This window comes from Rhinolophus ferrumequinum, chromosome 18 (genome assembly GCF_004115265.2).
Source record: "Rhinolophus ferrumequinum isolate MPI-CBG mRhiFer1 chromosome 18, mRhiFer1_v1.p, whole genome shotgun sequence".
Classification (NCBI taxonomy): Eukaryota; Metazoa; Chordata; class Mammalia; order Chiroptera; family Rhinolophidae; genus Rhinolophus; species Rhinolophus ferrumequinum.
The window spans coordinates 43,494,309-43,598,074 of record NC_046301.1 but is presented as its reverse complement, the minus strand read 5'-3'; the positions used below and the strand labels follow the sequence as shown (position 1 = coordinate 43,598,074).

Here is a 103,766-nt window from a genome sequence, read left to right as displayed (position 1 = left end):
TGGTGCTTCCTCTTTGTGTAATCACAGTGTGCGCATTCCTCCTCCCACTATCTTCCCCTGCCTTGCCCCATTTTCTTTAGTCCAGCCCAACCAGGAGATTAGAGGGAGCCGGGAGCAATGGCAACCAGAAGAAAAGGCCGGTACAGCTTATGCAAGATGTCTCTGGACAACATGTGAGTAGCCAGTGAGTGTTGTCTTCTCTTTCCCATCAAGTTCCCCACCCCAAACATGCATTCATCCATCAAGCATTTATTGAGTGCTTGTTGCCAGACCAGCACAAAGGATACTCTTTTGAATAAGCATAGTCCCTTCTCTAAAGAGTTCTCAGTACTGTGAGGGAGAGAGAGAGACCCAGTGTAGAGCAGTGTGACTGGTATTATTAGGGGAGCTCAGAGGAAGGGCAAGAAATCCAGACCTTGTGGGGAGTATTCATGGAAGGCTTCCTGGAGGAAGTGACATCTAGGCTAAGACTTGAAAGATGAGTAAGCATTACCCAGGTGCAGGGCATGGGAAGAAGAAGAGTGTTCAGGCTGAGGGCAACTGCTTGCTCTCAGCTGGTTGGTTCTGAACTTTGTTCCAAGCACAGGGTGGCAGTGCCACGTGCTCCCGCACACTCGGGGCTGGGGAGCAGAGCTCACATCACAAGGTTGGTGGGGTGGGCTTCACAGAGGCTCAGTCTTCCAGGAAAGGGGTGGAGAGAAAAGAGGTAAGGAGCCCGTGAATAGCTGACGGGCTGGAGTTGCCTGTGAAGCAAATGTGACCGGCAGATTGGAGGAGGGCACCACAAGCTTGGCTGGCACTGGGAAAGGACCTGCAGAGCCACGGGGAGAGGAGGGCTTGCTGGCACTGGCTGAGAGCCTGCTGCGTGGGTGCCTTCCTGAAAACCAGGATGGAGAGTTCTTTCCCCAGACTAGGCCTCCTGGCCACAGGCTTTGGGAAAACAGCAAACATGTATCAAACATCCTCAAGGAGGGTGGTTATGGAGAGGGGTTGCCTTTTGGGGTCCGGTTCAAGGGGTTTCTGTGACTGGGAAGTGGAAGTCACAAGAGGGCTTTGGTGAAGGAAGAGATATTAGGGGAAGTTGGACACTGGATGCCAGTTCAAGATGCCAAGTGCCCCTCAGGCTATAGGCAGGCATTGCCTCCCTCACCCTCCACCCTCTCCTGGGGTGAGGAAGCCAGGCTGTGGCAGGGCATTTCCCAGGCCAACCAGTGGAAGGACCGTGTGGAAGCCCAACTAACCAGTGGGAGAATAAACAGCTGATTCTGAAATGCTACAAAGAAATGGGTAAAAGGGAGTGTGTGTGTGTGTGTGTGTGTGTGTGTGTGTGTGTGTGTGTGTGACAGAAGAAAGGAGGAGGCAGAAAGAGAAAGAGGCCAGAAGACTTTCTGGAAAAATATCCCACCAGGCCTGATTTGAGAAGTAATCTGGAGCAAGGAAAATGAACTCCCTAGGGCTGGTGTGGGAGGGGGGCAAGGGCAGGGAGAGTGAGGGAGCTGCTTGTGCTATGAGACATTGCTGAAGGCTGAGACCTGGGGACAGGGACAAAGCTCAGAGTGGGTGCTGACAACTCTTTGGTTACTGGCAAGGGACCCAGCCTACGGGAATGACCCTGTTTTCCAGGATTCTGGCATTGGAAGGCTGGGCAAAGATGAAGCAAATGTGGTAGCCAGATCTTTGGCCCAGGAGTCAAGATTCTGTGGCTGTCCTGAGTAACTGGGAGAGGTGATTTGGAGGCCAGGACTGGGTGAAGAGAAGGCCTGGCCTCAGCCACAACTGAGGCAGAGGCTGAGAGCTGAAGCTTAGGGGTGATCTGCCTCTCACATCAAGAGTCTTTGACTGCCCTGGTGTGGGGGAAAAGCTGGGAGCTGGTGCCTGGAGGTCCTGGTCATTGAGCCGGGAGAAGAAACCACGGGAGGTCCTGGTAGGCTGGCCTGAGGGACAGATCTGTGGAGGCCCCCAGACCAAGGTGGGTGGGATTGTTCAACAGTGATAATGGACCAAGTAACGTGGGGGGTAGAAATTTGGTTTTAGAGGAGGAGGGGACTTTGAGGAACTCTGACAACAGGAGAGGCTGAGTGGGCCTGTAACTGGGAACGCCTGAGAGGTGAGATAGTCGGGAAGGACTTTGGTTTGAAGAAAAGCTGAAAGGGGATTGTGGGCAGAAAGCAGGGCTGCCCATAAGGTGATTCCCCTTCCCCCATCCCTCCCACCCCCAGCAGAACATCTAGCTCTGCCTGAGACAGTTTCCAGAACGTGAGCAGGAGGTACAACTTTATTTGGCCAACCTTACACCGTTGATGACCCACAGTCCAGCCTGGTTGAGCAGTGAGGTTCCCAGGCGGAGCTGTCTCTTTTCTAAAAGACAGAAAGGGCCTTGGCTCCATAGCTGCAGGCCCAGTAGCCCCATGGCTTTGTTTGGGTAGAGGGCCTTCTGTTTTCCTGCTCTCTGCTGTACTGGGGCTGTGCCTGCTGCCTGGATGTGTGAAAAGGGAAGCCAATAAGCTGGCACTCTGGAGCTGGGTGGGAGGAACAGGTGTACGTGGAAGAGGCTCTGGACCCCTGCCCCGGTGGCACCTGCAGTGATTTCTGGCACACAGAGGATGTAGCGAGACTCTTCAATGCCAAACATGTGGGGAGAACCCATCTGCACGTGGTTTAACTTATTTCCTAAGTATGTATTCAAACCAGTATTTTCTGTTTTATAGAGAGGGAGTCCTAGCTAGAAGGGGAAGCAGCACCCTTATTCATCCCCAACCTCTTCTCCAGCTCTTCTCTAGATTGAGAAGGAGGTGGGGGAAGCATCCTCCACCATTCAGACACTTACAGAATGTGAACCAGGCCTGAAAGTATGTTTACCATGAACACCCTGATGGGCAACTTCCAATCATATGCCCTCATAGGTGGGGCGCATGCTTCAGACTATGTAAAGTTCATTTTTTTATTTGGCTTTTTTGGCAAAAGATTTCTCTTCCTAATCATATTTTGCATAAACCGGTATTAGAGTGGATTTGCATTCTTAGAGCACGAGCTGGAGGTGTGACCAAGGGGTTTAAGTGAAAGGCATTTCAGTCTGGGCTTTAAAAATTGTCCAGAAGTAATCGGCAAGACGGATGAAACCAGACTGACTACGGTAGTTACTAGCAGTCAACATCATCATAACCAAACTAGCCACTCATATTACAGATGTCATTTCGTACGACTTCTCTATTTTACAGAGGAGTAAATTGAGACAGAGACCCAGAGGTATCTCCAGGGCTAGAGTCTTCATGGTATTTCTTTCAGAGGCCAAACGATACTGGTGAACTCCATCCAGGTGGCAATAGGATGGGGTGGGATGGAGGTGGAGACTGCTGGAGAAGAGGGAGGGAGAGAAGGTTTAGATGGGAACCAGATGCAGGTGGTACAGGTTCCCACCCTAAAATTCACGAAGGGCCATGGCAGTGGGAAGCATAGACTGCCGCTGCAGGGGTGCTGATGGAGAGAGGAAGGCCCTCGCGTCAGGAAACCTCCCACGCCGGCAGAGGGCGTGTATAGAAACGCTGCCTCCCTCTCCCCGTGGGCAACAGTGGAGGCTCGGGTTTAAGGGACAAGGAAAAAACGTCCAGTTCCCGTCCCCTAACTCGCATCCCTTCTAGGGCTGACTAGAGTGCCTCTCGGAATTCTTTCTCTGCTTCTCGGAGGGAAGGGGCAAACCCCGTGGGAGTCCAGCGAGGTTTTGCCCTTCACCAGGTAGAGGGACGCGACCCCGCACAGGTGGGGAGCCGAGACCCCACGTACCCGCCGCGCCTCTCCGGGAGGGGGAGGAAGGGAGGGAAGGAAGGGAGGGGGCGAGCGCCCCACGGGGCGGGGCAGGGAGCGGGACCGCAGGGGCGCCCAATCCCCTTCTTTCCCCGCCCCTTCCCCGCCCCCCCGGCCCCTTTCCACCAACGGAGCGCCGCGGTGGGCGGTGCCTGCCACGGCAGCCGTCAGGGTGCGATTCCCCCTCTTCTTTTTTTCTCCCTTTTCTTTTTTTTTTTTTCCTCCTTTCATTTTTTTTGTGAATGAAAGAAAGAGGTCGTGAGCGGTCCCGGGGACTGCTGCACTAGGCGTCTTGGCGGCCGCGTCCTCGGAGCGGGCCGGGCGTAGCAGCCGCGGCCTCGCCCCCGTCTCCGCTCCTGCGCGCCGCCTCCAGCCTGCGCAGGCAGAGGACCCCCGGCGGCGGCGCGGCCCAGCCGCCTGAGGTCGGAGCGGCCGCGCGCAGCCCGGCTCCGGCGCGCCTCCATGACATTGGGCGCCCGGGGCACGGGGAGATGCTGATCCGGAAGAGGCGATGGCTGCAGTGGCGCGCGCGCGGCCGCTCCCGGCCCGCCGTACGGCCTGGGCTGCTCTGTCGGAGTTTCTGATCTAACGCACCCGGCCCGGGAGCCTATAGCGGCGGCTACAGCGGCGGCAACAGCAGCGGCAGCGGCAGCGGCGGCAGCGGCACGGCGGCGCCGGCATTGTCCTAACTTGCACGCGCGGAGTGACCCCAGACATTTCACTAAAATGAGCGTGCTTAGCAGGAAGAGATGTGTTCCTTACACTATTCACCCCGTCACATGTAGTGGTGTAAGTAAATGATTAATTTCTATTATGGCTGGGTTGCAAGCAGCTCTCCTGGCTCTGTCTGCGCCCCTCCTAACTGCCCCTCCCGACGTCCCCTCGCTCCTGCTCTTCCCTGGGCTATAGCTTCGGCTGCTGGGGTCTCAGGGGGCGGGGTACTAACCTTTTCCGGGTTTTTCTAGGGAAAGGAAGATGACTTTATTACCTTGGCTTGTCGAGGCCTTCCCCTTTTAAATTTAAAAAAATTGTGTGTGTGTAGAGCAGCGTGTCAGGAAAAAGGTCCAGAGTGGTGGAAATGTTTCCGTTAAACATGGAATTTGGGTGCTTTGCTCTTCGTTCCAGAGATGTTTCTTTCAACCCAACTCCACTGCAGTCTGTGTATCTGAGTTCTGGCAAACTACTGGGAGAAATCCTTAGCATCGTTTGTTGGTGTTTGAGAAGGCTTATTCTTGTTAGGCTTGCATTTTTGTTAATATGACCATTCAAGATCCCTTTGGGCCTTGCTATCCATTGGATCTGTGGGGGAAGGATTCATCACTCCATTTTCCATATTACAATGTCAGCGACTCTGGTGGGAGCCTCCTTTAATTCGAAGGCCACCTTCTCTGTTTATCTCTTTCAGATTCTCCCTTCCTATCCATCCTCCTTGATTTTTACCTTCATTTTCAGGATATTCCTCCCTTTCGCATTTTGTAAGATGCGGGATGTGGGATATTGGTTGCTAGGAAACAAGCCAGGCTACGAGGGAGATTCTGTCGTTTCCTTGACAACCAGACTAGGGCAGCCACAGATGAAGAAGCTTGTATCAGCTGTGGGAGGGAAAGGGGCTTTTTCTGGGCTCTGCAAAGAGTGTGTGTAGGGGTGTGGGGGTGGGACTGGGAGCCGGGTGAGGGTTGTAGCTAATCTGAGCACACCTTGCCTTTTGGTCTGGCCTGAGTACAAAGAACTGGGAGAGCAGTGGGCAAGAGGTTGTTTTTGGAGAGGGAACAGGGATCATGGGACAGTGGGGAGGGAGCATCTAGGTGACTCTGGGATCACTGAGGGAGCAGAATGAATTGGGGGTTGTGATGCCCAGCGCAGGGTGGCAAGGAAGCAATAGTTTATGGAGAGTCCTCAGGAGTCACAGAAGCATGGGGATGAGGCACTTGTGCAGAAACATCTAGAGTCATTGAAGGAGAGAGTTCCAGAAGGGGAAGTTGAGAAGCTCAGTGAGTGGGATGTATCGTTATACATCAGCAATGATACAGTAAAGTAGCAATATTTTAGAGCAAACATTCCATTACTGTTGGGTTGCCACACTCTCTCCAGTGTAGGATCCTTGTTTAAGACAGCCTGATTAGACTAAGAGTTCTGTTGGCTTAATTGGGCCAGTCTGTGTCTTAAAGAGTGATATAATTACACATATAGATATGTAATCTAGCGTTATATAATTCCACATTACATAAGAAAGCAAGGACCTCCTTTCAGCCCAGCCTCTCTTGGCACGAATTCATCAAGAGTCAGGAGACTTTCTTCCAAAGCCCTCACACCCATTTTCCAGAAGGGCAGACTGACACCAAGAGAAGTGAAGTGATTTGCCCTTTCCTAGATATGACAACAGAGTTTACCAGTCAAGCATTTGGGACAGGGGTGGCGGGGTGAAAATAGGGAGGAAGTGGAAGGATGAGCGGGGGAAGGATGGGGAGGGGCGGTCCAGCCTGAGCAGCACCCAGCAGTTCCGGTGTCTAAACTCACAGCACAGTGTGTGTTGCTCTTCTAACTTGGGTGGCTGTCCCCTCCTTAACCCTAGAGGTGCACAAGGCAATTTGAATTCAAGTGTTTCTGACTCTCAGTTCCGTAATCTGTAAAGAGTATACTGTCTTTCCCTCACAAGTGGTGAGGCTTTTTATGGTCATGGTGGTCTGAAAAGGGAAACCATGGCTCTAGGGGATTGACAGAAAGTTTGGACAGAAAGTCGGTAGAGGACCTGCTGGGAGGCGTGCTGGTAACCACGGCGTCCGCACCGCCTCCTTACAGAACCACATCCCCTTGCTCACGCCCTTGTGCACGAGCGTTTTAATCATAAACTCACTGATCTCGGAGCAGCACTGCTGCTCTTGTGGCATGCTCCCCGCCATCAAGACGTTCCTTCTCTGTGCTCCTCATCCCCCTTCTTCCTGCACACCTACATGCAATCTACATTTGAGAAAGGAGTTCTATGAGCTAGTGGGCTTTTCCTTTTCTCTTATAACTGTACATGTTTGTATTCTGGGTTCTATCTGTTTTGTTCTTCGGTCAATAAAACAGAAACCACAACCCAGGTGATTCCTCCCAGTGCCAATGCATCCTCCCAGCTGCCTGACTTGAGACCAGGAACTGTCAAAATGGGGTTCCCAGTCCTCAGCTCAGGAGAGAGAGTGAGGAGGAGGCGGCAGCATGGTGGTTAGAATAAAGGTTGTCTGCTGGGGAGGGTGAGGAGGGCTAGAAGAGGGAGAGGAATGATGATGTAGCCCGTTACCCTGGAAACTGGGGAGGGGCCTGCTGTGGAGACCCTTGTTGAGGTCCCACTCCTGTAAAATTCCAAGAAGTAGGAGGTGCTTGTCTCATTGAGAAGTCCTTGCTGCACTTTTTGCTTAGGTTGCTAAGATGCATCCACTTGCGCAAATCTCAGTTGCCATCGTTACTTGGACATTTCAGCTCCGCATTCCTGCATGCTGGCATCCAGTTACAGCCTGGCAGGAATGGAGCTGCTCTGTTGCTGCTGGTGGCCTGGCTCTCAGGCTGGATGGCTCAGCAGTGAGGGCACCTGGGCAGCCTCCAGGACTCCTCTGAGCTCAGCCTTCCTTAGTCTAGGAAGGATTCCTCCAGGTTGCTCCAGCCCCCAGCACACTTCATGCACACAGGACATGTGAGCAGGGGCAGGCCAATGACCCCAGCCAAACCAAGGCCTAATGATAATGCTTCCTAATAATGCCTACCTTGCCCTACCTTCCGAGAGGATGGATGCCAGCAGGGAGGCCACCAGTGAAAGCCTTCTCAAGGCAAGGGCCCTCCCCTGGTGATAGCTTTTTAAACACTGACATGACATTTTGGCTACAGAAGGTCCTGTTTGTTAATTTGAGCCATCCCTCTCTGAGAGTGAACAAACCACTTCCTCTCTGCCCAACACAGAAGGAAACTGAGGCAAGCATTTGTCCAGAATTTCAGGCTTGTTCCTGACTCTGTCCTCCCCGCAGCAACCCCGTCACCTGTGCAACCAATTTATAAGCGTCCTTCTAAGAAAGTCAGATGTCTGGGGGCTTCCAGCCCGAGCGTCCCCCTCCCTAGGTGCAGAAGGGGCGTAGCTCACTCACCCTGAGGCTGGATGCAGGATGCTTGGAGGGCATGCCTGGGTAGTGGATGGCAAGGCCCACTGGCCATGGAGCATATGGTTACAGGCCTGTGGTTACCCCTACCTCCATCTCAAAACTGGGCCTGCCACTGAGTGAGCCACACAGGCCGTGTGACAGACCCAGAGGAGGGAGGAGAGGCCCAGGGGCTGCTCAGGTGCATCCAGAAGCCTCTCTGCCCAGAAAAGCTGGGAGGAAAAACTCGGGCGTCTCCATAAAGGAGGCTGGGGGCTTGGAAATCCACTATGGGAGGAGAGAGGTGGAAGGTAGAGGCCAGGAGAGCCGCACCCAGCTCTGACAAGTCCATTAAGTTTTAAAGTGGTCCTGCCCTCAGGCATGCTGGGAAAGGGTGGGGACCTGGCCCCGACTCTGCTTCTCTCAGCTGTTTGTTGTTCTGCTGCCACAGCCCTGCTGGCCAGACGAGAGTAGATGATGAGTGAGCTTCTCGGGCAGACTCTCCTTTGGAGAGAGAGGGGACAGGCCCTGGACAGGCTCCGCCTGGGGTTCTCTCACAGGCATCCCTCATCCAGAAGCCCAGTTGGAGGATGGTGGCAAGAAGAGGGACACAAGTGGTCCCTCCAGTGGAAAGGCTCCGCACGGCCTGAATGGGCTCCCGGCTCTCGGGCCCCTGTGGAGCGACTGCTCAGAAAGCTGCCCGCTCCTTTCTCCTCTCCGCTCAAATGCTGGAAGAGGGGGCGGCTCTGGCCAAGGAGAGCTGCTGGCCCTGGCCCTCCAGGAGCTGGTATGCGAAGCCATCCTGACCGCGTCTCTCCTCTCCCTCAGGTCCCAATTAATGGATTCTGACATGGATTATGAAAGGCCAAACGTAGAGACCATCAAGTGCGTTGTGGTGGGGGACAACGCTGTGGGCAAGACCAGGCTCATCTGTGCCCGGGCCTGCAATGCCACCCTCACTCAATACCAGCTGCTCGCCACTCACGTGCCCACAGTTTGGGCCATCGACCAGTATCGGGTGTGCCAGGAGGTAAGGCTGCAAGGCCACTCAGCAGGGGGCCTACACCTTGTATCTGGGCTTCTTCCCAAGCCACAGGTTGGGGTCTCCAACCCTGGCCTGTGCTGAGCTCGTGGAAGTCCCCTGGGGATGGGTGGGGCAGCTGAAGAGGAAGGCGTCCCTGGAGAGAGGGCTGAGGGGAACCCACCCCGGCAGGAGGTGGGGAGGTTCCTCCTACATTTGTATTTTGCGTGGCTGAGCTGGTGCCTGGGGCACAGCATCTTCTACCATCACAGCCTAGTAATGGGGAGCACTAGGGAGTGGGGGGGAGGCCTTTGGAGAGATGAGAACTGAGAGAAGGAAAGAAGCTGCTGGCTGATAGCAAAAGGTCAGAGACGCCAGACAATTTGCAGGTAAAGCTGGGAATAGAGTCTCTTCCCTCCTGGCCACCTTGGAGACTGCCCTTGTTATTGAGCGTACAGAGAAAGCACCTGGATAGAAGTGCTGTGCAGGGCACACAGCGGGAGGTGCTGTCTCTGTCACTGCACCTCCTATGCTGTCTGGGGTCGTCAGGGGTGAGCTGGCACCATCCGGAGCTGACACTCAGGGACCCCAAGAACTGCTGCCCCGGGACGCCACCCTGCTCTGTCCACCCCTACAGGTGTTGGAACGCTCGAGGGATGTGGTAGATGATGTCAGCGTCTCCCTCCGCCTCTGGGACACTTTTGGAGACCACCACAAGGACCGTCGCTTTGCTTATGGGAGGTAGGGAAGCCTCTGCTGCCTGCGGGAGCCAAGGAGTGGGCTTTCCTTACTTCCCCAAGGAATGGAGACATTGAAACTGAGAGGAGGGAGTGGGGCCGACAGCACTGGCAGATCCTCGCAGGAGAGGCAGCCGGGCAGTGAGAGCAGTGGGTTTGGAGTCAGGAGGCTTGCTTTGAGTCCTCGCCCAGCTGATGACTAGCTCTGGGCTTTGGGGTAATTAGGGAAACCATTCTGAGACGATTTTTCTTAGCCTCAAGGTGGTAAAAATGGTAATTTCTAACAACATAGCCAGGAGGTCAAAATCAGGGTCTTTGAAAGCTCTAAAATGCTAAATTAGAGGTACATAAATTAGAGGAACTATTATTCTATGTTTTGTGTGAGATCATGTGAACAGATATGACAGCTGTGGGACCACTGTGTAGAAGCGGGGTGGGTAAGCATGTTCTCCCTTGTTCCAGGGTCAGATAACCTACCGCTAGCTTTCCCTGCCCCTAACCTCACTCTCCAACGCCAGGTCCGATGTGGTGGTTCTGTGCTTCTCCATTGCCAACCCCAATTCCCTCCACCATGTCAAGACCATGTGGTACCCAGAGATCAAGCACTTCTGCCCCCGAGCACCTGTCATCTTGGTGGGCTGCCAGCTGGACCTGCGCTATGCTGACCTGGAGGCTGTCAATAGGGCCAGGCGGCCCTTGGCGAGGTAGGGGTGCTGGTGCCTAGGGAAGGGCAAAGAGGGGGACAGAGTGAGGGGCATGTCTCCATGACTCCCTGCTTAGCCCTGAGGGAATCCACTGAGCCTTATGTCTCTCCCTCCATTTCAAACAAGCTCACACAGGGAGCCAACAAGAGTGCTCATTCCGTCATTCCATCCATCCATCCATCCATCCATCCGTTCATCTGTTACCCACAGTCTGGGCAATACTCAGCTAAGCGCCGTAAGGAGAGGAGGAGACAGGCAGTCTTTGTGTGAAAGGGGCTTATCATTTTGCTGGGGGGTGAAGTGAATATGTGAACAGGCTAAAAAACAAATTGCATGCTAATTGCCAGAGAGGTAAGTTAGTGTTACCACGACTCTGAGCTGGGGAGCTCACCGGGGCCTGACAGACATGGCGAGTTCCCTGGCAGAAGAGGGGATCGGAGGTAGGCTTTGAAGGGCTGGTAGGATTTGGTCAGACGAAGGAGAAAGGGCAGAGATCAGTGGAAGTGAGCAAGGCAGGAGTGGGGCCAGGGATACAGAGCCTGAGCAGAGAGCCCCCCAGCCTGGTGAAGAACAGGCAGGCTCTGGAGAGCTACCTCTCCCACCCCATCCTCCCCCACCATGACTTTGCTTTCCCTTCTCGAACCTACCAGGCCCATTAAACCCAATGAGATCCTTCCCCCGGAGAAGGGTCGGGAGGTGGCCAAGGAGCTGGGCATCCCCTACTATGAGACCAGTGTGGTGGCCCAGTTCGGCATCAAGGACGTCTTTGACAACGCCATCCGCGCGGCACTCATCTCCCGCCGCCACCTGCAGTTCTGGAAGTCCCACCTCCGCAACGTGCAGCGGCCTCTGCTGCAGGCGCCCTTCCTGCCCCCCAAGCCCCCACCGCCCATCATCGTGGTGCCCGACCCCCCCTCTAGCAGTGAGGAGTGCCCCGCCCACCTCCTGGAGGACCCGCTGTGCGCGGATGTCATCCTGGTGCTGCAGGAGCGGGTGCGCATCTTTGCCCACAAAATCTACCTCTCCACCTCCTCCTCCAAGTTCTACGACCTGTTCCTCATGGACCTGAGTGAGGGGGAGCTGGGGGGCCCCTCGGGGACAGGGGTCCCCCGCCCGGAGGACCACCGGGCTCACCCTGATCACCATCACCATCACCACCATCACCACCACGGCCGGGACTTCCTGCTTCGGGCCGCCAGCTTTGACGTGTGTGAGAGCGTGGAGGAGGGCGGGGGCTCCGGTCCCGCTGGGCTCCGGGCCTCAACCAGCGACGGGATCTTGCGGGGCAATGGAACAGGGTACCTGCCCGGGCGGGGTCGCGTGCTGTCTTCCTGGAGCCGAGCTTTTGTGAGCATCCAGGAGGAGATGGCAGAAGATCCACTGACCTACAAATCCAGACTGATGGTGGTGGTCAAAATGGACAACTCCATCCAGCCGGGGCCCTTCCGGGCTGTTCTCAAGTACCTGTACACAGGGGAGCTGGACGAGAATGAGCGGGACCTCATGCATATTGCCCACATTGCTGAGCTGCTCGAGGTCTTTGATCTGCGCATGATGGTAGCCAATATTCTCAACAACGAGGCCTTCATGAACCAGGAGATCACCAAGGCCTTCCACGTCCGCCGGACCAACCGGGTTAAGGAGTGCTTGGCAAAGGGCACCTTCTCAGGTAGGGAACATGCTTAGGAACTGACAGCCAGAAGGTAGGGGACTGCTCTCTCAGCAGCCTTCTGAGGAGTCCGGGTTGGTCCGATTAGCATTTTGGTCATCTCAGCTGCTAAGGTCCTGGAGATACGGTGGCTCTGCTCCTGCAGCCTGGTTCCCCGAGCCTTAGAGCATGGTCTTACAGCTCTCTCCAGCTTGCAGCTTCAGAAGGAAGTGGGTTGTCTGGGTACAGTGTCAACTCTTGGGGTTGGTTGTCCCGCATTCTTTCACCACATCGTCATGTGATGCCTCTTCTCCTGGACAGATGTGACCTTCATCCTGGATGATGGCACCATCAGTGCCCACAAGCCCCTATTGATTTCCAGCTGTGACTGGATGGCTGCCATGTTTGGGGGGCCGTTTGTGGAGAGTTCCACCAGGGAGGTAAGGCTGGGATGGTGGGGAAGAGGGGAGACCTATACCCTTTACCTCTGAGGTATCTGTCATTTAATGGTGCTTTCTTTGGCGTTGACTATGTGCTAACCAGTGAGTAAAGTTTGTGAGATGGGTCCCATAGCCAAGATTTTACAGTATACCAGGACAGGGAGTTCTAGTAACATCTTAATGCTGTAATTTAGAAAGCACTTTCAATACCTTATCGCAGATTGTCTCTCACATGCTCCCACTTTATACAGAAGGAAAGTGAGGCCTCGAGAAGTTAATGCCTTGTGCAAAGTTGTGTAAGTAGAAAGGAGAGGCTAGGACTTGAACTCAAGACCTCTGATTCCTTGGCTCTATATATTGTACCGAGGCTTCTTCCTGACACATGTGAAACAGCTAGAAAAAAATCCAGCGTGTCCCAGACTAAATCTATCATTGTTTTAAAATGTAGGTTTTATTACTGAGGCATCACAAAGCTATAAGATCAGGAGAAAACTGCCATTGAAAAGATAGATTGTTATACTCCGATCTAATAAGAGAGGGCATGCACAGTGGTGGGGGGGTATAAGGGGAGGCACCAGGTTGGTCAGGAGACAGAGGGAGCATGGAGAACTGTGGGCAACAGCCTCTATCGTGGTTTCCACGGGAAGGAACAGGAGGGCGAGGCAGGGTAAGCTTTAGGATTGGCTGGTTTGAATAATTTCATGGGCTGTGTGGCACAGGAGCTGTCTAGTAATCCGGTACCTGGCCCTGAGATGACGGGGGCAGGTGGACAGTGGCCAGGAGTGTGACAGCTGATAAAGAAGGTGGTGGGGGTGTGGGTTCTGGATTGCTTGGTTTGCACAGCTTGTAAAAAGGGGACTCAGTTACTATTTCTAGGAGTCGGCTTGCCCTGGGAGGGCCAGTCCTTCCACGGTCTGCAAGGCCCCAGATGTCAAAGCATCAAAATACAGAAACTAAAAAGAAACACTTGAGAGAATCCCCTTTCCCTTTAATCAGGGCCATTCTCACTTACCTGCTCTCTCACTGATAACTGCCACTTTCTTAGGCACAGAGAGTAGGAGCAGAATTAGAAGGGGCCTATCAGTGTGTCCTTAGCAATATTTCTTAAATCTCTTCTCCCCTTTGCATTCTCCCAGCACGCAGGGTAACCCAGGCCATGGCCCTTGGTGTTCTTCATCTGCTCTGAACTCCTGTAGCATTAACTGTCCAGCACTCAGCTTTGCACTTAACAAGGTACTACTTTGTGCAGCTGCTTCAAGCGCTGAGTGTCCACCCGCAGTTTGGTCAATGAGGTCTTTTGAGTGCAGTGACTAGGTCTTCACTGGTGCAAATACTCCCTCTGCCAGCGCTGGCCCCTTAGTAAGTGCTCACCAAGTACCTGAATGCAAAACTGAACTAAGACAATGCAGGACTATGTCCAGTGACACAGGATAGGAATTTCCTAGGATATCTGGGAAGTAAGTCCAATGGAAGGAAGGCTGAGGGGAGGCTTGAGATTTGAGTCAGTCTCTGCTCCTTGAAGCGGAACGGGATTGGGATATGTGAAGTGAGAGATGAGGAACTCTCTGAAGCCCTAGGGGCCAGCAGCCCTGGGCACTTCTCAGTACCATAGAAACAGCTTCAAAGCTCTAGCCAGTTCCCAACGCAGCCTGAGAGACTTGCCTCTGATGAGAAAGCAGTTTTTGCAGCAGCTCTGCTCCGAGGAGATCCCGGAGGCCCAAAGCAACCACTTAGAGCGGCCAGAGAGAAGCCAATCGGTGTTTGCTTGCTGATGCTGTGTCCCACTTGCACTGTAGGGCCAGGAGGGGCTGGGTATAAGTTTAGGTGATGGGAAAGACTCTTTCCAGCGTCCTCCAGGCCAAAACGGCTTTGGAAGGACGCCAGTGAGAATCCGGGTCCTTTTAAAAGCTGTTAGAGCTGTGCTTACTGGTGCTGCCAGCAAATGGGCTCAGCAAAGTTGTAGCTCTGGGAGACAGGCCTTTGGGGGCCTTCTGAGCAGGTACAAGGGCAGCACAGGGATGGCTGCCTGTCTGGGGAAGACTGGCTGTGAGGCCAGGGCCTTCTGAGTCGCTCAGAACTGAGTGACTCCCTACCCTACCGCCAGACCTCACCGCGGGCTGCTCTTTTCCTCCCCTTGCAGGTGGTGTTTCCTTACACTAGTAAGAGCTGCATGCGGGCAGTGCTGGAGTACCTGTACACAGGCATGTTCACCTCCAGCCCTGACCTGGATGACATGAAGCTCATCATCCTGGCCAACCGCCTCTGCCTGCCGCACCTGGTTGCCCTCACAGGTAACACACCCGCGCACTCAGACCTTCCAGGGGGAGAGGTCAGGGAACCCCTCAGGAGTGGTTACTTCTTCTCTCACCTGTGTCCTCCTCGTGGGACAGCACCAAGGGACCCACTGACATAAAGTGAAGCCTGTTGATGTGTGCTGGGGGTTGGGTGAAGACACAGATGTGAAGAAGTATGTGTGAGAAAGATGCTCCAATGGGGTCACCTGTAGGCTGTTTCCAAAGGTGGTTTTGTCCCAACAAAGTGGTCTCCAGTGGATGACAGCGCCTGATGTTCCTATCAGCTCGGCTTCCCTCAGGCAAGCCTAACAAGTCAAAAGAACAGAACGCAATTCCACATTTCAATCCTTTGGCCCTTCTCCTTCTCCTCATCCTTCCTCCTTTCCTTTTTCTTTCTCCTTTTCCTCCTTTTTCTCTTCCTTCTCCTTATCATCCACCTTCACTTTCTCTTTCTTCTCCCAGAAACAGACAACAAATATTGACCTGCCACTCCTAATTCCTTGAAACTATTGTGAGAGCTCCATGGAGCTCAGCTTTTAGAAGGAACCAAACCCAGAAGCCCTTGGGGTAGAGCAGGGGCTGAGGCAGGGGGGAGGCCAAGCGGCAGGCAGTGGGGTTCAAGGGGCTGGAGAGAGAAACGGTGCCGCCCAGATGAAGGGCGTCTGGGGCCCGTGACGCAGGCAGACAGCTCCTGTTGATGTGAGAATTGCCATTTGCCTGGTGTTGGTTGCTGGGGTTGGGACCTGTCCTGGTGTTGATATCAGGGTTATATTCTCGGGCGGGTTGTGGGGCAGAGAACAGGGCCTCTGATATTCAGGTCAGGAAAGGACCCAGTGTCAGAGCTGCTGGGGCCCTGGGCAGATAGTATACAACTTTGGGACTCAGATATGAGGGCAACATCAACCTTATGATGAGACATGGTTATAAAATGGGGCTCGGTCATAGGAAGAGGGCAGAAATCATTGAACAGAACCGAATGTTAAGAGCTGAGCCTGCAGAGGGAGTCCAAGGGCCACAATTGGGGACACAGAGGGTGTTAGGGCAGGGAGCAAGAGAGAGGCTTCTGAAGATCACAGCTGTAATAGTATGTCATCCACGCTGTCCGTAAGTGGCGTGGTCTTTCCAAAGCGCATGAAACTGTCCAAACTCTTAGACCAAGTAATTCTTTAGAAAGACTATTGCCAAAGAAATGACCAAAAGGGAAGGAAAAAACGTATATAGATGCTTCTATAATTTTGTTTCATCATGGCAGGCAATCAGAGACAAATCAAATAGGCACCACTGATTAAGCACACATGGGTAATTTTCACAAGGTGGCCATTAAACATGTGAAGTAGCACCGCTGCACGGAGAGGCTCATACAAAGTAACATTGAATGACTTTTCCCATGAAATAGTCCAGCCTAGAAAACATGAACAAAAACGTGTTGTACATGTACCTTGTCAAGGATCAGTGGAAAATACCGTGTATGATATAATAGGTGATGCCTTATGTTTTGTGAGACATGCTTTCTCTGAAGTTATTAATTCAGTCTTAAAACTTTTTTGTTAAAATACAACACAAATCCATGAAAGATATTTTAGCTTAAGGAATTACTGTAAAGCAAAATGACCCATATTAGGAGCTAGAACCTTCGGCCACACCAGGAGCCCTCTGCCTATTGCCTATCCGTCCCAATCACAAACCTTCCCTCCTTCCCAGGAGTCACCACTCTGCCTATTCCTCTTTAGAGGGGTATTTTTTTATGGCCTCACTTCCTTACTCTTCTTCCTAGTTTTATCATCCAAGTGTGCACCCTTAAACACTGTAGCGTGGCTTTATTTTTTTTTATGTACCTATGACATTTCTTTTAATCTATAGGTATTTTGTTCATTACATTTTTTTCCCCTTGCAATTTTCCTATTGGAAAAAACCCACTGTGCTTCTAGAAAATCTAGAGTTTTTTACTGACTGTATTTCTACAGTGTACCAAACTTCCTGTAAACTGGTCATTGAATCTAGAGGCTACATCAGATTCACATTCAATTTTCTTTTGGTAGGACTACTTCAAGGGTTGTTTCTGTTATTCTTCAAGAAGCATAGATTGTCTATTTTTCTCTCTTGTGATGTTATCAGCCGTTGAGTATCGTTGCCTGGGTCCACTAATTTATTAGGTGTTGTGAAATGGTAATATTCCAATTCAATCATTCCTTCTTTCTTTATCTGTTGGAATGCTTCTAAAAAGAGAGAAACTTCCCACACCTACTATTTGGTTACCCAGAGGTACAGTTCATTTAGAAAAGGCAGGTGAATGCTTGATTCTTTCATTTACCAGTTTTCAAGATACATTTGTTTCGTATCATCCTTCGAGGTGACCAATTCGTTTTTTAAATTTTTAAATATTATTATGAACTCTTAGATTTGAACATACTCAAATGTTTTCAAATAACTGCAAGGATCCTTATTGAAGCTCAAATACTGTACTGAACCTTTAGCCAGTAGAAATCTCTTCACCTCAGCTCCAGAGTCTCTGAGCCGCTGGTTATGTGGAATGACAGGATATGCCAGGTTTATCTCATTCGCTTCCTGTCCCAGACCTGGAAACAGCCATTTCCCTGTGAAGTCCTGGTTTCTGACAGTTGGACACAGTATTTCAAGTCTGTCCGCTAGGGATGCTTGTTGCTACTGTGATGGCTGTTGTTGCTAGGTCTTTCCTGTGGACTGAGCTGGGAAATATAGTTACATTTTTAAAGATTAAATACCAGGACTTTATACTGCTACAGTTAAAATTCAGGATGGAGAGCATGCATTTACTTCTTTAAATGTTTTCACTTAAAATGCAAGTTTGGTACACAATTTATTATAAAATCGAAACTAATACAAACAATGAGGTTTATCTGTAGTTCTAACTTGTAGTTCTCGACAGCGTCAATGGCTGAGGCCACGGGTGGCTTTCCCCTGACGTAGGTCAGACTGTTTGGTGCAACATAGGGAGCTTGACCAGTCCTCTTAGCTGATTCTAATATCCCCCTTCACTTGCCACACCGCTCCACCGGGAAGGTCTTGCCCTAATCCCTGTTTCTTCACTGGTGGGAATGGACTTAAACCGCCTGTGGCCTTTCCTGGCCTGTTGAGACTTGGCCTTGATCTCGCTTTGCCCTGCAGTGGGCCCGTTTGGGGGTGTGCGTGAGTGCACATTCCCTCACGTGGTTCTTTAGCTGATTTCCGGCTGTGTGTGTCACAGAGCAGTACACCGTGACCGGGCTGATGGAAGCAACTCAGATGATGGTGGACATCGATGGGGACGTCCTTGTGTTCCTGGAACTGGCTCAGGTACGATGGCAGCGACGGGATCGCTCCAACAGCCTCAGTTCTGGGCTCTGTCTGCCCACTGACAGCGAATGGGGCGAGGCTGCGAGGTGGAGCTGGTGGAGAGGACGGACACCCACTGTCAGAGTCAGTTCCCTGACTGGGCAGAGCCTAGCTCGTCCTCCAAGCCGGAGGATACTTCGTGGCACACCAAGAAGAGAGGCTGGCTGTGGGGGGGAAGGGACTGAGACTTTCGGCAACCATAGGGCAGGGGAGGGAACCCCCGTCTCATGTGTAGAATCGTGGTTGCTACCGGCCTTAGGACATTTAAGGGACCTTGAGCACTTTCCCTCGAAAATTCACTGCCCACCTCCTTATTCCCATACAAACTATAATAGCAACATCTCCCACACGGGCCCTGAGCTTGTCAGAAAGTCTGCTGCTAAAGATGAGTTTATGAAGTTAAAGCATGGCGGATTCGAGGCTTGCAGACACACCTGGGAAAGTCAGCTCTAAGCCACGTTTGAGCACCTTAGTGCAGACAGCGTTGGCCCCTGAGGAGGACATCCTCTGGGGTGAGATCCGAGGAGGGTGGACACAGTAGGAAGCTACCATATAGGACTAGAGATTTCCATGGATGCTGTGACAGGACAGGGGCGAGGTGACGGTGCCACCAAGAGCCAGTCAAACGTGATGGCAGAGCCTTTTGCAGAGCCTTTGCCCACCTGCGCTGATGCTTCAGCTCTGTCAGCAACGGTAGCTCCCTGTGCTGACCTCACCCTGGGGTCTTCTGTGTTTTCCCAGTTCCACTGCGCGTACCAGTTGGCGGACTGGTGTCTCCACCACATCTGCACCAACTACAACAACGTGTGCCGCAAGTTCCCCCGAGACATGAAAGCCATGTCCCCAGGTGAGCATCCCCAGCAGGACCTGCTGCTCCCCCCTTCATGCTGGAGGGGCCTCAACATGGGTCCAAATCTCTGACCTGACCCCAGGGTACCCGGAAGCTGCCTAACTTGACCTTGCAGGTGGGAAGTAGCCTACAAAGGTGTGTCCAGCCAAGCAGAGGAGGCCCAGGAAAAGCACTGGCCTGGAGGGCAGGGCAGCTAGGACCTCTGCCAACTCCCTCCACCTCTCTGGCCTTCTGTCTCTCACAGGTACAAAGAAGGTGTTGGACTAGAGTTTAGTATGTTTCAGACTTTTTGGGCAGGACTCCACAATAAGAATGACATTTTATATTGTGACCCAGTACACATATAGAAAAATACATCAATTGTTTTTAATGCTGCTCATGACCTGCCACACAGGTTTCACAACCTAGGAATGGGCACAAGTCACAGCTTGGACTACACAAGTCCAGATAGTCGCGGAGTCCCTGTGGCTCTGCTGAATGAATGTGTCAGATCGGGGCACCAGGGAGAGGGGTGCTGACCTCCCTGAGTTCCTGCCACTCAGGATCCTTGAAGTCACCCTCCTCTCTGCAGAGACCTTCCTGCTACCAGGTTGTCGCTCTGTCCTACCAGTCCTCCCACCCCATTCTCTCCTTTTCACTCTTCTAGTGCTTTCTTTCTAAAGCACACCTCCAATGGCATCACTCACCTGGTTCCAAACCTTCCTCGGCTCCCCATGCCTTCCAAACTCAGTCCAAACCTTCCGCCCAGCCTGCTCTTGTCTGACCCTCTTGTTCTGCAGCCCTCCTCACCCCTTCCCCTCAGGACCTCGGTTCTGCCGGACACCTCTCATCTCAGCCATGCCGCACCTTCTGCTCCATCATTCTTTACCTCCGCCTATTTTATGCCCAATACAGAGTCAGCCCCCATTGAGGCCTTCCCATTTAACTTTGCTTAGGGAGCTCCGTAGCTAGACTGTGGTCTCTGTGGTCCCTGGGGCTTGCACTTCTGGCCCCAGGGACTGGAGGCCCGCTCCAGGTCCCTGTGGTGTGTGTAGGGGGGTGTCCCTGGACACCCTCCAGGTCCCTGCGCTCCTCTCGCCCCTGCTGCCTGCCTTCTAATCCAGCCCTACTGGGTTCTGCTCCAGAAAACCAGGACTATTTTGAGAAGCACCGGTGGCCACCTGTGTGGTACCTGAAGGAGGAAGATCACTACCAGCGGGCACGGAAGGAGCGTGAGAAGGAGGACTACCTGCACCTGAAGCGGCAGCCCAAGCGGCGCTGGCTGTTCTGGAACAGCCCCTCCTCGCCGGCCTCTTCCGCCGCCTCCTCGTCTTCCCCCTCTTCCTCCTCGGCTGTGGTCTGAGATGCTGCCACCCTCGTCTGACCCTGCTGCTATTGTGCCCACCTGTCCTTGCCCCTCTGCTCTCTGCATCGCCCTCTCCACCTTCCAGGGACAAGGGGACCCACGTAACCAGGACCATAAGGGTGGAGCTGTTCTCACCAGCCAACATAGCTCTCAGCGAGAGAGACGCTGGGCCTTGTGGATCAGAACCGGGATCCCTTGAGAGGTCTCCCCTTCTGAAGCAGGGCAGGGGACAGCTGCTGGGAGGTGGGGAAAAGGAAGGAGCTGAGAGTGCTGGCATCTTGTCTCTGGGTTGGAGAACCGTAGAATCAAAGGGAAAACTCTTCCAGCGATGAGAGAGTTGTGGTCTGTGGAGGCAGCCCCCTCCCAGCGAGTGGCAGTGCGTAGGGAGGTTCCTGCCTCTACTGGCTGTGTTTTTCCACCAGTGGACTTGAGGGTTGCAAATGTGTTGTGGGCATTTCCATATGGAGCCCACTCAAATCCTCACTGGAGAAGTCAGGGTAGACATTAAGCCTTCCGCGCCCAGCTCAAGGCTTCCACATCCTGGGTGCAGCTGCCAGAGGCCACAGATGCGGAGGCTTGCACTCCGCTGGCATGCCTCCCAGGGCATGGTAAAGGGTGGTGGAGTTTGTGCAGAGCTCCAAGCCTAGAAGCAGTGCCTCTTGGTGCAGTGAGAAACTCCTCCCTCCGCCCTCCTTCACCACTCTGAGATGGAGACCAGAGAAAACAGCTGAAAGGGGGGAGGGAGAGAAGGAAGCGGGTGATGGGGATCTGGGCGCAGCAATCCCGTGCTCCTCTGGGCTCCCCCCAGCGTCTAGTTAGCACAGCTTCTTATGGGGTGGGACAAAATTAGCAAAAAAACAAACACACAAACAAGAGCAACAAAATCACCACCAACAAAAACACCCTAGCCTCTATCCCCTCAAAGGATGGAAAAAGACCGTGTATGGCTTACATTTCTATAAAACAAAACAGGGGCCCCCACGTTGAAAGCCCCCAAAGTTTAGGTTGTAACATGGATTCCAGTGCCTGTCAGGAAAGGACACTGTCCCCTGCTGTGACTGAGGATGCCTTGGCTTGCTGGCTGCCCCTGAGGGGCACCGTAAGTCCCATGCCTTCAGCATGCTGGGATTGAGGTTTGGGGTTGGTGCATGGGGAGGAGGGGGTGGCTTCAAGGTTCACACATGACATTAGACGCTTTCGCCCATAAAGAGAATCAGGTTATCCTTATCTTTAGAGGTGACCCCCCAGGATGCGAATGTTTTCGAGGGAGGATTGGGGCAGGGGTCAAGAGTCAGGAAAAAGGGTGCTTGCTGACTTGGGAATAGGAATCTCAGTAATGAGGGATCACAGGACAGGACCTTACTTAGTGCTGGTTTGGGAGAAAAGAGAATTGAGCGGGAGCAGCACTAAGCTCAGTCCAGAGAAGAGGCGGGATGAGACAGGGAGGAGGACAGCAGCTTGCAGCCCCGTGGGGAAAAGCTGGGCCACACTGGACCCTCTCCCCGTTTTCTAATCTGGATCATATTTTACCCCGGTACCCTTTTTAGACTTAAAAGACAGAGTCCCTCTGATGAGGGTGGAGATCCTGAGCACCTGGGCTGAGAGCTGGGGAGTCACCTGGCTGAGAAAGATGCTTTAGGTTCCAGGGCCCTGGGGTGGGTTTCACCACCGAGTCAGGTTTTGGGTCTGGGAGAGCACAAACCCAGAAACAAAGGAAACCTCTGTAACAACTTAGTGGTGCCAAGACCTAGAGAGTTGAGGTTAAGTCCTCATCAAGAGAAGGAGCAGGAGGTGGAAGGTCGAATGGCTGTGACCTTCGTTGTCTGAGCCCCAGACTTCTCCAAGGCTGTGGCTGCCTCCCAAGTCCTATGCGTGGCTACTCAGGAGCCAGATGTGTGCTGCCCTCTACTGGCTGGTCGGCCTCCCTGTACTGAGCTCAGTCTCTGGCTTCAGGGGAGGCTAGGGAGCAATGGGCTGGGCAAAAGGGGAGCCCCAAAGGGGGGAGCAGCTCTGTCCCAGCACCTTTGCTCTGGGGAAGGAGGCAGGGGGAGCCATGGGGCCTCTCAGGAACTCTATGTGAGGGAGAGCAGGGGCCCAACGTCCAAAGCGAGGAGAAATATGTGTCCATGAGCTTGCAGGGCTGAGCCATCTGCCCACAGATGAGGATGCAGAAAATGCCATTGGGGAGAGAGAATGAAGGTGACCCAGGAGGTGCGGGAAGCCCACAGGAGAGGGGCCACAGATCGATCCCAGTTACCAGGGCCAGCTCACCCCTCAGGAACCCAAAGCCCCTTCCCAACTGCTCTGTCAGAGCTGGTCTGCACCATGCAGGAGCCCCGCAGGCCCAGGTGCAACCCAGACACCAGCTAGGGAGGCCGTGGGGGAGCCAGCCAGGGCTGGGTCCCTCTCCTTGGGGGAAGGAAAGGGAGGGCGGAGGGGCTGAAATTCCAGTTCCCCCTGAACCTGCACCTGGAAATCCAGAGTCAGGGTGGGAGACCCACAATGTGTGGCAAGCCTGAAGGCATCAAGGGGGAACGGAAGGAGGGAGTCCCACATACCTGTACTCCTCATGTCACTCAGAGCTGCTCCAGAGAAGGGGAAGATAGGGAGGGGATTAAAAAAACCACCTCTTTTTATATAAGGTTTCATATTTAATTTGGTCATGAATTCATAAATACATGAGTATTTTGTACCTAATGGCCTTCCTTGTAGTGTTTGAAATTTCCAACAAGCTCTTCAAAAGTGGGACCTTCCACTGGAGAGAAGCATGAAAAGATACTCAATCACTAATGAAACATTAAGGGCCTATCGTGTGCCAGGTGCTATTTGGACTGGATATAAAACAAACCAAAAAGACAACTTTATGCTCTCATGAAGCTTACCTGTTAAATTAATAAATATGATAAATACTGATAAGGCTAATACTTTAGATGGACACTGACGTGCTCTGAGAAAGAGACCACTGAGCTGAAACCTGATTGAGAAAAATTTATTCACATCTCTATCTGAAGATACGAGGAAAGAATCCTGCTCATAGGGCACAACAAAGGCAGGAAAAACCTGTGTCAGGAAAGAGGGGGGCCAGGGTGGGACCTCAAAAGGAAGTAGGAGAGGGGTGTAACCAAGGCCATGGAGGTCGTGACCCCTCCATCAAACTCTACCAGAAGATCAATACCCGGAACATGCCTAAATGTTCAGGCAATTCTAGTTTGGTCCCAGCTACACCAGTCTTGGAACAAGACAACACATAAAGCTTTGAGATAGAAAAGACCAAAACCCCTGAGAATTACTACCTCCATGATATTATCCTGACATGACTGGAATACTAAGATAGGTATGGTGGAAGGAGGACTAACGTGGTTACAAAGTATTTAAAAAACAAAGTGATACAAGAGCAAGCTAAAGTTATCAGCCCTTCAATTGTCACAGCATTTAAGAATTGGCATCTGTATTTCATGCAGAAATCAGACGCTTACAGACACTGAGCTCCTCATCTAGGTAATATATGTTCCAAAAGGCAAGTTCAGTGGCTCAGATCCACAGACCACCAGAAGTGAGAGGACCAAAAATTACAGACCAATATCTCTGATGAACATAAATTCAAAAATCCCCCCAAAATATTAGTAAACAGAAAACAATAATACATTTAAAGGAGCATACACCATGATCACATGGGATTTATTCCAGGGTTTCAAAGATGGCTCAACGCATGCAAGGCAGTGGATGTGATATACCACATTAACAGAATGGAGGACAATAATCTGTGTCATCTCAATAGATACAGAAAACAACTTGGCAAACTTTAATATCCATTTATGATAAAAACTCTCAACCAAGCGGATATAGGGGAACACACCTCAACACAAAAAAGGCCACATATGACAAGCCCACAGCTAACATCATACCCAATATGAAAAGGTGAGAGCTTTTCCTTTAAGATCAAGAACAAGACAAGGATACCAACTCTCATCATTTTTATTCAATATAATATTGGAAATCCTACCCAGAGTAATTAGGGGGGTGAAAAAGAAATAAAAGACATCCAAATTGGAAAGGAAGAAGTAAAACAATCACAATTTGCAGGAGACATATTATATACAGAAAACACTAAAGACTCCATCAAAAAACTAATAGAACTAATAAATGAATTCAGTAAAGCTGCAGGATACAAAATTAGTATACAAAAATACATTAATAATGAATTATCATAAAGACAACAAGAAAATATCCCACTTTCAATGCCATCAGAAAGAATAAAATAGCTAGGCACAAATTAACCAAGCAGGTGAAAGACCTGTATATTGAAAACGACAAGATATTAATGGAAGAAATTGAAGAAGACACATATAAATGAAAAGATACTCATGTCCATGGGTTGGAAGAATATTGTTAAAATGCCCATACTACACCAAACAATATATCGACTCAATGCAATCACTATTGAAATTCCAATGGTATTTTCCACAGAAATAGAACAAATAATCCTAAAATCTATATGAAACAATAAAAGACCCTATCATGCAGGATGTCATACGGGGTGTCTGGTCCCGCTCCCCGCACAAGAATGCAGGACATGGTGAGGCCAAAAAGGAACACCCACGGAGCCATAGATAGGGGAGTCTTACCTCTATATTCTCGTCTGGCGGCTGGGTTGGAGACACAGAAGCAGGAGCCAAACGATCCGAAACCTGCCGTCCACTTCTCTCTGCCAACCAACTTCACTTGCTAGCTGCAATCCACCGTGCTAACTGCAATCCGTGCTTGCCAGCACCATCTTCTTGCTAGCCCCCATTTGCTTCTAGCGTAGCCACGGCAGTTATGTTAGTGGCCAATGGCTCACTGGTTACAGCTGACGGCCAACTAGCCACAGCTGATGGCCATCCAATCACAGTTGATGGCCCTTTACTACCTGAGTGAGCACCTTTCCACGTGAGGGCGAGAGCCTGGAAACTGCACTCTTGGCTCTGTCCCCATAGACCCCAAATAGCGAAAGCATTCTTAAGAAAGAACAAAGCTGGAGGCAGCATGCTCCCTGATTTATAAATATATTACAAAGCTATAGTAATTCAAACAGCAATGTATTGGCATAAAGCAGATACATAGATCAATGGAGCAGAGTAGAAAGCCCAGAAATAACCCACACATATATGGTCAATTAATTTATGACAAAGGAGCCAAGAATATACAACGGAGAAAAGGCAGTCTCTTCAATAAATGGAAAACTGGACAACCACATGCAAAAAAATGAAATTGTACCACCATCTTACACCATACACAAACATGAACTCAAAATGGATTAAAAACTTGAATGTAAGAACCTAAAATCATGAAACTCCTAGAAGAAAACACAAAAAGTAAGCTCCTTGCATAGGTCTTGGGAGAAAAAAAAAAAAGCCATCAACAAAATGTAAAGGAAACTTACTAAATGGAAGAAAATAATTGCAAATTATATATCTGAAAGGCGCTAATATCCAAAATAAACAAGAACTCATACAACTCAATAGCAAAAACAAAAACAAAAATGTTCTAATTAAGAAATGGGCAGAAATATGTCTTTTTCCAAAAAAAGACATACAGATGGCCAACAGGTACATGCTCAAAATTACTAATCAGGTAAATACACATCAAAACCACAATGAGATATCACTTCACATCTGTGAGAATGGCTATTATTAAAAAAACAAACAAACCTTACACCTGAGTTCCAAGATGGCGGAGTAGACAAATTGCTTGCCTCATCCGGTGGAGACGTCAAAATTTCAACTAAATTATAGAAAAATTAATCTGGAGAACCATCTAAAGTCTCGCTGAACAGAAGTTTTATAATTAAGTTTTATAATTAAGATATAAAGAAGTCTTGAAACCTTATCAAGACTGGTAGGAGAGGCAGACACATGAAATGAGCTGTTCCCATACTCACATCTTGGCCACAAGTTCCCACGAAGTAACGAGGGACCCCAGCCCCCACACCAGGCTCCCCAGCCCCGAGCACCAATGCTGAGAAGAGGAACCCCCACAACTTCTGGCTATGAAAAGCAGTGGGGATTTTGACTGCCTGGGTGGGACAGAGGGCTGCCGGAAACCCAGGTGTCCTTTTAAATGGCCCGCGCAAGTACTCACCCTGGGCTCCAGTGGAGGGACGGTCACTCTGGAGGCATCAGAGACATATGGGGAGAGACTGAGTTGTGTAAATTTGAGGCAAGGACTAGAGGTACAGTCCCCATCTTCCCTGTGTGGGGCCCTTGTCCCACGCAGCCGGCAGGCAGGCGCCATCTTTCCTGTGTTGAGCCCGCCCTCAGAGGCCAAATCTGAATCTGATTGGCCTATTCCTCCCTGCTGATTCATTGAGACCCTGCCTCACCCAACTTGCGTACCACAAAAGGCTTTATAAGCAACTGAATCTTACAGGAGCTGGCAGGTGGCAGCAGGCCTCAGAGTGTCCTGGCTTTTTGTAGAGCTACCCTAGACCAGGTACTGGTGGCAGTCATCCTTGGTTTGCAGTGTGGCCTCTCCCATGCACCTCCAGGTACAGCACAGGCAGTGAACAACCATGGATCACTGTAGCTCTTACCAGGTACTCCCCGGCCGGTCACAGGCAGTGGCTGACCTGGACCAGCAACAGAGTCCCTCCCAGGAGGCCCCAGGACCAACATACTTAGAAGTTAGCTTCAGACCACAGCAGAGCACCACCCAATTAGCTCTACGAGAGGCACACACAAAGCGCGGTCTCAACAGGCACCAGAGCCCACTGGGGCAAATCCTGCTCCATGTGGTATGCTCCCCACACAGCAGCACCTAAGCTGTGGACATGGTCAAACCCCACAGTCATGGGGATGTAGGGTATAGCATAAGGATTATAGTCAACAATGTTGTAATAACCACTATGGTGTCAGTTGGGTACTAGATTTACTGGGGTGATAGATGGGAAGGGGTTTGGGGGCAGGGTTAAAAAGGTGAAGGGATTAAGAAGTACAAATTGGTAGTTACAAAATAGTCATGGGGATATTAAGTAAAGCACAGGGAACGTAGTCAATAATATGGTAATAACTATGTATAGTGACAGGTGGGTACAAGACTAAAGAGGGAGATCACTTCTTAAATTATCCAAATGTCCAACCACTATGCTGTACACCTAAAATTAATATAAAATAATATTGAATGTGAACTGTAATTTAAAATTTAAAAAAGGTGGGGCAGAAGGTGAAGGGCAATAAGAGGTCCAAATTTCCAGGTATAAAACAAGTCATGGGGATGTAACATACAGCATGGGGAATATAGTCAATAATATTGTGACAGCGTGGGACGGTGTCAGACGGTTGCTGGACTTATCATGGTGATCACTTCTTTAGGTATATAAATGTTGAACACCTATGGTGTATTCCTAAAACTGATATAATTGTTGTTATGTTAGCTATATTTTTTAAATAAAAATCTCTGAAAAATAAAAACATGCACAAAAATTAAAACAGAAATAAAAGAGAATGATATTTTAAAATAAATAGACACATAGACAAATGGAGCAGAATAAAGATCCCATGAATAGACCTGTGCAAATAGAGACAACTTGACCATGGTCAAAGGAATAAAGGCACTTCCACACAAAAAAGATAGTCTTTTAGTCTTTAATCATCATCAACAAATGATGAAGGAACAAATGGATGACCATAAGGAAATAAATTAACACAGATACAAACTTTGTACTTTACACATACATTTACTCAAAATCACTCGTTGCCTTCAATATAAAATCAAAACTATAAAAGTTATACTGGGAAACTTAGGAGAAAATCTACACGAGTTAGAATTTGATGATCAGTTTTCCTATACAACAGAAAAAGCACGATCCATGAAAAGAAAAAATTGATAATGTGGACCTACCACACTTAAAATGTCCATTCTGTGAAAGACAATGTTCAAATAATGGAAAAGCATTTCCAGTCTATTTCCATCTCCTAGACTCCTGACTAGGGGAATATATTTTCAAAACACATATCCAAAGGAAGATTTGCATGCAAAATATTCAAAGAACTAGTAAAACTCTACAATAAGAAAACACACTCACCAAATGAACATAAATAAGGCAATATGAGTAGATATCTTACCGAATAATACATATAAGCAGGAAATAAGCACCAAACTCCTCAAATTTAAATAAATAGGGCAATATGAGTAGGTACCTCACTAAATAATATATACAAATGGGAAACACACATTTATAAATTGCTCAACATTGAGAAATTCTTGGAAAACAATACACATTGTGCATTAGGGAAATGCAAATTGAAACAATAATGAGTTACCCTACCCGTCTATTAAAATGGCTAAATACCATAAACTGAGAATACCAATTACTAGACAGGATGTGAAACAATAAAAAATCCCATTCATTGCTGATGGGAATAGAAATGGTAGAACCTCTCGTGAAGCTAAGCAGTGATACTATATGGTGCAACAATTATGCCCCTATGTATTTACTCAACGGATGTGAGAACATATATCCACATAAAAACCACGAAGAATATAAATATACATACATATAAAGCAGCTTTGGTAACAATTGTCAAAATCTGGAAGGAACCAAATGTCCTTTAATAGGTGAGTAACAACGAAGTGAGGCGCAGTAGGTGGAGACACTTGAGATCCACACGGGCTGCAGGCAACACACGAGTTCAGACAAGGGCTAGAGAACAGTAAATGAAAATACTGGTCGTCTAGGTGGACTGGAGGCAGAGAGAATGCAGACACACATGAGCTGGTATGGGCTGAAGCATAGCAGATAGACACGTTCAAGGGATGGAATGGGACACAGACACAGAGTGAGACATCTGAGGTCTAGTATCAGAAGCAGCTGCAAGAGATAGAAACACTCACGGAAAGAGATGTGTTGCAGGCACAGGGGAGAGTGACACTAGGTGTCTGGCATGGGTTTTAGGAACAGGAGATGGAGACCCATGTGTGTTGGCATGGGCTGCAGGGACAAAGAAAAACAAAACAAAACATCGTACTGCTGCATCCTAGGAAGATAGAGCTGCTTTGTGAACTCACTCCCCATCTTCCTCTCTGGGCTAGGTTGACAAATTGGAACTTGCTGCGTCTATGTGACAGCAGTTCTCATAAATTCTCCCTTCCTCTCTCCTTCTTGGCTGTAGCACCAAGGACTAAATTACTGGCATCATGTATTGTGCAATACATGTTATATAATCTAATAAAGTCTTGAAATAAATAAGCAAATGGAAGGAAAAAAAAGAAGTGAGAGGGCCTATTCAGTGCTAAGTTCGCAAACATTTGACATCATCCATGAGCACTCTTCCTCCCTGAGACCAGGGCAGACAGTGGGAGCACATCCCCATTCTGTCTCCCCTGAGCCCAGATGAGGCTGAAGGTTCATTAACATGTCCCGAATGGCACAGGACATAGAATGTACTTGGCACCTTAGATCTAACGCATCCCCCACCCTCCCCGCCCACGTCCGTGGCCCACCCGCAACTTCCCAGGTCAGGGACACGCAGCCACGGGGCTGCACGTGGATACTACGTCTCTGGTCACTTGTAAATGTTTATCTATAAATATTATAAATACTCATGCATGTATAAAATTACCAAGTGGGAAAGAGTGGTCCCTGTGGAATTTGCCAGTCATCCTGGACAAGTCATCCTGGACAAGCTCAAACTACGTATGAGGGAGAACTGGGGATCACCAGTGCCTACCCAGAGGTGGAGCTTTTCCCTCCTTTCCTATACTTTTTTTTTGGCATATTCTCACCTTGATAATCCATCTAAAAATCTAACAAGTACATTTCCACAAGATTTCCATGGCTTATATAAACACAAAAATTGAAAAATGTATATCACATAGTTAGACAAAAGTAAATGGATACCTGCCAACATGGTGTATAACATGTAATATATTACAATATAAAAAATACAAGTAAAAAAAAGTCCACGTCTATTAGGTGAAAAAACGCCATGAATTGAAAAGAATGACATTCTAAAACAATTCTCAGTACACATATGAACATATAAAACGACAATCCTCATAGAATCTTATTATACACACTTCCAGAGTTTGGTTTTCTTGTTTTTCCCCTTCTTCCGCCTCCCCCTCCCCCGACAACTCCAGTTCAAGTTGTTTCTCAGTCTAGTTGTGTAGGACACAGCTCCCTGGCCCATGCAGGTGTTATGAGGCTTGCGCTCCCCTGGCTGAGGCAGTCGCTGGTGGTAGGTCGGCCGCTCACAGCAGCTCACACCAGCCTGAACAATTTTAGCCGTGGAGGGCGCAGCTTACTGGTCCATGTGGGAATCGAACAGGCGCCCTCAGCGTTAAAAGGACGGACCTCCAACCAACTGAGCCACCATGCTGGCCCCAGAGTTTGTTTAATTTTTATAAAATATTTGTTGTTATACTTTCAGTGCATTGAAAAAAATTTAGAACATTCCAAAAGCTATGTAGGCTTTTGGATGGTAGAGTTTCTTCAAGTATTGCTCAAGTATCAGCTGCGTCTTCCAGCCTGGTGTCCAATCATGCTGCTTCTTCCAGAAGAAAAGATAAGTACGAAAGCTCTGGTTTCCTAAAAAGATTCTTTTCACTCAGGACGGAGCAGAGCCTGCCCCCCCTTCTTCATAGACATACTTCCCAGAGCCCACCAGGTGGTCCTGAATCAACTCCTTTGCATGTCTTTCCCCAAGTGTTTCCAAGGCATCCAGCAGGGTGTTGACTGAGGCAGCCCGCCCCTTGTGGCTGAGCCAGGTCACTAGCATTTCATACAAGGCTTCCCTGGGGTTCCAGACCTGAGCTCTGGCGACGTAGATATCATTGTCGTTGAGGCCCAACAGCCTCATGAGCGGGTTCCAGGACGTGAAGGGCACGATGTTTGTGAAGTAATCAAAGAACAGCCTCAGGCCTAGGTGGGGGGAAACCACAGAGACAGACGAGGTTGGATACCCTTTGGAAAGGGCACAGGATCCTCAATCAGGCCTAGACCCGAGCGCCCCCTGTTGGTAACCTGTGTCTCTGCGCCCCTTACCTGCTTCCAGTCAACAGCACCAGGTTTCACCTGTCCCTGTGGCACTACAGAGAGTCAAGGTTAACAGAGAATCCTGCCCTAATGGATAGCCCACCTGGGAGGGGAGACAGACGCCATGGCGAGAGTGAGCAGTGTGAGGTAGGAGACAGAGGCTGGGACAGACTGTGGTACAACGGGCCCTCAGAGGAGGGAAACTGAGCTTGTCCTGAGAGTAAGGTCCCAGGGCTGCCATACCTGTACCTGTGCACAGAGCAAGGGCCTGGACTTGGCAAGATCTCTAGCTTCACACCCAGTACAGCCTCACCCACAAACTGTGGCAGGGCTGGATGGGGACACACGCTGAGCAAGAATGTAAGCAAAAATGGGGCAAACGCCACTCACCTTACTGTTGATTACACAAGATGAGTGGAGTTTGCCCCATTTTATCTCACTGGGGATTACATGAGATGTGTGTGGAATGCACTGCACACCAGAGAAATATAAGGCGAGTCAGGAATACTTACTTGTATTTTTCTAATAGCTGCATTGAAGAAAATGAAAAAAAATAGTTGATACTAATGTTAACAATAAATACCAGGGGTGCCAAAAACATGTCTACAAGTGGAGATTTTGGTCAGCGTTGCTCAAGCAGTATTTCGCTGTAATCAGAAGTATCTGGACACTGATGGTAACCACTTTGAGCACCTCTTGTAATTGCAGAAGTCAAACGTGACTCGTATTCATCTTTTGTTATTGAGTATTACATATGAGTATTACAATTTTAATAGTTTTCCTTTCTTAAAATGTGTATACAGTTTTTTGGCACCCTCTGTATATGGTACTAACTCAATACATACAAATTATTATCATTTTTACATGCAATCAATAAATAAAAAATTATGAATGGGATTTTTTATATTTCTCTTTTGTATTAAAATTTGAAATCTGGTTTGTAGTTTAAAATAACAGCTCTTCAAATTTGAAGAGGTCATGTGCTCGGCAGCCTCCTGGGGCCAGTGAGTGCCCTGCTGGCCAGCACAGCCCCTCAGATGCCCTCATTGTTGGTGAACCTGGCTTTGAACAAAGGAGGAGGGAAATTCGTGGAGGAAAGGCAGGTGTGAGGAGACGTTGGTGGGGGAAAAGGAGTGCAGTGGGGAGAAGAAGAGGTGGGAGAAAAGATTTAGGTCCTAATTTTCCCAGTGAAAATTAGCATAGGCCCCCCTCTTTCCAGCATCCCCAGCTCTGTACTGCTCTAACAGCTTACGGGGACGGCGGTTAGGATATAGCCCTCTTCCCTCCACTCCTGCTCCATTAACCCCCAAGAAAACACTCACTTTCAATGGGGTCTGTGCCATTTGCTGGAATCAGCAGCCTCCTTCTCACCTGAGACCCTTCAGCTCCTCCTAGTCCCTGTAAAAAACAGCGGAGAGTTCCGTTGGTCCCAGTCAGGAGTCCTGGTTTCCAGAAGTGAGCCTGACAACCAGCCAGCTGTGTGATCTGGGGCACCCACCTCCCTTCCCAGGTCTCTATAGAGATAGAGAGGAACCTCCTACCCTGCCCCCCTCACTGGCTGTGTGCTTGTGTGCCCATGGAGGCCCACGTTCTTTGTGGTAATGCTCACTCCTTAAGTGTCTGTTCCAGCTCTGACAACTGTATACACCTGAGTAACCATCACCCAGTTGAGACATGAAACATCCCCACCACCCCACACAGTTCCCTTCTGCCCCTTCTGGTCCACTCCCATCACCCCATCAGGAGACAGTCACTCCCGCACAGGAATTTATGTGATTTAAATGAAGAAAAAAAAAATTATATATATATATGGGGAACTTCAGAAAATCTAAGGAAGAGTTTTCTCCATGAATGTGAAGGTGCTTTGATCAGTAAGAATGTACAATATCAATAATCAAAATAAGGGAATGAAAGCATCAGATCATCTCTGTAGAGACTTGAAAAGGCATTTGGAACTTAAACATGAATTCTGACTTTTAAAAAACACAACAAAAACTAGGGGCTGCATCCATAATGAAAACAAGAATCAACATCATTCAATTTTGAAATATTGAAGGCCTCCCCAAGGAAATCAAATCAAGACCAAAACATGTGCCTTCTCTAAGCACCTTTGAACAATGCTCTATAAGGTTTGCACTACACAGCAAGACGTGAAACAAAAAGCAGGCAGGACTAGTGGAACGGGGCAGAAACGATAATCATTATTTTAGATATGATTGTATATTTTTAAAACCCTAAGGTATAAGCTACAGTACTTAAAAATGAATGCATGTCTTGATGAATGTTAATAAACATAGCAGAAATAATAAATTAGAAAATAGATTTGCAAAAGGATCCAACCAGTAAGGGTAATAAAACACACCAAATACAAAGAAACAGCTTTGACAAGAAATAGGAATCATTTATCTGAAGAAAAACACAAATCTTAATTGAGTCATAATAAAACCTCTCACCTGAAATGCTGTCTTCGTTGATAAGAAAAATATTGAATACTGAAAGATCTCAATTCTTCCTGGATTTTAATTTAAGGTAATATAAAAAACAAAATTCCGATGATTTTGGGGGGTGGAGGAAATTATAAACTAATTCTAAATTTTGTCTGGGTAAAAATAACAAATTTTTAAAAAGTAAAAAAGAGGTCCTTTCTCAAATATTAAAACATATTAGAAAGTTTCACTTGGTAGAGTACTGCATATAGATGGCATATGCATAAAGATTTCAGAAGAATCATGAAAAAATTATTTCTCGTAAATAATTTTTCTCTGAAATTCAAAGAGTGAGAGTGCTGCAGAAATAATGCAGAAAGCTTTCGCCACTCACAGAGAACTTTTCTGTAATATTTACTTTTTCTCACTCTGGATAGGTACTAACTGCTCTTAAAAAAATATGAAAAGTGATTAATCAGGAGAGAAGGATTATTGGACTTTTTGGTTTGTTTCCTTTTACATTTTCTCTTTATTTAAAAAGAATGTACTATAGATGCAGGGAGAAAACAGAAAAGGTCACGCGGGGTGGAAAGAGATCAATGTCTATGTAAATATTTCACATGTGATAAAGGAGGGGCTAAAACAGAAGGAGATGGGAGAGTCAGTTGCTAAATGGGATTGGAGGAATGAGACAGTGACTCAGAACAATTCAGAGATCCCTTATGTCATATCATGTCATAAAATCAATTCTGTTTAGATAATATTGCTATATGCTAAAACTCATCATTAAATTAAAAGAACTCTTAAGACATTAGAGAATTTCACCTTATGTTAAAGGGACTGACTTTCTAAGCTTATGAGGAACAAAAAATTAAATATTTCTACAGATTTACCACTCAATGTCACATTAAAACTGATGTATTAATATGAACCAAAACTGTGTGTGTATGTGCATGCAATACAGTTCAAAAGCACGTCTACTACGCATTTACTTAGAAGTTCTACTTCTAAAAGCCACCATATAAATATGATCAGATATCTAGACTAAGATTTATTTTCATATAGGTTCAATGTAATAATAATTTTGTAATAAATTTGATATACCTATTGTTATGAGGCATGAGTTACTACTTTATTTTACTACCACACAATGAACTATTATGCAGCCCTCATTCAATCCTACAACAAAGATGGGAGCACCCATTCTGTGCCTGCCTGTTCCAGGCTCTGGGGATACAGTGAGAACAGGGCAGACAGGAAGACCCACACATTCCGTCGAGCTGACAGTCCACATATCGGGTGGCGGGCTCCCTCTGCATGCAGCCCCTTTCCCTGCAGTTCCTCGTCTCCCTCCATCACCACGTCCCCAGGGGACAGGGGACCAGACCAGCATCGGCCTTCCCCTGTTTCTACCACAGTCCTGGACAAGCAGAAGGCCAGGGCCCCTCATGGCTGTCACCCACTCACCAGCAGACGCTCGGCTTCCACCGGGGACTGTATGAGGACACGTTCCAGCTCTGCAGGCTCCTGGTGTCCCAGTTCCTGCTCACAGGCCTGCGTGGACAGTGAGCTTCTGTTGCTGATGATCTCGTTGCGGGAATTGTCCAGAACCCCAGGCCCCTTTGGGGGACACCAGAGCCGGAAAATGACCTTGGAAAGGCAAAGAGCTGACTCAGGAATCTACACCCAGGCTCCATGCAGGGTCTCAGGGGACACCGTGGGTTCTGCTGCCCCACGCCCTCCCAAAGCTGTCCCCTCAGGCTGGCACGGGCTCAGCACATCCAGAACTCTGCTGCTGGCACCAGAACCCTGGTGCTGTGCTAAGGGAGTTCAGCACCCCTGTGTGACACCCTCACACCCCTGGGTGCAGGGCTATGGGTGAGGGTGTCACAAGCAGCAGGAAGGACAGGGCTTGGCTTGCCCCCAGACGCGTGGGCTGCTCCCAAAGGACCAGTTGCCCTCTTACAGTCAGCCCAGGCCCCCCAGGACCCGTGAGACAGCCAGGGGCAGCAGTACAGGACTAACTGGGACCATGCCCACCCAGGGCCTTGCTGTGGGTAGGAAGCAGTCCCTGAGGGCTGATGCCACCAGGTCCTGGAGAAAGCAACTCACTGTGTTCATGCACTCGGGGTCCACTCCACAAGCTGGAAGAGAAGGGGTGTCTGTCTTAGCTGTCTTAGCAGGGAGGGCCCTCTCAGGAGCACCTCCCTCCATAAGGACAGTGCTGGGGACAGGGCGTGGGCTGGGGGCTCAGACACTGAACAAACAGTCCCTGGAGCCTGGTGACAGGGAAGGGACAGTTCAAATCTGGAACACTCTCAGGAGGGGGAGAGAAGGGGAAAGAAGTAAAATTAACATGTATTAAATCTCTGCTGGGTTCTGCTCTGACCAAAGCTGTATAAACGCACCTGACCCTCGTCTCCTGACTCTTGTCACCCAGTTGAAGCATTGACCACCTTTCTGCCCTGGCTGGGGGCCCTGAAGAACTGGCCTGCCCTCCTGGACTTGGCCAGAGAAATGAGGTGACGGTCAGCCCCAAGATGGAGGGAATGATACGATCCTGACCCTTGGGAGGTGAGGTGGGAGCTGGAGGGGTGATCATAGGCAAGGAGATCAGAGTCAGGTAGAAAGACCAAGACAATTTGGGAGACGGAGGGGAAAGTGTTTCTGTTTGAGAAACAGCAGGAAGCGAGGGAGGCAGCCAACCTCACCTTGACGGATGCATCTCCAGTGACAACATGCATATACACTCAGCAGTAGCACCACCAGGACACACATAGTCCCCAGTACAATTCCAAGCACCAGCTGTGAACTGCCTGAGGAGGCAGAGGGAGTGGTGCGCGGCCCCAGGCTGGTGGTCACTGGCTCTCCAGGAACCGGTGCCTCCCCAATGGCCTGGGTACCTGATCCTTGTTTGACACACTTGAGGTTGCTCCAGGGCGTACAGGGCTCAGCTTCAACCATGCCATCAGGGCACCTAGGTACAGACATAGGGAGGTTGTGAAGGGGTTCTGTGAGGTAAGAGAAAAAGAAAGAGAGAGCAACCTCCCACCTGGTATCCCCTGACCAGAGAGTGGAGGAAGAACAGTCTTCTGTCTGGACTATAAGTCCCCTCACCCCCTTGCTGGGTTGAAGAAGGAGCTGAGCATGGCACTTTAGTCCGTAGGGCTCCTGCTAAGTGTTCAGAGCTGCACCTTCTACAGGAGCTGGGCCTTCTCTGTGAGGCCTGCACTGAGCTGCCTGGGCTGCAGGGGGAGCCCCCAGGAGGACGTACCTCACTCTAGGCCAACAGTCAGAAGCCCTGTGGGCACAAGCTGAGCCTCACCCTCCAGTCCACCTTTAATACAAGGAATCTCTCGTCCTCCACCTGTTGACTGTCCCTACCAATCACAGCCAAGCTGGAGGTCCGGGGAGAGTGAATCACTACTGGCCCCTAAATCCCAATAACAGGGCAAACACAATCCTATGGAGGGAACAAGGGCCTGGGGGAAGGCAGGCTGAGTTGTACCAGCGTTTTTATGGGAACCTTGAAGGAGCTACAGGATCGGCCTCGTTATGAATTGGCTATGGGCACTTTTGGGTTCATGGCCCATGCCTGCACACAAAAAATATTAAAAAGTACATTTTATGATTGAATTGTTATAAAGATGAATATAAATATGGCTGCATTTTACTTGATTCGTTCCTTATTATGTCAAAAGAAATCAAACCTTTTCTTGGGCCACTGACAGGCTTCTGGGCCCTAATGAGTGGTCTACTGTGCCCAAGGGAAAGGTCAGCCTGGCCATAGGAAAAGTGTGCTGAGGAGGTGTGGGAAGGGGACCCTGCAGGGGACAGTGTGAGGACGTGGACAAAGATGGGCCACTGAAGGCTCAGAAGCTCCCACAGGCACAGGGAAGCCCTGATGGGGTGGCCGGGCTGCATGGAAGCAGGAGAGAGAAAGGGGTTCAGGAAACTCGGGTCTTCTGTGTTTGGGAGCCCCCTTGGCTCTAATGTCTTACCCAGTGCTGCACTTCTGGCAGAACTCAGGAGAATCTTCTCCGAGGAAAGTGCCAGGTTTGCACTGACACTGTGTATTTTTAATCCTGGTGCATGGAACTGTTTCTTCCTGACCTGAACACAAAGGATAAGGTTTTGGGGATATGTTTCCCTCATGTGTCCCTCAACCCTTTTTTACCACCCAAACCCCTGTCCCACTCAGCTTCATTCAGTTCACCGTAGACTTGAGGGTCAGTTTCTGCAGTAACATGGGGGAGGCATATAACGGACAATCACTGTTCACCTGTACCCCCTACTCAGGGGTGCATAAAAAAGACCACGATTCATTATTTACTACATCAGGATTGGGAGGAAATACCTATTAGCTCACAAGGTCATTAAGAAGGGTAGGGTATCATCGGAGAGACCCTGGGTGGACAGGAACCCGTGGCGACTTCCCAAAACCTAGCTCTGCTGGAGAGGCGGAGGGGCCTTGGGCCCGGAAGGCTGAGGGAGGTGGAGCACCGGCCAGGAATACGGAGCACTGGGCTAAGTTGCACCTGGCCCAGAAGCAGACCCATGTCCCAGCTCGAACCAGCACTGAATTTGCACTCGGCCACACCTTCTATGCTGCAACTAGAGTCCACCCATCAAGGGACAGACTATCACCCTCCTTCCAACTGATGGTCTAACAGATTTCCCTACTGTTAGGCAGGCATTATAAAAATAATTTGTTTTCATTTTACTAACCTAAGACATAATCATGAAACAGGGAATGACAGAGACCAAGAACTAGGATCTAGGTGTCCTGATTCCATGCTGGATACAATTTCCACCTCATCACTCCTACACGTGGCATGGGGTCCCCATTTTAGTACCTGATTTACAGATTGTACACGGTAAGCAGGACAAGAGCTTATTCCAGGCAATGGTGTAATCCACTCCATTTGTACAATTTATACATTTTTCACCATCTTCACTGACATGGGATCCTGGGAAGGGAGAGAAAATCTGGTGAGTGAATCCACACAGGATTACTAGAAGCTGGCATTGGTGGCCGGGGGACTTTCAGTCATCAGTGGACTCCACTCTACCTGGTGTTAGCCAGTACATTAATTCTGCACCAACTATACAACTATACACCCTTGACCAGCACTGCAAAAGAAATACATTAGAAGCCAACATAAAATTCAAATATTATAGGAGCCACATTGATAGAAGGAAATGGGTCAAATTAATTTTAATCAATATATTCAAAATAATAAACCACTTAAAGATGTCATAAATATAAAACATTCAGATATTTTACCTTATTTTTTTCAAAGTATGAGTTAGAGTCCAGGGAATATTTTTCCCTTACATCAGCCATATTTCAAGTGCTCAAAAGTCACCAGGGCCTATTGACTGCCATACTGTACAGCACCACCCCGCTTCCTGGAAAGTCACAGAAGAAAATCCTAATCTCTGTCCTCAGTGAGCTCCAGGTCAGTGGAAGACATAAACAGGATGAGAAGTAATAAGACAATCAGGGAGAAGCCTTCAGCTGAAGTTCATGTCATCTGCCATGGCAGGAAAATGATAGGAAAAATGAATCCTGTATATAGAGTCAAAAATTAACGCAAAGAAAGGGGCTTTGTGCCCTGGAATGGAGGCATTCTCCAGGCACTGAGCTGAGACTGTGCAGGAGCTCTCACTAGCCAGGAGCCCGTGTCTGAGGCTAGACAGTCACCTCTAGGACTATTCCGTCAGGTGACCTTACTCTCCCCTGCAAGATCAACCTCTCCCACTCTCTTTATTCATTTTTATTGTAGTAAAACATATATAACATAAAATTTTCCATTTTACCACGTTTAAATGTATAATTCAGTGGCATTAATTACATTCACACTGTTGTGCGACCATCACCACCATCTATTTGCAAAAATACTTTTCACCCCAAGCAGAAACTCTGTGTTCATTAAGCAGTAACTCCTCATTTCCTCTTCCTCCTCAGCCCCTGGTAACCACTCACCTATTTTCTGTATTTATGGATTAGCGTATTCTAGATACAACCCTTTTTATTTCTGTATAGTCAGTAATAATGTCCCCTTTCCTTTCTAATTTGAATATTCTCAGTCAATATAGTTAAAGTTTGTCAATTTTATTGGTCTTTTGAAAGAATCAGCTTTTAGTTTTGCTGATTTTCTCTATTGTCTTTCTATTTGCTATTATCATTTGTCTCTATCCTAATTTTTATTATTTTCATGCTTCTGCTAGCTTTGTTCTTAGTTTGCTCTTCTTTTTCTATTTCCTTCAAGTGTACTCTTAGGTTATTTATTTGAGACTTTTTCTCTTTTTAAAATTTAGGCCTTTACAATTATAAATTTCCCTGAGTACTGCTTTCACTGTTTCCCTTATCTATGTTATATTCTTGTTTTCTTTTTTCTAATTTCCCTTGTGATTTTTTTTTTTTGGCCTATTGTTTGCTTAAGAGTATTGTTTCATTTCCACACACTGTGAGTTTTCCAGTTCTTTCTGTTACTGATTTCAAACCTCATTCCATTTTTATCAATGAAGAAACTTTGTATGATTTTAATTTTAAAAAATTAAATTAGGTTGTTTTGTGGCCTAACATATGGTCTATCTTGGAGAATGTTCCATGTTCACCTAAGAAGAATGTGTATTGTGATGTTGTTAGTGAGAATGTCCTGTAGTTATCTTTTTTTTTTTTTTAAGATTTTATTGGGGAAGGGGAACAGGGCTTTATTGGGGGAACAGTGTGAACCTCCAGGACTTTTTTTCCAAGTCAAGTTGTTGTCCTTACTATCTTAGTTGTGGAGGGTGCCATTCAGCTCCAGGTCCAGTTGCTTTTGCTAGTTGCAGGGGGCACAGCCCACGATCCCTTGCGGGAGTCGAACCAGCAACCTTGTGGTTGAGAGGACGCGCTCCAACCAACTGAGCCATCTGGGAGCTCATCAGCAGTTCAGCTCAAAGTGCCATGTTCAATCTTAGTTGCAGGGGGCGCTGCCCACCATCCCTTGCAGGACTCGAGGAATCCAACTGGCAACCTTGTGGTTGAGAGCCCGCACTCCAACCAACTGAGCCATCCAGGAGACAGCTCAGCTCAAGGTGCCGTGTTCAATCTTAGTTGCAGGGGGCGGGGCCCACCATCCCTTGCTGGGATTCGAGGAATGAATTGGCAACCTTGTGGTTGAGAGCCCACTGGCCCATGTGGGAATCGAACCAGCAGCCTTCGAAGTTAGGAGCATGGAGCTCTAACTGCCTGAGCCACCGGGCCGGCCCCTGTATCTTTTAAGTCTAATGGATTTATAGTGTTGTTCAAGTCTTCTACTTCCTTTTGATCTTTCTGTCTGAATATTCTAGGCATTTCTGAAAAGGGCTTTTATAGTTTCCCACTACTATTATTGTTCAGTCCATTTTGCTTCATATTTTGGGGGCTTTCTTGTTAGGAACATGTATGTTTATAATTATTATATTATCTTGATGGTTCAAAGCTTTTATCAAAGCATGTTCTTACGTCCCTTTTAAAACTATTGTGACTTCAAATCTATTTGTTAATAATATAACCATTCGAGCTCTCTCTTAGTTACTACTTGCAAACAATATCTTTCTCCATCCTTTTACTTTCAATCTCTTTGTGTTTTTATATCACTGGACAGGATAAGTGGCAAATTTGAACCAGCAGAATTTTTTAAAAAATCAGTGAACATGAAGATAAGCTATTGAAATTATTCATACTGGGGAAGAGAAACAAAAAAAAAAAATTTATTTTTTATTTTTTATTTTTTTTTGCCCCCCCCCCCCTCCCGGGAGCTGAATAAAGATTGCTGAGCAGAGGAAGTCTTTAGTCTGGAACCTAGGGCCTTTGGGAAGAGGGGGCAGAGCTGGGGCACTGTATAGTGGGGTTTCTCCTCAAGATCTTCCCTGGAAAACGGTCAGGGCCTAGCCAGGTCCTGGAAGCCCAGACATTGAGAATGTGTGAGTCAGAGACTCGCCCCCGCCCCCCGCGGCTGTCTCACTCCTCCCTCCAGTTCTGGGAAGTCAGGCTGGGGATCATGCCACTCTTCGAACCATTTAAAGTTAAAGATTCTTTTATTAATAAATTCTCCCCCCTCCAACCTTTCTCCCCAAAATAAATATCTCCCCCCCTTTGAGGGTTGGGGGGGCAGTGTCTTAGGGCCAGCCCCCCTAGAGGGCCAGCCCCCTAGTGTTAGGAACAGGTCCCTAACCCCCCAGGCTGAGACCCCAGTGCTGGAATTTCAGCTCATCTGAGTGGGTAGGGCCTGGTGTTGTGTCTGTCTGTCAGGTCAGACTGGCTGCCAGGCCATGGGAGGGGGGACCCTTGTGCAAATGTAGCAGTTCCTTAGTGTCAGCTGTCTGGTGTGAGCCAGCCTAGGTCTCATTTTCTGTCCTGGAGCCAGAGGCAGGGCAGTCAGACACCTTGAATGAAGGCTCCTCTGAAGCCTGGGTCCAGGCCTCAGAAGTGATTCACCCGTCCCTCATCCCTGCCCACCCCTGTGGTTGGAGCAGCCTGGCTCAGGGCTGTGTCTGGGAGGCAGGGTCTGGCTCCAGAATGAATGAATGAATGATGAGTGGGCGCGGCCTCCTGCTGGCAGGGGATGCTCATTGTTGCTGGATCAGAGCCACACCGGGAAGCCCTCCCCGCCAGTCTCCTCTATGGGGGTGGTAAACTTCTCTCTCCTGCGGTACCGTCTCCAGACCAGGAAGCCGGAAAGGAGCCCCAGCACAAGGGCCAGGCTCAGGGCTCCCCCCAAGATGGGCCACAACAGCTGGAAGGTGGCTGGAGGGGCCGCAGCACTTGGCACCCACTCCCCCGCCACAGCGCACAGCAGCACCAGCCCGAGCCACAGCACCAGGAGCCGCAGCAACGGGCACTGGAGGCCAGGAGCCATCGTTAGCGTCCCGCGGGCGCTGCCTTCTGCTCCAAAAAAAAAATTTTAAAAATGAGCAGAACCTGAGGGACCTATGGGATACTATCAAATGCACCAACATCATGAGAGTCCCAGAGAAAAAAAAAGAGAGAAAGGGGGGAAAAATATTTGAAAAAATAATGAACAAAAGTTACCCAAATTTGATAAAACACTTGTCTATATTTTCAAGAAGCTCATTATGAACTCCAAGCAGGATAAATTTAAAGAGATCGACCCAGAGATACATAGTCAAATGGACAAAAGCCATATACAAACAGAGAATCTTAAAAGCAGCAAGTGAGACACAACTCATCACATACATGGCATCCTTAATAAAGTTATTAGCTAATTTCTCTTTAGAAACCATGGAGGCCAGAAGGCAGTGGATTATATATTTAAAGTGCTGAGAGAGACAAACCTGTCAATCAAGAAGTTCTATATCCAGCAAAACTATCTTCAAGAATGAAGAAGAACTTAAGACATTCCCAGATAAACAAAAGCTAATGGAGTACATTACTAGTAGAAATTCCCTATAAAAAATAGTAAAAGGAGTCCTTCAGGTTGAAATAAGATGACATTATACCATAGTTCATAAGCCATATGAAGAAACAAATATACTGGAAAGTAGAAATAAAATACTGAAAGAGGTAACTACATAGATAAATAAAAATGCCAGTATGTCTTAGTCTATTTGGGCTGCTATAACAAAATACCATAGACTGTGTGGTGTAAACAACAAACATTTATTTTTCACAGTTTCACAGTTCTGGAGGCTGGGAAGTCCAAGATCAAGGTGTCAGCAAGGCAGGTTATATTCTGAGAGCTCTTCTCTTAGCTTGTAGGCGGCCACTATCTTACTGTGCGTTCACACAACCTCTTCTTTGTGTGCGTGGAGGGAGGGAGGGATAAAGGGAGGGAGAGAGAGAGAGATAACAAGCAAGTTCTCTGGCCTCTTCTTATAAGGGCACTAATCCCATCACAAGTACTCTACCTTCATACCTCATCTAAATCTAATTATTTCCTAAATACTTCATTTCCAAATACCATCACACTGGGGGTTAGGGCTTCAATATATGCATTTAAGGGAAACATAATTCAGTCCATATCATAATTTTATAGTACTTTTGCTTTGTCACATCTTTTTTCATATATTATTTAGTGGAAAAAGGCATAAAACAATAATAACAGATTTATTTCAACGGGCACACAATGTACAAAGACGTGATCAATGACAACAATATAAAGGAAGAGAGATGGAAATATGTATGAGCGTAGTGGTTGGATACCATTAAAATTATGTTAGCATTATTTAAACTAGGCTATTTAAGTTTAAGATGGTAATTGTAATCTCCAAGGTAATTATAATGTTTCATTTTATGTGTCAATTCAGCTAGGCCATGGTACCCAGGTATTTGTCCAAACATATTTGGAGGTTGCTGTGAAGATGTTTTTTAGATAAGATTAATATTTAAATCAGTAGACTTTGAGTAAATCAGTTTATACCAAATAATGTGAGTGGGCCTTATCCAATCAGTTGAGGGTCTTAACAAAAAAGACTGACCTTCCTGGAACAGGGAATTCTACTAGCAAACTGCCTGTGGACTCAAACTGTACACACACAAAGAAAAGGTCATGTGAGCACACAACAAGATGGTGGCCGCCTACAAGCTAAAAGAAGAGGTCTCAGAATAAAACTTATCTTGCTAACACCTCGATGTTGGACTTCCCAGCCTCCAGGACTGTAAAAAATAAGTGTCTGTTGTTTAAGCCACCCAATTGTGGTATTTTGTTATATTAGCCCAAATAGATTACAACATCAATTTTTCTCTGAGTCTCCAGCCTGCAGGCCTCCTTCTGGATTTTGGACTTGCCAGCTTCCACAATTGCATGAGTAATTCTTGAAAATAAATCTCTGCCTCCCTATAGATACAATTTCTATTTCTCTGGAGAATGTTTACTAACAAAGGTTTTGGTACTGAGAGTGATTTTGGAGGAAAAGAATCTGAAGGATGCCTTTTCTGGGGTTTCTGGAATTGGTTCTTTCGTTTGGTTAGGCTTAAAGGCACCAATGACTCTATGTACTATACACAGATAGTCCCTGGATTGATGTGGCAATAGAGATGTGCAAATAATCACCACTGGAAACACCTTATCAGATACTTATAAGAAGCACGGTTTGAGTATACTATTTATATGATACCTTTGAACTTTTAAAAAAATGTGGTAAAAAATATATAACTTTCAATTTGCCATCTTCACCATTTTAAAGTGTACATTTCAGCAGTGCTAAGTATATTCACATATTGTACAAACAATCTGTAGAACTTTTCATCTTACAAAACTAAAACTCATTATCCATTAGGACTAATCTCCTTCCCTATTACCCCCAGCCCTTGGCAATCATCTTTCTACTTTTCTGTTTCTATGATTTTGAGTGCTTTAAATACTTTATATGAGTAGAATCATATAGTATTTGTCCTTTTGTGACTGGCCTATTTCACTTAGCATAATGTCTTTGAGATTCAGCTATATGTTGTAGATGTGACAGGATTTCCTTCTTTTTTAAAGCTGCATAATATTCATTGTGTGTATATAACACATTTTCTTTACCCATTCATATGTCAATGAGCATTTGAGTTGTTCCCACCTCTTGGCTACTGTGAATAATGCTGCTATGAACATGAGTGTGCAACTATCTCTTTGAGATCCTGCATTCAATTCTTTTGCATATATACCAGAAGTAAGAATTGTTGGATCATATGGAAATTCTATTTTAATTTTTTTGAAGAGCCTCCATACTGTTTTCCATAATGGCTGCATCATTGTACATCCTCACCAACAGTACACAAGGATTCCAATCTTTCCACATACGTGCTAACATTTTTGGTAGTAGCCATCTTAATCAGTGTGAGTTTGTATCTCTACTTTGGTAGCCCCTATAGGTGAATTTCAGTGCAGGTTCTTAGGATTTTGCAACAAAACCTTGCCATGCTCTGTGGATAACTACTCTCCTTTTCATAAACAGATTTTGGCCTGCTACTGTGCCTGAGCAGATACTGAATGGCTAATCATAGGCCACCAAATTACCCTGTGACCTGAGCTTCCCATCATGTACTGTTATCTGACCCACCAAACCATAAAGTCGGGCATGCAAAGCAGCACTCTACTGTTAACTGTGGGGGGTACGAGGTCAGACAATTAAGTTTGCGAACGCATCCTAGAAAAAGTGCTACCTTTGATGAGAATGAGAATTCAGCTCATTGCTGAATATCACCTCGGTCACCTTCGAAGTATTTCCCTTGGGAAGCTGTGCACCGACGCCACTGCCTAGCCCACCCTTCAAAGCAGTTTTGGAACTCTTTTTCTAGAATGGCCATCAGAGCTGTTGTCATAATACCCTTGATGTCCTGAATGTCATCAAAATGTCTTCCTTTTAATATTTCCTTTATCTTCGGGTAAAGAAAGAAGTCATTGAAGGCAGATCAGGTGAGTAGGGAGGGTGTTCCAATACAGTTATTTGTTTACTGGCTAAAAACTCCCTCACAGACGGTGCCCTGTGAGCTGGTGCATTGTCGTGATGTAAGAGCCATGAATTGTTGGTGAAAAGTTCAGGTCGTTTTCGTCTTTTTCACGCAGCCTTTTCAGCACTTCTAAATAGTAAACTTGGTTAACTGTTTGTCCAGTTGGTACAAGTTCATAATTAATAATCCCTCTGATATCAGAAAAGGTTACCACCATCATTGCAACAAGTTCACGGACTTAATTGTATACCTATTCATGGGCTGTGACCAACGGTTTGGCTGGATGGTCGGAGACGGGGAAGGAAAATGATTGGAAAACTGGTGGTGACAAGGAAGTCTGGGGAAGATATATTTGGATGGACCTCTCTGAACTGGTGAAAAATGGGAAGATATTTGTGTCCCACGTAAATGTTTGCCAAAGGGTGACCTCAGCAGAAAAGGATTTTGATAAACAGGAGGATAGGATGCCTTGTTCTGCTGCTACCACTCAACCCCTTTCTCAAGTCACTCCCTCATCACCCAATGTGCTCATGAACAAAGTGGCCATGGTGGCTGGGATGGAGATTATTCATGGGCCAACAACACAGACTTCCACACAACAAGGTCCGTCTGTCTATGACCACTGCTAAGTGCCCAGTCAGCCAGCAGCAGAGACAAACACAGCCTGTGAAATGGCATCATTCCCCATGGTGATCAGCCAGCTACTTGGTGGCAGGTTGATTACACTGATCCACGTCTATCACGGAAAAGAGCAATACTTTTGTTCCTACTGGAATAGACACTCTGGATATGGATTTACCTGCCTTATATGCAATGCTTCTATCAAAACTACCATCCAAAATTAACATCCATCTCATCTTCGGACCACAGCAATAAGTGGCAGGAGCTCTCCTGTGTTTACAGTTGCATTTGTGTATTTGTTGGGGCTAGATTCTTCCCTCTCCATGTCCTGACACCTTGATAAGCCCGTGTGTGCAATGTGGGCTCGCCCTAATGGAAGATGCACAGAGTAAAGAGGAAATGCAAATTCTTAAAGGGATTTTAAACACCCCCAGGTGCTAGCTACTCTTGCCAGTTCTCAATGCCCTTGTGCAGGAGAAGATAGATTCCTAACACACACAAGTGGGGAGAAAAGGAAACATGTGCGAGGCAAAACCCCCAGTCAGCTACCAGCCAGGCGTAGTTCCTGCTGCCTTTCCCATAGAACCATATGGAACACAGACACCTCATTAGGCAGAAGACCAAGGACTACGCTTCACAGATATGCCCTGGATGGCCCTCCACCTGCTCCAGTCTTGTCCCATTTCAATCCAAGTGTGTGAAATAAAAATACAAATATGATCCTATCAGTCTTCTGCCTAAAACTTTTCAGAGATGCTCTTCAGTCACAAAATAAAACCCATGCTCCCTCCATGGTGTTCAAGGTCCTGTGTGATCTGCTCCCACCTGTCTTTGTGACTCTTCAGCCCCCACTCACCCCAGGGGCCCCCTACCTTTGCTTAAACAAGCCTAGTCCATGCCCCCTGGGGCCATGGTTCCCAGGGGGTTCTCTCAGGACCACTCTACCTGGCTCTCAGCACCAAAGACAGTGGCTGTCTGCATCAAAGTCACCATCCCTGGGAGGCCTCACCAACACCATTTCTGTCCCACCCATCACTCAGGTATCTTCACAGTTCCTATCTCATCTCTCCCACTGTCTTGTTCATCTGCCTGACTAGATACCATCCCAGAAGGAGAGTTCCAGGAGGGCAGGGGCTTCACGCCCTCCACTAGCACAGTGCCTGGTACACAGAAGGCATCTAATACCTGTGAATAAAGAACCAGGAACTGTGGGAACCAGAGAGCTGGAGGAGCCGGAGACAAGGGTGGGGTAAGGGTTGGAAACCAGTCTTAGAATGTACCTGGCGGACACCACCTGTCCGAGAGGCTATGCTTCCATTTCTGTAGGCCAGCTAATTGCCTGTGATCTCTCTCCTGCCCTGTGGTCACGGCTGAGGCATTGAAGACCTGTGGAGACAAAGCAGAGATGGGCTTAAGTGGCGTCCAGATTCTCCTCCCTCCCAGGATCCCTCTCCCATTCCCTGCACCTCAGCTACCAAAAGCAAACAGAACTGGGATCTTTCCTCTAGCTCTCAACTCTCATTCTTTTTATTCATGTTTGCCCCTTGGCCTTTGGTGCTACTGTGTTTCCCCGAAAATAAGACCTAGCCGGACAATCAGCTCCAATGCGTCTTTTGGAGCAAAAATTAATATAAGACCCTGTCTTACATTATACTATATTTTATTAGACCCGGTATTATATTATATTATATTATATTATATTATATTACATTATATTATTTAAGATTTGGTCTTATATTATATTAAAATAAGACCGGGTCTTATGTTAATTTTTACTCCAAAAGATGCATTAGAGCTGATGGTCCAGCTAGGTCTTATTTTCATGGAAACACGGTAGCAAGTAACTTACACTTCAAAAAGTTTCCAGCATTCTTTTCTCTTATACTAAAACAAAATATGTCTATTCCACATGGGCAAGGAAAGTTTTTATAAAAATGCAAAAACCACATGTGACCCTCCCTCAATTAGTAATAGCATCCATTAAAACTGTTTCATTTAGTTTTTCTATTTCACCCTATGTGTGAATTCTCTCTCTCTCTCTCTCTCTCTCTCTCTCTCTCTCTCTCTCTCTGTTTCCCCACCCTCCACATTTTTACAAATAAGTGTTATATACAATACGCAACCTTTGAGAAGATCAGGATACAAGATCAAACATTAAATAATGAATTTTTGATTTAAAAAGGTGCCTCAGACACCTAGACAAATGGAATAGAACAGACAGCCCCAAAATAAACTGATACATATATGGTCAAATGATTTTTGAAAAGAGTCCCAAAACCATTTAATGGGGAAAGGAAAAATTTTTCAACAAATAATCTTGGGAAAACTGGATTTCCATATGCAAAAAAAAAGAAGAAGAACTTGGACCCTTTCTTTACACCATACACAAAAATTAACTCAAAATGGATCAAGGATCTAAACATAAGAGTGAAAACTAAAAAACTCTTAGAAGAAAACATAGGGGCAATTCTTCACAATCTTGTATTCGGTGATGATTTCTTGGATATGACACCAAAAGCACAGGCAACATAAAAAGAAAATAGGTAAATTGGGCTACATCAAATTTTAACACTTCCCTGCATCAAAGAACACAATCAACAGAGTGAAAGGGCAACCCACAGAATGGGAGAAATATTTGCAGATCATATATCCAATAAGGGGTTAATATCCAGAATACATAAAGAACTCCTACAAAACAGTGACAACAACAATAAATTATCTGATTTTTAAATGGGCAAAAGATTTGAAGAGAGTTTTTCCAAAAAAGATATTCAAATGGCAAACAAGCACATGAAAAGATGCTCAACTTCACTAATCATTAGGGAAATAAAAATCAAAATCACAATGAGATAACACCACATACCCATTAGGATGGCCACGATCAGAAAAAACAGAAAATACAAGTGTTGGTGATGATGTGGAGAAATCGGAAGGCTGTGCACTGTTGGTGATAATGTTAAATGATGCAGCCCCTATGGAAGAACAGTTTCCATAAAATTTGGGGGTTTCTCCAAAAATTAAACATAGAATTACCATGTGATTTAGGGATTCCATATCTGAGTACATATCCAAAAGCATTGAAAGCAGGGTCTCAAAGACGTATTTGTACAGCCACAGCCACATTCCTTGCAGCATTATTCACAATAGCCAAAAGTTGGAAGTGACCCAAATGTCCATCAGTAGATACGTGGATAAACAAAATGTAAATACAGACAATGGAATATTCAACCTTAAAAAAGGAAAAAAATTCCAACCCATAGATGAACTTTAAAGACAATTAACAGTGAAATAAGTCAGTCATAAAAAGACAAATATGTAGGATTCCACTTATATGAAATACATAGAGTAGTCAAATTCATAAAAATAAAAAGTAGAATGCTGGTTGCCAGGGGCAGAGGTGGGGTTGGGGGAAGAGAAATGGAGAGCTATTGTTTAATGGGTACAGAACTTTAGTTTAAGAAGAAGAAATAATTTCTGATGGCAGGCAGTAGTTATGATTGCACAGCAATGAGAATGTACTGAATGCCAATGAACTCCACACTTAAAGACTTAAATTTCACGAAATTAAAAACAAATTTAAGTGTTTATTGTAATCCCTATAGCAACTGCATATAAATAATATAAGTATTACAAATAAAAAGCCAATACACAATTAAATGAAATTCAGACAAGTACTCAATTAACATTAAAGTATGTAGGGAAGGAGGATCAGGAAAAATAGACTGGACAAACAAAATAAATCATAAAATTGTATGAACCACTGCAACCATGCCAGTAATTACATTAAATGTAAATCCACTAAACACTTCAATTCAATGGTAGAAATGCTTATAATGGATGGAGAACGAGACCCAACTGCATACTGTCGATTAGAGATGCAATTTAAAAGCAAAACACAGATATACTGAATGCAAAGGGATGGAAAAAGATATACCATGCAAACAGTAAGCCTAAGAAAACTGCTGTGACTATCTTAATATTAGATGAAGTTGGTTTAAGATAAATAGTATTAACACAGATAAAAAGGGACCTTTTGTTGTGTTAAAAGGGTTAATTCATCAGAGTTATAATAATTATAGGTGTATATGTGCCAAACAATAAAGCTTCAAAACACATGAAACAAAAATTAAAAGAATTAAAATGAAATTATAACACCCTTTTCTCCGTAATTAATAGAAAGATTAGATGAAAACATCAGTAAAGTCACAAGCGATTTGAATACTATCAACCACCTTAACTTAATTGACATTCATAGAACAGATGTGCAACATTTACTGAAGACTCATCCTCTTCTGACCAACAACTATGGTCTGGGTTATGAAACGTGCCCAAATATACTTAAAAGGAGTGAAATTACATCAAGTGTATTCTCTGATCTCAATGATATTAAATTGGAAATTAATAACAGGATCTAGAAAGACCTCCAATGAAATTAAAGAAATACCATCTCACACTCATTAGGATGGCTACTATCAAAAAAGAAAAAAGTAAAGAAAGAAAACAAGTGTTGCCAAGAATGTGGAGAAATTAGAAGCTTTGTGCACTGTTGACGGAAATATAAAATGATGCAGCTGCTACGGAAAACAGTATGGTTTTCTCAAAAAATTAAAAATAGGATTACCATGTGATTCAGCAATTCCACGTCTGGGTATATAAACAAAATAATTGAAAGCATGGACTGAAAGAGATATCTGCACACCCCTGTTCACAGCAGGATTATTCACAACAGTGAATTTGTTTGTATTCACAAGAAAAGGTGGAAGCGACTGAAGTATCCATGAATAGATGAATAAATAAACAAAATATGGTATACACATACAGTGGAATATTAGCCAACCTTAGAAAGGAAGGAAATTCTGATACATGCTACAACATGGATGAACCTCAAGGACATTATGCTAAATAAAATAAGCCAATCACTAAAAAGACAAATACTGTATGATTCTACTCATGAGAGGTTCATGGAGTAGTCAAATGCATACAGACAGAAAGTAGAATGTGGTTGCCAGGGGTTGGGTTGAGAGGAGGCACTTAGAAGTTGTTGTTTAATGGATATAGAGTTTCAATTCAGCAAAATGAAAATAATTCTAGAGGTTGGTTGTACAACAATGTGAATATAAATACTACTTAATAGTACTATAAAAATGGTTAAGATGGTAAACTTTATGTGCTGTGTATTTTACCACAATTGAAAAAAAAATTTTAGGGGGTTTCCAGTCAAGATGGCCACGTAGGTAAATGCTGTGCTTACCTTCTCTCACGACCACATCAAAATTACAACTGAACTACAAAACAACCATCATGGAAGATCACCTGAAATCTTGCTGAACTGAAGCCCTACAATAAAGGATATACAAAAGAAACCACCTCGAGAATGGTAGGAGGGGCAGAGACATGGAACTGGCTGGTCCAACCCCTGTGTGTGACCATTAAAAGTCAGGAAGGATATCTTGGCTGCAGAGATTCCTCCAAAGGAGGATGGGGTCCCAGAGACACAGCAGGCTTCCCAGCCCAGGGTTCCAGTGACAGGGAGGGAAGCCCCCATAATTTCTCCGTATGAAAACCAGTGGAGATTGTGGCTGAGTGAGACGGAGGATGGCTGAAGTCCCAGGTGTTCCTTATATAGGGCCCATGCACAGACTTACTCACTGATGGAATTACTGGCTCTGAGCTCCAGCACTGAGGCAGCAGCTGGAGAAATGACAGGAATATACAAAGGTGAACGGAGTTGTCTGACTTCGGGACGGGGGCTGGAAGGGCAGCTTTCTCCTGGACAGAGGAGCTGGTGTAAGTCATTGCTTCTTTGTTGAGTGACCCCCTTCCCAGCGTGCAGACGCAGGTGGGAGCCATATCTGAGTCTCCATCAAGTGGGCTGACACCACTCATTCGCAACGCCCTGCTGATTCTGAGACCCCACCACGCCCAACTTTCAGGCACACCAAAGACTCTTCCAGTGGCTTTTTTGCATAAACCTCCTGCCTTGGTTCATGCTACAGACTTTCCTAGGGTCTCTCAAAGGTTTGTGGAACCCAGACATGCAGCATCTAGCTTGAACATGTCCCATACCTCTGGCTGAGCAGCCCTAAGCCTGGCACTAGTGGCAGCCAGCCTTGGTTCGCAGCTTGGTCTCTCAAGACACTTCCAAGCACAGTGCAGGTGGCAGCCATCTGTGGATTGCTTTGTGGCTCCTGCCAGGTGGCCCCAAGTAGGGCACAGCCTGAGGCTGAACTCAGTGGGGCCCTTCTCAGGTGGTCCTGTGGCTGGCGTACCCAGTGGTCAGCTTCAAAATGAGCTGGAGCATCACCCAGATGCCTCCAAGGACTACACAGTCATCGGGTGGATTGGGTAGGCACCAGAGCCCTGCTGAGGCAATCCTGCTCTGAAGGGTCAGCCCCTGCACAACTGCTCCACTGTAGTCATGGCCAGTACTCACAACTAATCAGCCCTATGGTCAATCCCTCTCACTGACATGCAAACAGCAACCAAGGCTCAAATACAAGAGGAGGACACAACCCACACAAAAGACACACCTGGAGTGCACAGCTCAGGTGACCAGGAAGATTGTGCCACTGAGTCCCACAGCACACCTACCACATTTGGCCACTCTATTAAGATTGGAGACATAGCAGCCCTCTATAATACATAGAAAAAAGTACAGGGAAGCAGTCAAAATGAGGAGACAAAGAAATATGTCCCAAATAAAAGAACAGAACAAAGCTCCAGCAAAAGAACTGAACAAAATGGAGACCAGCAAACTACCAGATGCAGAGTTCCAAACACTTGTTATAAGGATGCTCAATGATCTCAGGGAACATCAACAAAGAGACAAGAAACATAAAAATGGAGATAGAAAACATAAAAAAGAACCAGTCAGAAATAAAGACTACAGTAATGGAAATGAAGAATACATTACAGGGAATCAACAATAGATTAGATGAAGCAGAGGATCAAATCAGTGATTTAAAAGATAAGGTAGCAGACAATACCCAACCAGAACAGCAAAAAGAAAATAGAATCCAAAAAAATAAGTAGACTTTAAGGGGACTCTGGGACAACATCAAGCATACCAAGATTCACTTTATAGGAGAAGAGAGAGAACAAGAAGTTGAAAATCCATTTGAAGAAATAATGACTGAAAACTTCCATAACCTGGAGAAGGAAATAGATATAGAAGCCCAGGAAGAGCAGAGTCCCAAACAAGATGAACCAAAAGAAGCCAACACCAAGACACATCATAATTAAAATGGCAAAGGTTAAAGAAAAAGAGAAAATCTTAAAAGCAGCAAGAGAAAAGTAGTTAGTTATCTACAAGGGAGCTCCCATAATGGAGTGGCAGGAAATATTCAAAGTGATGAAAAACAATGATCGACAGCCAAGATTACTCTACTCAGCAAAGCTATCATTTAGAATCGAAGGACAGATAAAGAGCTTCCCAGACAAGAAAAAGCTAAAGGAGTTCATCACCGCCAAACCAGTATTACAAGGAATCTTAGAGGGACTTCTTTAAGATGGAAAAAAAAAAAATTAAAAATATGAATAATAAAATGCAATAACTACATACCTAGAAACAGTTACTTTCAATGTAAATGGATTAAATGTTTCAATAAAAAGATGGCGGGGGAGGAATGGTAAGAAATTAAGACCCTACATATGCTGCCTACAAGAAAATCACTTCAGATCAAAAGACACACACAGACTGAAAGTAAAGGAATGGAAAAAGATATTTCATGAAAATTGAAACAAGCAAACAAACAAAAAAGTTGGGATAGCAATATTATACCAGACAAAATAGACTTTAAAACAGAGACTACAACAAGAGACAAAGAAGGACCTAGTAATCCCACTTCTGGATATGTATGTCTGAAATGCGACTTCAAGGGGACATGCTCATCCATATGCGCATTGCAGCATTATTTACAACAGCCAAGATATGAAGGCAACCTGTGTGTCCCTGAATGGATGAATGGATGAAGAAAAGGTGGTACATATATACAATGGAATATTACTCAGCCACAAAAAAGAATGAGATCTTTCCATCTGCGACAACATGGATGGAGCTATAGAGTATCACGCTGAGTGTAGTTAAATCAGATAACGAAAGACAAATGTCATAAGATTTCACATATAAGTGGAATCTAAAGAACAAAATAAACAAATGAAACAGAAACGAACTCATAGATAGAGAACATTTTGATGGTTGCCAGATAGGATGGGGGTTGAGGATGGGTGAAAAGGGGGAAGGGATTAAGAAGTACAAATTGGTTGTTATACAGTAATCATGGGGATATACGGTACAGCATAAGGAATATAGTCAATAATATTGTAATAACTATGTATGGTGTCAGATGGGTACTAAATGTACCATGGTGATAGATGGGAGGGAGGTTGGGGCACAGGGTGAAAAGGTGAAGGCATTAAGAAATACAAATTGGTAGTCACAAAACAGTCATGAGGATGTAAAGTATAAAGAATATAATCAATAATATGGTAAAAACTATGTATAGTGCCAGGTGGGTCCTAGTCAGGAAGATCACTTTGTCAATTATATAAATTTCTAACCACTATGCTGTACACCTGAAATTAGTATAAAATAATATTGAACGTCAAAATAAAATAAAATAAATTGCAAAAAATAAATTTAAAAAGATCTAAAAAACCCCCAATTTTTTAAGGTGCCTGCCAAGCTGTAACTAATGGAACCTGTCAATGTCTCACTAAATACCAAAGTCATAGAAAAGTGACACTATGGGGATTTGCATGACGACTTCTGAGCTATAAATGACATAAGAACAATTGGAGAAATTTGAATGAGGTTTGAGAATTAGTAGTAATGTATTGATGTTAATGTTCTGATATGAAGGCTCTATTGTGTTATGGGGGAGAAAGTTCTCCTTTGCAGGGAGAATACACTAAAGTGTTTAGGAATGCTGTTCATCGTGTTAGAAGCTGGTTTTCAGATGGCTCAGGAAAAGCTTTTGTATAGTTTTCGCAGCTTTTCTGTAATTTTCAGAGTGTTTTAAAATAACAAGATAAATTAAGAAAAAAAGTCAGAAGAAAAACATTTTGTTGAGCTCAGTTCAACCGACCGGTACCTAAATAAGATAAAATGCAGCCACCTTCCACATAAAAGCCTAGTAAGTATTTGGTGACAGCTAAGCTCACGTGTATCCCTCCATCCTCCCTTTTCCAGGCTGCGCCTCCTCTGAGTCCCTTCAAGGTACATTCTCCTTTCTTTGCTCTTACACTGCTCTTCCCTCCTTTATTTACTGACTCTCTGTCTCATTGATTCTTTCCCTCAACATTTTATTATGAAACTTTTTACGGACTCAATAAAATCTACAGATTTGTACAATGAACACTCAGAAACAATGAAATGTATATTTCTTAAGTGTAGCACTGAATGAGCTTATCAATTCATACACCTGTGTAGTCCAAATCCTCTATCTAGACCATGGAACATAGCACCACCACAGAACATTATGCCCTGTGCCTCTTCTTTGGTAATCCTGATTTGCAACACCATCCAAAGAGGCAATTATTTTTTCCAATATGGAACGAGTCTTCAGTAGATGTTGTGTCTGCTCTATGAATATCAGTTAAGTCAAGGTGGTTGATAGTGTTCAGATCTCTTATGACTTCACTCAGCTGTATTCATCTAATCATTTCTATCAATTCCTGAGAAAGGTGTGCTGTAATCTCCACTTAATCCTGTAAATTGTTGCTTCATGTATTTGGAAGTTCTATTATTGGGCATGTACATATTGATGATTGTTTTGACTTCCTGATGAATTTATCCTTTAACACTACAAAAGATCTCTGTTTATCTCTGGCAATATCCTTTGCCCTAAATCAATTTCATCTGATACCTATGGACCTGGGCAATTCCTCAGGACTATAAGATAGCCGCAGAAGTTTTCTTAGGTGTTATATAGATGTTATACCTCTTTCCATCCATTTACTTTCGGTATGTCTGTCTGGCTTTTAAATTGCATCTCCAACAGACAGTATATAGTTGGCTCTTGCTTTTTCATTAATTCTAACTCTTTATACTTTTGAATTATACTAATTTGGAGTTAATGAGATTACCAACCAGGCTGAATCTCACCATTTATTTCCTGTTTGTCCAATCTGTTTTTTTTCTTGTTGCTCCTTCCCTAATATTAACCAAATATTTTTTACAATTCCATTTAATTGTGTGTTGGCTTTTTGTCTATATATGTTTGCGTTATTTTTTAGCAGTTCCTATATGAATTACACTACATCCTTTTAATTATTTACAGTCTATTTAAAGTTTTAAAAAACAGATTTATTGAGGTACAATTGACACACAATAAACATCATATAATTAAGGAATAAAATTGATAAAATTTGACATATGTATCCACCACTGAAAATTTCACCACCATCAAGATACTTAAAACCCATGTCATCACCGCAATCACTTTCTTTTGTCCCTCCTGCTCTGACCCTTCTGGCCCCAGGCAACTACTGATCTGCTTTCTGACACTAGAGATTAGTTTGCGCTTTATAGAATTTCACAAAATGAAATCAGATCGTATGTACTCTTTTCTGTCTGGCTTTTTTTACTCAAGATAATTATTTGGAAATTCATCCACTTCATGTGCATCTATACTTCATTCTTTTTTGTTACTGAGTTGTATTACTGAATTAATAGTGTAATATTAATATAAAATATTGGAGACTTGCAACAATATAAATCCATTAAACACTGCCTCCATTCTTTTTGCTACATACTTTATAAACCTCATAAACAATGTATAATTTTTGATGGTATACAATTTCACGAAATTAAGGGGAAATAATCCTTTACATTTGGCCATGGTTTTTTTGTTTGTTTGTTTCCGATGATTTTTTTCTTCCTTAAGATTCATGTTTCCATTTGATTTCATCTGTCTTCATCCTGAAATCTTCACTTAGCATTTTGAGTAGTTCAGGTCTACTGGCAATACAGTATCAACACTGTTTCCAAAATCACAGTCATATTCCTAAATCTTAAGCCCTTTTCTCCCGATTTACCTTTTGATTTTGTTAATGCCAATTCTCAGGTTAGGATACCTAGATTTCACCTTGAATCCCTTTCCCTCCTCAGACCACCACACCCGTCTCTCGTGTGTTACCATGATCCTCTCCCTCAGATCCACGTCTGCCTCCACTTTCCTTGCAGGCTGATACAACCTCACCGTTCAACCTAACACATGCCAAATGCTGCTCAGGCCATGTCTGTCTGACTCGTCTAGTCCACTTTCTCCTGGGCAAACAATTATCTTTAAAAGTGCTGGTTTGATCAATGTCGACCTAGCTTTGGAAACCTATGGACCTGGGCAATTCCTCAGGATTATATTCAGTCACCTCTGTTTTGTTTTCAACCTGCCTGTCATATTTTCCACCATCCACATTAAATATACTTGGGAACAGGAAGAGGAAATCATATCAGTGTTAGTGCAGGCATCTTAGAACCCACATTATCCACTCGTTCAGGAAGGCACGTCTGGAGCCTGGTGAGTAACACTGTACGAGGGCCTGGGAAGTATCAGGGACTGGACATGACCCTTCCTTTCCTTAGGAGACTTCCAGGTCACAGGGAACTGAGGCAGACAAAGGTGCAAAGAGTCCAGAGGGGCTGCTCAGGCAGAGGTGACAAGGTCATGGGTGGCAAGGACACTGGTGGACATAGAGGAAAGTTCCACATGGACAGGATCACAGACAGGTATGAAGTGAAGGCAATTGTGTGTGTGGGTGGGTGGCGGGGGGGGGGGTGCTGCATGAGGATGGGGGAGGAGGCTTTGTAGTGTATGGTTGTCTTTGCTTGAGGGACCTAGGGTGTAGCTGAGAAGCTGTGTCAATCCATGGATGTGTGAGAGAGAGAGAGAGAGAGAGAGAGAGAGAGAGAGAGAGAATGAAACAGAAAGGAGCATGGACAAAGGCGGGAAGAAAAATGAGAAGGGAGGAGGCAAAATTTTGTAGTTGTTGAGCAATACAGGCTTACTGGCTCCTCCTCCCAGAGACGTCATTAGCTGGGTGGGGGATTTCCTTCATTTGTTCCTCCCCTGCATGTGACGCACTGCCAAGTGTCAACCTCACACTATTTCCTAATCAAAAATAACACAAGCAATCTCCTCTTTACTCTTCTAGGGTAACAAACCCTAAAACCTACCCTGTTGACGTCATAGGAATGGTGGCAGCAGGGCGCACTTTCTGAGTTCTCCTCCGGATCTTATTACAAACGGGACCTATAACCCATCAAAGAACTCTTTGCTCATCACGCAGAACAGCTAAGAGACTCGTGGAAGGATTACTTGAAGGTGCGCTAATTGGGCGAGCAGGGGAAGAAGGAAGGGAGCGGAGTGAAAACGCGCGGTCCCGTGGCGGAATCCCGGCCGGCGTTGGCAGCGGTGGCACCCGCAGTTCCAAAGACGCACGGGATCCCAGGGCGGAACAGAGAACACAAAAACCAGGAGGGCCCAGTTAAGAGGCACAAGATTCAACATATCCAGAGGCCAACTCCAGACCAAACCAGAGTACTACCGGGTTTGACCTACAAGTCACACACCCAGAGGGAATTCTCTGCAGGCACAAGAGCCCATAGAGGCCAAACCACATTTAAGTCGTCAACCCTCACGCAGCAGAACGCCCTGCGGGGGGCAGAGCCAAGTCTCACAACAAGTCAGCCTAGGAGTTAACCCCACCTACTCACAAGCAAAAAGCAATTAAAGATCTTCTTGAACAGGACAATATACACAACACAAGAGTCACCTTTGGAGCACACGCAGAGGAGAAGAACGAAGTAGTGCAAGTCAAATATAAAGGACACATACTACATAAGATAACCTAGCAAGAACTAAGAACTCTAGGGGATCTACCTAATACATCAAAACAAACAGAGAGTCAGCCAGAATGGGGAAACAAAGATACACGTCCCAAATAAAAGAACAGAAGAAACCTCCACAACTGGAACCAAATGAAGCAGAGGTAACCAACCTTTCAGAGACAGAGTTCAGAACACTGGTGATAAGAATGTTTAAGGAGCTTAGAGAAGACATAAAGAAGGATGTAGAAATCATAACGAACAACCAGTTAGAACTAAAGAATACAATTACCGAAATTAAGAACTCACTTGAAGGAATTACCAGCAGGTTAGATGAAGCAGAGGATCGAATCAGCGACTTAGAAGACAAGGTAGCAGAGATCACCCAAACGGAACAACAGAAACAAAAAAGAATAAAAAACAATGAAGATGGCCTAAGAGACCTCTGGGATAACATCAAGCGCAACAACATGCGCATCATAGGAATACCAGAAGGTGAAGAGAGGAAGCAAGGGATTCAGAACATATTTGAAGTAATAATGTCCGAAAACTTCCCCAGCCTGATGAAGGAAACCAACATACAAGCCCAGGAAGTGCAGAGAGTTCCAACCAGGATACACCCAAACAGGTCCACACCAAGACACATTATAGTTAAAATGGCAAAGCTTAAAGACAAAGAGAGAATCCTAAAAGCAGCAAAAGAAACACAGAGGGTTACATACAAGGGAACTCCCATAAGACTATCAAATGACTTTTCTACAGAAACATTGAAGGCCAGGACAGAGTGGCAGGAGATACTCAAAGTGATGGAAAACAAAGGCCTACAACCTAGATTGCTTTATCCAGCAAGGCTATCATTTAAAGTTGATGGGGAGATAAAGAGCTTCCCAGAAAAAAATAAGCTAAAGGAATTTATTACCACCAAGCCAGCATTGCAAGAATTACTAAAAGGACTTCTGTAAATAGAAGATGAAAACAATCTAACTACAAATTTAAAAATGGCAATAACTATGTACCTGTCAATAATCACTTTAAATGTAAACGGATTAAATGCTCCAATCAAGAGACATAGGGTGGCTGACTGGATAAGAAAGCAAGACCCTTGTATATGCTGTATACAAGAGACTCACCTCAGAACAAAAGACACACACAGGCTGAAAGTGAAGGGTTGGAGTAAGATATTTCATGCAAATGGAAATGAGAAAAAAGCTGGAGTTGCAATACTTATATCTGACAAAATACTTTAAAATGAAGAACATATTAAAAGATAAAGATGGGCACTATATAATAACAAAGGGATTGATCCGACAAGAGGACATAACCCTGGTAAACATCTATACACCCAACATAGGAGCACCTAAATATATAAAACAGGTACTGACTGACCTAAAGACAGAGATCAACAGTAACATTATCATAGTAGGGGATTTCAACTCACCTCTGACAACAAGGGACAGGTCTTCCAGACAGAAAATCAATATGGAAACAACAGCCTTAAATGATACATTGGACCACTTGGATTTAATCGATATTTTCAGAGCATTTCACCCCAATGCTGCAAAATACACGTTTTTCTCAAGCGCACATGGAACATTTTCCAAGATAGACCATATGTTAGGCCACAAAACAAGTCTTGATAAATTTAAGAAAATTGAAATCATACCATTTGTCTTCTCTGATCACAGTGCTATGAAATTAGAAATGAACTACAGGAAAAAAACTGGAAGACACACCAATTCATGAAGGCTGAATAACTTATTACTAAATAATGAATGGGTCAAGCAGGAGATCAAGGAAGAAATCAAAAGATATCTCGAGACAAACGAAAATGAAAACACCACAACCCAAAATCTATGGGATGCCGCAAAAGCAGTCCTAAGAGGGAAATTCATAGCTTTGCAGGCCTACCTAAAGAAACAAGAAACATCCCTAATCAACAGTTTATCTTCACACTTAAGGGATCTGGAAAAAGAACAGCAAAATAAGCCCAAAGGGAACACAAGGAAGGAGATAATAAAGATCAGAGCAGAAATAAATGAAATAGAAACCAGAAAAACAATACAAAAGATCAATGAATCCAAGAGTTGGTTCTTAGAGAAGATAAACAAAATTGACAAACCTTTAGCCAGACTCATTAAAAAAGAAAGAGAGAGGACCCAAATTAATAAAATCAGAAATGAAAGAGGAGAAGTGACAACAGACACCGCAGAAATACAAAAAATTTTAAGAAATTACTATGAGCACTCATATGCCAACAAATTTGACAATCTGGAAGAAATGGACAATTTTCTAGAGGCGTACAACCTTCCAAGGCTAACTCAAGAAGAAACAGAAAACCTGAATAGACTGATTACCACCAGGGAAATTGAATCAGTAATCGACAATCTCCCAACAAACAAAAGCCCTGGACCAGATGGCTTTACAGGTGAATTTTACAAAACGTTCAAAAAAGAATTATCACCTTTCTCCTCAAGCTCTTTCAAAAAATCCAGAAGGAGGGAGGACTCCCAAACACTTTTTACGAAGCCACTATCACCCTGATCCCAAAATCAGACAAAGACACCACAAAAAAAAGAAAATTACAGGCCGATATCTCTAATGAACATAGATACAAAAATCCTCAACAAAATATTAGCAAACAGAATTCAGCAATACATTAAAAAGATCATACAACATGATCAAGTGGGATTCATCCCTGGTATGCAAGGGTGGTTCAACATCCGCAAATCAATTAATGTGATACACCACATTAACAAAATGAAAAACAAAAATCACATGATCATATCAATAGATGCAGAAAAAGCATTTGATAAAATCCAACAGCATTTATGATAAAAACCCTTAAGAAAGTGGGAATAGAGGGATCATATCTCAACATAATAAAGGCCATATATGACAAACCCACAGCTAACATCATACTCAATGGGGAAAAGCTAAAACCATTCCCCCTAAGATCAGGAACAAGGCAAAGTTGCCCACTATCTCCGCTTCTATTCAACATAGTGCTGGAAGTTCTAGCCACAGCAATCAGACAAGAAAAAGAAATAAAAGGCATCCAAATTGGTAAGGAGGAAGTAAAATTATCATTATATGCAAATGATATGATACTATATAGAGAGAACCCTAAAGACTCCACCAAGAAGCTATTAGAGCTGATAGATGAATTTAGTAAAGTAGCAGGATACAAAATTAATATTCAGAAATCAGTTGCATTTGTATATACCAATAATAAAACATCAGAAGGAGAAATTTTTAAAAAATCCCATTTACAATTGCTCCAAAGACTATAAAATACCTGGGAATAAATTTAACCAAAGAAGTAAAAGATCTGTACTCAGAAAATTATAAGACACTGAAGAAAGAAATGAAAGAAGATATAAATAGATGGAAACACATATCATGTTCATGGATAGGAAGAATTAATATAGTTAAAATGTCCATACTGCCTAAGGCAATATACATATTCAACGCAATTCCTATCAAACTACCAACGACGTTTTTCACAGAAATAGAACATATAATCTTAAAATTTATATGGGAGCATAAAAGACCCCGAATAGCCTCAGCAATCTTGAGAAATAAGTACAAAGTGGGAGGTATAACAATACCTGACTTCAAATTATACTATAAGGCTACAGTAATCAAAACAGCATGGTACTGGCATAAAAACAGACACATAGATCAATGGAACAGAATAGAGAGTCCAGAAATAAATCCATGCCTATATGGCCATTTAATCTACGACAATGGAAGCAAGAATGTACGATGGGGTAAAGACAGTCTATTCAATAAATGGTGCTGGGAAACCTGGACAGACACATGCAAAAAAATGAAGCTGGACCACCTCCTTACACCATATACAAAAATAAATTCAAAATGGCTTAAAGACTTAAATGTAAGATCTGAAACCATAAAATACCTAGAAGAAAATATAGGAAGAAACTTCACAGACATTACCCGGAGTAAGATTTTTACTGATATATCTCCTCGCACGAGGGAAGTAAGAGAAAAAATAAACATGTGGGATTACATCAAACTAAAAAGTTTTTTCACAGCAAAGGAAACCATCAATAAAACAAAAAGGGATCCTACTGAATGGGAAAAGATATTTGCCAATGATATATCTGATAAGGGATTAATATCACAAATCTATAAAAAACTCACTCAACTCAACTCAACTCCAAAAAAACAAATGACCCAATTAAAAAATGGGCAGAGGACTTGAAGAGACATTTTTCTAAAAAGGACATACAGATGGCAAACAGACATATGAAGAAATGCTCAACCTCAGTAACCTCACTAACTAAGAGAAATGCAAATAAAAACCACAATGAGATACCACCTCACCCCAGTCAAAATGGCTATCATCAATAAATCAACAAACAACAAGTGCTGGCGCGGATGTGGAGAAAAGGGAACGCTTGTGCACTGTTGGTGGGATTGCAGATTGGTGCAGCCACTATGGAAAACAGTATGGAGGTATCTCAAAAATCTGAAAATGGAACTACACTATGATCCAGCAATTCTACTCCTAGGTAACTATCCGGAGAAATCCAAAACTCTAACTCAAAAAGCTTTATGCACTCCTATGTTTATTGCAGCACTATACACAATAGCCAAGACAGGGAAACAACCGAAATGCCCATCGGTAGATGACTGGATTAAGAACCTGTGGTACATTTATACAATGGAGTATTACACAGCCATAAAGAAGAAAGAAATCTTACCATTTGCAACAACATGGATGGACCTAGAGAACATTATGTTAAGTGAAGTAAGTCAGACAGAGAAAGATAAGTACCATATGATCTCACTTATATGCGGAATCTATAGAAAAGAATAAGTGAATGAACTAATCAGAAACAGTTTTGGAGACAAAGAGGAAAAACTGAGGGTTGCTAGATGGGCGGGGGGCTGGGGGTAAGGGGGAAGGTGAGGGGATTAGAAAACAATCAGTAACCACAAGATGGCCACGGGGTTTTGAAAATTAATCTGGGGAACGTAATCAATAATGTTGTAAAGATTTTGTAGGGTATCCGATAGACACGTGTCCCATTTGGGAGACCACCTCAAGGATGATGTAGATGCCTGATCACTGCACTGTACACCTGAAGCTGAACAATAATGAATGCCAACTATAATATTATATATATATATATGTATATACATGTATGTATACACTTACAAGAGGCAGAGTACAGCATTGGGAGTGGAGACAGTGGAAATGGGATGGCTCAGTGCGATGTCAGAGAGATAGTGGATGGGGGGCGGGGGGTCCACAGTGTGAGGGATATAAATGATAAACGTCTAAGTATTACTTTGTCTTGTGCACCTAAAACTAATCATAATAATAATAATAATAATAATAAAAGAAGCATCAAAAAAAACACACAAAAAACCTACCCTGTTTATCTTAAACAGAGGAGTAATTCACAGTAATAGCATCAGATCTGGCCTCAAGGTCTTCATGCTGACATTGTTTATTGGGGTGTTTTGTTTGTTTGTTTCTGTTTTTTAATTGTAGCAAAACTCGGAATTGAAAGTCAAGTCATCTGACTTCTAGTCCAGGGCCAGCCACTAAGCCACAGGAGTCTGGGAGCTCTAAATCTCACGTTAACCTTTCTTGAAATAGGGGTTCCAACTAAACGACCATATGTGGCCCTCCTGTCACCACAGTGAGCCATATCAGCCCTGAGGACTTGGTTTGGCCTCCCACACAGCCTCCCACAGGTGCCCAGTCAGCTCTCAGGGTTTACAAAGGGCCCCACAGACTTTTATCTCCTTCTCATTTGACACATGAGTAAGCAGGGCCACTCCAGGGTCCCAAAGCTAGAAAGGAGCGGAGCAGGGCTGCTGTCCCCAGCTCCAATATCAGAACTCACACAGCCTGGCTGAGCTTCTGAGCCTCTGAACCTCACAGTTCCTGCCCTGACAGAGAAAGGGAGCTGGGCGGAAGGCACTAGAAGAGAACTGGGGCCAATCCCAGCAATGCAGGGGAAGGACCAGGACTCAGGAAAGAACTCAGCACTGGGCCTCAACTGATGTAATCCTTCCAACAGTCCCAGGACATGAACTCATCTCACTTCAGGTAGGGCTGGGGTGAGATGCCCTGGCTCCATGTGACACAGTTCAAGTGCCCCTGCCATCCCTGCTGCCTAATCTGGGTCTCCTGATCCTCATTCCCAGCCTCAGAAATCTCCTGGATCCTTGAAAATCTCTACTCGCACCGAGGAATCAAAACCACAACAATATGGTGTCCCATTTTCAACCTCTTAGACTACAAAGAATTCAAGTTCAGTGTAGCAAGGGTGTAAGGAAACAGAAATACTGGGCACTCTTGGTGTGAGTGTAAAATGGTACAGCCTTCTTCTGGAGGACAATTTGTCATTATCTAAATGTAAGTATAAAATTAACTGACACAGCAATTGCACTTTAAGGAATTATGCACTGTAAGGTGCACATGGACACATGACACATACAAATATCTACTACAATGCTGTTAGAATTCGCAAAATCAAAATCGGGATGTCATCTAAAAAGATATTCATAAGAGGCAAGAGTAAAATACACTCATGTCTGCTTTACCCACACAATAGAATACTATGCTCTTGAAAAGAATAAGAGAAGTCTGCATGGATAGACATAAAACATCTAATGGAATTTGTTACTAGCTTCACAATACAAGAAAAGTGATCATGACTGTAAATGCATAAAGAAAGGCAAGACTTGGGAAGGGATGAGAAGAGGAGTTTGTAAATTCAAAGGCCTAGGTCTCACATTCCCCAAACCATCAAATTCAGATTTTTGACCTTATCTGCACAGGTATCTTTACATTCACCTGGAAACACACTGGCTAAATGACTAAAGTGAGCCATTCAGGAAACAGGGTTAAACATGGTTCTCACCTAATATTGACTCATATTTTAAAAATAAATTCTGTAATTATTTTGTGATTATAAGTATTGCTTCTCTGAATTTTGAATTGATTTGTTAAGTGAAAACATTTGAAACTTCATGGTACCTGTAATGTTGGTTTGGCATTTAACTTTTTTTTTTTTTTCTTAAATATAAGAAAACTTTAAAGTGCCATGGGGTGGAAGCTCATCAGCTTGGAACTGTACTGGAAGTCCACAGTTTTCCACGTGTAGTTTGGATATTTACACATCACCGCCTTTTCCTGTTACCAAGATTTACATCCCTTTCCTGTTATGAAGCTCCCAGCCCCCGGCTGCGACTTAAAGGTCGTTTGCACATAGTCCTTTAAATGTTGCTGTGCGGGGAAAGTGAAAAGAACGAAGTTGGACGCTCAGGCGCCAGAAGGAAAGACGCGTGGTAGGCAGCAGAGGGAAAGTCTCAACGACTGCTTGTCTCATCGACTTTCCAATGGATATGTATTACAACTTAAACACAAGTGTAAAAAATAAAAAGAAAGAAAGAATGGAAAGACAATTTCTCTGTCGCAAATTGGGAGTTTCCAATTTGACCCTTATTCCTACAGTGCCTCTGGATTTCCCCCTTGGATTGCTGAGTCACCTGATCCAAGGACTGGGAGAGGGAGGGGGAGGGGGAGCGCGGGCTTTTGCTCCCTTTCGGGCCGGGTGGGTCCTGCGGGGCGATGGGAACCCGCTCTTCCCCTGACTCTGCCCGGACATGCCCCGGGCACCCGGTCTCCGGAGCAGGCACCCACCGTCCCCACTCTCCAGTCCCCTCTCAGTCACCACGCGCGCCTTCCCGAGCCAAGAAAGGCGACGGGGACTCACCGGCCACAGGAGAGCGAAGACGAGGAAAATGTACGGCCCGGGGCCCCAAAGCGGAAGCCTGGCTCCCCGCGCCGTGTGCATGGGGGCTGGAGACCGCGGTGGCCCGGCTCCGGAGGCGGCAAGTGCGCTGTGTCCCCGCTGCTCGGTGCCGTCGGGGGGCGATCCTGGTTCGGATAAAGTCTTCATCAGGAGTCGTCTGTGATTTCGTGGGGCGCGGAAGTATTCTTGCGTCTCCCCTTCCAGCGGAATGCGCGCATACTTCGCTTCTGCTCCTCTCGAGGGCGTGCTCTGGGCTTTTGTGCCTAGGCTGCTGTCATTGGGGCGGGGCGAATCCGACCCGCCTTCTAGGAGCGCCTCCCAGAGGGGAAATGAGGGCCTGAAGCAATTGTTCTTAAGCACCGGATTACCTGGGCTGGTCCTTTTTTGTTTCCTGCTGTCAGGCATCGAAGGGGGTGAGGAACTGTGGGAAGTAGATGCCCGAAGTTCAGAGTGCATCCAGGATCTGCCTTTTTTTGTTTAATACGTATTACGTAAGATTTTCTTTTATTTAAAAGATCATTTACAAAATACCGTATCCATAGATTTACTTTCTGTCATATACGTAGCTGAATGTGTTAAGTGTTTGGAATTCCATTCCTACATTTAAAAGTCAACCGGATTGCCCAGTTTAGACTAATTTGTTCTGTTCTTAATCTTTTCCACATTGAAGATGGAAGGAGATCATCTGAAAGCATTATGTGTGATTACAACCACATAACGCGTGTCTTGTAAGTCAAGTATTGGTGTTACACATATGGTTCTTATTTCAGAAGCAAAGATGACACGTGGAAGGAAAGAAGGGAGAGTTCTGTAAATTGCTGCGAGCTTGCAACAGAGTAAGAGAAGCCACGGATGCCAGCTAGTGACCAACTGCTATCGAAGTACGAATGGCGGAGGCCAGGCTACCCCTCAGCACTCTGGTCATGCTGGTGAGAGTTTCTAGCTGCTGGCTGACCCCGAAGGCTCCCCGTGAGATGGACAGGGACGCAGGTGCTAAGGAATTTCATCTGTTCACACACAGGTGTTCAAGCTCAAAAGCTACTGGAGCCTGGGTAAATGCTAAACACTATACGTGGGAACAATAAACTTTGCCCCAAAGATGAGACTTAGCAACTTATAGCTACCTACCTGTTATTTTAAGGTTCTTGACAGCTCTGCACAGTAAAATTCTCTGTTCATCAAGTGAAATAATAAACAGCTGATTCTAGGCCCATTTTCATTATAAAATTAAGGGATGGTGGGAAGCACAGTATTTCATTGTTACTTATACCAGGGAACAGATCGACAAGGGAGAGATGACAGGAATTTGGATAAGGCAATGTCCACACTCTAAAGTTAGACCAGCAAAGCTCTACCACCACCACCACCACCACCCAAAGCACCTGTGCCCAGCAGAAGGGAAGCCAGCAGCAGGCAGCTTGCTACATCCAGCCCAATAGAGGAGCCTTTGATACCGCTGGGGAATGGAGGAACCCAGTTTGGACATGTATTGAAAAGCAGTAATAAAATTTGTAAACACCGTAGTTAGTGCATTTAAGTGATCTATGCGAATTCCCCACCAACATTTCACAGTCCTCTTTTAGCTTTCACTGTCTGAAATTTGAGCCTGTTCTGCTTGAATAATCCATTTGGGGAGGGAGTAAGAGACAGGACTACCTATAAATACGGATGGGAAGGAATTTGCAAGGATCAACGGATATTTTTTATTCTTGTTGTGAAAATAAGGTGCCTCAAATTCTGTATGTTGATCACAGCTGAGTATAAACAAGATGCTATCCAATTTGTAACTTCTTTTCTGGTTTTTTCATGGAAGCCACAGCAGCACAGAACTCAACATGCAGGTCAGAAGAGAAGCACTGAGATAATCAAAGGAACGACTGGAGTCTGGCCAGTGTGCCTGACATGAAAAGAGAAGGCAAAGGAAAAAGATGAAGTAGCATCTCAATCCAAAGAGCTCCCATATGGCGGCTGCCTTTGTCCCTCTCTAGAGAGACTTGTATGCTGGAAGGAAACAAGGAGCTAGAAGAAAAAAGGACAGAAGGAAAGTGGGGGAAGTGGTGGGGGAAAGAAAAAAGCACAAATCAGGCACTAGACACCGCAAAGCCAAGAATGTACTAAAAACCACTTGTTAGTGGCTGACATGCACTCCCAAGCTGTTTCCTTTGTAAGAAAGGAAGACACAGATCAGCAAAGGTCAGGCGCAATGGTAACTGCTGGACTGCTGGTTGGGCTAGCCAGGCTGCTGTCTCACGCTTTATTCCCTCCCAATCTTAGGCTCATTCCAGCTCCTTGTGAATCACTTCCACTCTGGCTGAGCATTTGGTGACACGATGCAGGTACAAATACTTAAGAAAAAAAGCACTGTTGAAAGTCTGTTACAGTACATTTCAAATTTGATGATACAAAATAAAAAGAAAAACAAAAGAACACTTATTATAAAACCCTCCTCCCTTGAAAGGAAAAATTTGCCAGTGGGGGAGCCTGGTTCAGAGGGTTGGTTGTTTCTGGTTGTGGTCCTCAGCTGTGACACACACTAAATGGGCAGTTCCAGTGTCCTGGGTTCAACATGTGGAGGAGAGGGACAGCTGTCAAATGGCAGAACTTTTTACTGTAGTTCAGCAGAGAGAGGAGGAAGTGTGCCCACAGGGATCGAGAAGAAAGAGCAACCGTGAGAAACAGCAGGCAAGTTATAAGAGACAGTAAAACCTGAATATGACCAGTCAGAGATAAAGGACAAAGAAAACTTGGGCCTCAGGAAAGGAGGGGGCGGTTGAAAATCATAACTGCTATTGTAGTAATCAATTCAGAAAATGTGCTAGAAATACCATTACTTGTCCAATCTCAAGATACTATGGGTTGTCAATAAAACTAAAAAAAAAATGTGTAAACCATTTAATAAAATTCCTTCTAGTGGGCATTTTACATCCAAGCAGGGAAGTGGTGTGGACCCTATGTTCTTTTCTTCCGGGGACTAATTTTTGGTCTCTCTGACTCTCAGTTTTCCTTTTATGAATGGACGTGTTCACATCTTTCAGCTGTGAACTTTGTTTCAGTGTTCGAGTAGGAGTAGGTGCTGGCATAAATGGAACACTGGGCTGTTGCTGGTTCTAGCTGTCTTCTCAAGTGCTATGCCCACATTGCCAGAAGGAGTCTTGATGGCCATCCCAGAGCCTCACCTTTTCCTTCAGACTGATTTCTCGCTGGGTACCAAGAGGCCCACTAAGACAGTAACCACACAGGTCCAAATCCTTGTTGGTATGAAGGGTGAAATCTGAGACATCTTGTCAACTGTCTGCAGTGATAAGGTAAGTGTATCCTCTCCCTTCCTTTCTTCCTTCTTTCCTACCTTTTTTTCCTTCCTTCCTTGTTTCCCCCTCCCTCCCGCCCTTCTTTCCTGTCCTTTTTTAAAATTGGAATTTTTTTCGACATACCAAAAACTACAGAAAATCATACAGTTGACTTTACTGCCGTCATAATTTCACCTTAAAAATAAAATAGAATAATTATAAATGCAGTCGAGGGCCTCCAAAAACTTGTCAATCACCTTTACCATCCTGTAGCAAATTCTTCTCCAGTGATTGTGACAATTCAGGGTTGCCAGAATTGCCAACTCCCTATTTGTCATACTCTCCAATCTGCTTTCTTCCTCTGCTTCCTATTTTAGGCTATTTATATTTCAATATCAGCCATGAACAAAGTGAGGGATTTCACATTTCTTATATGCAAAGTCCCTCAACTTTTCTCTACCTGTTCGAGAAAAGTTTCAGGAGAAGCACGGGAACGGATTACTTGATCAAAAGTGGCAACATATTGAAAGAGTGTAAAACTATAAAGCACGTTACACATTTCTAACACATTATTGTTCATATTATGACAGAGTAAAGCCTTCACTTCTTGGTCTTCACTGCCTATGGCCTGACTTCTACCAGTCTCTCCATCCTTATCTTTTACTCTTTTTCTACATGAAGACTTTCTCCCTGATCTCTAATCAAGCCAGTTGCTGCTGTTTGGGGCTCATTCTTTGTGTCCCAGGCCTCATGCTTGAAGGGTGTGTCCTCTTTTATCTTCTCAACCATCCTTTTTGCAATTACCTGAGAATTCATCCTCTATTCCATCTCATCCCAAGAGATTTCTCCTTTCTTGGACATATGCTACTCATTGGACACAAGTATGTATTACTTTGTAGTTTCACTTTTCTTTTTGCAACCTGCATATGTTCTGACTAGACATTCTATTAACATAATATCTTTCTTAATCCCCTCCCATCTTATTTTTTACTTTAAATGTCTTTTTGTTTTCTAACACAGAGTTTATTAAATAATTTATAGCTCTGGATCTTATGGAGACATAAGCTTGACCCAATGCATTTTTTCTTTACTGGAACCATTTAAGCTTTCCAAGTGGCCATTATTTCTAATTATTATGGTCCTCGATGAAGGTGGCCAGAGTGAGGGGGTGCAAATAGGAAGGAGGGGATAGGCAGCTGCTAGGTTGCCAGAATTGTCAACTTTCTATTTGTGTCTTACTCTCCAATCTGCTTTCTTCCTCTGCTTCCCATTTTAGGCTATTTATATTTCAATATTAGCCATGCACTAAGTGAGACATTTCACATTTCTTATATTCAAAGTCCCCCAAACTTTTCTCTACCTGTTCGAGAAAAGTCTTGGATCATTTTATGACGGATGTTGAGCTACCTCTTTTCACCTCTTTCCTGGTAACCTGGTTGCCCAGAGCCTTGCCGTCATGGCACATCTAACATGTATCTGGTGGAAATCCATTCCCCTTTGTCTTATACATGGAAATGACAATGGCATTGCCACAGATAAGAACTGAGAGATTTGGAATATCTAGAGTTGGCTTTGTTATTGCCACTTTCCCGATCAGCTACCTTCCATGGAGGACCACAGCCTGAGGACTTGCTGTCAGGGCGTCTGGATGGAGCAAGACAGCTCTGTGCTCATAGGCAAAGGGAGTTCTCAGTGGTCTCAGTGACAGTGGGGAGTGTCGAGGACCCTCTGTGGCACTGCGTGCGTGTTTCTTAAGCATGTTCAAAATGTCCATGCCTAAACGTATGATAGCCAACAATACTTGCCGTAAATTTAAGAAATCCAGTTTTTATTGGGTGCCTAATATTTACCTGATACTGATTTAAATGCTTTACGTTCATTGTCTTATTTGATTCTTCTAACAGTTCTTGTGAGGAGGTATTAGCAGCCCATTATTGCAGATGAGGAAAGTTGAGGCTCTAAAAGACAATGACACTTGCTCAAGTGAGGGTCCTGCCTTTAAATAATGGAGCTGCAGTGTAAACCTCTCTGGTCTTCTTCCAAATTCTGCTTTTCTTCTCCACTGTGGTGATTCACTGAAAAGTTTGCCCAGAGGATGTGATTTACACTACGCACATTTACATAAGGCACTGTCTCCTCTGTGTGGGAAGTGCCCCCATCTTGTTTCATTGCCTTATTTACCAAGATAACCTCACCCGGTGCCTGGCTTAAAGCAGATGTTTGGTAAACGTTGGCTGTACAAGTGAATGAATGAAAGAAGGACCAGATGAGCTCTGTCACTCAGAACAGACAAGAGAATAAAAGTTCATCCCTTTTGTCCATTCTCCACTTCCTGCACACTCCTAACAGGATCCCTCTCCCACCAGGCTCTAGACCTGCTGTGGTTCTAGGAGGATCTCAAAGATCATCTTAAATTCAAATTAATGAGAGCAAAGGTCATTTTCACTGTCGTACTGATGAGGAACAGTTTCATTACCATCAAACGGATAGGAAGAATTGAGATTTTTTTCAATTTTTTTTTATAGGCAGCAACCAGTTCCACCTGCTATTATTATTATTATCATTATTATTATTTCATTTTTTATTGGGGAATATTGGGGAACAGTGTGTTTCTCTAGGGCCCATCAGCTCCAAGTTGTTCTCTTCTATCTAGTTGTGGAGGGCACAGCTCACTGGCCCACGTAGGAATCAAATCAGCAACCCTGTTGTTCAGAGTTCGCACTCTAACCACCTGAGCCATCTGGTTGCCCCTTAATATTTTTCTTATCGAAGAAGATGCTTCAAGTATTTTATTATAATTCAATTAAAATTTGTGATTGTCTTCAGGTAAATTATTCCTTTTTCTTATTGAGGCTATTTCTTTGTATTTTATATATTTTATAACCCTTATGAATTGGATACTCTTGTAAATACATTTTTTAACTGGCTGTTTCTGCTAATTTTTTTTTAAAACATCCATCTAGATATAAATTTATTTTATCTATTGTAATTTAAACCTTAGGGTTTTAAACCTATACAGTCATGTCTAAAATAGTGATTATTTTTCCTTCTCCCTTCCAAGAGCCTTGCCTTTTATTTTCATGTCTTGACTTATTGCATAGGCTAGAACTTTCAGTACAATGTTCAATGATGGTTAGAGAAGATAGGCATTTTGGTCTTGATTTCATTTCAAAGGACTTCACCTTTGCTAATGACATTGGCTCTTGTTTTCCTATAGAAATTCTTATCATTTTGTGTACATCCTTCTATCCTGATCTGTTTTAAGAATGAAAACAGAGGCTGCCGCCTCCTTCTTCTGCCACTCTTGGTACTGCTTGTGCTCAATCAGTGTGGACCTGGTACCTCTTTTGTGAAGCTGCAGCTGAAGAGACTCTGGTGCTCGTTATGACCCATAAAAAGCCCAAAGAAAGAGTCAAGACTGAGAACAACAAACATATTAATTTGAATATGGTGGGAAAGCATGGTTCTGTGGTGCAGTTTAAGATTAAGAGGCACATATTAAACTAGTTATTAAACTTATCAAACTAGTAAAAGCCTACTGTGAATGACAGGGTTTGTCAATCAGGCAGATCAGAATCCAACTTGACAGGCAGCCAGTCAATGAAACAGACGCACCTGCACAGTTGGAAATGGAGGCTGAAGATACAATTGATGTGTTCCAGCAGCCGACAGAAAGTGTCTAGTAAATAGGGGAATGGGCCGCTTTACCCAGAACTAAGTTCCTCCAGACCAAGAAGATATTCTCAGTTAGAAAACTGCATTTGGTACCACCACATCCTGACCACTACAGTATATTTCATTTTTCCTCCCCTATTCTTTATTGTACGTTAAGTAACTATGTATGTGCACAAGCATTTGCATTTATTTTTTAACTACGTGGCCAATGGTATGTTTTGAGCGACGTCAAATGGAGATGGGATGGGGAAAAAAACTGATTACGTGAAAATACTCCCTTTCTCCATTAGTGGTATGCTCATTCAGCTCTTACTTTTATATTCCAGTAAGTTATTTTGCTCTTAGTGTTTACAAAAGAACAACAACATAAATATTTTAGAACAGAAAAAAGACTGCAAATCAACAATCTAAATTTACACCTAAAGGAATTATAACGAGAACAATAAACAAAACCCAAATCTAGCAAAAGAAAGGAAATAATGGAGATTAGAGCCGAGATGAACAAATAAAGGAATAGAAAAATAATAGTGAAAATCAATGAAACTAAGAATTCATTCCTCAAAAAGATGAAACAAAACTGGGAAACCTCCTAGATAAAATTTAAAAACTAAAAAAGACTCAAATAACTAAAATCAGAAATGAAAGAGAATAGATGATTGTCACGTCCAGCGCAACAAGGGCCGTGAGGGTGCGAGAAGGGGCGGTTTGGGTTAAGTTTTTAAGAAAGAATCAAACAGAGACTTAATGCAGTTAAATCTCTCAGAAGGCCAGGGGTCTCTCAGTCTCAGAGGACTGGAGCCCAGAATAAGGCCGACTGAAGGTTTTTATTGATAGGTATACAAATACAAGAAAGTAACATTGTTTCTTACAAGGTCTGTGAGACTCATACATCATAGCAGAAAAATGTTTATTCCAATCACCGTTTGTCTATAAACAGCCGAAGCACAAGGTCCCATGATGTCTTACCTAAGGTATGTACCTTTTCAGGGTAAAGTCTGTCTTATTGTAAAAGCTCCGTTGAGATAAGTGGAGAGAACTGATCTTTATTGTCTTCATGATTTCTCTCATAAACAGGTGCAAGGGGAAAGCCAGAGCTGGCAGCAGACTTTCCCAGGCAGGGGGAAGGGGAGGCAAGGCCCCTTTCCATATTTCTCTAAGGCAGCTCATTAGGGGTCCCCACTCGGTTCCGCCTGGCTTAGGTTGTATCTCCTGTGAGATATCTTACCCGTCTTTGGCTGCAAACCATCTTTTGGGGACCAGACAGAGAGACATAAGGTGTAAACACAAGGATGGAACAGAGTCCCAGAAAGGCACAGTCTTACAGCCTCTTGTTTCCTTAAGGAAAGACACGGGGGGACAGTTGGCTAGGCTGCTGTGTGACTACAGATGATGAACAATTTCACAGAAATAAAAATAAGAGAATACTATGAAATATTATATAACAACAAATTAGATAACCTAGATGAAGTGGAAAAATCCTAGGAAAGGTAAGAATCTGGAAGCCACTCAAGCCCATCCCTGCTTTGTCTGCACAGGTTCCCGCCGCCTCAGCCGTGACCACAGGGCAGGACAGAGTTCACCAGCAATGAGCTGCCCCACCGGGATGTAACTGCCGCCTCGTGGACAAGTGCTATCCAGCAGGTACATTCTAAGAGTGATTTCCAACCCTTCCTCCTCCCTTGTCTCCAGGGCCTTCCAGTCCTCTGATTCCCACAATTCCTGGTTCTTTATCCACAGGCATTTATTTGATGCCTTCTGTGTGCCAGGCACTGTGCTAGTGAAGGGCACAAGGCCCCTGTTGTCTTGGAGATGGTATCCAGACAGACAGATAAACACGACAGCCAGAGAGACGAGATAGGAACTATTATGGACTGAATTTTGCCCCTTACTCCACCTTTATATGTTGAAGTCTTAACACCTAGTTCCTTAGAATGTGACAGTGTTTGAATATAAGGCTTTTAAAGAGATGATTAAGCGAAAATAAGGCCATTAGAGTAGGCCCTGTTCCAATGCGATTGGTGTTCTTATAACAGGAAGAAATTTGGACACACAGAGAGTCACCAGTGGCACACTTGCAAAGAGGGTTGACCATGTAAAGAGGCGGCAAATTGGTGGCCATCTTCTCGTTTCTTATTTTCAATCTTTTCTGTCTGTCAGTTTTACTATAATCTGTCTCAGTATGGAGTTTCTTGAGTTTATCTTGCTTGGAGTTTTTTTGAGTTTCCTGAGTGTGTAGACATGGCTTTTATCAAATTTGGGAAGTTTCTTCAAATAATTGTTTTCTGACCCTTTCTCTCTCTTTTCTTCTTCCGGGACCCCCATCATGAGTATGTTAACACACATGTTAGTGTCCCACAGCTCCCTTAGGTTCTGTTTATTTTTCTTCATTCCTTTTTTTTTCAGTTCCTCAGACTTGCTAAGTTCAATATCCTAACCTTCATGTTACTAATTCTTTCTTCTCCCATCTCATATCTGAAGTTGAACCCCTGTAGTGATACAAAGACTCAAGGACATAAAATCAGAGAATGGACAAAGATATTCTGTGTAAGTAGAAGCCAAAAGAGAGTTGAAGAGGAGCTATTATTATCAGAGATATTATTATCATTTCTTGGTATTTACCCAAATGAGTTGAAAACTTATGCCCACATAAAAACCTGTACGTGGATGTTTATAGCAACTTTATTTATAATCACAAAACTTGCAACCAAGATATCCTGTCCTTCAGTAGGTGAATGGATTAATAAACTGTTGTATATCCAGACAATGGAATATTATTCAGCCGTAAAAAGAAATGAGCTATCAAATCATGAAAAGACATGGAGGAAACTTAAATTAAAATCTTAGAAAGGCAAACTACAAACACAGTAAAAAGATGAGTGGGGGCAGCCGGACGGCTCAGTTGGTTAGAGCACAAGGTCTTAAACAACAAAGTTGCCAGTTCAATTCCAGCATGGGATAGTGGGCTGCACCCCCTGCAACTAAGATTGAAAATGGGGACTGAACTTGGAGCTGAGTTGCACCCTCCACAACTAGATTGCAGGACAATGACTTGACTTGAAGCTGATGGATCCTGGAAAAAACACAGTTACCCAACTAAAAAAAAAAATTAAAGAAAAAAAAAAGGATGAGTTTTTTTTTAAAAAAAAGATGAGTTTTTAAAGGAAAAAAAAAGATGGGTTTAGGAGAGAGGTAAAGATGAATAGGTGAAAATAGATGAATATCACAGAGGATTATTAGGGCAATGAAACTATTCTGTAGTATAGTGTAATTAAAGATAAATGTCATTCTGCATTTGTCCAAAACCTATACTATGTACAACACCAAGAGCAAACTCTAATGTAAGGTATGGACTCTGGGTAATTAGGATGAGTCAACGTAGGCTCAACAATTTTAAGAAACGTGCCAGTCTGGTACGGATGTTGGCAATGAGGGAGGCTGTGCATTTGTGGGGGCAGGGAGTATATGGGAAACTCCCTGTCCTTTCTGTTCATTTTACTGTGAAACTGAAACTGCTCTATAAAGTTCATTTAAAAAAAAAAATTTTATAACCCAGTAAAAAAGTTGTTTTTTCTTCAGATTAATTATTCCTGTTTCTTGTCAGGAGTGTTTCATTGTATTTGATGTGTTTTGTAATCATTATGCATTGGCTCTCTTGTAATTTCATTTTATAATTTATTGTTTTTGCTCTGTTGAAAACATTCATCCAAGCATACATTCCCTTTTAAGTATTATAGTTTAACCTTAGTTAAACTATACAAACTATTGTAAAATAATGAATGTTTTACTACCTCACATTTCATTTGAGTTCACTCTTGGTGTAGTACATAGTATGAGTCTGGACAAATGTAAAATGACATGTTATTAATTACACTATATTTATATACTTATATACTCACAAGTATATATTTATGTACTTATTTATACATATTTAATAACACTATACAACACAATGCTTTCATTGCCCTAAAAATCCTCTGTGATATTTATCTATTGTTACTCATTCATTTTTACCTCTCCCCTAAACCCTGACGACCACCCATCTTTTTACCGCCTTCACAGCTTTGCCTTTTCAAGAATGTACATTTAAGGTCCCACTTCCACATACCATTACACGGGTGGTTAGAGCTTCAACATATAAATTTGGGGTGGGAGGACACAATTCAGTCCACAGTGGGAACGATGCAAGAAATATAATGGTAATGAATCATCTAGGTGGAAAGAAATCATTGCCTATGTGAACACTGTAGGGGTTCAGAATAAGTCACCCCAATATGTGCCTCTGTGGTGTGTGGATTATTTTGAGCCAAAGGCAACTGAGACCCTGCAGACTAGAATTTAAATTTGGGGCTGTGTCCATAATAAGAGATTACCAGAGATAACCTTTTTGACCTATCTACAGGGCAAACTACTAATTACTGAACATGTCCTCTTCTTATCCTCCTGCAGTGACCTTCCTCACCTTTGAAGCCCCAAGGTGATCTTTAGCTCAGAATGCCACACACATACCTCATTTTAACTTTCTGTCTCTGAACCTCTCATGTATGTGGGGTCTCTCCCCCTGCCCCCTCATGCGGGGTTCCCATATGTATGTATGTAACTAAATTTAGTTATTCTCTCCTGTTAATCTGTCTCATGTTGATTTGATTATTAGACCAGCCAAAAGAACCTTGAGGGTAGAGGAAAGGACCTTCCTGTTACACAACATTATCCTAGCGATCAAGGAGGGACCAAGAGTAGAGGGAAATGGGAGAATCAGTTGCTAAGTGGAGTTGGAGGAATGAGACAGTGACTCAGAACAATTCAGAGGTTCCCCATGTCTTATGATGTCCCGCAAAAATTCCATTTCGATTATACAGTTATCAATCTGCTGGCATCGAGCTTTCTCGGGAAGGTGGTCACAGGGCTCCAACATGGCGCTGGACTGTTGATTTGGTCCATCCTGAAAATGCAGCTTATCCTCCTCATCTTCATAAGGGGACCCCACAGAAGGTTTATGTGTGATGTGTGTGTTGGAGGGATAAGATAGGGATCGAAGGTCAAGACAAACACTTATTTGCGGAATCTAAAGAAAAGAATAAGTGAATGAACTAACCAGAAACAGTGTTGGAGACAAAGAGGAAAAACTGAGGATTGCTAGATGGGCGGGGGGGGGGGGGCGGGTGAAGGGATTGAAGGGCAGTCGGTGACCACAGGATGGCCACGGGGTTTGAAAATTAATCTGGGGAACGTAATTTAGCGGTTACCAGAGGGTAAAGGGATTGGGGGTGGGAGATGAGGGTAAGGGGGATCAAATATATGGTGATGGAAGGAGAACTGACTCTGGGTGGTGAACACACAATGTAATTTATAGATGATGTGATACAGAATTGCACACCTGAAATCTATGTAATTTTAATAACAATTGTCACCCCAATAAATTTAAATAAAAAAAAAGAAAAAAAAAAAAAGAAGCGGAACTGGAGAAGAGGAGTCCTCTGCAAAGAACCCCACCTACTGCTGGTATAGGGAAAAGGGAGGAGAAAAGGAAACAAGTGAGCAGGAACAAAGAAAGGTTAGGCCTGAGATGAGGAAGGATGGCAAAGAGGGTTCTGGAGGATTGGGACAGAGGGGTCACAGATTGACCCCAGAAATCAGGGCCAGCTCATCCCTCAAGAACCCACAGCCCCTTTCCAACTGCTCTGTCAGAGCTGGTCTGCACCATGCTGGACAGACACCAGCTGGGGAGGCTGTGGGAGAGCCCGCCAGGGATGGGGTCCCTCTCCCTGGGGGAAGGAAAGGGAGGGAGGAGGAGCTGAAAAACCAGTCCCCCATGAACCTCACCTGGAAATCCAGAGTCAGGGCAGGAGACCCACCCATGCAGGGCAAGCTGAAGGCATCAAGGGGGAAAGAAAGGAGTGAGCCCCACAGCAAGATACAGCCTTGTACTCTTCATTTCACTCATAGAAGAAGGAGAGGATGGGGAAGGAAAAAAACTCCACACCTCTTTTTACATAAGGTTCCTTATTTAATTTGGCCATGAATCCGTAAGTACATGAGTATTTTATACATAATGGCCTTCTTTATATGGTTTAATATTTCCAACAAACTCTTCAAAAGTGGGCCCCTCCACCAGAGAGAAGAATGAAAGGATACCCAACCAATAAATAAAATCTTAAAAGTATCATATTTGCACTGGGTAGAAAGCTATAAAGAACCAATTTCATGGGCTCCCGAAACTTCTGTCTGGTGGAAGATACACAATAGACATGTAAGCAAATGAATAAAGCTGACAAACACTGATAAAAGTAACACTTTAGAGGAACACTCAAGTTCTCTGAGAAAGGCACAACTGAGCTGAAATCGGACTGACAAAAATTCCTTCACATCTCCATCTGAATGTACAAGGGCAGAGCCTCTTGCACAGAAGGAACAGCAAAAACAGGAGACACTTGTGTCTTTCAGAAAAGGTGGGGCCAGGGAGTGATGTCAGAAAGTAATAGGAATGTAAGTACCAAGGCCACAGAGTCACCCTTTCCCAAAACCTCCATGGACACCATGCCCTGAACACGCCCAAACGTTTAGGCAATTCCAGTTTTGTCCCAGTCACACCAGCCCTGGAACAAGACCACACACAGTCTTGAGATGGAAAAGAACAAAAGCCCTGAGAATTGCTTCCTCCATCAAATTATACTCATGAGTCTGGAATACGATGGAGAAGGGTTTTGGGAAAGAAGGGCTGAGAGAGTTTCTGAGGATTTTAAAACTAAGGAAAAATGATACAAGGACAAACCCTAAGGTCTCAGTCATACTAGGCCTATAACTCACAGTATTTAAGAGTTGGTATTATGTGTTGAGTTGTTTATGCAGAAGGCAGGTGCTTACATCCTTAAATAGCCAATCTGGACCCAAAAAGGCAGTTCTGGGGCTCGGATTCACAAACCACCAGAAGAATGAGGGTCCATCTTGTTGCGACCTGCACAACACAAGCAGTGGGAAGAAACGAGGGAGGCGGCGAGGGCTAAGTTAAGAAATAAAGACACAAACACTTATATAGTAAGAAATCACAGAGGACCAAGGGACTCGCAGTCATAAAAGACTGGAGCCCCGAATCGGGTCCCTCCTGAGTATTTATTGATTTTCCAAAAGGCGCTACTGATTCTGAGCAGGGTCTGTTAAAACACTGCTTAAGACAAACACCTTATCACCAATACCCATTCATTGTCGTAAATCAACCTAAACAGACCTTCCCCAGACGGTCGCTGATACAGTATGCTAATCCTACGGAGGAGCGGATCTCTGTATTGCTTTCCCATGAGATAAACGAGGAGCCAGGAGGTTCCGCTCCACTATTGTTCCTTGCACATCAAGGTCTCTGCTGCTTGAGCCAAGGGTCAGCAACCGATGATGGAACTTTTGAGAGGAGAGCTTCCTCTAAGCTTTAGCAATATTCATGGGGGTCCCCGGGGTCCCATCTGGCTTAAGTCGTCCCTCCCTAGAGGAAACTTACTCGTCTTCGACCGCGGACCCTGCATACTGGGACCTAGACAAGAGACTTATTAACTCAACCCCCTAGGGCATACAACCCTGCAACCTTCCTTCCTAAGGAAAGGCTAAGGGCACAGACGATCAGGCTGCTATGCGACAACACATCTAGTACTGAGTTAGCAAATATTTAACACTAATCCTGAGCACCGTCCACGCTTCCTCCCTGAGACCAGATCCCTGTTCTGTCTCCCCTGAGCCCAGATGAGGCTGAAGGTTCATTAACATGTCCCGAATGGCACAGGACATAGAATGTATTTGGCACCTTAGATCTAACGCATCCCCCACCCTCCCCGCCCACCATAGATGAGAACCATAGATGAGAACGAGGCCCACCCACAACTTTCCAGTTCAGGGACACCCAGACACAGGGCTGCACGTGGATACCACTTCTCTGGTCACTTGTAAACTTTTGTCTATAAATATTATAAATATTCATGTACCTATGAAATTATCAAGTGGAAAAGGATGGTCCATGTGGAATTTGCCAGTCATGTAATCCATGGTAGAGTTTCTTCATGTACTATTCAAGGACCCGCAGCATCTTCCAGCCTGGTGTCCAATCATGCTGCTTCTTCCAGGAGAAAAGGTAAACTAGGAAAGCTCTGGTTTCCTAAAGAGATTCTTTTCACTCAGGACAGAGCAGAGCCTGCCCCACCTTCTTCATAGACATACTTCCCAGAGCCCACCAGGTGGTCCTGAATCAACTCCTTTGCATGTCTTTCCCCAAGTGTTTCCAAGGCGTCCAGCAGGGTGTTGACTGAGGCAGCCCGCCCCTCGTGGCTGAGCCAGGTCACTAGCATTTCATACAAGGCTTCCCTGGGGTTCCAGACCTGAGCTCTGGCGACGTAGATATCATTGTCGTTGAGGCCCAACAGCCTCATGAGCGGGTTCCAGGACGTGAAGGGCACCATGTTTGTGAAGTAATCAAAGAACAGCCTCAGGCCTAGGTGGGGGAAAACCACAGAGACAGTCAGACGAGGTTGGATACCCTTTAGAAACGGCACAGGATCCTCCATCAGGCCTAGATCTGAGCGCCCCCTGTTGGCTACCTGCGCTTCCGAGTCCCTTACCAGCTTCGAGTCAACAAAGCATTGGGCCACCCCTGTCTGGGTCTCACCTGCACCTATGGCACTGTGGGGGGTCAACATCAATAGCGGACCCTGCCCTAATGGAGGGCTGAATAGCCCACCTGGGAGGGTAGACGGACGCCATGGAGAGAGTGAGCAGTGTGAGGTAGGAGACAGAGGCTGGGACAGACTGTGGTACAAAGGTCCCTCAGAGGAGGGAAACTGAGCTTGTCCTGAGAGTAAGGTCCCAGGGCTGCCACATCTGTACCTGTGCACAAAGCAAGGGCCTGGACTTGGCAAGATCTCTAGCTTCACACTCAGTACAGCCTCACCCACAAACTGTGGCAGGGCTGGATGGGGACATACGCTGAGCAAGAATGTAAGCAAAAATGGGGCAAACCCACTCATCTCACTGGGGATTAAATGAGATGTGTGTGGAATGCACTGCACACCACTGACCCAGAGAAATATGAAGTGAGCCAGGAATACTTGCTTGTAGTTTTCTAATAGCTGCATTGAAGAAAATAAAAAGAAACAGGTGATACTAATTTTAATAATATATGGTACTAACTCAGTGTATTCTAAATATTATCAATTGAACATGCAATCAATATACAAAAAGTTATTAATGAGACATTTAAATTCTTTTTCCTGAAATTCTTTGAAATATTGTATCTAGTATACAGTCAACTCTTCAAATTTGGCCTAACCACAGGTCAGGTGCTCGGTAGCCTCCCGGGGCCAGCAGGTGCCCTGCTGCACAGCATAGCCCCATAAGTACCCTATTTGTGGGTGAACCTGGCCCTGAACAACAAGGGAGAAAGCGTTGGAGGGAAGGACAGGGAGGTACAGAACATTGTTGGGATGGGGTGCAGTGAGGGGAGAAGAAGAGGTACGAGAGGAGGATTTAGGTTCTGATGATCCAGTGACAATCATAGGCCCCCTGCGTCCAGCATCCCCAGCTCTGTACTGCTCTAACAGCTATGGGGATGGCAGTTAGGACATATCCGTCTTCCCTCCACTCCTGCTCTGTTTCCCCCAATAAAACACTCACTTCAATGAGGCCTGCGTTGTTTGCTGGAACCAATGGCTCTTTTCTCATCTGAGACCCTTCAGCTCCCGCTGTATAAAACAGCGGAGAGTTCCGTTTGTCCCAGTCAGGAGTCCTGGATTCCAGAAGGGAGCCTGACAACCAGCCAACTGTGTGACCTGGGGCATCCACCTCCCCTCCCGGGTCTCTATGGAGACAGAGAGGAACCTCCTACCCTGCACCTCTGACAGGCTGTGGCTTGTGTGCCCATGGAGGCCCACGTTCTTTGTGGTATTGCTCACTCCTTAGGTGTCTGTTCCATCTTGACAACTGTATACACCTGAGTAACCATCACCCAGTCAAGACATGAAACATCCTCTCCACCCCACACGCTCCCTTCTGCCCCTTCTGGTCCACTCCCATCACCCCATCAGGAGATAGTCACTCCCTCACAGGCACTTATGTGACTCAAATGAAGAATATATAACGGGGCATTTGGGGAAATCTAAGTAAGTGTTTATTCCATGATAGTGAACGTGCCTTGATCAATAATAATGGTCCAAAATAATAGTCTAAGGGAAATGAAAGCCTTATATATTTTCCAGGGACACTGAAAAAGCATTTGGTAAAATTAACCTCCAATTTTGTGTTTTAAAAAACACCTCAGAATTAAGGGCTGCATCCACAATGATGAGATTTCCCATGTTAAACAAAGACCAATGTCCTTCTCAGGAGTGACAATGGAGGCCTCCCCAGCAAAGTTTAATCGAGACTAAAACACCTGCCTGCTGTCAGCATCCCTGAACATTGTTCTGGGCATCCCGACCCTTACAGCAAGAAACAGAACAAAAACACAAGGTGGGAGCTCTGAGGGGAGTGGAGAAAATAGTCATTATTTTCTGTATGATTGCGTTCTTATAAAACTCTAAGGATTAAACAACAGTACTTAAATATGAACACATATTTGCATGAATGTTAAAATTGGAGGCGGCAATAAAGGAGAAAAGAGAATCACAAGACTATCCAGTTCATAAGGTTATAGAACACAGGTAATACAAAGCCACAGCCTCGACAAGAAATAGAAGGACTTCATCTAAAGAGAAACACATACCTAGTTGAGGTGTTAGAAACCACTTGATGTGATAGTTTATCTCCCTACGTAAGAAAAATATAGAATATTGAAAAGATTCTTCGTAGATTATGAATTTAACGTAATGTAATATAATATCAATGAATTTTTGGAACTAAGAGGAAAGCTGATGTATAATTCTAAATTTCATTTGGGTAAAAATAATAAATTTTGAAAACAGGGACATGAAATTTTCTCTATCAGATAGTAAAACATATTAGAAAGTTTCATGACAGAATATTATAAATAATAGAATCCCTTTTGTGTAAATAAAATATGCTGGTGTACATATGTATGAATACACACACACACACACACACACACACACTCACACACACTCAGACGGCATATATACAAAGATATTGGGAAGGAATCACAAGAAATTATCTCTTGTTGTTAACTGAAATAAAAAAGCCAGAGACTGGAGAAGAGTGTGGCAAGTTTCAGTACTCACTGAGAACCTTTCGGTACTATGTAAATTTTCTTACCTTGGATATGTATTAACTACTTTGAAAATGTGTCAAAGTGATTACATCAGATGGAGAGATTATTGACCATTTTTGTTGGTTGGTTTCCTGTTTATAACTCTTTTTATGATTTTTAAGTGAGGTGTATCAATGCAAGAAAAGAACAGAAAAGAAATGTGGAGGTGAAAAGAGGTAACTGCCATATGGCCATTCACAGGCAATAAAGGAGGGAGATGGCAGATGAATGTGGGACAATCAGACCTTAACCGAAGTATCTGGAATGAGACAGGGACTCAGAACAAGTCAGGGAACACCTCATGACATGTTGTATCACAAAATAAATTTCATTCATATTATATAGCTATGTACTGCAAGTCAAATAATTTTTAAAAGCCTACCTAAGATCAGAGAAATTTATCTTATCTTTTGCTGCATGAAGAACTCTCAAAGCTTGTGAACGATGAAAACATAAATATACCAAAAGATTAATTACTTAACATACAAAATACTGCATATTAAAATTAAAATTTTAGACCAAATGAAAGAACAAATCTTCATGAGTGGAAGCTCACGAGAGCTTGTCGTACAAAACCTTTCATAGACAAGACACCAATGACTTGCAAAATACTTACAGAAAAGCAAGCATTAGTCAATTTTTTTCTAGTTACCAAAAAAGATGACAACTAATTTTATATTAAACCTGTTGAACTGATATGATCCAAAATATCAGAACTGTGTGTCTATGTGTGTGTGGTGTGTGTATGTGTGTATACGGTAAAAAGTAGTTCAACCTCCTGACAAAGAAATTTTACTTCTTTTGGGAAGTGAATCTACAAGCATGATCAGAAATGGGGACAAATATTTATTTTTAAATTGATTCAACTTAATTTTGAAATAAATTTGAAATTCTGAACATTATAAGGAATGGCTTAACATTATGTGACAATCACACAGTAGAATGTTATGTAGCTCTAATGCCATCATTCAACCTTCATGGGAATAGCTCACTCTGTGGCTGCCTATTCTATGCTCTAGGGATATGGTGAACACACTACAGACAATAAACAGAACATTCCGTAGAGCTGACAGTCCACATATCAGGTGGCGGGCTCCCTCTGCATGCAGCCCCTTTCCCTGCAGCTCCTCGTCTCCCTCCATCACCACGTCCCCAGGGGATGGGACCAGACCAGCATCGGCCTTCCCCTGTTTCTACCACAGTCCTGGACAAGCAGAAGGCCAGGGCCCCTCATGGCTGTCACCCACTCACCAGCAGACGCTCGGCTTCCACCGGGGACTGTATGAGGACACATTCCAGCTCTGCAGGCTCCTGGTGTCCCAGTTCCTGCTCACAGGCCTGCATGGACAGTGAGCTTCTGTTGCTGATGATCTCGTTGCGGAAATTGTCCAGAACCCCAGGCCCTCTTGGGGGACACCAGCGCCGGAAAATGACCTTGGAAAGGCAAAGAGCTGACTCAGGAGTCCACACCCAGGTTCCATGCAGGGTCTTAGGGGACACCGTGGGTTCTACTGCCCCACACCCTCCCAAGGCTGTCTCCTCAGGCTGGCACGGGCTCAGCGCATCCAGAACTCTGCTGCTGGCACCAGAACCCTGGTGCTGTGCTAAGGGGGTTCAGCACCCCTGTGTGACACCCTCACACCCCTGGGTGCAGGGCTATGGGTGAGGGTGTCACAAGCAGCAGGAAGGACAGGGCTTGGCTTGCCCCCAGACCCGTGGGCTGCTCCCAAAGGACCAGTTGCCCTCTTAAAGTCAGCCCAGGCCCCCCGGGACACTTGAGACAGCCAGGGGCAGCAGTACAGGACAAACTGGGACCATGCCTACCCAGGGCCTTGCTGTGGGTAGGAAGCAGTTCCTGAGGGCTGATGCCACCAGGTCCTGGAGAAAGCAACTCACTGTGTTCATGCACTCGGGGTCCACTCCACAAGCTGGAAGAGAAGGGATGTCTGTCTTAGCAGTGGGGAGGGCCCTCTCAGCAGCACCTCCCTCCATAAGGACAGCGCTGGGGACAGGGCGTGGGCTGGGGGCTCAGACACTGAACAAACAGTCCCCGGAGCCTGGTGACAGGGAAGGGACAGTTCAAATCTGGAACACTCTCAGGAGGGGGAGAGAAGGGGAAAGAAGTAAAATTAACATGTATTAAATCTCTGTTGGGTTCTGCTCTGACCAAAGCTGTATAAACGCACCTGACCCTCTCCTCCTGACTTTTGTCATCCAGTTGACACCTCTCTGCCCTGCTGGGGGCCCTGAAGAACGGGTCCTGCCCTCCCAGACGTGGCCAGGGAGATGAAGTGACTGTCAGCCCTGAAACAGGGCGACTGATGATCCCAACCCTGAAGAGGTGCAGGTGAGGGGGGAGGTGGAGGGTGGTCACAGGGAAGGAGAGTAAAGCCAGGCCAGAGAACAACAGGGATTTGAGATATGGAGGGAAGGGCCTTTCTGTCTGAGAAACAGCAGGAAGTGAGGGAGGCAGCAGAGAGTGGCAGCGCCTCCCCATCATCCCGCCAACCTCACCTTGACGGATGCGCCTCCTGTGACAATATGCACATGCATATGCACTCAGCAGCAGCACCACCAGGGCACACACAGTCCCCAGTACAATTCCAAGCACCGGCTGTGAACGGCCTGAGGAGGGAAAGGAAGTGGTGGGCGGCCCCGGGCTGTGCTCACTGACTCTCCAGGAACCGGTGCCTCCCCAGTGGCCTGGGTACCTGATTCTTGTTTGACACACTGGAGGTCGCTCCACGAGGTACAGGGCTCAGCTTCAACCATGCCATCAGGACACCTAGGTATAGACACAGCGAGGTTGTGGAGAGGTTCTGTGAGGTAAGAGGAGGAGAAAGAGGGAGCAACCTCCCGCCTAGTGTCCCCTGACAGGAGAGTGGAGCAAGAACAATCTATTCTTGTCTGCATGAGGGGTCCCCTCACTTTGCCTTTGAAATCCAGTGTGCAGTTTTCACTCACAACGTATCTCCAGAGAAACCGTTTGAAGTGCTCCATTCCCGCTCAGGCCTAGTGACTAGTGTAGTGGACAGCATGACCTTCCTGCTGGGGTCGAGAAGGAGCTGAGCATGGTACTTTAGTCCGTAGGGCTCCTGCTAAGTGTTCAGAGCTGCACCTTCTACAGGAGCTGGGCCTTCTCTGTGAGGCCTGCACTGACCTGCCCGGGCTGCAGGGGGAGCCCCCAGGAGGACGTACCTCACTCTAGGCCAACAGTCAGAAGCCCTGTGGGCACAAGCTGAGCCTCACCCTCTAGTCCACCTTTAATACAAGGAATCTCTCGTCCTCCACCTGTTGACTGTCCCTACCAATCACAGCCAAACTGGAGGTCCGGGGAGAGGGAATCACTACTGGCCCCTAAATCTGAAAACTAGGGAAATGATGCATCTCACTGAGATCATAGCAGCCTGGGATTAGGAAATCTTGAAGGACCTACAAGGTCAGCCTCGTTCTGACTTTGTAGGTTGTGGGCACTTTTCTCTGCATGGACCTTCCCTGAATAACAAAGTATTTAAAAGTACATTTTCTGACTGAATTGGAATAAAGATTGATGTGACCCAGGTTGGTCCATGTTATTTCCTTCAGATTTCCAAAACAAGCAATCAACCATTTCTGAGGGCTCCTAGAAGTACCATGGGCCCTAAGAAGCAGCCTACTGTGCAAATGGAAAACTCAACCTGCAAAGGGGAAAATGCTGAGGAGGTGTGGGAAGGGGGCGCTGCAGGAGGCAGTGTGAGGACATGCAGATGGCCGAGGAGGGGCCACTGTAGGCTCAGAAGACCCCAAAGGTGCAGGGAAGCCATGAAGGGGCGTGGGGGCGTCTCTCTGGTGATTCCCTTGAGTTGTTGAGGGACCCTTTGTCTCCCATGTCTCACCGAGTGCTGCACCGCTGGCATAACTCAGGGGAATTTTCTTCGAGGAACGTGCCAGATTTGCATCGACACTCACTGTCTTTGGTCGGGGTGCATGAACTTATCTCCTCTTCATCTGGAGACAAAGGATAACATTTGGGGGATATGTTTCCCTCACGTGTCCCTCTCTCCTTTTTCACCACCCACATTCCCATTCACTGTTAACCAAATAATGTGGGAGGCCATTTCCTGCACACAAAGGATAGCCACCCGCCACTTGTCACCAATAGAGGCATGAATCATGATTCATTATTTGTTACATCCAGATGGGGAAGAAATATCTTTTAGCCCATGTGGTCATTAAGTAGGGCGGGGTATAATCTGAGAGACACTGGGTGGAGAGGAACCCTTGGGCGACTTCCCAAAACCTAGCTCTGCTGAACAGGCTGCGAGGGGCCTTGGGCCGGGAAGGCTGAGGGAAGTGGAGCACTGCCCAAGAGGACGAAGCATAGGGCTAAGCCATGTCCCAACTCGAACCAGCACTTTTCCACTCGGCCACACCGTCTGTGCTGTAACTAGAGTCCCCCAATCAAAGGACAGAATATCACCCTGCTTCCAAATAATGGTCTAAAAGATTTCCCTACTGTGAGCCATGCATTATAAAAATAATTTCTGTTTTCATTTGATTTTATACACCTAAGACATATCATGAAAATGGGGATGGTGAAGACCAAGTTGGGCTGGAAATCAGGTTGCTGACTCCCCATTCGATACAATTCCCATCGCATCACCCGGTACCCTAACTGTACGCATGGGGTCGACAGGGTCTCTACCTGGACGGCAACTAGAACAGACTTGGCAAGAAGAGAGGTTATTCGAATGACTGGTGAAATCCATCCCGCGTGTGCATGGTGCACAGTCTCCACTGAATTCTGATAGATAGAATCCTGGGAACACAGAGGAAAGCTGGTGAGTGAACCCCCACAGGACTCCCAGAGGCTGGCAGTGGCTAGTGGAAACCATTTTCGGCCATCGGGGGTATCGGAACAGAAAAATCCACTCTACCTGGCCTTAGTTTTTTCTCCATTTGTATATCTACCACATACCTTAGACCAGCGCTGCCAACAGAAATGTATTACAACACATATTCATAGTTGCCATGTTAAAAGAGTAAGACGAAAAAGGTCCAATTAATTTGAACTATGTATTTTTAACCTAAAATACCTAAGATGATATAATTTCAACATGTAATTAATATAAAACATTGAGATATTTTACTTTAATACCTCACTCAAAAAATGAAACCCATGCTCCCTCCACAGTATTGAGGGTGTGAGATTTGCTTCCACCTCTCCTTGTGACCCCTTTACCCCCCCTACTCACCCCAGTTGCCCCATCGTTTTGCCTAATCAAGCCTACCCCTTGCCTCCTGGGGCCATGGTTTCTGGGAGGCTCTCTCAGGACCACTCTACCTGGCTCTCAGCTCCAAAGACAGTGGCTGTCTGCACCAAAGTCACCATACCCAGAAGCCTCACCAACCCGGCCTCTGTTCCACCCACCACAGAATTATCTTCACAGTTCCAATCTCGTCTCTCTGTCACATTCATCAGCCTCACTAGATGCCATCCTAGAAGGAGACCTCCAACAGGGCATGGGCCTCGTGCCCTCCACTAGCACAATGCCTGGCACTCAGAAGGCATCTAATAACTATGGATACAGAACCAGGAACTGGGGGAGTCAGAGAGCTGGAGGACCTGGAGACAAGGCAGGGGCAAGCGTTGGAGATCACTCTTAAAATGTACCTGGAGGACACCACATGTGCTTCCATTCCTGTGGGGCAGCTCGTTGCTGGTGAACTCTGTCCTGCCCTGTGGTCACGGCTGAGGCGGTGGGAACCTGTGCAGACAAAGCAGGGATGGGCATGAGTGGCTTCCAGACTCTCCTCCCTCCCAGGACCCCCTCACTTTCCCTTCACCCCACCTGCCAAAAGCAAACAGAACTGGGACCTTTCCTCTAGCTCTAAACTCTCATTCTTTTGCATTCATGTTTGTCCCTTGGTCTTTGACGCTAGCAAGTAACTTACACTTGAAAAAGTTTTCGGTATTATTTTCTCTTACACTAAAACAAAAAAATATATTTCTCTTACAGTAAAACAATATATTTATTCCAGAAAATATGGGCAAGGAAAGTTTTTATAAGAATACAAAAACTATGTGTCACCCCCTTATTTAGAGATAGCATCCATTATTTTGTGTCTTTTAGTTCTTTTATTCTCTCTCTCTCTCTCTCTCTCTCTCTCTCACAAGTATTTTTAGTAATGAGGGTTAATACTAGGTGCACACTTTAAAAAAATGAGGATACAATATCACACATTACAAAATAAACTCTGGTTTTAACCTGACACGCTTTCTCCAAAATGAGGCTTTCAACGTACCACAAAATACCAGTCACACAGGTAGAGGGAATAGCTACATAGGGATTTAGGTCAGGATTTGTGTGTTGAAAATGACATGAAATTGAGTGGGGTCCGAGGACATTAATGTGGTTCTGATTTTGAAGGTACTGTTTACAGGCATGAATGTCCTCATTTGTAGAAAATAAACACTGAAGTATTCAGTCATATTATTTATCATGTCAGCACTGATTTTTCAACTGGTTCAGATAAAAAGGTGTTCGTTTAGCTTTTGCAACTTTAACAGAGGAGTGTAGAAAGTGAAATTAAGCAAAAAAGAAAAAGTTAAAATAAAAACAGTCTATGCTGAGCCCAGTCCAGCTGCAGAAATGGAAACAAGATAAAAGCAGCCCTCTCCCAGATGAAAACCTGTCAAGTATTTGGTGGCAGCTAAGCTCCCCTGTTTCCCTGAGTCCTCCCTTTTCCAGGCTGGGCCTCAGTGGTCAGGCAATGCCTGAGTCTCTTTTCTCTGCTCGCACAGTGCTAGTCCCTCCTGTCGTCCCTGGTTCTCCTCTCATGGATTCTTTGCCTCAACATTTTATTATCAACATTTTGAAGCACTTAATAAGTTTAAAGACCTGTACAATGAACTCCCATGTACTCACTTTCTGGACTCTATAACTAATATTTTGCTATCTTGCTTTATCACTTACTTCTTTTTCTATCCACCCTCTGTCCATTCCTCTGTTTGATTGATTGATTGATTGATTGATTGATTGATTTAAAACACATGCATCAACCTTTTTTTTTTTTTAATTTTTTTTACTGGGGAAGGGGAACAGGACTTTGTTGGGGAACAGTGTGCACTTCCAGGACTTTTTTCCAAGTCAAGTTGTTGTCCTTTCAATCTTAGTTGTGGAGGGTGCCATTCAGCTTCAAGTTGTTGTCCTTTCAGTCTTAGTTGTGGAGGGCACAGCTCAGCTCCAGGTCCAGTTGCCGTTGCTAGTTGCAGGGGGCGCAGCCCACCATCCCTTGCGGGAGTCAAACCAGCAACCTTGTGGTTGAGAGGATGTGCTCCAACCAACTGAGCCATTCGGGAGCTCAGTGGCAGCTCAGCTCAAGGTGCCGTGTTCAATCTTAGTTGCAGGGGGCGGAGCCCACCATCCCTTGCGGGACTTGAGGAATTGAACTGGCAACCTTGTCGTTGAGAGCCCACTGGCCCATTGAGAGCCCACTGGCCCATGTGGGAATCGAACCGGCACCTTCAGAGTTAGGAGCACGGAGCTCTAACCGCCTGAGCTACCCAGCCGGCCCCATCTGTTTGATTTTAATGATGAAATTCCATTGCAGATTTACGACATTTTTCTTAATACTTCAGCATGTATTTCACTAACAAGCATTCAATATTGTTTACAGTTTGTTTTTTTTAATGGTAAAATATACAAAGAATGAACACAACTTTTAAGGGTACCACTCGAAGAGTTTTGAAAACTGCATACCCTTGTATAACTCAAATCCTCCATCTAGATCATGGAACATTAGCATTATCCCAGAGATTTCCATCACGCCCTGCTCAGGTAATTCTAGTCTGCACCACCACCCCAGGCGGAAATGGCCTTTATCAGATGCAGGAAGTTCCTCTCTGTCCTAATATAGTCAGAGATTTGATCTTGAAAGAGGGGTAAATGTTCTCAAATGCTTTTTCTGCATCTATTCAGCTGTTCATAGTTTTTCTCCTAAACACTGTTAATATAGTGAAAAACACTGATTAATGTTCTTATGTTAATCCAACACTTATTCCTGAAATTAATCTCACTATGTCATTGTAGTGCAGGGGATCCTGCCGACTACGCCAAGTGTCGTGCGGGGCGTCTGGCGGGGTCTCCGGTCCCGCCCCCCACACAAGAACGCAGGACATGGTGAGGCCAAAAAGGAACACCCACGGAGCCATAGGTAGGGGAGTCATACCACTATACTCTCGCTGGCGGCTGGGTTGGAGACACAGGAACAGGGAGCAACACAATTCCCAACCCTCACTGCGCCGCTTGCAGGCTCAGCCACCATCTTCTTGCTAGCTCCCCTTTTCTCTCTTTTCTTCTCTGCTAGCCTCTTCTCCTAGCCTAGCCACGGCAGTTATATTCATGGCTAATGGCTCACTGGTTACAGCTGACGGCCAACTAGCCACAGCTGCTGGCCATTTGATCACAGTCGATGGCCATTTACTACATGAGCCAGCACCCTTCTATGTGAGGCCGAGAGCCTGGAAACTGCTTTTTGGGGCTCTGTCCCCACACTCCACCCCTACAGGCTCTCGCCTCACAATCTACGCGACAAGCGTCTTCCGCGAGGGGCCCTGTGCGAGGAACCTGGAGGTGAATGCTATTTCCTGGACACAGCCAAGCTCTCTGGTCACAGCCAGGGTTTCTCAGGGCACCACCAGTACTTCTGGGCACAGCCAGACTTCCTGGACTTCTTAGGGTCCCACTAGTCTCCCCGGACACAGCCAGGGTTTCTCAGGGCACCACCAGTACTCCTGGGCACAGCCAGACTTCCTGGACTTCTTAGGGTACCACTAGTCTCCCCGGGCACAGCCAGGGTTTCTCAGGGCACCACCAGTACTCCTGGGCACAGCCAGACTTCCTGGACTTCTTAGGGTACCACTAGTCTCCCCGGGCACAGCCAGGGTTTCTCAGGGCACCACCAGTACTCCTGGGCACAGCCAGACTTCCTGGACTTCTTAGGGTACCACTAGTCTCCCCGGACACAGCGAGGTCCTCTTAGGGCACTGCCACTCTCTCTGGGCACAGCCCGGCTTCCTGGACACAGCCAGGGCCTCTCAGGGCACCGCCACTCTCTCTGGGCACAGCCCGGCTTCCTGGACACAGCCAGGGCCTCTCAGGGCACCGCCACTCTCTCTGGGCACAGCCCGGCTTCCTGGACACAGCCAGGGCCTCTCAGGGCACCGCCACTCTCTCTGGACCTCTCAGGGTACCGTACTGGCCAGGGCCTCTCACAGTCAAGGTGCTTACATATTCTCAGTGGCGGCCGGTCAAGACACAATAGCAAACATCCCCCAGTTCCACTACATGGTGGTATGTTCCCAAACAAATAGTCAAGCTGTCCATTAAATTAGGGATGGAAGGCAATTCCCCATAGTCCATAGTCATTCGCCAGGGCTGTCCTGGGGGTGAGGGACGACCTTGACCTCACCCTCAGGCTCCCACGGAGGACTCAGCAAGCCTTTCCTCCTGGGACTACAAGTCCTGCATCCGGGCTGCCTCAGCAAGCACTTCCCAGCTCACAGGGCCGCAAGGACCTTTGCTTTCTCCGGCCTCTGCTGGTTGGGGAACCGTCCACGTCTTCCCACCCCTCCACGGGGTTCCAGCTCTCAGGCAGCTGCTCCTCCTGGTCTTCCTGCAACTGAGTGTTCATATGCACAAACTGCTCCACTGCCCTTCGGAGAGCTTTGGCCGACACCATACCCTGCTCGCTGCGCCATGTGTACTGCAGGGGATCCTGCCGACTACGCCAAGTGTCGTGCGGGGCGTCTGGCGGGGTCTCCGGTCCCGCCCCCCACACAAGAACGCAGGACATGGTGAGGCCAAAAAGGAACACCCACGGAGCCATAGGTAGGGGAGTCATACCACTATACTCTCGCTGGCGGCTGGGTTGGAGACACAGGAACAGGGAGCAACACAATTCCCAACCCTCACTGCGCCGCTTGCAGGCTCAGCCACCATCTTCTTGCTAGCTCCCCTTTTCTCTCTTTTCTTCTCTGCTAGCCTCTTCTCCTAGCCTAGCCACGGCAGTTATATTCATGGCTAATGGCTCACTGGTTACAGCTGACGGCCAACTAGCCACAGCTGCTGGCCATTTGATCACAGTCGATGGCCATTTACTACCTGAGCCAGCACCCTTCTATGTGAGGCCGAGAGCCTGGAAACTGCTTTTTGGGGCTCTGTCCCCACAGTCATGATATTTATCATATTTAAATATTGTTGAATTTGCGTCACTATTTTGTTAAGGATTTTTGCATCTATTTTTAAAAGGGATATTGATCAGTATTTTCCTTCTTTTGAAATGTTTTTGTCAGGTTTTGGGTTTAGGTTACGCTAGCCTCATAAACCACTGAAGAACTATGTTTTCTGACAGAGTTTGACTAAGATTGGTGTTATTGCTTCCATAAATATTTCTAGAATTTACCATTGAAACAGTTCAGGCCTACAGTTTCCTTTGTGGTAAGCTTCTAGATAATGAATTCCAATTCATAAATAGGTACAGGGTAATCGGGTTATATTTTCATTTTGTGTCCATTTTGTAGGTAGTGGTTTTCAAGGAACTGTCCATTTCATCCAAGTTGTCTAATTTATTGTCATAAAGTTATTCATAAGATCCCCTTTAACGGATGCAGACTTTGTTGTGACATCCATCATTAGTTCCTGATACTGGGATTTTACATTCTATCTTTTTTTCTTTGTTACTCTAGTTAGAGGTGTATTAATTTTGTTGATCATTTCACAAAACCATTCTCTTTTTATTGTTTGTATTTGTGACATAACAAGAAATATATATGTATGTATATTTAGTCTCTGCCCCCAGTTCTTGAAACAGCTCATAAATCCCTCTAATTCCTCACCCATGCAGGTGATAGGAGCGTCTTTAGTTCTAATGAGGCTGCTTCAGGTGGTCTCCTTAACAGTTTCAGGGTCTGGACTGGTTACCAGAAAGACCAAGCTTGGCTTTTTCAGCCCCACCCCCATCCTTCAAGAAGGGAAAGGAGGTGGGGATTGAGTTAATAATTGATGCTGCCTGTGTGATAAAGGCTGCATGAAAATCCCTAAACTATGGGGTTCAGAGAGCTTCCAGGTTGGTGAACACATGTTGGTGCTAGGAGGGTGCTGTACCCCAACTCCACAGAAACACAAGCTCCTGCACTTGAGATCCTCTCACACCTCGCCCTATGTACCTCTTCATGTGTTCATCTGTATCTTTCATAATAAATCGATGAACGTGTTTCCCTGAGTTCTGGGGGCTGTTATGGCAAGTTATCAAACATGAGGACTGGGTGGTGGGAACCCTTGAGTTATTGGCAAGTCTGACAAAAGTGTGGGCAGCGTGGGACTTATGTCTGGAGTGGGGGCAGTCTTGTGGGACTGAACCCTTAACCTGTGGGTCTGCATTAACTCCGGGTAGTTACTGTCAGTCTTCTATTTCACTGATTTCTGTTCCTCCTGGTTACTTCACCTGGTCAAGCTCTCAGCTTCTGCCCTGCCCCTTCCGCCCTAATCGGGGTCAACCACCGGAAGTGGGAAGTGAGAGACCGTGAACTCCAGGGAATGGAATCACGTGTGGTTGGCAGAGCCCGGCGAGCCACGCCTGGCACATGGCACAGAGCCGATGTTCAGCATTAGGTCAGGGCGACGCGCTTTCGGGCCGCAAGAACCAGTGCCTGGGGTGGGGTGGGGGGCGAGGATAACGCCAGGGCTCTGGTTGAGCCGTTTTCCTTACCATAGAGTATTCTGTTCACAATGTGCACGTGTTTACTATCAAGTTCTTTAATAACACAGCAATTTACTGTGTCCCCATAACCTCACTCCCAGCACCACTTACTCCTCCCGGAGTGTTTTCTCAGCACGTGCTAAACATCCATAGAATTTACAGTAACCATGACGGCAGGTTTAACCTATTTGTATAGGCTTTACAATTTAAATACGCGGCCAGTAAAGAGAGTTAGAAAGATAGGAAGGGGAGAGAGAGAGAAAAGAGAAAAATCAATCCGTCTGTCACTCTCTGAGGCTTGTGCGCCAAGGACCGGGAGGGGGACGGCGGGCTCTTGCTCCCTTTCGGGCCGGGTGGGTCCTGCGGGGCGATGGGAACCCGCTCTTCCCCTGACTCTGCCCGGACAAGCCCTGGGCACCCGGTCTCCGGAGCAGGCACCCACCGTCCCCACTCCTCAGTCCCCTCTCAGTCACCACGCGCGCCTTCCCGAGCCAAGAAAGGCGACGGGGACTCACCGGCCACGGGAGAGCGAAGACGACGAAAATCTGCGCCCCGAGACCCCAAAGCGGAAGCCTGGCTCCCCGCGCCGTGTGCATGGGGGCTGGAGACCGCGGTGCCCGGGCTCCCGAGGTGGCCAGTGCGCTGTGTCCCCGCTGCCCCGTGCTGTTGGGGAGCGATCCTGGTCCGGATAAAGTCTTCCTCAAGAGTCGTCTGTGATTTCGTGGGGCGCGGAAGGCCCCGCAGCCTGCGGGATGCGCGGACGCCCGGCGTCTATACCCACCTAGCCCTGCTCCACTGTTACACCCTGGCAGCGCTGAAACTCAGTCGGCGGCGAATGTGAGGTAGGGTAGACTTTCTGCGATCAGGTCGACGTAATTATTTCTGCCGTGAAATTAACTTCCTGGCTCAGAAGAAGAGCCCAACTTCTTGATTTCACGGGAAGGCAGAAGGACTGCGACCCAAACTTCTCGGAGGCGGCTACCCTTTATGTGTGATTCATCCGGGATCCTGCCCGCATCAACAGGAAGGAAGACATTTGAAACCTCCCAGATGCTAGGCTGTGATCAAATTCCTGATCCTGCCCCCTTTCATTGGCAGATGCCCATTCTGTTCATAAACCTTGAACTACCCTCCTGTCTTCTGACTACAGCCTTATGCCCACTCCGATTCTGCCCCAGACTTCCTCCCTAACCAGCTTCCATGGATGTGCGAGAACGTGAACTTTCAGGAAGGAATATACAAAAAAGAATGGCTTCAACTCTCTTCCAACCTTTTCTTTAAGTCTTTGCTTTTTCACTTAACAATATATCTTGAATATTTTTCCATACATGTCCTTTGAAATCTCCCTCACTCTGTTTAACAAATTGCACAGATTTCCTGCCTTAGCCCTGGGTTAGACTCTAGTGGGAAACGTGGAGGAGAGCCGAGTGAGGGATAGCTGATGTTCTAACTATCGTGTTTCCCTGAAAATAAGACCGAACCAGACAATCAATTCTAATGCGTCTTTTGTAGCAAAAATTAATATAAGACCCGGTCTCATATTATGTTAGATAAGACCAGATCTTATAGTAAAATAAGATGGGGTCTTATATTAATTTTTGCTCCAAAAGATGCATTAGAGCTGATTGTCCGGCTAGGTCTTATTTTCCAGGAAACACGGTAGGTGAGCCTGGGTGATATGGGGCCCTCATCCCTCGTTCTTGTTCCTGATGGCAGAAGTGGCCTCTGGAAACTTTCCTGCCCCTGCTGAAAAGTGAACAGGCTCTCTTAGTCTGGAACAAACTGCCAAGCAGAGTCCTCACCAATGGCAGGCAGCAACTCACTCTGTGTGGGCAGCTGGGGGGCGGGGGGAGGGGGGGGGACGACTGCGAGAGAAGGGAGGGGAGAGGAGCCTGAGGAAGGTTTCACTACTCACTGCAATCATTCTGTATTGTTTCCATTTTCTCTTATTTAATATGTTTTAATGTCTTTTATAAAGATCAACAGTGGTTAACCCCGATGGGGGAGATTATTGGATACTTCTTTTTGGTTTTATACCTTCTCTTTATTTAAAAAAAAACATGTGGTGTTGATGCAAGAAAGGAATGAAAACACAATAGTCTGTGTGGATAGAGACCAAGGTCCACACGAATATTTGACCTGTGACAAAGGAATTAAAAGCAGAGGGAAGTGGGAGAATCAATTGCTACATGGAGTTAGAGGAGACTGACTCAGCACAATCCGAGTAAATCTACACTTCATATCACAACAAGCATATGTTCTATGTGGATATATAGCTATATGCCATAAACCAAATCATTTTACTTTTTTTATTAGTTTCTGGTGCACAAAACAATGTAATAGTTAGACATTTATCATTTACATCCCTCTCACTGTGTCAACCCCCCGCCCCCCATCCACTATCCCTCTGACATCGCACGCAGCCATTACATTTCCACTGTCTCTATTCCTAATGCTGTACTCCGCTTCTTGTAAATACACACACACACACACACACACACACACACATATATATATACATAAAAACTTGTAGTTATCATTCATTATTGTTCATCTTCAGCTTCAGGTGTACAGTGCAGCGATCAGGCATCTACATCATCCCTGAGGTGGTCTCCCTAACGAGACAAGTGTCCATCCATAAACCAAATCATTTTAGAGGCCTCCTAAGAAATTAGAGAAGTTCATTTCTCTAATGGTGGATGAAAGACTTTCTAAGCTTATGATTAATTTTAAAAAATGTATAGAATTTAACTCCTTAAAAATTTAAACTTCTGGAAATAAAAATGGAAACATACTAAGAATCTGTTATCTGCATTTGAGAAAATGAATGACATCATGTCTTCACAGACAAGACAAAAATCATAAAAAGTTCATTTGAATAGATTGAAACAAAACGTGTGAAACACAAGTCAGTAAACAAAAATGCTCATGAGAAAAAAAAACAGAGAAATGGCCAAGTAATTTTTTTCCTAGTTAGTAAAAATGAAAACAAAACAGTGGTGATGTCAAATCAAAACAATTGAACTATTGGTTCAAACCAAAACTGTGTGTGTGTGTGTTTAGAGAGAAAATTGCAGAGACACAGGTGGGGCCTTGGGGCCTCTCAGGAACTCTAGCTGAGAGGGAGAGCAGGGGCCTAGAGTCCAAGAGAGGGGAAATGTGTGTCCGTGAGCTTGCAGGCCTGAGCCATCTGCCCACTGATGAGCATGCAGAAAGGCCTGTGGGGAGAGAGAGTGAAGTTGGCCCAGGAGGTGCGGGAAGCCCACAGGAGAGGGGCCAATCAACCCCAGCAACCAGGGCCAGCTCAACCCTCACGGACCCAAGGCCCCTTCTCAACTGCTCTGTCAGAGCTGGTGTGCACCATGCAGGAGCCCCGCAGGCCCAGGTGCAACCCAGACAGCCACTGGGGAGGCTGTGGGGGAGCCAGCCAGGGCTGGGGTCCCTCTCCCTGGGGGAAGGAAAGGGAGAGAGGAGGGGCTGAAATTCCAGTTCCCCAAGAACCTCACCTGGAAATCCAGAGTCAGGGTGGGAGACCCATCCATGCAGGGCAAGCTGAAGGCATCAAGGGGGAAAGGAAGGAGTGAGAATATATATGAGGGCATTTTGGAATATATAAAGTAAAGGTTTATTCCATAAATACAAAGGTCCTTGATCAATAATAGAATACCAAATCAATAATGTAAACAAGGAAATGAAAGCATCTTCTCCTCCATGAAGGTTGAAAAAGTATTTGGTAAAATAAAACACCAATTTTGATTGTTTAAACCATCTCAGCATAGGAGGCTGCATCCAGAATGATGAGAATTTCTATATGAGATTAAGAACCAACATAATTCTTTGTGGTTAAATAGTAGAAGATGAACATTGTTTAGAAAGTTCTGGCCTATGCAGATGTGAAATAAAAGAGGTAGATTCTTGCATGGAGCAGGAAGAATCGTCATTATTATCAATAAGACTATTTTTAAAATCCTGAGGTTTAAATAACAATACTTAAATATCAATGTATATCTAGCTGAGCATTTAAAACATAGCAGAAACAATGTTAGAAAATGTAATTACAAGAGGATCCATTTTATATAGTTTACAAAACTTAAAACACAAAGAAAATAGCCTTGACAAGAAAGTAGAATAATTTATATGAAGAAAAACACAAATCTTAGCTGTTATAATAAAATGTTTGACTTGAAATGCTATCTTCTTTGATAAGAAAAATATTGAAGATTGACAATATCTCAATTCTTCTTAGATTACTTTTTAAAATTTAAGGTAAATTTAATAAAAATGCCAATTATTTTTGGGGGGAGGGGGTTAGAGGAAATCTTATGAAAGAATTCAAATTTTATCTCGGTAAAATATGTTTTGAAAAAGTAAGGAAATTGTATTTGCTTTTTGAGGTATTAAAATATATTAGAAAATTTCATTGGGAAGAGTATATTATATAATATCTTTCATTAAACAAAATGTACAGATATATATACATATATGTACATTTATATGCATGTTAATGTATATATACATGGCAGATGTATAAAGATTTTGGTTAAGAATCATAAGAAATTATCTATAGTATTTCCCAAAAATAAAGAAGGGGGGAAGGGTCCTGGGGAAATAATGAGGAGGTCTCTGTTCTCTGAGAAACTTTCTGTACTATTGAAATTTCTCCCTTTGAACATGTATTGCCGTCTTTTTCAAAATGTCAAAGTAGTTAATCAGAATGGAGGAATATTGGCCTTTTTTATGTTTGTTTTATTTTTTTACATTCATTTTATGAAGTAAAATGTGTATCGATGTATGAAAGAAACAAAAAGGAAGTCTAGATGGAAAGATATCAATGTCTACATAAACATTTGACTTGTGACCAAAGGTAAACCAAAAACAGAGGGATATGGGAGTCGGTTGCTAAGGGGGTTGGGAGAACCCGAAAGTGACTCAGAACAATTTAGTGACTCAGCTCACTTTAAATCAATCACAAAATGAATTCCATTGAGGTTACAGCTACATGCTAAGAATTTAATCTCTAAAATAATAAAAATAATCTCTAAAAAAAACCAACTCCCCATGACATTAGAGAATTCCATTCTTTTCTTATGTTGGGGAAATGTCTTTCTGAGTTTTACTTTCTAAAAAGTAAATGCATCTACAGATTTCACTAGTCAAAAATTAAAACTTCTCTATATTAAAATATTAGACCAGTGAAAGGACAAGAGATTAAGAACTTAGTTTCTGTACGTGAGCAATTGCATGGGCACAAGAGCATGTCTCTTAGAAAGACTCTAATAGACAAGACCAAAATCGTATGCAAAAATAGTCAAAACAAAGAACTACAAGCTCAAATCAATTAATTTTTCCTAGTTAGAAAAAAATGAAAAAACAAAAGCCTGATCAAACCTACTGAAGTGATAGGCACCAAATCTCTGTGTGTGTGTATGACTGTGTGTGTGCTTGTGTGTGTGAATCTACAGTACAAATGTACTCCTTTGAGTTGACCAAATTCTACTACTAGGAAGCGACCCTACAGACATGATTAGGAAAATGGATATAGATTTATTTTCAAACATATTTAATGTTATGATAATTTTGAAATAAATTAAAATTATTGTAATGAGGAATTATGAAATTATGTAATAATCACACACTGGAATACTATACAGTCCTCACCAAGCCTACAACAAAGATGGGAGCACCCATTCTGTGCCTGCCTGTTCCAGACTCTGGGGATACAGTGAGAACTGGGCACACAGGAAGACCCATACCTTCCGTCGAGCTGACAGTCCACATATCGGGTGGCGGGCTCCCTCTGCATGCAGCCCCTTTCCCTGCAGCTCCTCGTCTCCCTCCATCACCACATCCCCAGGGGACAGGGGACCAGACCAGCATCGGCCTTCCCCTGTTTCTACCACAGTCCTGGACAAGCAGAAGGCCAGGGCCCCTCATGGCTGTCACCCACTCACCAGCAGACACTCGGCTTCCACCGGGGACTGTATGAGGACACATTCCAGCTCTGCAGGTTCCTGGTGTCCCAGTTCCTGTTCAGAGGCTTGCGTGGACAGTGAGCTTCTGTTGCTGATGATCTCGTTGCGGGAATTGTCCAGAACCCCAGGCCCCTTTGGGGGACACCAGCGCCGGAAAAAGACCGTGGGAAGGCAAAGAGCTGACTCAGGAGTCCACACCCAGGCTCCACGCAGGGTTTCAGGGGAAACCGTGGGTTCTGCTGCACCACACCCTCCCAAGGCTGTCCCCTCAGGCTGGCACGGGTTCAGCGCATCCAGAACTCTGCTGCTGGCACCAGAACCCGGGTGCTGTGCGAAGGGGGTTCAGCACCTCTGCCTGACCCCCTCATACTCCAGGATAAAGGGTTATGGGTGAGGGTGTCACAAGCAGCAGGAAGGACAAGGCTTGGCTTGCCCCCAGACCCG

General features: G+C 45.3%; 3 protein-coding genes and 1 pseudogene across 11 annotated transcripts; 2 read left to right on the top strand and 2 right to left on the bottom strand.

The window, feature by feature from the left end:
- Positions 1 to 4,453: 4,453 nt before the first annotated feature.
- RHOBTB2 (Rho related BTB domain containing 2) lies at positions 4,454 to 23,153 on the top strand. Its single transcript, XM_033134702.1, has 10 exons — positions 4,454 to 4,590; positions 8,736 to 8,937; positions 9,566 to 9,669; positions 10,184 to 10,369; positions 11,020 to 12,038; positions 12,339 to 12,457; positions 14,598 to 14,748; positions 17,975 to 18,063; positions 18,844 to 18,949; positions 20,077 to 23,153. Exons 2-10 carry the CDS (start codon positions 8,746 to 8,748, stop codon positions 20,292 to 20,294), a joined length of 2,184 nt encoding a protein of 727 aa, XP_032990593.1. The 5' UTR covers positions 4,454 to 4,590; positions 8,736 to 8,745; the 3' UTR covers positions 20,295 to 23,153.
- Positions 23,154 to 30,703: 7,550 nt separating this feature from the next.
- On the bottom strand, positions 30,704 to 67,654 carry TNFRSF10B (TNF receptor superfamily member 10b). Its single transcript, XM_033134745.1, has 9 exons — positions 67,375 to 67,654; positions 48,069 to 48,174; positions 38,594 to 38,707; positions 37,739 to 37,850; positions 36,449 to 36,714; positions 35,850 to 35,881; positions 35,205 to 35,387; positions 32,634 to 32,709; positions 30,704 to 31,197 (listed from the first exon to the last, which is right to left on the bottom strand). Exons 1-9 carry the CDS (start codon positions 67,558 to 67,560, stop codon positions 30,884 to 30,886), a joined length of 1,389 nt encoding a protein of 462 aa, XP_032990636.1. The 5' UTR covers positions 67,561 to 67,654; the 3' UTR covers positions 30,704 to 30,883.
- A 6,430-nt stretch (positions 67,655 to 74,084) lies between these two features.
- Positions 74,085 to 74,383, top strand: LOC117038457 (small ubiquitin-related modifier 2-like; annotated as a pseudogene).
- A 7,271-nt stretch (positions 74,384 to 81,654) lies between these two features.
- Positions 81,655 to 91,350, bottom strand: LOC117038099 (tumor necrosis factor receptor superfamily member 10A-like). 9 transcript variants are annotated; one of them, XR_004425625.1, is made up of 9 exons: positions 91,262 to 91,350; positions 90,293 to 90,406; positions 89,484 to 89,595; positions 88,320 to 88,393; positions 88,123 to 88,233; positions 87,795 to 87,912; positions 87,433 to 87,536; positions 86,860 to 87,042; positions 81,655 to 82,842 (listed from the first exon to the last, which is right to left on the bottom strand). XR_004425625.1 is itself a non-coding variant. In XM_033134746.1 (9 exons), the coding sequence occupies exons 1-9, from the start codon at positions 91,275 to 91,277 to the stop codon at positions 82,837 to 82,839; spliced, it is 771 nt and encodes a 256-aa protein (XP_032990637.1). In that variant the 5' UTR covers positions 91,278 to 91,350; the 3' UTR covers positions 81,655 to 82,836. The 9 variants fall into 9 exon arrangements, 6 of the variants coding, with proteins under 6 accessions (XP_032990637.1, XP_032990642.1, XP_032990641.1 ...); XR_004425626.1 differs by having other exon boundaries at positions 87,505 to 87,536; XM_033134746.1 differs by lacking the exon at positions 87,795 to 87,912 and adding an exon at positions 83,426 to 83,476.
- Positions 91,351 to 103,766: the final 12,416 nt, after the last annotated feature.

Bases quoted from the DNA above. Each gene is read 5' to 3' on its own strand.
- RHOBTB2 (XM_033134702.1), top strand. From the start codon at position 8,746: ATGGATTCTGACATGGATTATGAAAGGCCAAACGTAGAGACCATCAAG. The intron at 10,370-11,019 runs GTAGGGGTGCTG...CGAACCTACCAG, and splicing joins GCCAGGCGGCCCTTGGCGAG to GCCCATTAAACCCAATGAGA. The intron at 12,458-14,597 runs GTAAGGCTGGGA...CTCCCCTTGCAG, and splicing joins TGGAGAGTTCCACCAGGGAG to GTGGTGTTTCCTTACACTAG.
- LOC117038099 (XM_033134746.1), bottom strand. The intron at 88,234-88,319 runs GTACCCAGGCCA...TTCCCTCCTCAG, and splicing joins GTGTGTCAAACAAGAATCAG to GCCGTTCACAGCCGGTGCTT. The intron at 87,043-87,432 runs GTAGGCATGGTC...TGCCTTTCCAAG, and splicing joins TACCCACAGCAAGGCCCTGG to GTCATTTTCCGGCGCTGGTG.
- TNFRSF10B (XM_033134745.1), bottom strand. From the start codon at position 67,560: ATGAAGACTTTATCCGAACCAGGATCGCCCCCCGACGGCACCGAGCAG. The intron at 48,175-67,374 runs GTGAGTCCCCGT...TTGTCTCCACAG, and splicing joins TCTTCGCTCTCCTGTGGCCG to GTCTTCAATGCCTCAGCCGT. The intron at 35,882-36,448 runs GTGAGGTTGGCT...CTTCTCTTCCAG, and splicing joins CTGGAGATGCATCCGTCAAG to CTTGTGGAGTGGACCCCGAG.